The 144,179-nt window shown below is 36.9% G+C and overlaps 6 protein-coding genes across 14 annotated transcripts in view; 2 read left to right on the forward strand and 4 right to left on the reverse strand.

Annotated features, from left to right (window-relative positions):
• LOC306880065 (thyroxine 5-deiodinase-like) overlaps positions 1 to 2,938 on the forward strand; it is a 3,846-nt gene extending 908 nt beyond the window's left edge. Inside the window, exon 1 of the mRNA XM_079433346.1 lies at positions 1 to 2,938. This exon is cut by the window's left edge and continues 908 nt beyond it. The gene's annotated coding sequence lies outside the window, so the exon portion shown is untranslated.
• Positions 2,939 to 39,718: 36,780 nt separating this feature from the next.
• Positions 39,719 to 68,549, reverse strand: LOC306880544 (serine/threonine-protein phosphatase 2A 56 kDa regulatory subunit gamma isoform-like). 5 transcript variants are annotated; one of them, XM_079434140.1, is made up of 16 exons: positions 68,424 to 68,549; positions 67,808 to 67,867; positions 67,041 to 67,203; positions 53,359 to 53,558; positions 52,385 to 52,495; positions 51,444 to 51,536; positions 50,908 to 51,038; positions 49,356 to 49,415; positions 48,951 to 49,059; positions 48,102 to 48,155; positions 47,322 to 47,492; positions 47,099 to 47,226; positions 44,148 to 44,249; positions 43,994 to 44,066; positions 43,488 to 43,604; positions 39,719 to 42,137 (listed from the first exon to the last, which is right to left on the reverse strand). In XM_079434140.1, exons 1-16 carry the CDS (start codon positions 68,448 to 68,450, stop codon positions 42,003 to 42,005), a joined length of 1,734 nt encoding a protein of 577 aa, XP_079290266.1. In that variant the 5' UTR covers positions 68,451 to 68,549; the 3' UTR covers positions 39,719 to 42,002. The 5 variants fall into 5 exon arrangements, 4 of the variants coding, with proteins under 4 accessions (XP_079290266.1, XP_079290265.1, XP_079290268.1 ...); XM_079434139.1 differs by having other exon boundaries at positions 48,951 to 49,095; positions 68,424 to 68,525; XR_013785080.1 differs by lacking the exons at positions 67,041 to 67,203; positions 67,808 to 67,867; positions 68,424 to 68,549 and adding an exon at positions 61,216 to 61,426 and having other exon boundaries at positions 39,781 to 41,147; positions 41,699 to 42,137.
• A 1,537-nt stretch (positions 68,550 to 70,086) lies between these two features.
• LOC306880470 (heat shock protein HSP 90-alpha) lies at positions 70,087 to 96,483 on the reverse strand. Its single transcript, XM_079433993.1, has 11 exons — positions 96,326 to 96,483; positions 95,383 to 95,532; positions 90,653 to 91,019; positions 88,167 to 88,300; positions 85,113 to 85,436; positions 83,051 to 83,216; positions 82,732 to 82,922; positions 81,146 to 81,293; positions 80,796 to 81,064; positions 76,763 to 77,096; positions 70,087 to 70,494 (listed from the first exon to the last, which is right to left on the reverse strand). The coding sequence occupies exons 2-11, from the start codon at positions 95,530 to 95,532 to the stop codon at positions 70,385 to 70,387; spliced, it is 2,193 nt and encodes a 730-aa protein (XP_079290119.1). The 5' UTR covers positions 96,326 to 96,483; the 3' UTR covers positions 70,087 to 70,384.
• A 156-nt stretch (positions 96,484 to 96,639) lies between these two features.
• Positions 96,640 to 102,489, reverse strand: LOC306880471 (heat shock protein HSP 90-alpha 1-like; the record flags this gene model as incomplete). Of its 2 annotated transcripts, XM_079433995.1 has the most annotated exons (11): positions 96,640 to 96,993; positions 97,745 to 98,078; positions 98,159 to 98,427; positions 98,512 to 98,659; positions 98,742 to 98,932; positions 99,030 to 99,195; positions 99,397 to 99,696; positions 99,782 to 99,915; positions 100,002 to 100,368; positions 100,452 to 100,604; positions 102,198 to 102,489. In XM_079433995.1, 10 exons carry the CDS (start codon positions 100,602 to 100,604, stop codon positions 96,884 to 96,886), a joined length of 2,172 nt encoding a protein of 723 aa, XP_079290121.1. In that variant the 3' UTR covers positions 96,640 to 96,883. The 2 variants fall into 2 exon arrangements, with proteins under 2 accessions (XP_079290121.1, XP_079290120.1); XM_079433994.1 differs by lacking the exon at positions 102,198 to 102,489 and having other exon boundaries at positions 100,452 to 100,610.
• A 3,444-nt stretch (positions 102,490 to 105,933) lies between these two features.
• Positions 105,934 to 113,016, reverse strand: LOC306880472 (alpha-1,6-mannosyl-glycoprotein 2-beta-N-acetylglucosaminyltransferase-like). 4 transcript variants are annotated; one of them, XM_079433997.1, is made up of 2 exons: positions 111,359 to 111,619; positions 105,934 to 108,269 (listed from the first exon to the last, which is right to left on the reverse strand). In XM_079433997.1, exon 2 carries the CDS (start codon positions 108,050 to 108,052, stop codon positions 106,688 to 106,690), a length of 1,365 nt encoding a protein of 454 aa, XP_079290123.1. In that variant the 5' UTR covers positions 108,053 to 108,269; positions 111,359 to 111,619; the 3' UTR covers positions 105,934 to 106,687. The 4 variants fall into 4 exon arrangements, with proteins under 4 accessions (XP_079290123.1, XP_079290122.1, XP_079290125.1 ...); XM_079433996.1 differs by having other exon boundaries at positions 111,471 to 111,609; XM_079433999.1 differs by lacking the exon at positions 111,359 to 111,619 and adding an exon at positions 112,831 to 113,016 and having other exon boundaries at positions 106,207 to 108,269.
• On the forward strand, positions 111,560 to 114,058 carry rps29 (ribosomal protein S29). The gene is made up of 3 exons (XM_079434000.1): positions 111,560 to 112,637; positions 113,695 to 113,794; positions 113,947 to 114,058. Exons 1-3 carry the CDS (start codon positions 112,576 to 112,578, stop codon positions 113,953 to 113,955), a joined length of 171 nt encoding a protein of 56 aa, XP_079290126.1. The 5' UTR covers positions 111,560 to 112,575; the 3' UTR covers positions 113,956 to 114,058.
• Positions 114,059 to 144,179: the final 30,121 nt, after the last annotated feature.

The raw sequence follows: 144,179 nt of genomic DNA on the forward strand, positions 1-144,179 counted from the left end.
CTGAAAAAAATATAGACACCATCACAAAGTTTGTAATGGTTGTACTGGTTATATTAGCACACGCACGTCTGCAAGATGAATATGTTAAAGATTGCTTGATCTGGAAAGCATCTGATGTGTATCTGACAGACGTCTGTAAGATGTCAGTTTTACCTGCATTCTAAATTATAAACATCTCTAATAGATGACATCTAAAAGGAAATGTCCTATAGACGTATTGCAGATGAGCAAACATTCTAAAAAACACGTCTTCCAGATGTAAATGCAGACGTCTCCGTGATATCAGGGGCTTGGGAGTTGTATTGGTTTTAATGGAAACAGTAATGGACCCTGTGGGTCTCTACTGGTAATTGGTCACCTTTTATTGGTGGCTTGTTAAAACCATTAAATCCTAATGGAATATGTCCCAAAACACACTACAGAAAACCATTTTTAATGGTTCTAATGGTTAAAAGTAGCTGGTTTGTAAGGGTATTTGTAGTGGAGACCATTTGAATTTCTGTGATGGTTTCTATTGTTTGTTTTTTTCAGCAGGGTTGTGTCCTTCTCATCAAGTCGTTGCTGCGTTTCAAAACGTAGGCTACACTCTTAAAAATAAAAGGTGCTTATACTCTTAAGGTGAGACACTGCAGGTGAATAGGTTAAAAAAAATAACTAATAGTTATCACCTTACCCAGTACATTGATAATTGCAAACATTTTTTTTGTAATACAACTTTTCAGGTTTAAATACGCAAATGAGGCATTATTTAATGAAACATGCACTAATTTGCATAAATTTCTAGCACAAAAATCTAAACACAGGAAGTCCTTTTCATAATTCTTGCTTAAAACGGCCTTTAAAAATATGTATGAAAGAAACACTTAACAGTGTCTTTTGGATCTTTTCTTTCCACTAGTCTGAAAAAACACTTCATGAAAAACCAAAAAGCCCAAAATCTCAAATTTGACAGGTGCATGAAAAAACAGTTTTTGCCTGCAGTGTCTCCTCTTAAAAATAAAGGTACTTTATTGTCATCAGTGCAAAAAAAAAAAAAAAAAAAAAAATTGTTCAAAAACTAGTTTCAACTTAAAATAATTTGTTTCCCCCGCTGACTTAAAATTTTTAGTTTAGTCAACTTGAAATTTGAAGTTACTCGATGTTAATTTAAGGGACAACTGGAATATTTTAGTTGACTAAACAACATTTTTTTTAAGTCAGCGGGGGTAACAAATTATTTTAAGTTGAAACAATTGTTCCACAAAGAACCTTTACCATCCATAGAACCATTTCATTCCACAAAAGCTTATTTACTGTGGAAAATGGTTCTTTAGATTATTTAAATGTTCTTCACACTAAGAAAAGAAAAAAATGGTTCTTTTAAGAATGGTTCACTGAAGGGTTCTTTGGGGAACCAAAACTGGTTCTTCTATGGCATCACTGTGAAAATCCCCCTTTAGAACCTTTATTTTTAAGAGTGTAAAAGGTTCTTCACAGCGAGGCCATAGAAGAACCAATTTTGGTTCCACAAAGAACCATTCAGTCAAACAACCATCTCTTTCTTACCTTTTTAAAATCTTCTTTTGCCACAAAGTTTTTTTAAGATGTTCTTCAGATGTTAAAGGTTCTTTATGGAACCATTTAGACAAAAAAGGTTCTATGGTTGAAGCACCTTTATTTTTAAGAGTGTAGCGACTCGATGTTTGCTAAAAGATCCATTATAGCTTCTACAGATCGCTTCGGTCTACACTTTCTCAGCTATATTGAGATGTTCTCAAGAAGGTCTTTATGGAGCGTGCTTTGAGCCAGGCTCTTCGACCAGGGGTCCATGCACTGTAAAAGCGTTTTCTCAGGTAACCTAGAAATGAAAATGACATTAGGTTACACCAATGAAAGCATTTTTACATGTTGCACATTTCACTTTTTTACAGTGTGGACCCCTGGGGGCCCATGAAGGTACTCCAGGAGAAAACAGTTTATACATGAGCGATGGTGGATGGATGTTTTTCCAGCTCGATCTTGTGTCTTTATATTGAAGTCATTAGCTGTGTTCAAAACTCAGTGACTGTCTGTGCACTTTTTACACTGTACGCTTCTTTACATTAGAAATTAGATGCTAAATGGCTCTTTTGGAAATTACACAAAAAAAAGTTCTTGATGTTTCATTACAGGTTCTGATCGATCTCAAGGTGTTTTTTTTAAAAGCTAGATCCAGGGTTTTCAACCGGGAGAGAAGAAATGCTGCTTAAACCATTTGAAAACATGACCTAATGATGTGCTTAGAATTACATTATGCTTATATTTTTAATAAAAGATGTTTTAAAGTGCTGTCATTAAAAAACGACTTTCTATACCGGGTCTGTAAAGGCTGAAAACCCTTGAGCTAGAGGATAAAACACTCAGCGGTCTATTTTAAACATGTATTTTGTGCATCTAGATGTGCAGCTCGCCAGGTTTTGAACATAGCCGTCAAATCAGTGTCTTCAGCTGCTGCTACGGTCAACCACAATACTGCAAACGTTGGGTTTTAGTTTCATGCATACAGTTATCTAGACAGATATTTATGTTGTCAGTGGCCATGCGGCCGCATGATAGCTGTTGTGCTTCGTCTCTGTTCTTTAGGCCTACTTGTTTTATGTCAATCCAACCTGGCATTTTATTTGAGATATTGCAGAAACGGTATATCTATCTATCTGAAACATATCCTATTTTATTTTTGTATGGTATCTTTCCCTTGTGAGTGTATGTGTGAGTGTGTGCGGCCAGGACGCCCTTTCATTGTACTCTGGAGTTATTGTGAAGATCGGTTTTTAAAAGGATTTTAACCAGAAAACCGATACTGATGTAATCTGACACTAGAGTACAGGACAGAGAAATGGCCTCTAGACGTATTGCCAAATGTTGTTTTGTAAATGGTGTATATTTTATTGAACACTTTTTTTAAATAAATGGTAGAGCACCCTCTAAATCGGGTTTATCTGTAATTTCTAGGTGAGTTAGATGCCTCAGATGGACCTGAAATCATGTGAGATACGGCATAATTAATACATTCCTGCTGGAATAATTTATTTATTGACATTCAAGATAAACTATGATTTTTTTTTTTTTGTGGCTGTAAGAAATTTTTGCTTTTCCAAACTATTTCAAGTTTATTTGTATAGCGCTTTTAAAGTTATTTTAAAGTTAAAATTATCCCTTTTTTTTCCAAATATTTTGGTTTTATTTAACATGCATTATCTCTCATATTCCCTCTCATTATTTTTATAGGGCTGTAAAAGCAAAAACGTTTTAGCTTCTGCATTAGGCTGTTTTTATTTTAAGCTCAATTAAATGCAATTAAAAATGCACATTTTCAAGAAGCAAGCACATTATCCATAATTAGTGGTGTTTGTTAAGCTAAGCATCACTATAATAATCATTGCTCGTACAGATTTTACAGTTAAAAATCTACTTAACTCTTCGAATCTCAGGGTAGCGTAAACTCTAGAGAAGCGTCTCTGGAGCTTTAACTTGAGAGAGATGAGAGGTCTTAGAGATGACAGCTGAGAAAACTGAAGGCTGGTAACAGAGTCTGATTGAGCCCAAGGGCATGATGACCAACAGGGACATTTCTCCGCTCACAAACATCTGAACGTTTGCATGCAACACCACAGCATTGCATCGCTCAAGCCCGTGCATTACAGCGATTCATCACACGTGAAGAGAAACAAACCTGGTAAAAATCACTCTAATGCACAACCTTGAGTGAATTATTGCAATTAAAGACAAAGTCACATTTATTAAAAATTAGAATGCTTACAGTTCATTAGTCTGTTGTCAAGCAATGCATTAAAATATACAGTGTGATTGGAATATCTAAACTTTAAAAATATATATATTTTAAAGGGTCATTGTGATCGCAAACACAAAAATATTATAATCAAAGGCAAAACAGAACAAGAACACGTTTACAAATTAGTCTGTTTTGAAAGCTGAAAAAAATATTGTGTCGAATATTATGTTTGGTAAGCTAAACTATTAAAATGCCAAAGTTGCATCAAGGTTAAATTGCTAAATTAAGGTTAAATTATAAATCACTGAAACTTACCTAAATATACTACATTTCTGTTTTGTTTAGTGAGCAGCCTTGCTGTCTGCTGCCTACATAGACAACTAAAATGTTCTACATTGCATGCAAATGATACAAATAATTAAATGGAACACTGAAGTTTGGCATCTAAGCTTTATGAAAGAATCTAATAAGAATGAAAATACAAACATAACTTAAATATAGAATTATAAATGTGATGAAAATGTATACTCAACATTTCTCTCACTTTTGTTTTGTATATTTTTACTGCGCTTGTCATAGTGCATTCTGGGACTGCATTTAACACAGAAGATAAATGCAATGTTGCTTTATAAAACAGCCAAAAGGAGTTGTCTTAATTATGCATGCAGCATAATATTGCTACCTATTTACCTGCAGGAGCCTTTAAAACACAACACAGTACCTCAGAAGTTTCCAATTAAGATTATTTAAAAAAAAAAAGAAAGAGTCTCTTCTGCTCACCAAGACTGCATTTATTTGATCACAAATACAGTAAAAATTGTGAAATATTATTAGAATGTAAAATGTCTATTTTCTATGTGAATATGTGTTAAACTGTAATTTATTTCTGTGATCTGCAGCTGTATTTCCAGCATCATTACTCCAGTCTTCAGTGTCACATGATCTTCAGAAATCATTCTAATATACTGATTTAATGCTCAACAAACATTTATCATTATTATCAATGTTGAAAACAGTTGTGCTGCACAATATTTTTGTGGAAACTGATACATTTTATTTTTCAGGATTCACATGAAAGTTCAACAGAACAGCATGTGTGTGAAAAACATAAATGTCTTTACTGACACTTTTGATCAATTTAATGCATTCGTTCTGAATAAATTTATTAATTTTGCTCTGTACAAGATCTTTTCAGCACATTGATAATTTTCAACATTGATAATAATCAGAAATGATTTCTGAAGGATCATGTGACACTGAAGGCTGGAGTAATGATGCTGAAAATACAGTTTTGATCACAGAAATAAATTACAGTTTAACACATATTCACATAGAAAACTGTTATTTTAAATCGTAATAATATTTCACAATTTTTACTGTATTTTTGATCGAATAAATGCAGCCCTTGTGAGCAGAAGAGACTCAACAAATGCCTCTTTCTCTCTGTCCTTAAACTGTTGGCAGCTCGATGGCTTTGGCAAAGGAAACAGAGGAAAGATGTCTAGTCAGATTTTCCATGATGTTCTTGTGCTTATCAAACAGGACAACACTCATCTGCTCTCTGACAGCGACTCTGATCCCATCTCTGCGCCTCTCGCTCGGAGAATGTTTAGTCTGAGCGTTTGGGCCGCTGGATGGATGGAAATAAGCGAGGCTTGAGTGCTTCATGATGGCTTTTGAATGAGCGCAGAGCAGCAGGCAATGTGATTATGGCCCACGTGGCGGCTGTCCTCGCGGCGTGATTTAATGTATTCAGTCCTCCTCGTTATCTGCCATGCGTGCTACTCTTCACCTGTCTGCTCACTAAGACATGACCATCAGATGCTGCCCCTTTCCCTTCAGAAAAACAAGCCCAAATTAGACTTGGCATTAGTTTTTTTCACCTCCCATCATAAACAGACCGTAAATGAGTTGTTTATAAGCAGATCAATCTTGTTCTGTCTCCTTAAGGCTTCCTTAAACATTTATTTCTTCAGCTGAACTCAAAATGATCAAAAAAAGTCATGTTAAACTTTCAAAATATAATGCAGTTTACTTGTTTGCATGTTTATATGTTGAATATTTCCATTTATTATTATTTTAGCATTTTATATTGCATTTAAATTAAATCTTTTAAAATTATTATGATTTGTATGTAATTTAACTTAGCATTTGCATTTCACAACCTCCTCCATTTCCACTAGGTTTTCCCAAATTTGGCTTGAAAAACCTGTTCTTGCATGAAGATTACATTTTATAAATGTTCTGAATATCTTTAATATTTGTGGAAAAATAGTGTCTACACGGTACATGAAATAATAAGTAAATAAAATAAAAAAATCATATCCTTCTAAATTAAGAAAACTATACCTATACCTAATATTTCAAGTAACATTAAATGCATTTTACTTGTTTTCATGTTCATTTGTTGAACATTTCCATTTATTATTATTTTGACATTTTATTACTATTGCATTTCACCAAAATCTGATTTGTATGAAATTTAATTTAATTGCCATTTCACAAACCTTTCTGCAGTTCTACTAGGTTTTCCCACATTTGGTTCTTGCATGATATTTTATGAATTTTATTAATATTTGTGGGGGAAAATATTGTATACAGTGAATAAATAAATGTAAATAAATACATATATTCTCAGCTAAGTGTCTCCTATTAAATTATTTAACAAAAGTAACCTCTAATATTTAATGTTAAACTTTTCCAAATATGATGCAGTTTACTTGTTTGCATGTTCATTTGTGGTCTGTTTCAATTTGGATTATTTTGACATTTTATGACTTTTGTATTTCAACAAAATCTTTTAAAATGATAGTGATTTGTATGTAATGTAATTTAGCACTTGTATTTCTCTCACAATCTTACAACCCTCCTGCCGTTTTCCTAAACCTGTTAGAAGGTTTATGATTAATATTATTATTATTTTTTTTTTTCAATTTGCAATTTTCTCTCCAGTAAATGACCCATCTCTCATGACTCCTCTAGATTTTCAAGAGATCTCGACAATGTCTCAAACTGAGCTCACATCTGTACAAGATACCAAAGTAATCAAAAATCGGATTTTGACATAAGCTCTAATATTTCTGATTAAATTCTTCAATATCAAATAATTTCAGAAACTATACACATTTATTCATTTCATACCTCTGTATTCTTAAAAAAAAAAAAAAAGAAAACCCTTGACTATTATCACCCGTTTCTTTTATTTCTCCCACAATTAAGCTTCAATTAAGTCTCCTAAGCTATAAATAAGCCTCCTCTGAGCACTGAAATCTCCTCTTCTATTTATTATGGCTGAAAGAGTCAACAAAACAACTAGATTAGGAGAACTGGAAGAAGGGCATGATGACAAATTGAAGATTTTTCCTATAGTTACCTACAGAAAAAAAGATCTGAGACTCATCAGCAAAATAAATATTTAGCATAAGTCTGACTCAAGTCCTGCTGGAACGTCTGCTGAGAAGATTGTCCTCCTGTGTCGGCTTTAAGTGTGTTTATTAGCATATTTGTTTCAGAGCGTTAAAGACAAGCGCTCAGGTTTGTTTTCTCTTGAAGCTGTTTGAGAGTCTGTACTTTGAGTCCTTCTCTTCAGGTATTCCTGCTACAAAGAAGTGAATGAGAGCGGTTTATTCTGGAAATCAACAACAAAATAAGTATAAAAGAAGGAAAATATGAGGTACTTTTGCTTCTGGAAGGATTTTTCCCAATCATTGTTTCTACAGGCATTTACAAATTCTAAAAAGTTAAGGAACTAAATCTCACAGATGATTACAATAATTAAACATTATTTAATTTTTTTTATAAAAAAATGGCACAATATACAGTACACTACAGATAAATAGAACAAAATAATTCAGATTTTTAATCAATTCTCTTCTGCTCGCCAAGGTTGCATTTATTTGATCAAAAACACAGTAAAAATTGTGAAATATTATTACAATTTATAATATCTGTTTTCTATGTGAATATGTGTTAAACTGTAATTTATTCCTGTGATCTGCAGCTGTATTTTCAGCATCATTACTCCAGTCTTCAGTGTCACATGATCTTCAGAAATCATAATAATATACTGATTTACTGCTCAACAAACATTTCTGATTATTATCAATGTTGAACACAGTTCATATTTTTGTGGAAACTGATACATTTTATTTTTCAGGATTCTTTGATGAATAGAAAGTTCTAAAGAACAGCATTTATTTGAAACAGAAATCTTTTGTAACATTATAAATGCTTTACTGTCACTTTTGATAAATTCAATGCATCCTTGAAAAATAAAAGTATTAATTTCTTTCAAAAACAGTTTTGAACAGTAATGTATGTGCGCATATATGTGTGTGTGTGTGTGTATATATATATATATTTGACTGACTATAAAATAATTGATTATAAGTAAATCGTAAAATCAATATAAGTTTCAGAGTGTAAGGAGACTCAATGTATCATGGTTTATACATTATTATTAAAAACCTGTATCTCTATGGAGAAAATGAATGGGATTTTTAGTTATTAAACTGAACTGAACCACTGAGTTGAATAATAAGACCATTGTCTGCAAACTGAATTTGACTCATATTTGAAGACGTTTGCATCACTGATCCTATTTCCCCGTTTATCTCTGTTTTGATTCAGTCTGCTTTGTATAAAGCACTATAGAAATAAATGTGACTTTACTTCCAGTCACGCTCTATTATGAATCTGGGTCAGAGGTGAACGCTGAAAACTCCTAAAGCAATCGTTACCTGCATCAACAACCTTTCAGTATCTGACCCTGTGAATGATAAATGCGGATCAGGAAGTTCATAAAGACTCAGAGCTGATAGAAACAGCAGAACCTACAGGAGCATCATAAAGCATCTCTCTCTCGAGCTCCTGTACAAGAGACACAATATGAATTATTATAATGAAAGGTCACCAGATTAAAACTAAATGTCAGCGCTCCGGAGGCCTGCGACACTTTGTGTTTGTGCAGAAAAGAGAAGCACATATACTTTCACAATTAATCCATCATTTAAATGTAAAAAAAAATATTTGATTTATTTATTTACATTGAGGTATCGTTTATGATATACATTACACTACCAATTAAAAGTTTGGAATAATTAACAATACAGTCAAAAATACAGTAAAAATTGTGAAATATTATTAGAATTTAAAATACCTTTTTTCTATGTGAATATCTGTTAAAATGTAATTTATTTCTGTGATAAAAGCTGTATTTTCAGCATCATTACTGCAGTCTTCAGTGTCACATGATCTTCAGAAATCATAATAATACATTTCTGATTATGTTGAAAACTATATTTTTGTGTAAACTGTGATTTATTTTTCAGGATTCTTTGATGAATAGATTTGTAACATTTTAAATGTCTTTACTGTCACTTTTGATCAATTTAATGAGTAAAAGTATGAAATTTGTTACAAAAAAATATTTGTAAGTCATATGTTTTATGTTTTCACCACGGAATAAAATTTTTGGTAACACTTAACCCCTTAACTGTCGCTGTCCAGCCTAAATTTACTTCAATATTACAATTAAATCCTAATCTAATCATGACAAACTATATATCATTGAAAGGTCTAAGAATCCTAAATGGATATTTTACTACTGTTTGTTGTTACAAATTATGTAACAAGAGTGCACCTCAAAACACAACATCATAAAGGAGTTCTGACCTTTGTCACAAAAATTCGTTTACTTTTCCCCATCACGTTTTAGTAATCATCATAATTTACATATCATTTGAAAACTTAAAAGCCATTTTCAATCAGACATTGTGTTGCCATGGAAATGGTATGGCTCCTCCCCCTTAGTGGGGGTGTCGTATTACACAATTTTTAGAATTAAAACCTTTTATAATCTTGACAAAATGCATATTGTTGGAAAGGTCTGAGTCTCAAGATTCCATATTTTGTGATAGAAGGAATATTGAGAGAGAAATTTGCATTAAAATGCATTAAAAAAAATCAACGGAGTTTGACCAGCACCCGCTGGCTATTTGTGGTATAATATTTAATATCAACGTTTTGGCATTTGGAACTTATTTTGACACATGGCTTTAATTTTATATCAATTTTAGATTAAAACCTATTTTGTAAAATATTTATTTTATATAAAATATAACAAAAATAGTACATTACATTTTCTTTACAGTAAACTTTTAACATTTTTATACTTTCATTTTTTACACTAATTTATAAGCATTATAAGGTTCATAAAGCATAAAAAATACTTGTTTAAAAAAAAATAAGTTAAACGTAAAAAAAATGGGAATCGAATGTTGAAAAAGTCTAGATTGGTAGCGATGGATGAAATAATAGCGTGCCGCGGCAGATTTCAGTGATGTGAGTCGACTATGCTAAATTGATTTTATCATGATGTTTCTATGTTTAGATGAAAGTCTGCGAGGAACGAGTGCAAACAGGGAATTTCCCTCGAGTGCCGTTAGAGGAATCTGTTAAAGCAATCGTCCACAAACATCAGAAAAACACGCTCAGGGCCACAGAATCAATCAAAGGAGAGGCCAGATCCACCTCGCGTTCAGGTCAACAGACCAACAAAACATGGCAGGATTACGTCCTGAAGAAAACAAGGTCTCTCTGTGAGTCCGGTGTTCCTGTTTGAGATGCAAAATCTAGGGCAAATTCTCCACGAAATAACTGAGATTGGCTGAAACGAGCTAAGTGAATTAAGTGTCGAACGGGGCCAGATGAGGCTGTTGTTTTTGGCTGGATCTGAGCTCAGGGATTGTGTTGAGATACTCTCATGCTCTACATTCACTGAAAGCTTTCTGATCTTCAACCGGTCATATGATTACCTTGAGTCACCCCTGGATTCTGCGTCTCTGCCCAAAATAGAGCGTTTAATTGGGTAATGCTTGTGTGCCGTTACACGAAAGAGCCTCCACTCGAGGTCTGCTAGCTCTCATTCGTTTACATGTGACGCTTCTTAGATATCAAACTAATGCTGTGGATCATAATAGAATTTCTTCCATTAGAGAATCTCAATTTGTGCACTAAAAATTGTGCACTATTTTGTAAACAAAAAGACTATTGGAGTAATTCTTCAAATATTTCACGCTTAATTCAGTGTTACTGTACTTTACTAGCAATGTTTGAGTGAAAATGGTTTCCATGCCGATTTTTGTATTGTATAAGTCGTAAATAAAAAAAAATGTTAGGTAGAGTTTAATTCAATGTGTTACTTGCTGTTATTTTGTAATTCTTTGTGAAATTTACTCCCAATGTCTGAGTGAAAATAGTTTCTACACCAATTCTTGATGCACTGTAAAAAATTATTTTTCAAACTTCTAACAAAAAAAAAATTCTTTGTAATTATTTGTGAAATTTAATTGCAATTTTTGAGTGAAAATTTTTTCTATAACATTTTTTTTCAACTTTCACAATTACAGTAATAACAAAGAAATGGCAAGTAACGCAATTAGCAATTAAATTAAACATAACATTTTTGAATAAAAACTGAAGTAGCATTTTCTTGTGAAATAGTCCAATAATCTTTGTTTCATTTACAATAATTAGAATATATTTTTTACAGAGCAGGAAAGTTTAAAAATACAGTGTAACAATTTTTACAAATCTATTTACGCACTGGAAAAAAAAGTTTTTCAAACATGTAAATAAAGATGAGTGAAGTATGTTTCATAAGAAAATAGTATATCAGTTTTTAATATAAAAAGTAATATAATTTTTTTTTTATGTAAAAATTGTTTCTATACCAAAATGTAATGTATTTATGCACTAATTAAAGACTATTAGATTGTGTTTCGGTTTTTCTCCTCAAAAATGTTATTATTTTTATTTTCCAAGTGTTACTTGGTGTTTTTTGTTGTTTTTTTGTAATTAATTGAAACTTACTATAGCAATTACGGAGTATAAAAAAATGTCAAACTTGTAAATAAAACAAAGGTTATTGGAGCACATTTTACAGTCGTCTTAATTTCATGTTTAATTCAGTGTAATACCTTTTGTTTCTTTAAGTATTTGTGAACTTTACTAGAAATTGTGTTTCAAAATAAAAAAAATTCAATGCACTCAATTAAAATCCTTTGTAGGATGTTGATGTAATATTTGATGCGATATGCACGATCTGATAATGCACACAACATGAAAAAACGTGAAGCCGTGATAATTCACATCTGTGAAAACAGGCATTTGACAGCTTTGCTTGTTTCATTCACCGCGGCGTCGAGCGACGAGCTTCTAGGCATAAATAAACACTTTCTGGAGCTACGACTGTACGATTATGGGGAGAAATACGCTTAGTTATGCTCAAATTCACTTGCAAATGCATGTATGATTTCGTCTACACTACTGCTGTAATATATGCAAACTGGCTTCAAGAGCAGTAATCTCTGATTAAACAGTATGATTTTGTGTGACATCCTCGCTTACATGCGTTTGTGTGGTTCCTGGTCAGGACGGATCGTCACCAGATGGTATTATGTAATGCATCCATCAGGAGGCCTGATGAATGACTGAAAGGAAATCAAAGAACCAAGAATTTTATTGCAGCTTTTACCGAGTGATTTGATCTGTGATCAGCTGCAGACACCACGGTCAGTGACGAGCATGAGGAGAAATGCTTTTTACACAATTATGCATTTACAGTAATATTTCAAATTTAGTGTAAATGTCAAATATATATATATATATAAAAGATTCCTGGTGCATGCTTTACAAGAAAGTACTTTTCTATTAAGTTTTTCTATTTAAAAAAACAACTAACAAATTAGTTTTAATTTATTTATGCATGTCAAAAATATATATATTTTTTTAAATGTGAATGAAACAAAGATTTTTGGAGTATGATTTACAAGAAAATACTTTGTTTTTGCTTCATATAATATATTGTATAGTATGTTTATTTAATGTATATTATAATATATATATTACTTTGTAATTATTTGTGAAATTAACTCAAATAAATGGTCATTGTTTCAAAACTAACAAAAATATGATACAAAAATGTTTAATAATGTATAACAATGATAATCAGGTTTTCTGGAGAGTTGTATAATGAAATATTTAATGCATCTCAATTAATGCATTACATTTCATAGCTCTAAAATTAAAATACAAATAAAAACTAACTAAAAATTAACTACAAATAAAATACTAATTAAATATACTGTCAAATGAAAAGATGTGATCACATAATACATTATAATAATATTATTATTATTAATATTCTTTTAATTTTGTGAAATTTACACTTAAATTAAATACAAATAAAATATAAATTAAATTTACTGTAAATTGATTTTTTTTAATTATTTATTAAATTTACTAGCAATTTCAGTGCATTAGTTTAAAGTCCTTTCTAAGCAAAAAATGAAAGAAACGTGTTGTGAAGCTTGATGGCACGGCATAAAAATAAAAATAAATATTTTTTTATATTAATCCATTTTTTCAAAGAAACAAGATGCTTTATAATATCATATATTATAATTATAAATTATATTATATTATTATTTTAAATATTTGTGTAATTTACACTAAAATTAAATACAGATTAAATATAAATTAAATTTACTGTAAATGGAAAAATATTTTTAATTATTTAAGAAATTTACTAGTAATTTTCAGAGTGAAAACCTTTTTTCAGTGCACTAGATTAAAGTCCTTTGCATGTTTATGTAATATTTAATATGATAATTATGTAAACAACATAGTTTTTTTACATTTATGCTTATATTAATGCATTTTGCAGATGCTTTTATCCAAAGTGACTTACAACAGAGGAGTTCATCAGAAAGAAATCTCATTTTTAGACATCCCAGCCTAATATTACAAAGAAACAAGATGCTTTACATCAGAAGATTTCCTCCCTACAGTTTCTAAAAGAGCAGCGAGAGCGTGTCCTGCTGCCCGAGGCGCTGCGAGTCGAAGGCCAAAGGAAAGAGAAGCCAACAAGCTTCCTGTTTTGGGGAGAGAAACAGACACGTAATCCCACTCGGACCACTCTGGTCTGACATCTGCATCCCGCGTTACCATGGGAACCATGTTGCTATGAGATCAATCTATTTGTGCCTCCATAGAGACAGGGAGCATCTTTGTTAAAAACGAGCGACGCACCTCACGCTCATCCAGCACACAACACCGATCATCCGGCCCACAGACCGCATTATCAACCGCGCTTTCATTCTGAATTTGCATTTCTATTGCAGATTTTGATTTGAAGGTTGTATAGCATACTACTTGACAATATTAGGATTGTCAGATATTGAAAAGCTGCTCCCTGCATACTGAGAAAAGCCGAAACAAGAATATGCAAACACAAACACTCACAACAAGTATATAATTTACTTATGGCTATTTAAATAAATATGTTAATTGTTTTATATACACACACAGTACTGCTCAAAAGTTTGGAACAATTAAGATTTTTAAACGTTTTTGAAAGAGTCTCTTTTGTTCACCAAGGCTGCATTTATTTGATCATAAATACAGTAAAAATTGTGAAATATTATTAGTTTAAAATAGCTGTTTTCTATGTGAATATGTGTTAAACTGTAATGTATTTCTGTGATCTGCAGCTGTATTTTCAGCATCATTACTCCAGTCTTCAGTGTCACATGATCTTCAGAAATCATTATAATATACTGATTTACTGCTCAACAAACATTTCTGATTATTATCAATGTTGAAAACACTTGTGCTGCTCAATATTTTTGAGGAAACTGTGATATATTTTATTTTTCAGAATTCACAGATGAACAGAAAGAACAAACTTCTGACCAGTACTGTATGTATGTATATATAAAATAACTAACATATTTATTTAAATAGCCATAAATAAATTATACACATTTTATATTCAATTATAAAAAAATTATAAAAAAAGACAATAATTATTCTAAACTTTTCACCTGTAGTTACATCAAGTTAAAGAAACTTTATGTCTAATATTATTCATATTATTTTTTTAAAATGTATCACATATCATTAACTCCTTTGATTGACAATCATTTCAATTACGATTACGATCAGAAATGCACACAATTTTTCTGCATCTCTCAAAGAATTTCACGTCTAATTTCAAAGCTGCTTTTCTGGCACAAGCAACATCCGGCAGATATGAACTCGTTTAGATGAGATATTCTCAGTTATGTAAAGTCCTACATTTGCAGCGTCAGATGTTACTGGGCTTCCCTCTGGGAGCTCTTTAGCATCTATTCAAAGAAAACGCATTCATCTGTTCCACGAGGAATGAAGTAGCTCTTCTAATGGAAGCGGCGTGATGCCCATAATCGAGACGCGGCGCTGGCAGCTCTTCCCGAATCCTCCCACATGCCCAGAGGTTACTTTGCATAACCGTGACGCATCTCCTGCAGAGGTGGAGTATCCCTGGAGAGACATGTGTGTTCGTTTGGATATCTATCGGCTTTAATGCACAGAGAAAATCTGCTTATTTCCTCTGCCGACCCCGGCGTGACCCCTGATTTCCGCCCATCTGCAGTGGCGATTACCTGACCTGGAGTCAGCCGAGTCAAGGTTGCATGCCCAGAGCTTTTACTCGGCACAGCTGATGAGATCCGTGTCCTGATGTGACTCCGGCCGGCTGAGATAAATGACTCACGCCGCAGAGATCCTGCTTCTCACTGCTGCCTCACACACTGCTGCTCTGCTCTGCATCCACCTGAACAACATGCACAACACCATTTAATACCCTTTCTGACAAAGTCTTTTATGTTTTGACCCAAATGTATTTGAAGCATACTGACAGACAGACAGAAAATACTTTTTTTTTTTTTTTGACAAATTCTGTATGTACATCATTTTATGATTTTATGCAATTTTTTTTTTTTTTTTTTTTTTATACCAAAAAGCATTTAAGGCATACTGCAAATAAAATTAAAGATACATTTAGTTCCAAAAAAATAATAATAATATAAATAGAATAAACTAAATATATATAAGACATATATACTTATACACATATCATATATCTATACATATACATATATCTATATACATATATATGCACACACACACACACACACACACACACATATATATATATTATTTTTACAAAGCTTCTATATGAACACATTATGATTTATAGTGACTATTTGTTTTACTAAATATATTTAAAGCATACTGTAAATACATAAAACGGTTCTAAATTGAAAATATATTTAGTTTAAAACTTTGTCAAATATATTATAAAATGTATATATTTTTGACAAAGTTTGCATATCATCACACACCATTTATTATTTATTTATATATTTATTATTTTTTAATGAAATGTATTTAAATAATACTGTAAATAATGTTGAAAATATATTTAGTTTAAACCTGTTAAAATATAGTATAATATATTTTAAATAAATATAAATATACATTAAATAAACACACTATACAATATATTATATTTTTTGACAAAGATTATATATGAACACCCATTATAATTTCTTTTTTTTACCGAAATGTACTTAAAGAGAGCTGTAAATATATATTCTGTAAACTGTTCTAAATTGAAAATATTTTTAGTTTAATCCTTTGTCAAAATACATTATAAAAGGTATATTTTATTGGCAATGTTTGTTTATGAACACGCACAGTTTTATTCATTGTTTTTATTGAAGTTATTTTATGTTTTTTTTTTTTTTTTAAGAAAATGTATTTGGAGCATACTGTAAATAAAAATTCTGTAAAATGTTTTAAATTGAAAATATATTTAGTTTAAAGTTTTATATAGAAATATATTATAAAAAGTATATATTTTGACAAAACGTGTATAAACACACCTATTGGTTTATCATTTATGATCATTTTTAGTTTTTTTACCAAAATGTATTTAAAGCATACTGTAAATACAGTATGTAAAATATAGTAAACTGTTATAAATTGGAAATATATTTATTTAAATTTTTATTTTAAAATATATTATAAAATGTTTGTACACGAACACATTATTTTATTATTTATGATCATAATGGCTTTTTTTTATTTTTTTTACCAAAATGTATTTTAAGCATACTGTAGATAATGTCAAAATAAAATGATTTTTTTTTTAAATATCATTTGTACATGAACACACATCCTTTTTAGAAGTCATTTACAATAAATAGTTTTTAAATTAAATATGCAAGTAATCAAAACACGTAATAAAATACAATAATATGTACATGCAGCCTCCATCATGCTTGCTGAAAAATAGATATTATATTAAAAAAAAGTTAAAATATCCATGGAAAATGGTCAAATAATTTATAAAAATATATTTTGCATTATATATGGGCAACATAATTTACAAATATTTTCCTGGCCATTTTTTGTGTTTTAAAATGCATTCAAAGAAACACCAGAAACGTGTATCTTTGCCATGTGAGATTCCTGGGAATACATTTAATAAGAAACTGCGGAAATCCGGTTGTGCTGTAAGCGATAGTATATTGTGAGGGCAATGAAGGATTTCTGAGGTTAACTTCCGTTCTGCTGATAATATCCAGTAATCCAACAGATACGGGGAACAGCGCAGATCGAGATTAGTTCTTCATCAAACTTCTTAGTGTGCTTGAGGATCAGTGGCGTAATCCAGCTGTGAGCGCGGGAATCCCGCTTGATCCTGCAGCTCACCCTATAATACACTGACGACCTCAAACGACTCCTGTGTCAGATGGACTCGCCCTGAACCCATTAACACTGCCCTGCTTTGTCCTGCGGTTAGCTGAGGCTATTTATCATATTTACAGATGCAATATTAACTTCAAAATAAGTGGCAGTGACTTTAAATTAATATAGTGCACATTCCAACTAAGGTTTCAAAATCTGAAATTTCATCATCATCATCGTTCAAAATGAAGACAATAATAGAAAATTATTATTTTTTTTTTTAAAGTTTGTATTTGAACACATTTCATGATTTATAATCTTTTAATAACGTTTAATAACGTGAAAATATACTATGAAATGTTGTTTTTTGACAAAGCTTTGTATATGGACACATTTTATGATTTATGGGCATTTCATGAATTTTTTTAAGAAAAATTATTTTAAGTATACTGCAAATAATGTCAAAATATATAATAAAATATTTTTTACAATATATATTTTATAACAAAATGCATTTGAAGTATGCTGTAAATATTTATTTTGTAAAAAGTTATATATATATGCCAAAGGTTTGTATATGAACACATCATTTTATGATTAATGATAATTCAAACAGCAATATTTTTAGAACAGTTTTTTTATGTAAATTTTAAATTTGTATAAATAATATATATACATATATATAATAATAATATATACAAATATATGAAAATAGCATAAAACATTTGTTAAAATCTTTACATTTATTGACATTATTTACATTACATTACTTTTATTTGACTTTATTATTTATTTATTTTTTTAGCATCAGGAATACTTATTTTTGACACGTTAGATTGGTAGACAGTTGGTTTGATCTTGGTCTAGTATCTAATGCAGTGCAATCCAGACATTTTAAGTGTGACTCACGTGTCCAAATACTGTACATCCTCTCAGCAGAAAGAAAAGCAGTCATGACAATGAAACAATAACAGCACGAGTGAGTTCAGGGTACACAACACTGAGGGATGTGAGGGAGTCTGACTCTAAATAAAGGAATAGTTCATCCAGGACTGAACATGCTGTCATCATTTACTCACCTTCGTGTTGTTTCAGACTCTCTTTATTGCAGCGTGTGGAAATATATCCATGCAGTTCTTTTCCTTATGAGGCCAGTTCAAGCTACAGACAAAAGCATCATCATACAAGCAAAATAAAAGTATCGTAAAGAAAAACATACAATTTGTGCACTACATTCCAAGTCCTATGAAGCAACATTAAATGCTTTCATACTCCACTGACATATATTCAATCTTGTTTTGAACAAACTCACTTCATTTTGATCAATTTCTCAGAAAGCAAGTCAGTTTGCATCTCTAGTAAATGCATCTTGATTTAAGGCTGTTTAGATATTTGTACTGGAAATCGAGAGAAATATACTGAGGATTTTGGTGCATGCAACATGGGTGAATGTAAAAGCCTGTGCTCTGATTTAAGATCTTTTTATGTCTTAGTTTGTGAAAGAGCAGGACTTTTTAAGACGCACAGGAACGGCCTGATGTGTAAAAAAAAAAAAAAACTATTTTGGCTTTATAATTCTTTTAAAAAAAGGCATATACTCTTAAAAAATGTGTCTCATTTTTTTTCATTATTTTTGGTTATTCAAAGTACCTTACAGTCAACAATTCTTATAATAACCATCTAATGAACCATTTTGCACTAAAATAACATTTTGTGCAATATAAAGGTTTAAAGATTCTTCATGCAACCTTCAATGCCAACAATGAACCTCTATTTTTAAGCATGTACACAAGTAACATTTCAACAGTGTTTTCAAAGGTTAGCCAGCGTATGCATCATCTAATAGTTTTAAATATTAGTTTTGCAAAAACTTTCTGTTGGGATCGGTATCACACACAGTACACTGACAAAACATAAGAGCTGCAGTCATTATTTATTTACTTCATCATAGAGTTATGAAGTACGTCATAAAACACTTGTGAGAAAGATTGCAGGCCTGTGTCATCAAGCGTTGATCTGAATGAACTCTCTCTCGCTCCTTCGCTGCAGATGCCTTCAAGACAGCTGTTCTGGCCTCTGCTGATGATTGGATTACTGATGAAGAGACAGCAGAGGCTTTAGTGCTTTTCTCATTCCTCAGCTCACCTACTCCTGACCCAACTTCACCCCGTAAAGCAGAATGCCTCATTATTCTCTAACCTCCAGCCGAACGTATTCATCAACCTCCATAAAGAAGGGTCTTAAGTGGTTCACAGCAGCACCAAAGATCAACACCGCAGAAATGAGTTTCTGATTCAGTGTTTTTGTCTTAGTTTTATGGAATCTTGTTTCCGCCATACAATAAAAAATAAGAGTTTTTATCTCAAGTTTGAGAAAAAGTCAGAAGTGTGAGATAAAAAGTCACAATTATATTTTTTTTATTTGATGTATACTCAGATTTCCCAGAAAAAAAAGAAAAAGAACAAAAAGAGTCAGAATTGCGAGATAAACTAAGAATTGTGAGATATAAACTCGGAAAAGCAAGATATAAACTCAAAATTGCAAGGTATAAACTTAGAATTGTGAGATATACAGTAAATCTAAACTTACAATAATGAGAAAAAGTCAGAATTGTGAGATAAAGTCACAAATACCTTTCTAATTTTGTATTCTGTAGCAGAAACAACAACTAAAAAGATGTAAACTTAGAATTTCCAGGAAAAAAAAAGTCAAAATTGCAGGACATGAACTCACAGTTATGAATTCGCAATTTGCACAAAAAAAGCAAAAAAAGAATTGTGAGAAAAAGTTGCAAATACCTTTTTTATATTCTTTTTTTTTTTCGGTGGCGGGAAAAAAAAAGAAACGCGAGATTTAAACTCAGATGAAGTTTATAGCATGCGACTGCGACATATAAACCTGAAATTCTGAGACGAAAATTCTTTAATTGTTTAATTAACAAAAGTCAGAATCATCTTTTTTTATAGAAACAAGCTTGCATATATATTTTGTATTTGTCTTTTCCAGTGCAAATAGCTAAATATTTTAAAATCAAGATATGTTAACTAAAGAAGCAAAATGTCTCAAGATATTAAGTCTTGGTTTCTGAAAACTTTATCAAAATTGAGTTTAAAACTAGAGAAAAAAAAATATTATGGGGTAAAAAAAAAAAAATGTAATTGGGAAAATAAGTTATTTCTTTACTCCATGGACAGATATTACTTTTTTTTGGGTTTTTTTTATGTAAACAATTATTATTATTTTATTTTTTTTTGGAGAACACAAGAATTAGGATTAAGTAATTCTGTAATCTTGATTAAATAATGTTCTATACAGAAAGAAACAAAAACAAAATACAAAATAATATTTTTGGCTATGTGCTTCTTTAGAGGTTTAAGGCTTATTTCCTTTAAAATGATAAAAGTATTCATATCCATCCACCAGAACCCCAAAAAAGCTAACTACAGAGTAAATAATAATTACTGGATCTACCAAACATCGCAAGTTTAGAGAAATCAAATCTTTGAAAGACTTTTCTGAGGCACTTGGTAGCATAAACTGTATATCCACAAGAGTACTTGTGTATTCAACTCTTGATTAGTAGTTTGATTGCATCTTGTAGTTTGAACTCCAATTCCAAGTTGCTTGTGTTGTTCTGTAATCTTGTAAAATTACTTAAATGGGTTTTTCCCCCACTTTGGTTTATTATTGTGGAATTCACCTGCCTTTAATGTTGGGTAGTACATTTTAGGGTTCTCTAGATCAGTGTATTTTGGGTTTAGGTATCATCCAACTGTTAACAACCTCAGCCCTCTTGGGTTTTTGACAGTCTAGCATGTGCTTCATAAATAGTTACCCAAACAACCGTAGACCTTGAGCTTCTCCTTTGGCTCCAGCAGTCTGTTTAGGAGCTTTTTTTCCATTTAGGAGCTTTATATTTAAGAGCGCATCTTCACTTCTTAAAAAAGCCATGAACCTCCCACACGCAGCCAAACCACACTGGATTACCTGATACTCACTGGTTTAGTCATCTATCAAAAGCTAATCATGGTATATAATGTCTCCTGACCTCCACCGACGGGGGCACCAGTGGTGCAATACATCACGCAGCAATCAGCCAACGAGACATAAATAAAGCAATTTACAGCTGACTCACTGCCTGCCTGCCTATTACATCACCTACCTCCCATGATGCTTGTGCAAAACTTCTGGGAAGTTGCATATTCTGGGAATGCACATCAAACATACACTGCAACTGGGAAGTTGGAGCATTCAGGGAACGGACGTTGCATCACCAAGTCCCAAGATTCCCGCCACCTTTAGTGTGCATGCGGTGCAAGAGACAGTTCTGGAAATTGGTGCAGCTCAAGAGCCTGCAAAACTGCAGGAGATTTCACAAGAAAGTTGAACAGCAGGTTGACACACAAAGAGAAAGTGGAGCTCAAAGGTGCTAACGGAGCGCCTCCTGGTGGAAACTGCAGAATTAGGATGCTTTCCGTTTGAAACTTGTGTTTCTGATCCATCTTTGATTATTTTAGTTGTTTTGAAAGTCCCTTAAGGCTATCCGCTTGATAGCAAGCGTGCAAATCTTTCTGATTGATGATAACTGGGCGTCCGAGGGTTTCAAGGTCTACAAAATATTTGGTTTCAAACTAACGTGCGGCCTTGAACTATCAATTTATTTACTGAAATAAGCAACGGTGCATGAAATGAGATGGTTAAACGGAAATAATTCAAGGACACGAGCCTGAAAGAAAGCTAAATGAGCAAATTCATAAAGCTTGGAGAGTCTAATCGGACATTATGTAAAGCCAAATTGCTTCAGTTCTACATATGTGACCCTGAATCACAAAAGCAGTCTTAAGTCGCTGGGGTATATTTGTAGCAATAGCCAACAATACACTGTATGGGTCAAAATTATACATTTTACATCGAAAAGCAGTTTAGGGAATGCGTTCAAAGACACATCTAGCCAACCAGTGAAGCGGATGTTGTCACGTGACTGCATTTTGGTTGGTTTCAGCTGGTTTGGACCAGAGCAAACAGTGTGGTGTGAAAAGGAACCAAAACGGCTAAAAATAGCTACAATGTATAATTTTTTGCCTTTGGTCCGGACCAAATGAACCGAACTACAGATGGGAAAGCACCCCAAGTAAAGATCATGTTCCATGAAGACATTTTGTAAATTTCTTACTGTAAATATATCAAAACTTCATTTTTGATTATTAATATGCATTGCTAAGAACTTAATTTGAACAACTTTAAAGGAGATTTTCTCAATATTTAGATTTTTTTGCTCCCTCAGATTCCAGATTTTCAAATAGTTGTATCTCAGCCAAATATTGTCCTATCATAACAAACCATACATCAATGGAAAGATTATTTATTCAGCTTTCAGATGATGAGTAAATCTCAATTTCGAAAAAAATGACTGGTTTTGTGGTCCAGGGTCACATATTTTCCGCTGATGCAACTGTAGATTGCTACTGTGGAGATGAATGGAGTAAGGACAAATTATAGTAATTGGGAAATAGTAATAGTAATTATTTAATTATAGTACTTCAAATGTGGATAAACGAAAATTATTTGCTTTGGCAACTAGCTGAAATAAATGTTTAGTTTAACTTTATGTTTAACTAAAACTATAAAATAAAACTTTATAAAAACTATACAGACAAAAAAAAAAAACAATAAAAATGACAAAAACATAAAATCACTCAAATTTATTTTAAATAAAATGAAAATGAAAACAAAGAACATAAAATATAATAAAAAATAACAAAAAATATATAATTATAATACTAAAATAACACTGGTGCAAATGATTATGAAATGTTCATTTTTTGGGTGAACTATCCGTTAATATTTTTTGTTTTAGTTCAGTTTGTTAATTTTGTTTTAAATAAAAAAATATAAAAAAAGTGTGTGTGTGTATATATTATATATATATATATATATATATATATATATATATATATATATATATATATATATATATATATATATAGTTATTTTATGATTTGCATGAACAGTCTTTTTTGCAATGGAAATTTTTTTTTAAGCTTGTTTTCACACAACAACCATATCTTCAGATCTTTATTTTGCATCTCAATTAAATGCATTTGAGGATGTTTATGAATTTGTATTGGCACCTTCACTGCCATAACTAAGGCATATAACGAAGATGGCAGCTATTGTGCGTTGCTCTCCAGTGTTTGTACTTCATTCTGATTCTGATTCTGATAACTTTATGAATTTAGGAGTTTCTGCTCTGATTTAACGCCCTCATTTGTGGAAAGGCGAATTAAGGCTTTTAAACACATCTTGTACTGGAAGACACTACTGAGACCTTGCATTTTTTCCTTCTTGTTGGCATATATTTACAGAAAGGCTATTACACACTGGTGTCTTCTGAACTTCATAAGAAAGAGAAGCACTAATGTGTTTTGAATGATGATGCGTCACTTAATTGCACACCGCTTTATATCACTTTATGAGTCACGGAGAGCTCACTAACCGTCTTCTTCACGATTCTCTCCCCACCGCCGCTCTGAGTTCACCTGAAAAGACCCGCTGTTACTGTCAAGGTCCAAATAAGCACGTCTAAAAGCCATGGCATAAGCAGCAAGCAGAAAGTAGGTCAAGATAACCTCATCTGACTGAGATACGGGCCTCTCTGAGGGCTGCTGCTCGTGATTGTGCAGGTCTGGGTCACAGAGACTCGAGGCCGAGGCATGTTTGTGTAACCTAAACTGAACCTTCGGCTCCCCAAGGCCGGAGCCATACAGACACTCCTCGGCTCCGTCTCGGTGTCTCTCCCCGTGGGACACCGGCTCTCTCCTGCCATTCATCCGGATGTGGAGTGTGTCAGGCTGAGTCACGCTCTCAGACACGAGAATCGAGAGGAGAGAGGGAAAGCCAGACTCTGAAACCGAGCTGTTACTTACAGCCTTTTTCCAAATATTCGATATCGGAAATATGTTGGTAGATCTTACTCGAATCTGATTGGTCAGACAGGACTCTGATGACTGTTGCCATCCATTGTGATGATTTTTGATTGCAGATGATCTACAAGGGGTTCAATTAAACAGAAATGAAAATAAATGAAGGTTTCATCATTATTTGCACCAGGGTTGTTTTAGTATGATTATGATTTTAGTTTTTCTTAACATTTTGAATTCTTAGTAGTGATGTCAAATGATTAATTGCATGTTTACATAATGCATTTATGTGTATTGTGTATATTTTGAAAATATTTACATGTTTATACATTTATATATTCATATTATATTTTATATTATATCTAAATATATTTAATATACAAACATAACATCTTTCTTAAATATATGCATGCATGTGTTTGTATTTATATATACATAATAAATATACACAGTATACACATATATCATGTAAACAAAAACTTTTATTTTGGATGCCATTAATCGCGATTAATTATTTGACATCACTAATTCTTAGTAAAAGTTTTAGAAATTTTGTTGTTTTTCTCATTTTTAAATGTATATAGTTTATAGTCTATACAGTTTTTCTTTTTAATTAAGTTGTTACAGTTTGTTTCACGCCAGTGCTTCAAATTAAACTAAACTTAGTCGCCTCAGCAATTAGCTGAAATAAATAAAGTTATAGCTTTTAAACTTAACTTTAGTTTAATTAAAAAAAAAAAAAAAAAAAATACTTAAGTACTTAAAATATAAAATTCCATTAAATTTATTTTTTTAAAATTATAGAATTATATACTATATTACAGTTTTTGTGTTTTTATATTTTGAATGCAGTTTTTAAATAATATAAAAAGTAATATTATATTAATAAAACATGAATGCATGCTAAAATAATACTGGTGCAAACGACGACTAAATTTTAATTTCAAATAAACTAAAACATAAAAACTAATAAAGAAATAAAATCTAAAATTAAAACGGAAAAAATATTTATATACTAATAAAAATTACATTCAAAACATAAAACTACAGTATAATACTATTGTCAATAATGACACAAAAATAATGATTAAAAAAGAATATATCAATATAACACTGGTGCAAATTATGACAAAATATTCATTTCAGGAGTTTATTTTATTTTGGTTCAGTTAATGTTTATTTTATTTCTAGTTTTTTTTTCTTTTCTATTTTAGTTATTGAATAATAACCCTGATTGTCACACCCTCATATTAATCTTTTTCTTTCTTTGGCAACGGAACATGAACTAAGAATTTTTAGTACTAAGCTTATTTCCATACAAAAACAGTTTATAGTGACCCTCAACTATTTTTCAAAGCTCTAAAAAGCACCAAAACACCAAAAAAAGGACGAAAAACACAAATTTAATTGTTTGTTTACTTATAATCCACCCATCTGCTTACAATCAATGGCATATAATGTGAAGATTCTTCTAGAAGCACATGACAGAAAGAAGAGTCATTTTGAGATGAAAAAAGGTATAAGGTTTGAAAAGGTTATAATAGACTACAAAAGGCAATACTTTTGTAGTCTATTATAAACAAACAACCAAGATGGCGCTGCTGATGGCAGCTATTGTGCGTTGCTCTCCAGTGTTTGTACTTATAGTATTTGTTTTTCAAATACGATCAGTTTTACAGGGATGACCTGCTGAACATTCGGCAGAACACACCACAAAATCTTTTACCGGTTTTTGATTTTTCGGATGTTTTGCTGGACGTTGTAGTTGGTGGAGCCGTAGCTCTGGTCAAACACTACAGGAGGCGCAGGAGGGGGAAGAGAGCCGGAGCACTCGTGAAACTTCGTCAGCGCGGATTTCGAACGGCGTTACCTAGCATCCATTTGTCGAATCTCCGCTCTCTCCCCAACAAAACGGACGAACTCCTTCTGCTCTCCTGGACAAACAAGGACTTTTCTAACTCTGCTGCTCTGTGTTTCACAGAAACCTGGCTAAATGGCGACATACCGGACAGCGCGATTCATCTGCCTAATTACCAGCTGATAAGAGCAGATCGGGACGCAGAATCAACGGGGAAATCGCGCGGCGGCGGGACGTGCTTTTACATCAATGAGAGGTGGTGTACAGATGTAACTGTGTTAAAGAAGATGTGCTGTTCAGATCTAGAAACGCTCTTCATTAACTGCAAGCCGTTCTATTCGCCGCGGGAGTTCTGCTCGTTCATTCTCGTGAGTGTTTACATTCCACCGCAAGCGCACGTGAGCACAGCTTTACAGAAACTCGCTGATCTGATCACAGAGAGTGAGCAACAACACCCGGACTCTGTTTTAATCATTCTCGGGGATTTTAATAAAGCAAATCTCTCCCACGAACTGCCAAAATACAGACAGCACATCACATGCCCCACCAGAGACAGTAATATATTGGATCACTGTTACACAACAATAAAGGAAGCATATCACTCTGTTCCACGAGCAGCTTTAGGACTCTCTGATCACTGTTTGGTTCATCTTATTCCGACCTACAGGCAGAAACTTAAATCTGCAAAGCCTGTATTAAGATCTGTTAAAAGATGGACTAATGAAACAGAGCGGGATCTACAAGCTTGTTTCTCTCTCACTGATTGGTCTGTTTTTGAAGCCGCTGCCATCGATCTGGATGAGCTCACAGAGACTGTAACATCTTATATCAGTTTCTGTGAGGACATGTGCATTCCTACCAGGACTCATCTATTCTACAACAATGACAAACCATGGTTCACTGCCAAACTCAGACAGCTCCGTCAGGCCAAAGAAGATGCTTACAGAAAGGGGGATAAAGTCTTGTACAAACAGGCCAAATACACACTGGAAAAGGAGATCAGAGCGGCAAAGAGGAATTATTCTGACAAGCTCAGGAACAAATTATCTTCCAGTGATCCTTCTTCAGTGTGGATAGGATTGAAGAACATCACCAGTTACAAGACACCATCCCCCAGCACTCTGGAGAATCAACACCTGGCAGACGACTTAAACGAGTTTTATTGTCGTTTTGAAAAATCACCCCACACCCGCCCAGAACACCTCTCCACACAACCATTAACACCTCCAGCAACCCCTCTCTCCCCCACACCTACAATTCAAATCAGTGAAGATGATGTGTGCCAGGTCTTCAGGAAGAACAAAAGAAGGAAAGCACCTGGTCCAGACGGTGTGTCACCAGCCTGTCTGAAAATCTGTGCTGATCAGCTGGCCCCCATCTTCACACATCTCCCGAGCCCGTGTAGCATGTAATACTTTAATAATTGACTAAAGAAATACAGTTCTTTATTTAAATCAAAATCAAATCAAATCAAATCACTTTTATTGTCACATCACCACAGCACGTGTGCCTTCGTGAGTGAAATTCTTGAGAGCGTGCTCCAGACACTGCAAAAACAATTTACATATAGACATTACCATACATACGTACAGACTTATACAGATGACAATGTGTAATATACACATACATATACTCAGTACACACAGTGTACTATTAGACAGACATACAGTTACCGATACACATTATACACAGTATGTAGTACACATTCTACGTTATATACACACAGTAATATGCGAAGATGCAGCAGATTATATATAAACCGGATGTGCAAATGTCATGGATGTGCATTGGATGGTATCCGGTGCTGGCAAAAAGATTGTTGTATTTGTGCAGTAGTGTACTGGTAGTCCAGTTTGAACTGTATGGGATTAAAGTGCAGTGCGTATACTGTAAGGTGGGATTATGCTGTAGGTATATTAGTTTTGACTGTTCATTAGCCTGATAGCCTGAGGAAAAAAGCTATCCCTCAGTCGGCTAGTGCGGGATCGGATGCTGCGGAGACGTCTTCCTGAGGGCAGCAGAGAGAGCAGTCTGTGGGACGGGTGGCTGGAGTCACTGATGATCCTCCGGGCTTTCTTTATACACCGCCTGGTGTAGATGTCCTGGAGGGAGGGAAGCTCACCTCCAACAATGTGACGGGCAGTTCGCACGACCCTTTGCAGAGCTTTGCGGTTGCCAGCAGTGCTGTTTCCAAACCAGGCGGTGATGCAGCCTGTCAGGATGCTCTCCACAGTGCAGGTGTAGAATGATCTGAGGATGCTGGGGTTCATTCCAAACTTCCTCAGCCGTCTCAGGAAGAAGAGGCGTTGGTGTGTCTTCTTCAGCACTGCATCTGTGTGAGCGGACCATGTGAGATCCTCAGTGATGTGAACACCGAGGAATTTGAAGCTGTTTACTCGCTCCACAGGTGTCATGTCGATGGTGATGGGTGTGTGTTCTCTGCTCTGTCTCCTGAAGTCCACCACCAGCTCCTTGGTCTTGTCGATGTTGAGTGAGAGGTGGTTCTCTTGACACCATTTAGTCAGGGTTCTCACCTCCTCTCTGTAGGCCGTCTCATCGTTGTCAGTGATCAGGCCTATCACCGTTGTGTCGTCAGCAAATTTGACGATGACGTTGGAGCTGTGTGTTGCTGTACAGTCGTGTGTGTACAGGGAGTACAGGAGTGGGCTGAGGACGCAGCCCTGAGGAGCACCAGTGTTGAGGGTCAGCGGGGATGAAGTGTTGTTGCCCATTCTGACCACCTGACATCTGCCTGTCAGGAAGTCCAGGATCCAGCTGCACAGAGATCCGTTTAGTCCCAGAGTCTGGAGCTTCTCAACCAGTGTGGCAGGCACTATGGTATTGAATGCTGAGCTGTAGTCCACAAACAGCATTCTCACATAGGTGTTCTTATTTTCCAGGTGGGAGAGAGCAGTGTGCAGGGTGAAGGCAATAGCATCGTCTGTGGAACGGTTTCTGCGATATGCAAATTGTAGGGGATCCAGTGAGTCAGGCAGCAAAGAGCAGATGTAGTCTCTGATGAGTTTCTCAAAGCACTTGCTGAAGATGGGTGTCAGAGCAATGGGCCTCCAGTCATTCAAGCATGTGATTTTATTTTTCTTTGGTATGGGCACAATGGTGGATTTTTTGAAGCATGCGGGAACCACAGACAGAGAGAGGGAAAGGTTAAAAATGTCTGTGAAAACCCCGGCCAGTTGGAATGCGCATGCTCGGAGCACACGGCCTGGGATGCCATCGGGACCCACAGCCTTGCGGATGTTCACCCGTCGGAAGGATCGGGTTACATCTGCGACAGAAAAGGAAAGTGCGCTCGCCTCTTCTGCTACAGCCGCGGGAGCGCGCTCTGTGTGGGCGGTGTTGTGAGCCTCGAAACGAGCATAAAAGTTATTAAGTTCGTCCGGTACAGAGGCGGCAATGTTCACAGTAGCTGGTTTATTCCCTCTGAAATCTGTGATGTTGTTGATACCCTGCCACATGCTTCTTGCGTTGTTGGTTTTGAATTGTTCTTCAACTTTGTTTTTATATTGTCGTTTGGCAGCTTTGATTGATTTCCTGAGATCGTAACTGGCTTGTTTGCGATCGTCAGAGTTTCCGGATTTAAAGGCAGATGTCCGCGCTGACAAGGCTGCTCGAACATCGCTGTTAATCCACGGTTTTTGGTTGGGGTAGATGCGGATTGTTTTTGTCGGTACTACATCCTCTACACACTTCCTGATGAAACACGTTACAGTATCTGAGTACGCCTCTATGTCGTCATCAGACGCTGCCCGGAACATGTCCCAGTCCACGTGATCAAAACAGTCCTGTAGTATAGCGTCTGATTGGTCCGACCAGCATTGAATTGTCCTGAGGGCGGGTGCTTCTCGTTTCAGTTTCTGCCTATAAGCAGGCAGGAGCAGAACGGAAGTGTGGACCGATTTGCCGAAAGGTGGGCGGGGGAGCGATTTGTAGGCGTCCCGGAATGGAGAGTAGCAGTGGTCCAGTACACGATCACCACGCGTGTTGATGGTGATGTGTTGAAAGTATTTTGGAGCTATTGTTCTGAAGTTGGCTTTGTTGAAGTCCCCCGTAACAATAAACGTTGCATCTGGGTACGCGGTTTCCTGCTCGCTTATATTCCCATACAGTTCCTTAAGTGCCTGGTCTGTGTTGGCTTGAGGGGGAATGTAAACAGCTGTGATTATGATCGCTGTAAATTCCCTCGGTAGCCAGAATGGTCGACACAGAAGCATATGAAATTCCAGATCAGGGGAGCAGGAGGATTTAATAGAGTGTAGGTTCCTTTCATCACACCACGAGTTGTTGATAAAGAAACAGACGCCCCCGCCTCTGCTTTTCCCTGTGAGCTCTTTCGTTCTGTCCGAGCGGTGCACGGAGAACCCCGTGAGCTCGATGGCTGAGTCTGGAACCACTGCCGACATCCAGGTTTCTGTGAGGCAAATAATGCAGCAGTCCCTTGTTTCCCGTTGGTATGAGATGCGTGCCCGCAGTTCACAGAGTTTGTTGTCCAGTGACTGAACGTTAGCCAACAAAATAGTTGGGAGAGGAGGTCGGAGGGGACGGCGTCTGAGTCTGACAAGGACGCCGGCTCTCTTCCCCCTTTTCCGGCGGCGTTTCTTCGGTCGCGATCGTGCAGCCCAGACAAAGGGCTCTGATGCGGTGTCTGTAAACAAGGCGCCGGCGTTCAGGAACTCAAAGTCCGGTTTGCGTTGCGCGACGAAGGAACCAATGTTTAAAAGCGTGTGTCTATCGTAGACAGTTATACTGACAACATCTAACACGTGAAACAACAAAATAACAAATAAAACATAAAAAACATAAGAAAAACTGCAGAGTTTTCTTGGAGCTCGCAACACGGCTGCCATGCTCGGCGCCATCTTGGTTCAACCAACCAATTTATAAAAAATAAACAATCTTTCCTGTGAAATTCAGTAATTCTGTGAAGTACAGGTGCATCTCAATAAATTAGAAGTTCATTTATTTCAGTAATTCAACTCAAATTGTGAAGCTCGTGTATTAAATAAATTCAATGCACACAGACTGAAGGAGTTTAAGTCTTTGGTTCTTTTAATTGTGATGATTTAGGCTCACATTTAACAAAAACCCACCAATTCACTCTCAACAAATCAGAATACTTCATAAGACCAATAAAGAAAAACATTTTTAGTGAATTGTTGGCCTTCTGGAAAGTATGTTCATGTACTGTATATGTACTCAATACTTGGTAGAGGCTCCTTTTGCTTTAATTACTGCCTCAATGCAGCGCGGCATGGAGGCGATCAGCCTGTGGCACTGCTCAGGTGTAGTGGAAGCCCAGGTTGCTTTGATAGCGGTCTTCAGCTCATCTGCATTGTTGGGTCTGGTGTCTCTCATCTTCCTCTTGACTATAATCCATAGATTCTCTATAGGGTTCAGGTCAGGCAATGAATCTAAAATATATGACTTACAAGAAAAAAATTACCTTTTTCACCACTTTCTAATTTATTGAGATGCACCTGTACATAATAAAAAAATATTTTGGCATTCAAATACATCACGAATACGGAAACATGTGATTTTGTGTCGAATGAGAGACCCAGCGTTGGTTTCAGTTTCGTTTTAGCCTAAATTAATTCGTTCTGGCTTGTCGTTTATAGCTAGCTTCTTATATTTTTAATTCTTGTTCTTTTCTAAATACTGTTCATTGAAAGCATTTGTTGTGGAGTGAGGGGAACTGAAATAGCCTAGATATATGTTTACAGTGTTTATTATAATGTTTGTAAGCATTTCACGTCGGCATTAGGCCTATTTCTGAATTAAATAATAAAATGCGACTTATACGTGACTTTTCTCTCTCTCTCAAAAACACAATTTTTTATACGACAGCATATTTTAACCATGTAGCAAACCTTTTTAAATATTTTGATAAATTACTGAAAAAAAAATTAACATCCCTGAGATGAAGGGGAAAAAAAAAATCGGCATCATATATCGGCCATCGGCTGCCCTGATTTCTAAATATCGGCATCAGCATCGGCCAGAGAAAAACCCATATGACGTAATTCTAATAGACTCCATTGTCAGGAAGGCCCAGCAGAGGTTGTACTTTCTTCGCCAGCTGAGGAAGTTCAACCTGCCACAGGAGCTGCTGAAACAGTTCTACTCTGCCATCATTGAACCATCCTCTGCACTTCAATAACTGTCTGGTTCAGCTCAGCTACCAAATCTGACCTCAGAAGAGTACGGAGGTTAGTCCAGACTGCTGAGCGAATCATTGGTACAACCATCCCCACTCTCCAAGAGCTGTACTTATCCAGAGTGAGCAAAAGGCTGGTAAAATCACAAAGCACAATAATATTTCACAAAATAACATTGTGGAATATTATTGCAATTTAAAATAAATGTTTTCTATTTTAATATACTTTAAAATGTAATTAATTCCTGTGAAGCAAAGCCATATTTTCAGAGTCACATGATCCTTTAGAAATTATTCTAATATACTGATTTATAATCAATGCTGGAAACAGTTTACTGCTTTTTTATTTTTTATATACTGTATTTTTTTAGACCTGTGATATTAAAAAAAAATAAAAAAGTTAAAAAGAACAGCGTTTAGTCAAAATAGAGATTTTGTTACAATATAAACTATTCAAAAGTTTGGGGTCAGAAATAGTTTTCTTTCTTTTTTAAAGATACTTTAAAAAAGTTTAAAGAAAGTTAAATAAACTTTATTCAGCAAGGATGTGTTAAATGGATCAAATTGATAGTAAAGACTTCTATTGTTAGAAAATATTTCTATTTTGAATAAATGCTGTTCTTTTAAACTTTTTATTAATCAAAGAATCAAAGAAAAAAGAAACACAGTTTCCATATAAATATGAAGCAGCACAACAGTTTCAACGCTGATAATAAATCAGTATATTATTATGATTTCTGAAGATCATGTGACACTGAAGACTGCAGTAATGATGCTGAAAATACAGCTGCACATCACAGAAATAAATGCTGTTTTATAGTATAGGTATTAAAATAGGAAGCCAATATTAGAAATTGCAATAATATTTCACTATATCACTGTTTTTTCTGTATTTTTGAAATGAATACAAGGTCAATTATTTATCAGGTTTATAATATAGCCCTAACATAATATATTATCAAAACAATCTGTTTAAACTGATCGAATAGAATAGAATAGAATAGAATAGAATAGAATAGAATAGAATAGAATAGAATAGAAACTGAAGCCAAACTTAAGCTGAGATATGTAAGTTAAATATAAAAGCGTGAACATATGAATTCTTCTATATCTGTCTAAACATGGTTCTGAAGTACAGTTTGTACAATACTCTTGTGTGAGACTGAACATGTTTCAGAGTTTAGTTATTTCCAGCACTTAATCAAACCACTCTTCTTTAATACATGAGGATGTTTTATTTCAGATGTCATTGTGTTTGTGTTGTCTCTCGTGTTGAGCAACTATTGAAGTATTGAGTTTCTACAGCGGCTCATTTGGTGCAGATCCTTCTCTTTCTATGAAACCGGCTCTAACTCTGTCGTGACATCAGCTCTAGAGCGGTTTGCCCGAGCATTGCTATTCTTTCCCTTTTACTGCGGCATTCAATCAGATGGCTTCCCAACTCATGTTTGTGTGCGTGAGGCACATTATTTCTCCTGCGCTCGGTTTAGAGGAACACTGCGTGGGAGCCTGTATTTAAGGCCCGTCGGGCAGGACAGTGATGCATTCTGGTAGCCCGACTGGAAAACACTATAGCCCCGGGACGTCAGGCGATTTTGCGAGCCCTGATAGTTGTCTATATTATATATTGTGTTTGTACATTGCCTATTTGTATATCTGTGTATTATTCTTTTATTATCTGTGTCCTGTTGCTGTCTTTCTGTTGCACTGTGGAGCTTCTGTCACTACAACAAATTCCTCGTATGTGCAAACATACCTGACCAATAAAGCTCATTCTGATTCTGATTCTGAAACAAGGTCTAGGTGATTCAACAGAATTATATTTAATAGCTTTATGTAAGATTTCCCTGAAACACTAATAATGAACATGGCTATAGTTAAGATTTCACTCAGTTAAATAATATGCACTATTAAAACATGAACTAATCTTGAGCTAGATATAATAAAGGAATTATGTTCACAGGTTACATGAGCATATAATGACTGGAGACATCCTTTCAGGTATCTGGAGCGCTGAGGGAATCTGAACCGCAGTGTTTTCTCTCTCTAAAGTGCTTCTACACAAAATACCTGCTTTGTGTCTTCAATGGACAAGCGCTTATCTGGAGAGGTTCCTGTTGCCCTTCGGCCTCTTTTTAGATCGTCTCACACATTACCTGCTTTTCTTCAATACAAACACATCCTTGAAATACTTGACTAAAGAAATAAACACAAATTAATCTATAAAAGCTGTCTATTGCAGTAGTAAACAACAAGAAATCTGTTTTAACTTCCACTACTTTGTTATATTTCCTTCACTGGTGTCAATTTTAAACTTGCTTTAGTCCTTATATTATTCACATTATATGAGCAAAACAAACTAACTGGCTGATTTAGGAGTTGATTGTTGTACTATAGTAGTATACAGCTGTTTACCATACAATAAAAAGTAAACATAATATCTTTAAAATCAAATATAATACCTAAAATATTCATATTCTGAAGTGTTTGAATTAATTGGTTCATCCTCGCTGTATTTATTGTCATCTGCTAATATTTTATCTTCTTGTTTTTATCATAATTATACACCACCAGTCGAAAGTTTGGAATAATTACTATTTTTTTTAATGACAGAGTCTCTTCTGCTCACCAGGGCTGCATTTATTTGATCAGTACAAATGTGAAATATTATTATCATGTAAAATAGCTGTTTTCTATGTGAATATCTGTTAAACTGTAATGTATTTCTGTGATCTGCAGCTGTATTTCCAGCATCATTACTCCAGTCTTCAGTGTCACATGATCTTCAGAAATCATAATAATATACTGATCTTGGTTATTTTATTTAAAATTGTAATAATATTTCACAATCATCTGTTTTACTGTATTTTTGATCAAATACATTAGCTTTAGGGAGCATGAATTACTTCTTTCAAAAACATAAAAAAAAATAAAATAATGAACTATTCAAATTTTGTAGATGTATTTTCTGGCTCTGTTCTCTATCAGAACTGAGACTCACCGGAGGAGAAGCACGGTGTTTTCTTGTAGACTGGAGGATTTTGGCTCCATCTTGTGTCACTAAAGACCATCGCTGTGTCTAAAAATTAATATAAGATCCATTAGTGCACTTTACTGTAATATTTGTAACATGTGCCACCAAAATACTAAATTCGGTCCATTGAATTATTAGAAAAATTATTCAAATAAAAATACTCCACTCTGCGTCGTGGCCACATCACCACCTCAGGTGTGCATTATATTTCTAATAATTCAACTGCACACCGTCAATTATTCCTTACAGAAATAGTAAAGTATCAAAATATTTAATTTATTAAATAAATAATATTAAAATAAACTGAATAAAAATATTAACTAGTGCTGTCAAACGATTAACCGCATACAAAATGAAAGTTTTTGTTTGAATATACGTTATTAAATATAATTTTGAAAATATTTACATGTCTACATTTAAATTCATATTATAAATAAATGTTTAATATATAAACATAACATTTTTCTGAAATATATAAATGCATGAGGTGTATGTATTTATATATACATAATAAATATACAGCACACATACATATATAATGTAAAAAAAAACTATGGATGCGATTAATCGCGATTAATCGTTTGACGGCACTAATATTAACCCTTGTGCTGTACTGAAATATTTAGTTATTCGGTATTAAAATAATTATCAGCAAATCTTTGATTGGATCTGTTCATCGTCTTGATTTCTTTGAATTAGCACAAGTTTAGTGTTTATTTCGTTTCGGATCGGATTCATCGTGGCTTTACTGATATGAACTCATGCACCTCAGCTTTTGAGTGAAAAAGCATTACTTGTAGATCATTGTGGCAATAATCTGTCAAAAAATAGATTAAACAACCACCTAATCATCATGTTTTGTAATAAATAGCTGTATTGTTCGGCGTTCTAGTATTGTCTTTGGGCTAAAGTATGTGTGAGTGGTTTGGTCAGCCGTCAGAACAGCGCAGCAGGCGTATGTTTGATCTCTGAACTGTATTCATCTGTTATCTGAGCTGAGACTATAGATCTCAGTAATCTACACTGATGCATTACTTGTTTCTCTGAAGACGGATGTCTCAGTCTTGGACTCGTGATCTTCCTCTGGGGTTTGTCGGTGAGATGAGGACGGATTTGCTTCCTTGAAGATGGATCTTTTCAGTTTTTTAGTCTTTTTTCTGAGTTTCTTGAGGTTGTGTATTCCCCAGTGAAGCGCTCCTCTGGCTTTTTCCCGTTTTAGTCTGACGTTATGCATTTTGTATGAGTAGAGACCACCTTTTCTCTTTTTTATCTGACAACGTTGTTGAACCTTCTTTCAGAGCAGATTGAAAGCCTAAAAACCTACATAAGTACAGTTGACGTTAAACTGCACTAAAACTCCTGAACAACCAGCACACGATGCATTGTAATTCAATCCCAAAAAAATACATGAAAATAAAAAAACTAATGATAAAAAGTTATTTTGAAGCATGTTGATGAAAGGTTAAGACTAATAGGCAATCTGTATAATGATGGAGTGCTTTAGAAACACTGCTGGGTTTTACCAGATCTCAGATCAGTTTCATCAACTTGTAGACATTTTTAATGAGACATTTGTGTAATTAAAAGGTTGAGTAGTTAATAGTCTCTTACTGGCCTCTATATACAAGCTCTCCATAAAACAAAACAAGCCCTGCAATTTAAAATTATTTTATAGTATTCTATTTTACACACACTTCATATTTAATGGCATTTTATTATTTTTATTGAATTTAATGTATTATACTTTCAATAAAATATTTGTAATGGGATTGTAAAAGCTGTTTTCATGCATGTTTAGCCCGAGTTTGTGTTGCATTTACACACTTTTGATGGTTCGTGGTGTTGAGCGCTTCGAAACAGGGAATCATTTTGCAAAGCTTCGAAAAAGGTTCATTTCTCCCATCACTACTAAACACCTTTTATAATAACGGAGCAGTAAATCAGTATATTATTATGATTTCTGAAGATCATGTGACACTGAAGACTGGAGTAATGATGCTGAAAATACAGCTGCAGATCACAGAAATACATTATAGTTTAATATATATTTACATATAAAACAAATATTTTAAATTCTAATAATATTTCATTTTTTTCTGTATTTTTGATCAAATAAATGCAGTCTTGGTGAGCAGAAAAATAGTAATTATTCCAAACTTTCGACTGTGTATAGTTTTGATAAAAACAAGATGATAAAATATTAGCAGATGACAATAAACAGAATCACTTGCAGCAATGATGAACCAATCAATTCAAACTCTTTAGAATATTTGACTATTTTTGATCAAATAAATGCAGTCTTGGTGAGCAGAAGAAACTTTTTTCAAATGCATAAAAAAATCATAATCATCATATACCATCACATACCATATTTTTAAGCAAGTACCTTAATAGTAATTAAATTAAACAAGACGCTTGAGTGATCCAGAGTTTGTGAACTGAACATCTCAAACAGCTTGATGAAATATTGAACTTGTTTACTTGAAGAAAAAAAAAAAAAAGTATTTTAAACAGTCAACGTTTTGCATTTAATTGAGAGATCTCTTAAAGGAACAGTTCTCTCAAGTATTTAATCAAACATACGACCTACTTTCTTCTGTGGAGCACAAAGGAGATGGTTTGCCATCCTCTTTAACAGCATCTTTTCAAAACAATGAAGGTGAATGGGACTGAGATCATACGTCCCTTACAGTGTTCCTAACATCTGTTAGTTCTCCACATTAGAAAGTACATTTTTTCGGTGAACTATGCCTTTAACCCTAAAACAGGCAAGTGTGAAAAATGATCAGCAAAAAATCATTTCATGTCACTTTTTATATCATCTGGACTTAAGTAAAACATATTCAAAAGAATTTGAGTAATATTTGATATTTGATATTTTATGAGTTGTATCTCCCAGGACACATTGCCTGTTTAGGGTATAAAAACAGCCCAAGTCATCAATAATTCTATGAATCGATGATTTATTTAATGCAAACAAATATTCAAACAAATATACCTTTTGTTGACGTTTGATTAGGACGCTTTACTGGACATTTTAGTCGAGGAGCTGTTCCTGTACAAGCGAGGGAAGTTTACTCTGCTGTTATTGAGTCGGTCCTGTGCTCCTCTATAACGGTATGGTTTGGGTCAGCCAACACATCAGATATAAGAAGACTGCAGCGGACTGTTAGGACAGCAGAAAGGATCATTGGTGTCCACCTCGTGTTTTCCCCATGCCATCTCCAGCCTAAACAACTAACACAGGAATTATTACCGGTGTCCTGTAATTCATTCCCCATCTCTAATTATCGACTCTCTCCCTAGTACTTTGTAAATACATATGCATAAGCTAAACAGCTGTATATATAGAGTAAATGAGGCACAAATCTGTACATAAATCTTCTGTTCCAGATTCTTACACATTATTATTATTATTATTATTGTTATTATTTAGATGGGTTGGGCCCCCTGCTCCACCATATATTGATCTGTGTGAAACCCTGCAAGAGAAAAATCTAGTTAAACATGCAAAGATGTAGTCAACTAAATGTAATAATGTTTTACATGCAAATATTAACATTTGCACAATTTTTAAACTCAAAATAAATCGAAAGGGGACTGTGTACAGGGGGTCTATAAGGCTCTTCCCTAAGGGCCCCGGGCCCTGGAATGCGATTTCTACTGAGGGGGACCTGCTCTCCTTCAGATTTATAACCTGTTTATCCCGCTTGTATTTGATGTGACTTCTGTGTATTTTCTACACCCCTCCCACCCACCCCATAGCCACCAATGGGGAACGCCAAGAGACTAAAGAGGATGCATCTCACTGTTTTAGGGTGAAGTATGATTGCTGGAAACCACAAGGTGGCGTGAAAAACCAATTTAATATGAATATAGAGGAAACTTAACGGGTCAGTATTTCAAGGTAATATGGTGAACATTTAAACCAGTCATCTGGATTTGACAGCAGTGTTATTTTAATATCTTTGTGATAATATTAAAGCTTTTATTAATATTTTGAATGTTGATTTCATTCAAGTAATTTTGTTTTTGTCATTATTTTGTAATATTACACTTCTTTGAGTAGAAAATAGTGGAAAATAATTAACTTGAATTTGTAATTAAATTAAATTAATTTTTATTCTTATTAACAAAAGCCTATGTTAGGAGACTATTATTATATTTTGTATTGTTGAATTTTTTCATGAATATGAAGCACATGTCCCCTAAAGTTCCCATTCTTGAGTATTTCCACTGAAATTACAGATAAATAAAAAGTAAATATTCACCACACATTCAGTCCCAGCTATGAGGAGCTTCTATAAAATGAAATTATAAATGATGCATTTTGGATTTAGCGCTCAAACGCTTGAGTAAATGAAAATCTAAAGCATCCAATCAAACTAAAAATAAGATTTCAGTGAATGAGAAAAGCCTCTTTAGTGCTTCAACACACACAGAATACAATTAACACGTTCTTGTAAGATGAAAATATAAAACACGTTTTCTTTATTTCCTGTATATAGACATAGACCACTTGAGATTTGGAGAAAAGCACATATGAAGGCTATTTTATGATGATCTCATCAGACAGCTGAATGCAGAGACAGAAAAGTTCTCAATTACAAATAGTAAAAAAACAAAAACATTAGAAATTAAATCCTAAACGATTCTAACGCAGTTACAGAAGTCTGTCAAACACCAACTGTCTGCAAGTGGCTAATAACGGTTTATCTGTACACCAGAAAATTTGTACAAAATAAGAGATCTACCATTCAATAATAGATGGATCATAACAGTACATAATATGTACAATATCAGATGGAGCCATTTAGTAGGGGACGCATACTAAAGGACACTTTGCAGATGTATTTTCTTTCCTGAAATGAAACGGAAAGTGAAATTCACCACAATGAAAGCTTCCAGCTGGAAAAACAATGCAAGTTACGCTATTGACACGGCAGAAAAATCATCTTTCGCAGACTACAGTTTAGATTTCCGCACTACAGCCGAAAGACAAGGAAGGAGTTTAAATTAAAACCCAAGAGAAAGGTCAGGAGAGAAAAATAACGCATTTATCTATTCAAATTTGCACATTCAAATCGGACAGACGAGCTTATACGGGCCGAGAATAAAAACCTGCATCTGAAATCACGGCACGGACGAACGCAGAGAGAGAGCTGCACCGTAGCTCCGACCAGGCCAAACCCAATGGGAGTTCAAACAATGGTTCAGAGGGATTCGTCCTAAACCACACAAGTCAGAGAAAGTCGTTCAAGTTTATCAGGAGAATTTCTCTTTGTGTCAGGCTTCTCCGGGTCCCGTTCTGACCGCATTTCTTGCGAGCGAAATGTCAGACGAAAATACTTTTTTCCTCGCTCTAAAAGGCACTCTATGCATATAAAGGCTTGGTCGATAAACTGGGTAAACAAACCATTCGGTATTGCCTGTTAAAAAGCTTTGACGCTCATCTAAAAACTAATTAACCACCGTAAGGCCGCTCACCATTGTTTGAACAACCAAAATCTCCCTGGACGAACTTATTGCCAAGTATCTGGACAAAAACAGAAGAGTATTAGCGTGACGTGAAATACACACCGAGCCGGTTTCATTTCAGACACAAGAACCACAGAAGAGAGCGAAATCTGAACACGGCTCGCTGCTCTCGGCCTCCGAACAACCTGAGAATCGTTCGCTCGCCCGAATACAAGTGCGGTTCAGCTTAAAGGGATAGGTTACCCAAAAATGATTAATTACTCACCCTCATGTTGTTCCAAACCCGTAAGACCTTCGATCATCTGTTGAACACAAATTAAGATATTTCTGACCCAGCATTGAAAGCAACGCAACTGAAATGTTCCCAGTCACAGAAACATAGTAAGGACATTGATAAAACAGTCCATCTGTGACATCAGTGGCTCCATTTCAATTCTGCGAAGCTTGTGCGCAAAGAAAACTAAAATAACAATATTATTCAACAACTCTTCTCCCCAAGTTACAGTCTTCCGCTATTTGGAGAGGACCACGAAGCATGTGCGTGCTTTCCCCAGAACATAATCAACGTAATCAGAGTTGCTTACGTTCAGGAGGAAATGCGCACATGCTGAACGTAAACAAAGCTGATTACATTCTGGGGAAAGCGCGCATGTGGTAATGCGTCGTGGTAATCTCCGCAATGGCGGAATACGTGATTTGGAGGAGAAGACTTATTTTTGTTTCCTGCGCACAAAGAGTAATCTCTTATCTTAATAAAATTACGGTTGAACCACTGATGTCACATACTATTTTAATGATGTCCGTACTACCTTTCTAGGTCTTGAACTTGGCAGTTGCATTGCTGTCTATGGAGGGTCAGAGAGCTCTCGGATTTCAAAAAATCGGATTTTTAAAAAGTTTTTACGGGTTTGGAACGACATGAGGGTGAGTAATTAATGACAATTTTCATTTTTGGGTGAACTATCCCTTTAACAGAGAGAAACGGACAAACGAAAGTGGAGAAGAGGATGAGTCGGGACTGGACTAGCGTGGATCGAGGGGGTCTGGATGTGGGGATGGGCTCCGGCGCGGTCGGTTCTGGACAGAACGGGTTCATGTGTTTGTGAGTCACACCGGAGCCGTCCTCCGCCGCTGGTCGTCTGTGCTGAACACGGCGGCTGAGACTGGACTGGTCTGGTCTGGGCTGGGTTTCGGGCATCTGTGGTCCTCTAGTGGCCATCCTGGGCACCGATCATGTCCTCGGCGCGCCGGTGCGTCTCCAGGGCCTTCATGGTGCAGGTATCCTGAGGCAGCTCGGACTTGCGTCGCGTCAGGGGACGTTCTTTACGCTGGTCTCTGTGGGGCTGCGCGGAGAGATCAAATAAAACAGTGTGAAATGACATTTGCACAGAATATCCAGTGGGAAAATTAAAAGGTTAGTTCACCCCAAAAATTTGTCAATTACTCACCCTCATGTCGTTCCAAACCTGGAAGACCTTCGTTCATCTTCGGAACACAAATTAAGATATTGTTGATGAACTCCGAGAGCTCTCTGACCCTCCATAGACAACAACACAACTGTAATGCTCCCAGATGTAACGATGTCCTTGCTTCGTTTCTGGACCTGGGAACATTACAGATGTGTTGTTGTCTATGGAGGGTCAGAGAGCTCTCGGAGTTCATCAAAAATACCTTAATTTGATTTCTGAAGTTGAACGAAGGTCTTACGGGTTTGGAACGACATGAGGGTGAGTAATTAATGACAGCATTTTAATTTTTGGGTGAACTATCCCTTTAAACTTTGATATTATTAGGGCTGTCCTCAACTAAAGATTTTTTTGGTTGACTATAGGGCTGCGGCGATAAATCGATGCAGAATCGATTCGTGGAACGATTCTGAGATTTTCCAAACACAATCGTGATTCTCTCTTGAATGGATTCTGAGCTTAGATTTTAACAGCAGATGGCGCTCTACTCTAGTTTTTATCCGCACACTCAAATGCTCATGAAGATTTATAAAAATTCTTAATGATTTTTAAGTATTTTTGAGCAAATAAATGCAGCTTTGGTGAGCAGAAGAGACTTATTTCAAAAACACTTAAAATTACATTTTAACAGTCACATAGAAAACAGCTATAATAATTTCACAATTTTTACTGTATTTTTGATTAAATAAATGCAGCCTTGGTGAGCAGAAGAGACCAATATAAAAAAAAACAACAAAAAAAAAACCAGCTCACTGACCCCAAACCTTCTTTAAAGGGATAGTTCACCCAAAGATGATAATTAGCTGTTTATCTGTTTACCCCCAGTGCATCCAAGATGTAGGTGACTTTGTTTCTTCAGTAGAACACAAATGAAGATTTTTAACTCAAACCGTGCAGCAGATCAAGAGGTAAAAAACTATATAAATGCTGTTCAGTTTCTTGCACAGACCAATCGTTTCGTGTCTTTAGACCTCAATGCATCGTCACGAGCCGCAGGGTTTAATTTGGTTTTGTCTGAGTATGTTTTTTTTTCTCTCAAAGCCGTGAGTCCCATTGACTGCCATTATATGACTGATAGACTGCAACGGTTTGAGTTAAAGACCTTTGTTTGTGTTCTACTGAAGAAACAAAGTCACCTACATCTTGGATGCCCTTGGAGTAAGCAGATAAACAGCAAATTTTCATTTTTGGGTGAACTATCCCTTTAAATGGTAAAACATCTTTTACCTGAGTGGCTTCTTCTTCTACGGTCTTCTTTAGCATCATGACATCCTCAATGATCGGCCCGTCTGTCTCCATGTCCATCAGACTGCTGAGGCTGGTGGAGTCGATGTACATGAGAAACTAAAGCAGAAAAAGTCATTATCAAAACCTCTGAAATACTATTGAATATATGCAACCATTTTAAATAAAGACAAATGCACATTAATAACGTAGCTTCCAATAACAATAGCAGTTAAGCATGTCAGATGCCAAAAAAGAAATTCACACTTGTTTGTAAAAAAAAATTGAAATGCACAACTATTGTAAGTGTATTAATCAACAAACATGGTTTATAAACCGACGGATGAGTCAAAATGATTGACAGCGTTAGAGCTTCTACTGAACCTGGAATATATTCATCTAAATAAATGAGAGAAATGCTATTAAACTGAATGTGCTGGAGCTGATTGACATCTGTGCTGTCTGCAGCTCTGAGTTCTGCCCACACGAGTAATATCAGAGCCGTTTACCTGTGGGTTTGATTTGGCCAGATTCTCGATCTTTATCCACGCCTCCTCGCGCTCTTTCCACTTGGCCTTTTCTCTAATGTTCAGAGAGAAAGGAAGAGTTTAGCCAGACGAGCGCGACTCAAAGTCTGAGTGAGTGTGGGAAAGCGCTTCCTACTTGTTTTTCTCGGCCCTGAACTGCTGTGTGCAGTCGTCAAAAAGCTTCTGATTCATCTCCATAAAGAGCTTCAGAGCGTTATAGATCAGCCCGTGGATCGTCCTGACGACAGGAAGAGGAAGTGACATGTAGATGGACTGAAACGCTTTTAAAGTCAGTAGAAATGTAAAATCATGTACTTATTATGCGAGACCCCGGACCACAAATAATCTTTCCATTGATGCATGGTTTGTTATGATAGAACAATATTTGTCTGAGATACAACTATTTGAAAATCTGGAATCTGAGGGAGCAAAAAAATCTAAATATTGAGAAAATCTCCTTTAAAGTTGTTCAAATGAAGTTCTTAGCAATGCATATTACTAATCAAAAATTAACTTTTGATATATTTACGGTAGGAAATTTACTAAATATCTTCATGGAACATGATCTTAATATCCTAATGATTTTTGTCATAAAAGAGAAATGTATAATTTTGACCCATACAATGTGTTGTTGTCTATTGCTACAAATATATCTGTGCTACTCATGACTGCTGTTGTGCTCCAGGGACACATATAAAAATTTTATTCTTTATAATAACATGCACAATATCAACTATTATAAAATTATGTGCATCTTAATTTTTCATCAAAACGACATTGTAACATTGGCTATATATTTGTTTGGTTGGTTAATGACAAATGGCCAGTAGCACTATTTACTACAACCAGAGTTGACCAATGTGCTTTACAATAACATAACTAAAAACAGCAATAACACAATGAAAAATAAAAAGCTGTAAAACCAAGAGGAAGGGGGAAAAAAACATAAGACAAGGATATAGAGTGCTTCAACCAGAATTAAAAGAATTATCGAACATAGGTTTTTAATTTAGACTTAAAAATATCCAGAGACGAAGCCATTCTAATGAAAGTGGGCAGATCATTCCAGAGTCTTGGAGGCAATTATAGAAAAAGCGCGAGCACTTCCGCCTCGTCTTGGGGATAAACAAGAGTCTCTGGTTAGAAGAGATCTGCTTATATTTTGCTCAATCAATAAATCAGAGATATATGATGGAGACATACCATTTAGTGACTTATAGACAAGAAGTCAAATTTGTAAATCTACTCTGTAACGCACAGGCAGCCAGTGTAAGGATAATATGATTTCCATTTCATTCAGCTTTTATATAATGTGTGTTCTGCTTGTTAAAATATATATATATATATATATATATATATATATATATATACACACACACACACACACATATATAGATAACTGAAAACTGATGTACTGTCTTGATATTGTGCATGTTACTATAAACAACACACAACTATATATATATAGTTTTATATACACACATTGGGCCTCATTCATGAAACATTCGTAAATATAGGAGTAAATTCGGAGTAATTTGCGTGTAAACCAGACCTTCCTGAAAACTCTCCTCCGGATAGATATGTTAATGCATTCCAATCATTAGTAAATAGGCCGCTCGAGCACATTCATTCACAATTAGCATAATCCCCCATTTATAACCGCTACATGCGTGTCTACTTTCTCAGGTTTGGCTACATATTGCTTAAATGCCAAAAAGACTAATTGGCCATATACCTAACAATACATATTTAATTAATGTGTGTCCACCAAAGAGTTTTTAGCCAGCTGAAGAATGTCAGGCTCTCTTCTTCAAACGACCAGCTGCTGGCGCTTGACAACGCTTTCATGGCACAGTGTTTTTCCAGATGAGACGCTTTGGTTGCTATGATTAGGAATATCCACAGCTGTAACAAATTACTAGTATCTCATTTTTAAGAATATTACTGAATATACAAATGCATTTTAACTTCTCTATTGTAGTTCAGTTGTTGTAGAAGTAGGATGATTGGTCGGTGTGGTATTAGTCCCGCCCCTCCTTCACTGATTGGACGGCTGGGTGTAAAGTGACAGAACGTTTCACCCCAAGCTAAACAGTGATCAACTCTCAGCTAAAAGAAAACAAGCAAACAAACTTGTAAAATATTATAATGGCAGTGCATCAAAATTCAGTGTCATCAGTTTGCCAAAAAACACCGAACGTTTTACGCACCATTTACACGTGGAGCAGGTGTACACTTCTTTCGTACAACGAATATTCTGAAAATACGAACACTTCTATGAATCCAAAAATTTACGTCAGAACAGCTCTACGAACGATTTGCACAAAAATGAGTTCTGCTTGTGTTTCATGAATGAGGCCCAATGTAATAAAGCAATAAGCCCCGTGAAGCCGTGGTTTACAGTGAATTTAAAACAGCTAGGCGGCGAAGCACAGTGCCTACAACACACTTAGCGGTTATAAATTCACTGTAAACCACGGCTTCACGGGGCTTATTGCTTTTATAAAACGGTTATTCCATATATGTAGCAAGGTTTCACAAATTAAAACAGAGCAAATAAAATGTAATGATATTAATAAGAACATTATACTCCCGCCAAACAATGTAGTTCCTCAGAAACGGTTCTGGTTGCAACAAAGTGGTTGCCGAGCAACACACAAACGTAAACAAAGGTGTATGTTACTTTGTAATTTACAACAGCTTCGAACTTGGCTCAACCAATCAGAATCAAGGACCGGAACTATCAACACAAATAGATACTTATGTTTGGTTAATGACAATTTTATTTGTTATATTCGGTTCCATTATATAATAATTTGAATAATATATAATATCAATTTAATTTCAAGTCAAGCATCATCATTTAATTTTTCCATTTTCTAAACTGTCTAATCATTACAATTAAACAGGCTGTTTCTGATACAATATTTGTAGGATTTCTATATGTTAATGAGCTTTCTTATGATTGGCTGACCTCTATACACTCCCTGTATGCGTAAAACCCCTCTGACTCACTCCGTTTTGACCAAATTAGTCAATATTCTGGATAAGCGGTGTCTAGCTGAACTTGTGAACAGCGTGACTCACTTGTTCCAGTGGGTTTTGGAGTTTCGGTACAGCGAGGGGAACATGATGGGCAGGATCCTCGCCGCGTTATCGCTGATTAAACTCATGATGTACTCGTTATTCCAGTAGTAGAGAGCTCGCTCCGCAACCTGAGGACGACATGAACATGAACAGAGATTCTCTCAGAGACTACAGCTTGATGAACTCATGTTGCTCTCTGCAGGTGTTTCAGGGTTCAGCAGACCTGGAAATGTGGACTGGAGACGCACTTGGCCAGCTGTCTGAATAGCGGCTCCATCACTTTAAAGAACTCTGAAGGCTCGATGACATCCAGAATCTCTTCCAGCTCGTTCAGAAACATCACCTCCTTTGGACTGTGAGTCTTTGGCCAGTATTTCAGAAGTGCTATCACCACCTAAAACCAAGAAAACACTCCGCATCAACTACACCAGCGGGCCAAAGCTTGGAATAATTACAATTTTAAAGCATTTCTGAAAGAAGTCTCTTCTGCATTTATTTGCTCAAAAATACTTACAAAATTGCTAAATATTATTACAATTTAAAATAGCTCATCTTTTGAGTCAAATTCTTACATTTAATCAGTCAATTAGAATAAGACGACATTTGGGCTGTTACCAAACAAATGATATCAGTATCAATAAAATTCATCTTTGCAATGCAGAGGAATCTGAAGAAGAAGTGTTTATATTTACACACTGTTTAATGCAGAACATGAATGTTATAAATGCATGAATAATATTTTGTTATTTTAAACAAAACATTGAATATTGATATTTACAATTTTTTAAAAAATGAAAAGACACTTTAAATGGGAAATTAAAAGCGTGTAAGTGTAAGAATACTGCTGGGAAGCGTCGCCCAAAAGAACATACATATGCCTTTTCATCAGGAGTACCAGAGAGTAAAGATACTTTGATAAAGCAGTTAGAGAGCAGAAGAGAAAACAGCTTTATGAGAGCAGACAGAGTAGAGGAAGTGACCAGCAGATGGTGCTCAAACCCACCGGCTCAGTAAGTGTGCTGTCCTTCTCCAGAAACTGCACCACACAGTAAGCCAGCTGAAGAACACAAACAACAGTCAATCATCTTCATAATGCACCTCAAGCACAAACCAATGAGCAACTAATTATAATCATTTAAAGCTTAGTTCATGGTTTCATCAAAATTCTCATTAATATAATAAATATAGATGTTTAATTTTTGATTTAGTTTGATTTTCCTGAATGAGAATATAATGTAATTTATGCAGGATTAAAATATGGAATATACATTTACAAATTTTCCACAATTTTCTATAAATTATTTATATAAGTGTCTTTATTTTAGTGCTGTCAAATGATTAATTGCATCCAAAATAAAAGTTTTTGTTTACATAATATATGTGTGTACTGTGTATATTTATTATGTATATATAAATACAAACACATGCATGTATATATTTCAGAGAAATATATTGTTTGTTAAATATATTTGTATAATATAAAATATAAGAATATAAATATAGACATGTATATACATGTAAATATTAAAAATATATATAATCTGTGTGTATTTATACATAAATATACACAGTACACGTACATATATCATGTAAACAAAAACTTTTATTTTGTATGCGATTAATCGTGATTAACTGTTTGACAACACTAATTTATATTTATTTTCTATAATAAAAATGTATTTTAATTGCAAAATTATAAAAATAATGTCCTAATTTAAAAAATAAATTCTTAATGATCTTAAAAGTATAAATATATATACTTATATATATGCTTAATTAGAATGAAACAAATACGGTGTAATACGTTAAAAAGAAAATGAGCTCATGAATCAATATAAACTCCAGATCTTACCTGTGGGTGATAAACACTGAGGGACTTGACTTTATGCAAAGGTAACAAAACTTTTAAAAGGAAGATTTTGTGCTCTTCTTTCAGTGGTAAGGCAAAGCCGTTAATGATGCTGGTGTTAAAGAGAGAAAACAAGACGTGAATCCCGCTGAAACAGTGAATAATTACAAATACTTCATGAACGAGGCTTCGGACACACACTAGAACAAAGACATCAGATCAAGAAGACCATATAACACTGTAAACTAGTGCGTTATAAAACAATGAATCACACCAATAATATCATTATCATACATCATATCATTATTATAGTATAGTATTACAGTGATTCGTCACAAATTAATCTGTTCGCATATTGCTTGGGTTTGAGAGCAGAAATATATTTTATTAAGAAAACATGTTTCATACCTTCCTAATATTTCCAGTAGTTCAGCTATTCCGTTATGATGCTCTGTTTCATAGATGAACCTGTATGGAGATAAAACACATATTGCATATCAGTTTATAAACGATATATAGCAGATATTATATAATCAATCAATAAAATCATACTATAACATCAATTGATCTGGAGTTCCCAAAATCCTTCATATCTAACCAAAAACCTAAATTGATGGAGGGCTGTGGGACAAAAATAAATGTTATTAAAATTAATTAAAAAAATAATAAAATAAAACAAACGTTTTGAAATAAAAAAAAATATTTTTAACATTATATTGTTATAATTTTAAATCCTTTTATTGTTTTTACATTTCAATGTAAAATAAAAAGGTTAAATGAAAAATATAAATTAGCAATGAAGATATGCTTCAAGGGCATGTTTGTTTTCCTATTTCAACTTTGACCGATATTAAATGTGACCCTGGAGCACAAAACCAGTCAGAAGGGTCAATTTTGTGAAATTGGGATTTATACATCATCTGAAATCTGAATAAATAATCTTTCCATTGATGTATGGTTTGTTATGATAGGACAATATTTGAAAATCTGGAATCTGAGGGAGCAAAACAATCTAAATATTGAGAAAATCTCCTTTAAAGTTGTTCAAATGAAGTTCAAATATATTGTTCAAATATACCTGTGTTACTGATGACTGCGTTTGTGCTGCAGGGTCATATGTGCAGTTTCACTTAGAAATGTCATGTTATGAAAGTAGTGTAGGGCTGGGCGATTTTTCCGATTAATTTGAAAGTAATGTTTTGCCACGATTGTATTTTTTTGAGGAATCGTGATTTTGAATAGAAACATAACCAAACGCTAGAATTAGACACTTTGACAATATACCAGTGATAACAGTAAAGAGAAAAGAGATTAAGAATACAATTTTGTGTTGATAAAGATGCGTCATTCAAGAAGATGGGAGTGAACTTCTTTTAACTTGAGCGCTGTGTTTTTATAACGCGAGCGCAACAGTCAAAAACATCCATGTTAACATAGAAAAACAATGGAAAAGCAGCTCAATCAAATAAAAAGCTGTGCAGAACTACTACTGTGTCTGATATTTGATGTTTGCATCATGGAGACAGACTGAAAGATGCGGTTCATTGTTTTTACAGAACATTTATAGTTAATAATAGTCTACTGCTGTTATACCTTCAGTCATTTTGAATTACCTTGACTTTTCAGATTTCTTCTAAAGTTAAAATTTTCCTAGTATAATGTATGAATATATTAATATGTATAAGACGAGTTTGTACAAGATGTAGTTGTAGTTCATGCATCTTTTCTGCAAAGATATTTAAGTGATCTGCTTAACATTTACATCATGTGTGCTGCACTTGGAATATCATTTTCTTTAACTAGAGGGTTAATAAAGAAAAAGTTACTTGAATCATGTTGTAGTTACATTTTCAAGTTCAAGAATCGGTCAAACGTTTCGAAAAGAATAGAAATTAGAATTTTTTGCCATATTGCCCAGTTGCATGCATTGCAAGTCCTGGGTCATATTTTGCAGTCTCACCTATAGAAAATGTTATTAATCTGTTTCCTGATGTACGCTCTGAGACCCAGGAACTTCCCATAGATGCGGTGCAGAGTCGTCTTCAGAAAGTCCCGCTCTCGAGGATCTTCACTGTCGAACAGATCCAGGAGCTGCAATCAGATCAGATCAGACATCCCTTAATAAGGCTTATCGGATGTGAACGGATCCATTTTTTAGCACAGAAGTCTTTGGTAATCATGCAAACAACGCAAAAATAACATCTGTGTTTTCTGTGGACATGACTATTATTGAGGTTAATGAATTAAGGGTATAATAAAGAACTTGTTTATATCACACAAACACATTAAAATAAATCAAACTGAAAACATATTAATGCAGGGAACTAACAAACATTTATTAGGTACAGTATATTAAATAAAACTGCAACGTGCACATGGTATCTGGAGTCCTACGTGTGCAATTTGCCATTTTAATGCTAATGATTAACAGATTTAAATGATTTATTCAATGCCAAGTGATTCTGAAGCAAACAAATTAACCTTATTTCAACACACCTGCATCACAAACTTTTGGTCGATGTATTTCTTGGCTATATTTGGTTGAAAGTCTGGTGACTCTAAAAACCGCAGGAAGAATTCATAGACGAGCTGTGGGAAGAAAAATATGTATCTGAAAGATGCATTTCAAACTATAAAACATGCATTTATAAGTAAATTAGCAGTCGTTTAGTGGACACTTATTCAAAGAGCTTTACAGCACACTTCTTAAAGGGAAATTATATTGTATCAATAATAATAATGAATATTACTCCTCCTACTACTACTACTAATAATAATAATTTCATTATAATTAAGCACATAAAAAAAATACATCCACATAAGTGCACACATTTTTCTCATTTATAGGATTTTTACTGTACTGCAGTGAAAACAATATTGTAATAGAATTATTTTGTTAATAAGTAATAGACTGTACAACATATAATAGTATTATATACATATATACAGCATTCAAATTTGGGCTTGGTGAGATTTTTTCAATGTTTCTGAAATAAGTCTCTCCTGTTCACCAAGGCTGCATTTATTTGATCAAAAATACAGTAAAAATTGTGAAATATTATTAGAATGTAAAACAGCTGTTTTCTGTGTGAATATGTGTTGAACTGTAATTTATTTCTGTGAGCAAAGCTGTATTTTCAGCATCATTACTCCAGTATCTTTCAGAAATCATTCTAATATACTGATTTACTGCTCAACAAACATTTCTGATTATTATCAATGTTGAAAACAGTTGTGCTGCACAATATTTTTGTGGAAACCTTGATGCATTTTATTTTTCAGGATTCACAGATTAATAGAAAGTTCAAAAGAACAGCATTTATTTGAAATAGAAATCTTTTGTAACATTATAAAGGACTTTACTGCCACTTTTGATCAACTGAATGCATCCTTGATGGATAAAAGTATTAATGTCATATAAATGTGCAGGTGTTCACCTGCAGGTGAGGCCAGGCCGCTTCTAGCGTGGGTTCATCCTCCTCTGGGTCGAACTCTGCACCGGTTGGGTTGGATGATGGCGGTAACGTCCTAAACATGTTGACTGCAAACTGAAACAAATAAACCACATAAACCTTCAACTGTACTGAAGAAAAGTGTGTATATTAGATACATATCTGATTACTGGGAACAGACTAAAGTCTTAATCAATGAACCGTCCATTCAGCTCGCTGGTTAATAAAACGTGGCAGAACATGCACAAATTAATCAGAAGGCTTTAATCCTCCCGATCGCAGCACTTTGAAGTTCCTGGCTTTAATCATCAAAGTGTGTGTGTGTGTGTTTAAGGGAAATGTGCTTGAGAACATATTATCATGCTTATTTCACAAGTCCATTTGCACTTCGATAGGCCGCGGCTTAACATCAGCTGTGGGCTCTAATAAATATCAAAGAGCGCTGAATAACTGCAGCTGGCAGAAGCACCGAGGCCAAGCGCAGGTCAATCAACGCTCTGCTGCTAAACGCAAAGCTGTCGGACAAAAACCGCCTCTTAAAAGGACGGCGAAACCACAGATATGATTCAGAGGAGCCCAAACGCTCAACACAACCTTGTATGGCCGAGCGATGCGCTATCAGCGGGTTATATAGTTCATATCCACTTTATAGAAGAAAAGAAAAAGCATTGACTTCTCCAGTCCAAAATGTGCATTTTTTTTTTGCTTCTTCACAGGAACAGATTTGGAAAAATTTAGGATCAGTGTCTCAGCAATGGATGCTCTGCAGTGAATGGGTGCCGTCAGAATGAGAGTCCAAACAGCTGATAAAAACATCACAATAATCCACACCACTCCAGTCCATCAGTTAACATCTGGAGAAGTTATTACTATGAAGTATGTTATTACAAACATACCTGTGTTACTCATGACTGCGTTTGTGCTGCAGGGTCACATATATGGTGTTTGTGTGTACTCACCATGTGCACCACCTCAGGATAGATGGGCTCGGTGATGACGTTCCTGTTGTGAGTGATGTACTCCACCATCTCGCTGAGCGCCGCCCGCTTCACCTCCTTCCATTTCAGATCGCTCAAGGGGTCAGAGATGAAGTCGAAGAGAACGCAGCACTGACGCAGCTTCTGCACGAATAACTTCTCCTGCTCGGCGGGAGGAACATCTACAGCAGCAGAGAGGAGAGTTCATGCATTAAATGCAACACTGACATCTACTCACCGGAAGGAAAAACATATTTGATGCATGCATTTTTAAGTTCTGTAAATGATCAAAACTTTGCCATTTTGATCAAGTAAGCGTCAGAATAACTGTAGTCATATTTCCAGATGAACTCTTTCTGGACTGAAGCAGCTCAGCTTTGCTTGATTCTCCATCAATCATTTTCTAGAAAAATCAGTGCGTCTCAAATCTGATCTTCAGGATCTTTTGAGGAGCGTTCGTTTCCAGAAGCTTTACTTTCTCTGTTCCTCAGCGGAGGAATGATCTTCATCTCACATCTTCTGAGGAGCGTCTATTTCTTCATCTCTCAATCAGCATCGCATTATATACAATCTCATCTTACGGAGACATATTACTGGAGATATAGAGTGAACAATGATATTTAGATCATTTTATGTCTGTATCTGTTATAAAGATCTCACTGATTTACATCATTATAAATTTCATTAAAGAATTTCATCATATAAATATCAGCATCTGTACCAAACTGCATATTTTTGCTCAGTTTGAGCCTCTGAATAAAACAGCTGTTTTTCCTCCACATTCTCACTATATCAGCCATAAATGTGTCAAATATTATACTCAAACACATACACATTGTTTTTCGATTTTTGTAATATTTTGTGTAAAAGCTCAATAAACTTCAATTTTTTTTAAAGAATCAGACTATTATTTCATATGTCAGGCTTTACAGGGTTAAAGTGATGTTGCAGCTGCAGGGTTTTTCCTGTATTATTGACGTCAGACAAACTTGCAGTATATTTTGGGCTTCCATGAACGTTTAGATCACATGGTTTCCTTTAAAGCTGCACATGACCGGCGAGGTTTAAAAGCGTTGTTTTATTTTAGCACAGAGATGGACGGAGGAGTAGGCGGCTCTTCGGTGTTGTCTGGGATGCATCAATGTTTTCACCATAAATGTGATGCTATTATGTTTTTAGCCACTTCTGATGCTTTTACAGCCCTAAACGTAATGCGGATCATTAGAGTCGTTAGGTGCATAACAAGACTTCGATGATCTGAGCCAGTATAAAAGTGTTTGTTTTCTTCACTGCTCTGGTCCTGATACTGAAGCATGATCTGTAAAGGTCACGGCTGTGAGAAACTCGCCTCACGCTTCCCTTTATGCACATGGGAGTGGTGATTGTGGTTTAACATGTGAAAACAGCCGTGCAATAACACTTTCATTTGAAGCACAGACGTCAGCGTCAACAACTAATGCATTTGACCAGAACGGATTTGGTGAAGCTCAATTTATAAACGGCTCAATTTAAATCAAAACTAGACTATTCAATCTTCAGTTCACTGACGAAAGCATGCACACAACCCTCCTCAGTACTTCATGTTCTGCATGCACTTTGTGCATGGTATGCAAATATTCTGCGTGCATTAAATAATGCATCCCATAATGCAATGCAATCGGCTTGATCTTATTTTTCCAGGGTGATAAATTAAACAAAAGTCACATCAACTGTGATTCTGACAACTTTATTCGTTTTAATAACCATACTTATCTGAGGTAATTATTGAATTAAATGTGAATGCATCATGTCTTTTAAAGCAACCCAAAGTTCATAAAAATATTATCCAACTATTCAGGTAATACTACTATGTTTAAAAACATTAGGCTGTGTGGAGAATATAATTAACTTATTTGAAATACTTCTGCTTAATGTTACACTGTTAGATATGCAAAAGAAATCTCTCCTATCTCTTGCTCTGGCTACTGTGTATAGACCGCCAGGGCCATATACAGATTTCCTAAAAGAATTTGCAGATTTCCTCTCAGATCTATTAGTTAATGTTGATAAAGCGCTAATCGTCGGAGATTTTAACATTCACGTTGATAATACAAATGATGCGTTAGGACTTGCGTTTACTGACCTAATAAACTCTTTTGGAGTCAAGCAAAACGTCACCGGGCCCACTCATCGTTTTAATCATACGCTAGATTTAATTATATCGCATGGACTTGATCTTACCGATATAGATATCGTACCTCAAAGTGATGATGTTACTGATCATTTCCTTGTATCGTGCATGCTGCGTATTACTGATATTAATTATATGGCTCCGCGTTATCGTCCGGGCAGAACTATTGTTCCAGCCACCAAAGACAGATTCACAAATAACCTGCCTGATTTATCTCAACTGCTCTGTGTACCCATAAATACGCATGAACTAGAAGAAATAACTAGCAACATGGGCACTATCTTCTCTAATACATTAGAAGCTGTTGCCCCCCTCAAATTGAAAAAGGTTAGAGAAAAACATACTGCGCCATGGTACAACAGTTATACCCATTCTCTCAAGAAGGAAACTCGTATTCTTGAGCGCAAATGGAGAAAAACTAACTTGGAAGTGTTTAGAATTGCGTGGAAAAACAGTATGCCCAGCAATAGACAGGCTCTAAAAGCTGCCAGGGTAGAGCATATCCACAAAATCATAGATAATAACCAAAACAATCCAAGGTTCTTATTTAGCACAGTGGCTAGATTAACAAATAAACAGACGCCACCCGATCTAAACATTCCCTCACAGTTTAATAGTAATGACTTTATGAATTTCTTTACTGATAAAATAGATAACATCAGAAATACAATATCAAATGTAGATTCTACTGCGTCTAGTATTTCAGCTTCATTCATCACCCAAAGAAAAACTGCAGTGCTTTATAACTATAGGACAGGAAGAGCTAAATAAACTTATCAGTGCATCTAAACCAACAACGTGTTTATTAGATCCTGTACCCACTAAACTACTGAAAGAGTTGTTACCTGTAGCAGAAGAACCGCTTCTCAATATTATTAACTCATCGTTATCTTTATGGCTGAATGGCGACATACCAGACAGCGTACTACATCTGCCTAATTACCAGCTGATCAGAGCAGATCGGGACGTGGAATCAACGGGGAAATCGCGCAGCGGCTGGGCGTGCTTTTACATCAATGAGAGGTGGTGTACAGATGTAACTGTGTTAAAGAAGATGTGCTGCTCAGATCTAGAAACGCTCTTCATTGACTGCAAGCCGTTCTATTCGCCGCGGGAGTTCTGCTCGTTCATTCTCATGAGTGTTTACATTCCACCGCAAGCGCACGTGAGCACAGCTCTACAGAAACTCGCTGATCTGATCACAGAGAGTGAGCAACAACACCCAGACTCTGTTTTAATCATTCTCGGGGACTTTAATAAAGCAAATCTCTCCCGTGAACTGCCAAAATACAGACAGCACATCACATGTCCCACCAGAGACAGTAATATATTGGATCACTGTTACACAACAATAAAGGACGCATATCACTCGGTTCCACGAGCAGCTTTAGGACTCTCTGATCACTGTTTGGTTCATCTTATTCCATCCTACAGGCAGAAACTTAAATCTGCAAAACCTGTATTAAGATCTGTTAAAAGATGGACTAACGAAACAGAGCGGGATTTACAAGCCTGTTTCTCTCTCACTGATTGGTCTGTTTTTGAAGCTGCGGCAAATGATCTGGACGAGCTCACAGAGACTGTAACATCTTATATCAGTTTCTGTGAGGACATGTGCATTCCTAACAGGACTCATCTAATCTACAACAATGACAAACCATGGTTCACTGCAAAACTCAGACAGCTCCGTCAGGCCAAAGAAGATGCTCACAGAAAGGGGGATAAAGTCTTGTACAAACAGGCCAAATACACACTGGAAAAGGAGATCAGAGCGGCAAAGAGGAATTATTCTGACAAGCTCAGGAACAAATTCTCTTCCAGTGATCCTGCTTCAGTGTGGAGAGGAATGAAGGATATCACCAGCTACAAGACACCATCCCCCAGCACTCTGGAGAATCAACACCTGGCAGACGACTTAAACAAGTTTTATTGTCATTTTGAAAAATCACCCCACACCCGCCCTGATCACCTCTTCACACAACCATTCACACCTCCAGCAACCCTCCTCTCCCCCACACCTACGATTCAGATCAGTGAAGAAGATGTGTGCCAGGTCTTCAGGAAGAACAAAAGAAGGAAAGCACCTGGTCCAGACGGTGTGTCACCAGCTTGCCTGAAAACCTGTGCTGACCAGCTAGCCCCCATCTTCACACAGATCTTCAACAGATCACTGGAGCTGTGTGAAGTCCCCTCATGCTTAAAGCGCTCCACCATCATCCCCGTCCCAAAGAAACCAAAAATTACTGGACTTAATGACTATAGACCCGTGGCTCTAACGTCTGTAGCCATGAAATCATTTGAAAGACTGGTTTTGGCTTATCTGAAGGACATCACTGGACCCCCTGCAGTTTGCCTACAGAGCAAACAGGTCTGTGGATGATGCAGTCAACATGGGACTGCACTTCATCCTGCAGCATCTGGACAGATCAGGGACTTATGTGAGGATCCTGTTTGTGGACTTCAGCTCCGCTTTTAACACCATCATCATGGAAACCTTTCAAAATAAACTAATCCGGCTCTTCGTCCCCACCTCTGTCTGTCAGTGGATCAACAGCTTCCTGACAGACAGACAGCAGTTAGTAAAGCTTGGCAAATTCACATCCAGCACTCGTACCATCAGCACTGGAGCTCCTCAGGGCTGCGTACTCTCCCCACTGCTCTTCTCCCTCTACACCAACGACTGCACATCTAAAGACCCCTCTGTCAAGCTCCTGAAGTTTGCAGACGTGGCCTAATGGATAGAGAGTTGGACTTGTAACCCAAAGGTTGTGGGTTCGAGACTCAGGTCCAGCAGGGATTGTAGGTGGGGGAGTGAATAACCAACACTCTCTTCACCCTCAATACCACGACTGAGGTGAGACCCTTGAGCAAAGGCACCGAACCCCCCCACTGCTCGCCGGGCGCCGCAGCATTGGCGGACCACTGGTTTAGATCCTACCTGTCCGATCGCTACCACTTTGTTCATTTAAATGGGGAGTCATCTCAATTATCACCAGTAAAGTATGGAGTACCACAAGGATCTGTCCTAGGTCCTCTGCTATTTTCAATATACATGTTGCCTCGTGGTAATATTATTAAACTAATACGGGATTAGTTTTCATTGTTATGCTGATGATACTCAACTATATATCTCAACAAGACCAGATGAAACTTCTAAACTATCTAAGCTAATAGATTGTGTAAAAAATTTAAAAGATTGGATGACCAATAATTTCCTCCTATTAAATTCAGATAAGACAGAGATATTACTTATTGGACCAAAAAACAGTACACAGAATCTCTTGGATTACAATCTACAACTAGACGGATACACGGTCACATCCTCTAAAGTCAAAAATCTGGGTGTTATATTAGACAGTAACTTGTCCTTTGAAAATCATATTTCCAAAGTTACAAAAACAGCATTCTTCCATCTTAGAAACATTGCCAAGCTTCGAAACATGCTACCTGTTTCTGATGCAGAAAAGCTAGTTCATGCATTTATGAGCTCTAGACTGGACTATTGTAATGCACTGCTAGCTGCTTGTCCTGCATCTTCAATAAACAAGCTACAGATAGTCCAAAATGCAGCGGCTAGAGTTCTTACCAGGTCAAGAAAATATGATCATATTGCCCCAATTTTACAGTCTCTGCACTGGGTACCTATTCAGTTCCGTATCATTTACAAAATATTATTACTTGCCTAAAAGGCCCTAAATGGTTTAGCTCCTGCGTACCTAACTTGTCTTCTACCACGCTACAATCCAACCCCATCCCTAAGGTCGCAAAACTCTGGACTTTTGGTAGTACCTAGGATAGCAAAGTCCACTAAAGGAGGTAGAGCTTTTTCACATTTGGCTCCCAAACTCTGGAATAGCCTTCCTGATAACATTCGGGGTTCAGACACAGTCTCTATGTTTAAATCTAGATTAAAGACACATCTCTTTAGCCAAGCATTCACATAATGCATCTTATAATCTTGTACTGCAGTTATATCTGATCAAATGTACATTATTATTATTCTTTAGCTTGGGTTGAACAAATAATTTTTGCTTAGATGGAACAGCAGCTACTCTAATTATGTCTCTATTTGTTTCTCTGTTGATTAACATCCCGTGGTAATTAGGAATGACAGAAGCTTCAGTCTGGATCCAACCCTTAAATGATCTGAGATGACCGAACACCTGAGAAAAGATGATGCCAACCCCTCAGAGGACCTCAGAGGATGCCAACGCTCAGACAACATACAGAATTACCAAATATTGCCATAAGTTAAATATATTAAGGTTCTGCAATATATAAATATACTGTGGAAACTTAATTTCCTGTAGAGCTGCTTTGCAACGATTTGTATCGTAAAAAGAGCTATACAAATAAACTTGAACTTAATATCTAGTGTAGTGAAATAATATGCATTGATCAATGTTTCTAGATGTCCATTATCACACTACATGCAAGTTGCATCCAGTTATCTAGGAAATTAAGTGGTTATTTTTCCTTGGTGTTATTTTAAACAAACGTTTTGCAGTCTGATTGAATAAGTAAAAATAAGGGCTGTAAATAAATACACTATTGTAAATTTGGAATAATTAACATTTTTAAATGTAAGGCTCCTCTGCTCACCAGTGCTGCATTGGCTACATCAAAAAAAAAAAAAAAAAAAAGTGGAAAATGTTAATTATTATTGCAATTTAAAATATTTATGTGAATAATTTATGTCTGTGATCAAATCTGAATTTTCAGCAGCATCATTACTCCTTTACTGTCACTTTTGATCAGTTTAACACATCCTTGATGAGCAACAGTGTTAATTTGTTTGTTTTTAATCACCTCAAACTTTTGAATGGTAGTGTATCACAGTTTCCTTCAGAAATGTTTCTCAAAGGATCATGTGACACTGAAGACTGGAGTAATGATGCTGAAAATTCTTTTTAATATATAAAATGCATCCTTGTTGAGCAGAAGAGACTTCTTTCAAAATCAACACTAACACTAAATGCATTGCACTGTAAAGATACAGTATCTCACACAGCGTGCACTGTGGTATAGTGCACAAATCATATAGATATCGTATGCATACTTGCATAGTGTTCTCAGTATGCATGCAGGAATAGTAAAAGCAGTATGTTAGTTTGCCATTATGAACAGAAAATGATCATAATGACAAATGCAAATGCATGATTTATGCATGAACAATTATCTGTCTGAACATGAAGCAAAGGAAACCGGCCGTCAGGATGCAGTTTCTCTGCGGCTTGAGCACACATGCATGCATGCATGCATATACATGCATTCTTCCTGGAGCCGTGACCTCACTTCCCCTGACATCAGCACTCTGGTTAGGGGGGATGGGAGGCTAGTTAAACAGACCCCCTCCTCCTTAACCAGTGCATTGTAAACAGAGTTTTTTCCCCATTCAGCCGAGCAAGACGCATACTGCGCTTCGAGCTGCAGTTCCGTGCATCAGATGCATGTAGTATGCATGGGTTATTACGGCCAAAAATGTTGCATAATTGTCTAAAAATGCATTCTAGGTAGGCAACTTGCTGTGAATGTAAACCAAAGACGTTTGAAGCTGTTTCCAGCGTCTCCCAAGTTCTTCTGCCTTCGTAACGGCGGCCACAAATCATGGCATAGCAACCTTCCTCGTCGCTCTCTGCTACACAGACACAATAAAACAAACGTCTCACCTCTAAAGTGCATCAGGGCCACCGGCTGAAAGGGCCCGTTGGCGCTCGGAGCATCCAGAACCATCCTGGCCTCCTCTTTAGAGCATGTCAACATCTACGGGTCGGATCGGGCGCGAGGCGGCTAGGTCGAGCTGTTAGCCTCCATTTTAGCACAAACACTCTCAGCAGAAAATGAAGCTCCGCTGCTGGAGGGAAGCAGCTAGTTAGTGATGTCACCCGTCAAAGGGAGGCCGCCGATTGGCTGGATGAGATCACGTGATCTCAAGCAGAAGGGAGGCTGCTGATTGGCTGGCCGGGGAAGGGATGTGATTCGTCACAGTGCAAGCAGAGAGCTGGTGAAGACCGTTATAACAGATCTACACTTTGTGCTGCTCTTGTATTTATATATAAAAGTGTGTGCTAAGGATAGAAGCAGATGTAAGATGGTTCTATGAAATCTGTTTGATTTGGGGGGTTTTTAACAAATTCCATGTTTTCTGTTTTAATTTTTAGTGATTTAATTATATTTTAATCCATTGAATTTCACAAAACTTTATCAATGTAATCATTTATTATTAAATTTGAACAATATTAGTGACCAGTGAAATGTATTTGAGTTTATTTTCTTTAAATTCTGTCATTTTTTAATGATTTTCTCATAATTATTATAATTTTTTTTATTTTAATATAAAAATTAAGTTAATCAAAAGAATTTATAAAAATGTAACAATTTATTACAATTTTAAAAACAATAGTGCCCTACAAAATATCTCAAATTGTGTTTTCCATTTGAACTTTTGAGAGTAATTTTTAATTAAATGAATTAAATTAATAATCAAAAATGATAACTTAATTAAATTAATTCATAAAGCTTTAATAATAATACTTTATCAATATTTTAAATAATAGTGCCATATAAAATGCATTTTATTTTTACACTTTTCATTTTCTAGATTACAATTTTTAAAATGGCAGAATAATTATTTTACAAAAAAAAATTATACCTTATCAATTTAATTAATAAAACTTTAACAATTTAATAAATTACAATTTTAACAATATTAATACGGTTTTAATTTTTTGCATTCTGTGTTTTATGATTTAATACATATTTTCTATCAAAAGCGGTAGTAATCAAATAAATGCATGCGATTTTAACAATGTAATTAATCTTTTAAAATGTAACCAAGCAAAATTTGAACAATTCCTCTCTTTTTTTTGGCAAAAGAAGTGCTGCACAACAGATTTCCGTGTTTTGGTCATCACAAAAAATCAAAGGGCCCTACATAGAACACAGAACAAGATCCCCAAAATATTTATTTTTTGTTTATTATAGCATTTATTAGAGACTCTTATCACACCACACAAAACGAAAAACCTAGCAACCACTCATAACACTTTAGCAACCGCTTATTACTACCCTAGAAACAATCCACAATGACCTAGCAACCACATAGCAACACACAAAAGCCCAGCATCACTCTGACACCATCATCAAACTCTTACGCATCATGTTTTTGAAAAATGCACAAATCTGACAGCATCCTGTCGTTTCCCTAAAATGCATACTTTTGCGAGAAGCATCGTCTCCTGGCTTTACTTGTGCCGGAAATGAAAGCCCTGTCCCGCTGATGGTAAATAAAGAGAAAAAGCGATGACATAACAGTTTGAGACAGCAGAAACCGTGCTGACAGGAAACCACAGCTCAACACCTGCAGATGCTCAGAGACACAATCCACAAAACCAGCTCTTACACAATCCCTACTACACTATACTCTCTCAACTGAAGAAACATTCACATGCATTCATGACTCAAACCATGTGTGTATGTGTTATTTAAATACAAAATACATTTACAAATAATATATATATTATTATTGTATTATATATTACTGGTATACTGCCTAAAGATAACCTATATTTTACTTTATACTATATGCTGGCACTTTTAGGCTGTAAAAATTAAAATTTAGGAGTATTTCAGATGCATTTATGACTAAATCTTGCTCTCTTACTGTTAATAAATAATATGTATGATTTAATTAAATATTAAATAATTCATTAATAATGTATTAAATATATATGTATGTAACTTCAGAAATTAATCTACAGTATTATAGTTTACTGAAATATGTATATAATTAAATGTATATAATTTAATTAATGATTGTTAAATAATATTTATTAAATAAATACAAAATGTGTTATTTTTTTAATAGATAGATAGATAGATAGATAGATAGATAGATAGATAGATAGATAGATAGATAGATAGATAGATAGATAGATAGATAGATAGATAGATAGAGCAGATATAACATTAAAATATGTATTAGAAGAATATCTCCAGAGTGGTAGAGACACAAAGCAGAGACAGATCCTGAGCAAGTACAGGCTCAGTGAGCACAGACTAGCCATCGAGACCGGCAGACACAGAAAGAGCTGCTTACCCAGAGAGCAAAGAGTGTGTGTTCACTGTGAGACAGAGACACACTTCCTACTTCACTGTTACCAATTTAAATCAATCAGAGACATATATCAACAAATTCACAAACATCATAAAGAATTTTACAGCCATGACTGAAGAGGAACAAATAAAGATCATACTAGGAGAGGGACAGACAGCAGCACTGGCTGCGAGATACATGTGTGTGCCACAGCCTGAGAGACAGCAGGTGAACGTGTGTGTGTGTGTGTGTGTGTGTGTGTAATGTGTGTATTATGTCTGACCTCAGTGTGTTTCCCTACTGTCCACCAGAGTTACCCTCAGCCTGTGTGTGTTTATATGTTAAACACTGTGGTGTGAAATGTTCACACAAGTTCTTATTTGTTACACTGTGTATTTAAGTTTATATTGTTATAATGTTTTTATTCTGTTATTTTGATATTTTCGTTGTTATTATATTTCTCTATATATATTTCAAGCTTTGGCAATATTGTATTTTTTACAGTCATGCCAATAATCAATATTGAATTGATAGATAGACAGAGAGACAGACTCCAATAGCTGAAGAAAAACACCAGCTCCTCCATCGCTGGACTTACAAGAGCTCTCGGAGAACTTCAAGAAGAAAACCAAACTCTTTGCTTACAGTTATGCAAACTAGAGGAGGACACAGAGAAAAAGGAAGTGAACTTTTCCAGACAACTGCAAGAAATGAAAGAACAGCTACAGAAAAACACAAAAGACAATACAGCTCCAAACAAACCAAACTACACAAACACAGAATGTGTGCCTACGACAAACACACAGACACCTGCAGCAACACAGGCCTCACCTGCCCAGCCTCCAGAACCTGATCCAGATGTTCTCCTCCTCATGGACCCCCCAGAAATAATACTTCTGATGAGTTCCCAGAATCCCGAATCATAATCTCCATGCTTCTCCCAAGACACGACACACCAGCACACATCATCTACAGCATCAATGCTGAAATCTCCCGTGGCTGTTCTGCACTCCCTAATGTACACCTGGCCCACCACCACCACATCGGCCTCCAACATCTGTACGATGGACTTCACCTACACAAAGACGGAGTCCGTATTTTTGCAAAGACACTAAAAGATGCAGCCCTGGGCCGCAGTCCAGCATCACCGAGACATCTGTTACCAACTCCACTATACCACCGGCCCATTCACCCCTACATGCCCAGACACCCCCCTCCGGCCCCGGTGAGGACAGACATCGCCTGGACAAACACCGCACGTCGTGCACCACACCCACCAATGGCTCCCTACACATCTGTAAACCTGCAGTTACCAACTTCACATCCACCTGCTGCCCATCAAACCCCCGTAAGAAAGAAGAAACCAACACACATAATGTATGTGACCTTATGCATGGGAACGTTCTTTCTAAAATCAATTACCATGTCTTTAGTCTTCAATACATTTCAAGTGAAGGTGGGACTCCTCACACCACTCTACAAAGTCACTGATGGCCGGTCTCACCATTCTGAAGCAGACTAACAATTACAGTATCATCTGCATACTTCAGAATAGTACAATTCTATTCGAGTAGAGTATGAACAATAAAGACGAAAGTGCACATCCTTGTGAGGAGCCAGTAGAGGAAGTAACCTGTCCAGAGAATGTATTATTTATTCTTACTCTTTGCGTCCCATTAGTTAGATCCATCCCAATAAATTATAACTCAGTTTAAATTGAGGTTGAATTGCATTGAAGGCAGAAGAGAAATCAACAAATAAAACTCTTGCGTGAGACCCTTTCCCCTCCAAATGCCTAATAAGTAAGTGTAGCAAAGTGACGGTGGCATCTTCTACACCTCTTTTAGATCTATAGGCAAACTGCATTGGATCTAACAAACTCTCAGTTAACCGTAATATTTCATCTTTCACAAATCTTTCAAACATTTTCCACTTGTTCTTAAAATCCCCAAAAATACTTAAAAATGAATAAAGCAGCCCGTGTAACATGTAATACTTTAATAATTGACTAAAGAAATACAGTTCTTTATTTATAAAAAATAAACAAATCTTTCCTGTGAAATTCAGTAATTCTGTGAAGTACAGGTGCATCTCAATAAATTAGAAGTTCATTTATTTCAGTAATTCAACTCAAATTGTGAAACTTGTGTATTAAATAAATTCAATGCACACAGACTGAAGTAGTTTAAGTCTTTGGTTCTTTTAATTGTGATGATTTAGGCTCACATTTAACAAAAACCCACCAATTCACCATCTCAACAAATACAAGAAAAAAATGACCTTTTTCACCACTTTCTAATTTATTGAGATGCACCTGTACATAATAAATAATATTTTGGCATTCAAATACATCACGAATACTGAAACATGTGATTTTATGTCGAATGAGAGACCCAGCGTTGGTTTCAGTTTCGTTTTAGCCTAAATGAATTCGTTCTGGCTTGTCGTTTATAGCTAGCTTCTTATATTTTTAATTCTTGTTCTTTTCTAAATACTGTTCATTGAAAGCATTTGTTGTGGAGTGAGGGGAACTGAAATAGCCTAGATATATGTTTACAGTGTTTATTATAATGTTTGTAAACATTTCACGTCGGCATTAGGCCTATTTCTGAATGAAATAATAAAATGTGACTTATACGTGACTTTTCTCTCTCTCTCTCTCAAAAACACAATTTTTTTACACGCACAGCATATTTTAACCATGCAGCAAACCTTTTTAAATATTTTGATAAATTACTGAAAAAAAAAATTAACATCCCTGAGATGAAGGGGGGGGGGGGGGAAGAAAGAAAGAAAATCGGCATCATATATCGGCCATCGGCCGCCCTGATTTCTAAATATCGGCATCGGCCAGAGAAAAACCCATGTCGGTCGACCTCTAGTTATCATCAATACGGTGTGAACGCTTCAGAAACAGCATTAGTATGTGATTCCAAACATATTTAACATGTTCAGGTCTAGACGCTGCAGGTCAGAGCAGTCCAACGTCAGAAAACTGCTGCATTTATCAGGTTTAAGCTCATTTCCACGAGGAGAGTCAGACCAGGATCAGCTACATTAGCTCTGTGCATCTGAGGGCACTAACAGAGGCTTTCAGAATAAATGTACAGTACACACACATTCATTATGTAAACAAAAACTTATTTTGGATGCGATTAATCATTTGACAGCACTAATATAATCTGCTGCTGTAATAATGATTTAAAACTGAATCAAAATAGAAATAAAATCTGTAATAGCATCAAAATATGATGATTGCTCCACCTCTGAAACACCTTTCCTTTTCTTCTGATGTAATCAAGGCCGGGTGGGCGGGGCTAAGCAAGATTCACCAATAATATCGCAGAACACTTTTCACCATCCAATCAAATCCTGCGAAATAATTGAAGTGCGTCTCACCTTTGAATGCGGGCAGTTTCTGCAGCTCTCGGTTGTTGCTGAGACTGAATCGAGACGAGCTCGGCCTCTTCTCCTTCTTCCCCGGAGTCTGAGATCCGGCCGCTTTGCCCTTCAGCAGCTGTGTGGTCGGCGGCACGCTGTTAGCACCCTTCTTATTCAAGCCCTGATGGAGAAAAACACCTTACATCCTCATCTCTCAAACACAAGAAAACATTTTATCATGCTTATTCATTTTTGCTGAATGAACACGGATGTTTTGCTTCAGAAACAACAAAAGCACAGAGAGAACATGAAATAGGACCGAACCTTTATAACAGCAGATCAGATCTGTAACCATTACGCTACAAATATCCTTTAAGTTGAACATCTTTAGCACAGATGCAATGTAAACAGTGTTAATATAGCATTTTTATATTATATTTTTAGCAACAATTTACAATGAAGGTTGCACAGTTTTTAAACATTTATTTTTTACAGTTGTTCAAACTTACATTTTTAACAACTTGTTTTTGTAACATTGTACAGTAAAGTTGCACAATGTTTTATGATTTTAAACACTTTACAGTAACAATTTACAACAACTTTTTATATTTTTAAACATTTAACAATTTTTTTACATCTTTGTTTTAGTAACAATTTCCATTACGTTTGCCAATTTTTAAACATTGTTGTGTATTATTTTCGCAGCTCATTTTATCATTTGCATTACAGATAACATAATTATATAGAATATAAGCACATTTTAAATATATAGATTAATAAATTACCTCATGCTCCGAGTTCTCCTGCCCTCCTGTTTTACTCACTTTTGCAGATTTTGGTGAATCCTATAAAGAGAATAAACAACATAAAACTCTGTCCTGTCATTATCCCCCTAATTAACCCTAAATTAATGAATATTGGCTAATAATAACAGAGCGGCTAACATTAGCAATCCGGCTTAAGTATTTCATGTCCAAATCTGGACTCCAACACCAAATATAATAAAACACATGAGATTTAATTTCACAGAAGGGCATTTTGGTCATTTCAGCTGCATTTGGGTGAAAGGAATATTTCTATAAACCGCAAACATCTCTATTCCTGCGCTAACAGGCTAAAGCTAGCTTCGCCACGAAAACCGAACACCCTCTAAATAAACAGAAATACGCATGTAAAGTCATCTAAAGTGCTTTGTTTCGCCTCCAGGGCAGTAAATCGTTTAAAGTTTATAACCCAGAGAGTAACTGACTGGGATAAAAGCCGGTTTATGATGGGCAAAGCTGGAGTTAGCATACATGCTAATGTCTGGAGCTGAGAGTCACTCTGACTGAAGCAGAAATCCGCTTTTTGCGACTTTTACAGGGTTTTTCTCCGCATTCAAGCACAGAGCTTGTGTCTCACCTTGTCTTTCTTGGTTTTATTCGGCATGGCACTTATAGACGTGTGTTTCCAGCCTGCAGTCAGTCAATGAGAGCCGCTGTCAGTGTGTGTGTGTGTGTGTGTGTGTATATGCATGATCACACACACATTAGCAAACTAAACTACACATGATGTCTGTAAACTCATTCTGCATGCACTTCAACTTTAGTTGAAATCTGATTAAATTGAGCGCTTATTTAATGCAATGCATGTATTTTATTATTTTAATTACTCAGCGTTGGTATTCAGTAATGAGTTCATTGCAAATATAATATTATTTATGGACTCGTGATCTCTCAAGCGTTTGAAATGTATTTTGTGTTGTTTTGCTGTCATCTGCTGGACTCTCTCTGTATCTCGACATAATTTTAGCTTAAACACATTTTATATATGCATATTTTATTTTTATGCATCTTTAGTAACCATTTACAATAAGGTTGTAAATGTATATTATTTAAACATTTTGCTTTTGTTTCCTTTTTAGTAACAATTTATAATAAATTACGATTGTAAACATTTTTTTTTTTTATTTAGTCTATTTTTGAGATTTTAAAATTTTTTGTTTTTTAGTAACAATTTACAAGGTTGTACATTTTTATACATTTATGTTTTTGTTTGAGGGCTTTTAGTAGCAATTTATAATAAGTTTTAAACACGTGACCCTGCAGCACAAAATATTTGTAGCAATAACCAACAATACATTGTATGGCTCAAAATTATACATTTCTCTTTTATGACAAAAATCATTAGGATATTAAGATCATGTTCCATGAAGATATTTTGTAAATTTCTTACTGTAAATATATCAAAACTTAATTTAGGTAATATAATAAGCATTGCTAAGAACTTCATTTGAACAACTTTAAAGGAGATTTTCTCAATATTTAGATTTTTTTGCTCCCTCAGATTCCAGATTTTCTAATAGTTGTATCTCAGACAAATATTGTCCTATCATAACAAACCATACATCAATGGACAGATTATTTATTCAGATGATGCATACATCTCAATTTAAAAAAATGACCCTTATGACTGGTTTTGTGTTCCAGGGTCACATTTGCATTTTTAGTAAAAAATTACAATAAGGTTTTTAAACACCTTTTTAATACATTTTTGTTTACGTAGTTTTTATGTCTTTCGTAGTTCATGTTTTCAAAATAATGGGTCAATATTTCGAGAACTATTAAAACGTATATTTAAATTAAAAAGTACATTTGTACAGTAAAAGACAATTATAAGTATACTTGTCAGTAATATTTAATTAAACTTATGCTGTTTTTAATACGTCTAGATAGGATGGCTTTGAAGTTTGCACTTTGAATGTAACTTTTCTTTTTTTGTAACTTACAAGGTTTAAACACCATGTTTTTAAGTTGATGGGTGAGTCGGTATTTCTTTGACTATAAAAATATTTAACAATACATCATTGCCACGTTCAATTAAATTTACAGTCAAAAAGGTCCTAAAACAGCTTTCAGTGTCTTAATGCTAAATCTTTTTTTGTGGTGAAATGTAACCTGGACAATATTTAAAACATTGCATCCAAACTCATAAACCAAGGATTCAGATGCACACTTGTCTTTCTAAAACCGCTGGCGCAGGAGGAGTGTTTTGTCTGAGCGTCATGAAGACACAGGCATCACATGATCTGATATGGTAAGCTTTATTTCAGGATCCCGTTGTCAATAATACAGTATCAGTGTCCCTTAAACACTCAAAATCAAAATTGGAACGTTAATCAATAAATACAAAACAAAGTGCATATACAACTCAAAAAATAAATACAAAAAAGGGAATGTGGGACGACGAGGTTTCCGAAAGCTTTACCAACCAAACTGGAATGAAGAGGAACTGCGATGTGGTCAAGAACAACAAGAATAATCAATAATCTGAATAATAATCTTTTTACAGAGCTACAAACATGATTGGGTCAGTGTCCGCTCTCAGTCGACCTCCTCCATGCGAGACGTGTCTTCCTCTCCCTCCAGCGGAGGCATGTCCTCGATGGGAGCCGAGCTGGGCTCTTCTGTGGACAGATCGTCCTCGTCGATGCCTGAAACGGGCAGAAAACACATTCAAATGCTTGTTTTCCCATTGCAATCGCATGCATATTGAGTAGGGATGGAACCATATCAAAATCTCACGTTACCATAATAATGCAATTTGAAGTCCACAATATATTTATTGCAATATTAAAAAAAGAAAATGAAGAATTAGAAAAATTTAAAATGTTGTACATTTTAAAGTTAAAACATTCCATCTAGTGCACTTTGAGAGCTCCATTAAGAGCTTCGACCCATGTTTCTTAACTAAGAAAGCGTCAGTGAATTGAGTTATAGCTGAACTTTAAAGGAGACCCAAGCCTCTTTATTTGTGAAATACTGTCTCAGTCTAAATTACATTGGTTTTAGGAAGCCAAACTAATTAGAATAGGAATATCAATATAAAATTGTTATTATTCTATGACAGCAATAGCCACATTTTGTAAAACTGCACTGTAAAAAATTTATATTTCATAGGTATATTATTTTTGTTTACACTACAGTAGCGAAATTACAATACTTTCCTAATTTCTATGTATATTTATATACCTATATATTTATTATATATAAAAGAGATATTTTGAATTTGGACTGCATTTAAACCGCTAGCTGTCAGTAATTCATGCTGCACTTTCAGCTTTTATTTTGAAGGAAAGCTCCAGCGAAAACATTACAAACACGTCTCACTACAACTCTAGTGAAACACTGATCATCTGCCGCTGAAATGAAGCAGAACCGGTGGCTGTTGTTCCCAGACGTGTGCTAAACTCACAGCAGTGTAATAAAGGAGGTAACTGCATTCATTCAGTGTGAACGGAGCCGCTCTGAGACGCAGAAAACACCGGATCACCAGCTGATCGTCTGAATTCGCTTGAAAACACACTTGATCAGAATCAGAATCAGAATCAGAAAGAGCTTTATTGCCAAGAGTGTTTGCACACACAAGGAATTTGTCTTGGTGTTATGAGCTTCCAGTACAGAACGTACAAACATAGTGCAGACAACATATAATTAAGGTGATAAAGAACACTAATGAAGAGAATATACAATAATTAAGGATAACAATAGTAATAAAAATAAAATATACAGAAAAGAGACATGACCATAGACAGAACTGTGAATGTGCATGTGTCCTATGTAGAGATGAAGGTTTGATGGGTTATTTACAGATGTACAGTACCGGGGTGTGTTATGTGTTGTTCAGGTGGGATACGGCCTGGGGGAAAAAACTGTTCTTGTGTCTGGCTGTTCTGGTGCTCAGTGATCTGTAGCGCCGGCCAGAGGGCAACAGTACAAAGAGAGAGTGAGCTGGGTGTGAGGGGTCCAGAGTGACTTTCTTAGCCCTTTTCCTCACTCTGGAGGTGTAAAGTTCTTGGAGGCTGGGCAGAGGGGCACCGATAATCCTCTCAGCAGTCCTAACTGTCCGTTGTAGTCTTCTGATGTCTGTTTTGGTAGCTGAACCAAACCAAACAGTTATAGAAGAACATAGGACAGACTCGATGATTGCAGAGTAGAACTGTTTCAGCAGCTCCTGAGGCAGGTTGAACTTCCTTAGCTGGCGGAGGAAATACAGCCTCTGCTGGGCCTTTTTCGCAATAGAGTCAATGTGATTGTCCCACTTCAGGTCCTGAGAGATGGTGGTGCCCAGGAATCTGAATGACTCTACTGAAGTCACAGTGCTGTTCATGATGGTGAGTGGGGGGAGAGCAGGGGGTTTTCTCCTGAAGTCCACGATCATCTCCACAGTTTTGAGCGTGTTCAGCTCCAGGTTGTTAAGGCTGCACCAGACAGCCAGCTGCTCAACCTCCTGTCTGTAAGCAGACTCGTCACCGTCCTTGATGAGGCCTATGACTGTAGTGTCGTCCGCAAACTTCAGGAGCTTGACAGAGGGGTCCTTTGATGTGCAGTCATTCGTGTAGAGAGAGAAGAGCAGTGGGGAGAGAACGCAACCCTGAGGGGCGCCAGTGCTGATGGTGAGAGTCCTGGATGTGAGTTTGCCCAGCCTCACTAGCTGCTGCCTGTCTGTCAGGAAGCTGGTGATCCACTGACAGATGGAGGAGGGCACAGAGAGCTGTCTCAGTTTGTCTGAGAGAAGGTCAGGTATGATGGTATTGAAGGCCGAGCTGAAGTCCACAAATAAGATCCTTGCATAATTCCCAGGTTTGTCGAGGTGTTGCAGGATGTAATGCAGTCCCATATTGACAGCGTCATCCACAGACCTGTTTGCTCTGTAGGCAAACTGAAGAGGATCCAGCAAGGGTCTAGTGATGTCCTTCAGGTAGGCCAGGACCAGTCTCTCAAGTGACTTCATGACCACAGACGTGAGTGCGACAGGTCTGTAGTCATTAAGTCCAGTGATTTTGGGCTTTTTGGGAACGGGAATGATGGTGGAGCGTTTGAAGCAGCGGGGAACTTCACACAGCTCCAGAGATCTGTTGAAGATTTGTGTAAAGATGGGGGCCAATTGGTCAGCACAGACTTTTAGACAGGCAGGTGAAATACCGTCTGGTCCTGAAGCTTTCCTAGATTTCTGTTTTCTGAAGACCCGGTTCACATCCTCTGCACAGACTTTAAACGCAGGTAGAATGGTGGGGGAGAGAGTAAGGGGGGTTTCAGGGGGGGAAGGTGAATGTGTGAAGTGCAGATCAGAGCGGGTGTTGGGTGTCAGTCTGGCCTTTTCAAATCTGCAGTAAAACACATTGAGATCGTCAGCCAGTTGTTGATTCTCCACAGACTGTGGGGGTGGTGACTTGTACATGGTGATGTTCCTCAGACCAGTCCATACCGACGCCGGATCGTTGGCTGAAAGTTCTTTTTTCAACTTCTCAGAGTAGTTCTTTTTAGCCACTCTGATCTCCTTTGTTAGTCTGTTCCTGGCCTGGTTATACAAGATTTTATCCCCACTTCTGTAAGCGTCCTCTTTGGCCTGACGAAGTTGTTTGAGTTTCCCAGTAAACCACGGTTTATCATTATTGAATGATAAGAATGTCCTGGTGGGGATGCATATATCCTCACAGAAACTGATATATGATGTTACAGTCTCTGTGAGTTCATCCAGATCGGTGGCAGCGGCTTCAAAAACACTCCAATCAGTGAGGTCAAAACAAGCTTTTAAATCTTGCTCTGCTTCATTAGTCCATCTCTTAACAGTTCTTAATACTGTCACGTTACAGAAACGAGGTCTGGGTCCAAGAATGCAGGGAGGTGTCTTTAATAAAACAAACTAACACAAAGGCCAACACGGCACAATAAACAGAAACCAAAACATAACATAAGCAGATCTAAGAACATGAAGCAGGACATGAATCACGGGTAACAAACATATAATGAAAGCACACAGAGTGGTGAGAAGGCGGAAGCTATATAGTCCGAGGTGATGGGGATCAGCTGTGGGTGTAATGATTAGCCAGGTGTGTGCAATGAAACAGGTGTATGCGTGTAATCCTGTGAGTGGAGTCCGGGAGAAAGGGAGATGGCGACCTCTGGTGGGGAAGGGCAGACCTGCAGTCCGGCCTCGTGACAGTACCCCACCTTAAAGGAACGGCTTCCAGACGTTCCCCAAGATCCAACAGTCCGGAGGGGGGTGAAACAGTGAACAGGGGGAGGGATGGCGGGCCAGGTCCGTGTGGGGGCAGAGGGTCTGGAGATGGAGGCAGCGCAGGAAGCCAGGGCGGGTCTGGAGGAACGGACCAGGGGGGCTCCAGCCCAACAGGAACCCCAGGGCCCAGCCAGGGTGGGGCCGGAGGGACAAACCAGGCAGTGAGTTTAAGAACGGCCTCTGTGGCCGTGACAGGGCAGACAGTGAGTTCAGGAACGGCCTCTGTGGCCGTGACAGGGCAAACAGTGAGCTCAGGAACGGTCTCTGTGGCCGTGACAGGGCAGACAGTGAGTTCAGGAACGGCCTCTGGCAGAGTAAGGAGCTTGAGTGGAGCCGGCAGGGCAAGGAGTCTGGGTGGCGCCGGCAGGGCAAGGAGTCTGGGTGGCGCCAGCAGGGCAAGGAGTCTGGGTGGCGCCGGCAGGGCAAGGCGCTTGGGTGGCGCCGGCAGGGCGAGGAGCACGGGTGGCGCCGGCAGGGCGAGGAGCACGGGTGGCGCCGGCAGGGCGAGGAGCACGGGTGGCGCCGGCAGGGCGAGGAGCACGGGTGGCGCCGGCAGGGCGAGGAGCTTGAGTGGCTCTAACACGGCCTCCTGACCAGCAGTGAGCTCTTGGGAGGCCTCCTGGCCTTGTGAGACGGAAGCCTTCTTCCGTCTCTTCCTCCGTTTCCGGGAGCGGGATGCCGTGGCATACTCAGCCTCCACAGTGGGCGCCGCTGCGGCATTCTCGGCCACCTCTGGGGGATAGAGAGCGGCCACCGCCGCCTCGGGAGCGCTGTGCACAGCCACCGCTGCCTCGGGAGCGCTGCGAGCGTGCCCCGCCGACATCTCCGCCGCTAACTCCACCCTGAAGGCTGAGCCGCTCACCTGAAGAATCCTGTCGATGTAACCATCCAACGACTCCTCAGGGTCCCAGTATGGTGCTCGGGACCTGAACGGCTCAGCTAGACCACTCCAGAAAAAGACCACCAGACACTCCTTCTCAACGGTCGACTGCCGAGCCAACCCGATGAACTCCTTGGAGTAATCCTCCATGCTCCGATCCCCCTGGCGCATGTTCAATAACCTCCCCGCTGGACCCATCTTTGGTGCTTTCATTCTGTCACGTTACAGAAACGAGGTCTGGGTCCAAGAATGCAGGGAGGTGTCTTTAATAAAACAAACTAACACAAAGGCCAACACGGCACAATAAACAGAAACCAAAACATAACATAAGCAGATCTAAGAACATGAAGCAGGACATGAATCACGGGTAACAAACATATAATGAAAGCACACAGAGTGGTGAGAAGGCGGAAGCTATATAGTCCGAGGTGATGGGGATCAGCTGTGGGTGTAATGATTAGCCAGGTGTGTGCAATGAAACAGGTGTATGCGTGTAATCCTGTGAGTGGAGTCCGGGAGAAAGGGAGATGGCGACCTCTGGTGGGGAAGGGCAGACCTGCAGTCCGGCCTCGTGACAAATACAGGCTTCGAAGATTTGAGTTTTTGCCTATAGGTCGGTATGAGATGAACCAAACAGTGATCAGAGAGCCCCAGAGCTGCCCGTGGAACAGAGTGATATGCATCTTTAATTATTGTGTAACAATGATCCAATATATTACTGTCTCTGGTGGGACATGTAACGTGCTGTCTGTATTTTGGCAGTTCGCGGGAGAGATTTGCTTTATTAAAATCTCCAAGAATGATTAAAAAAGAGTCCGGGTACCTTTGCTCTGTTTCAGATATTTGTTCGGCCAGCTGTTGCATCGCGGCGCTCACGCACGCGTCCGGAGGCACGTACACATTCACGAGAATGAAGGAGGAAAACTCTCGGGGCGAATAGAACGGCTTACAGTTTATGAAGAAGGCCTCCAAGTTAGGAGAACACATCTTCTTCAGAGTTGTTACATCTGAACACCAACCTTCATTTATGTAGAAACATAGTCCACCACCTCTCGTTTTCCCCGTTAGCTCCGTGATGCGGTCTGATCTGAACAGCTGATATCCCGGCAAATGAAGCATGTTATCCGGGATGTTTTCACTCAGCCAGGTTTCAGTGAAGCACAATGCAGCAGAGTTTGTAAAGTCCTTATTTGTGTGGGTGAGGAGAAGTAGTTCATCCATTTTGTTAGGAAGGGATCGGAGATTCGCTAGATGAATGCTTGGGAGCGCAGTTCGGAAGCCGCGTTCGCGGAGTTTAACCAGCGCGCTTCCCTCTTTTCCGTCTGAGCGCGCGTTTGACTAGGACCGCTGCCCCTCCGACCAATACATCCAACAAAGCGTCTGAATAATCAAAAACCGGAAAAAAATTGTCCGGTGTGTGTTGCCTTATGTCCAGTAGTTCGTCTCTGGTAAAACTGACAGTAGGAGAATAACTAAACACAGAACAAACAAACAAAAACAACAAAAGTACGGGAGCGTTCCACACCACAGCAGCCATACTCGGCGCCATCTTGAGTACTACAAATGAAGGCATTAAGCATATTGTGCTTTCGGTTTGAGCTCGTTTGACAGATACTGTGCCAAAACATAATGGGCCAAAAACAAATTTAAAGACCTTTTGTGTTAGAATAAGACGTTTAAATACATTTTAAAAACTACACTTTTTGCCTGGAAGACTATCGTTTGATATCGTCATGTGACTACGATGATATCGAGACATTGATAATACCGTTCCATCCCTGATATTGAGTGTTTGACCCACCTAATCCGAGTTTGATCATCCTGTAGATGCGGTTGGAGTGCGTCTGTGGGTCGTCCAGCGTGAAGCCCGAGGAAAGCAGCGCCGTCTCGAACAGCAGGATCACCAGATCCTTCACTGATTTGTCGTTCTTGTCGGCTTCTGCTTTCTGGCGGAGCGTCTCGATGATGGGATGGTCCGGGTTGACCTCCAGGTGCTTCTTGGCCGCCATGTAGCCCATGGTGGAGTTGTCCCTCAAGGCCTGGGCCTTCATGATCCTCTCCATGTTGGCCGTCCAGCCGTATGTGCTTGTGACGATGCAGCAGGGTGAAGAGACCAGACGGTTCGAGACGGTGACCTGACGCAGAAATAAACAGAGCGGTTAGCAATCAAATGCAATGTGTAGATGCACCACTGCAATGCATTCAGGGGAAAATCAGTGTAAAAGATTCAACTAGGTAAACATATTTTACTTTCTGAATAATATTTTACATATCATTTCTCACACTATAAATAGTTTTTTTATACATTAAAATATATACCTGCCGTTTAAATTTTAGAGACGCTGTGTAAATAATTTAAATACAAAAGATTAGATACATTTGATTAAAATTAATACTTTCAAATTAGATTGAATAAATATACAGTACAGTACAGCTAACAGTGTAATACTATAGTGAGTGAGGAAAAATGTAAATGTATTTTAAACTAAATATGTGACCCCGGAGCACAAAACCAGTTATATGGGTACATTTTTTAAAATTGAGATTCAAACATCAATGGAAAGCTCATTTATGGATCAGCTTTCAGATGATGTATGGTTTGTTATGATCGGACAATATTTGTCTGAGATACAACTATTTGAAAATCTGGAATCTGAGGGAGCAAAAAAATCTAAATATTGAGAAAATCTCCTTTAAAGTTGTTCAAATGAAGTTCTTAGCAATGCATATTACTAATCAGAAATGTTTTGATATATTTACGGTAGAAATTTACAAAATATCTTCATGGAACATGATCCAGGGGTTAAAGCAAAAAAAAAAAAAAAAAAAAATCCTGAGCCGGAACTTTTTTCCAAGGGTTGGGGTTATTTGGCAAACAAACAACAACAAAAAACATTTAAAAATTATTTTCCTTGAAACTACCTGATATATAAACTAATAAAACAAAATGGTACAAATAAAGTGCTGCACACGCCACGATTGTGGCAACTTTAACATTTGAAAGGATACTATGGCAAAGCTACTGCTTTCCTTAATCAAACTGATTAATTCATGAATATATAATTGACCTGAAGAAAGAAAGCTGTATCATACACTTGGAAAATTATGAGCTGAATAACAGGCTTTAATATGACTATATTTATATATAAACTAATGTGAGGCAATAATAATTGGCTCAAATAAAGTATCAAAACCAAGTAATTACATAGTTTTATCGTTAATTACTAGGGCCGGGACTCGATTAAAAAAATTAATCTAATTAATTAGAGGCTTTGTAATTAATTAATCGAAATTAATCGCATTTTAATCGCATATAAATATTTGACCTGAGAACAGTGAGAAGTAAGTTTTTTTATATGGATTTTTACATTTCCCATCCCGTCCATGTTCACTGCGGTTTGTTTTTGGCTGTTTCTCAATATGCGTTCTTCAGCTATTTTTTTTTTTTTTTTTTTTGATTCTTGCTGAATTTTTCTCTGGGTTTTTTTTATTTTTTTATTATGAAAATCAAAAAATGTACAAGCAAAATAGGCTTTAACTGAACAAACTTAAGACATAGAAAAAAATCACAATTTCAGATACAAGGCAGACACAACTAAGTTATATACATTGTACATCATTAACATCAATAATTAAATATGATTTAGAAATAAACTAAATAAATAAATAAAACAAATAAATAAAAAGAAAATACAGAAGGGGTTACAATATATTATGAGTCACTAAATTGGTTGAAAAAATTAGCTAATGTAATAGCTTTATTACTTTCAAGTGTATGTAGAGAAGAAGCAATAATTCTAAGCTCATTTATGAAATGAGGTATGCGTTCTTCAGCGATCTTGCGTCCTTGTGTTCTCGTTCTACGTCATCATTAACCGTCGAAGTTCAGTTCCAATTCTCAAGAACGCAAGCATAGATATATATAGAATGACAACGCAAGTACAGAGGATGCATGAAAGTGCCCGGATATGTTCTTGAAACTGAGGATGCATCGAGTGCATATTAAAATGAATCTGAACAGTAAAACATATAACGCTGTAAAATAAAACAATACAATTATATGAAAGTAATATCTATAATAGTATGAAATGTTTTAATAAGTTATGACATTTTGTAATATTTATTGTTCATTGGCCGTTTCTTATGCTGAGACTATGCGGTCAGTTAAGCAGGACATCTCAGTTCTCATAAGTGTGCGTTCTGTGTTCTCGCGTCCTTCCGAGTTCGTTCTTCCAAGGAAGCTTGGCAAGACCGGTCTCCACGAGAACGCAAGTCCGTTCTTTGCGTTCTTGGAATTCTGAACGCTAGTTGGTGCTCCAGTATAATCGTTCCGCCAAAACTCATCCAGTGAGAAACGTTCCGTGGTGCAAAAATAAGTGCGATTAAAATGCGTTAAAAAAAATTAACGCGTTATTTTTGTGTAATTAATTAATCTAAATTAACGCGATAAAGTCCCGGCCCTATTAATTACATGTTTTCACTGTTAAAATACATGTAATATGCCTATATTATAAAAATAAAAATGCCTGCAGAGGGTGATGTTTCATGTGATTCAACGTTTAAATCCATTTCATTTTAATATTTGACCACATGCAAAGTCAGAAACGTTTATTTTGAAATCGCGATGTACAATCAATCGCATAATTAGAAATACTTATTTATTAACGTTTTACGTTACAAACCTAGTGAGATAACGCAGTTTTCCCAGATGAACGTAAACTCACCGCATATGCAGAGTTTAGCCCCTTTCACACATTCAGTCTTTACTGTAAACTAAAATCCTTTTCAAAACTACCGGTATATTTGTTCTGGCAATCATATAGTTCTTATGGAGATGGCGTGATTATTTTGAGCTGTTCTCTGCTTTTCTATGTAAATATGGCGCTAGATAGACATCTTTGGCTTTTTTGCGCGCTCGAGACGCAGCCGCTTCTTTTCCATTCCTCTGCTTTAATGCGTGTCTCGTGTTTATAAGAGCAAAGACTTCTGATTGGCTAGTAATGTTAGTTTGGTTGAGAGTGAAAGCTGTGTTTCTCTCATACTATTGGTAGGCGAACTCATGAACTTGAACGTGATATCAGGAAGTTTTTTTAAATGTAGGACTCTCTTTTTTTTTTTTTACGCAGCCAAACACCACACACCGGAGATCCGGCACGGTGCCGAGAACTTTAAGCCCTGATGATCTCTATATAAAAGAAAAAAGGATCATTTTGACCCATACAGTGTATTGTTGGCTATTGCTACAAATATACCTGTGCTAAGTCTTTATACGTTAAAATATACATAGCAACCTTTTAAATTTTAGGAACGCAGTGCAGAAATACATCATTAACAAAATACGAGATTTAACTAAATAGATAAATTTGATTAAAAAAAATTTGATAAAAAGAAATTGGTTAAATAAATAAAATAGGTACATAATGCAGCTAACAGTCCAGTACTACAGTGAGTGGAAAAAAAGCAAATGTAAATAGAATAGAACTAAACATTTCCCACATATTTATATTATTTTTCACAGTATAAACAGACTTTATACATGAGAATTTACAACCTAAAAAAACTTAAATAGAAAATAAGACAATTATTAAAATAAAATAATATATATATAATAAAATAAATAATGCAGCTAACAGTAAAGTACTATAAGGAGAAGAAAAAAGTAAATGTATTGAGTGTAATATAAACTATATATTATTTTACATATTAATAATATGAATTTTCACAGTGTAGGTTGGGTTTTTATACATGAAACTCCGCATTTTAGGATGGTGGTTCATATTTGGGTGTCTGTGGCATCTAAAAGACTGAAAACCCCTGGTTTAGTTGATCTTTACCTTCTCGACTTTCTTCTCCAGGATGTCTTTCATGATCTTGCACAGGTTCTCAAACTTGGCCTTCTTCTCCTCCTGCTTCTTCTTCTCCTCCTCGTCCTCAGGCAGCTCCAGACCCTCTTTGGTCACTGACACCAGGTTCTTGCCCTCGAACTCCTTCAGCTGCTGCACGCAGTATTCATCGATGGGCTCGATCATGTAGATCACCTCCAGACCGGCTTTACGCAGGCGCTCCACGAAAGCAGAGTTGGCCACCTGATCTTTGGTCTCACCTGCAGAAGAAGCAAGCAAACGTTAGTTAAAGTCATTAATACAGTGATTTCCAGTGCATCGAGAGGTCAACGCATCCGCACCGGTGATGTAGTAGATGTGCTTCTGACTGTCCTTCATGCGAGACACATAGTCCTTGAGGGACACCATCTCGTCTCCAGAAGCCGATGTGTAATAGCGAAGCAGCTCTGAGAGTTTCTTCCTGTTCTGAGAGTCTTCATGGATGCCCAGCTGTATGACGGGAAAATATAAATATATAATATTTGTAGCCATGTTCACTGACTATTCATTTAAAAATGTACATTTAGTCATTTAGCAGACGCTTTTATCCAAAGCGACTTGAAAATGAGGACATAAGCAATCAAAATCAACAAAAGAGCAATGTGCTAATTCAATTAATTGTTATATTCAGTAATATTATTGATTTGACTGCATTGACACTATCGGATGAGAATGAAACTAGAAATGAACTCAGATGAATAATCAGACTATTATCTTGTGTTTTTAAAATACTGTAATATTTTTTGCTTTTTTAACATTTTGCAATAATTATTTTTTTTTATAAAAATAAAAATAGTGTTCAGTACAATAGAGAGATGGGGGCGGATAATTTAATACAAACTAAATATTTTCCAAATAATATTTTACATGTATAATGATTTTGCACAGTATAAACTGGGATTTTAAACATGAAAATAAAAACGAATAATAAAAAAAATCATTAATAAAATAATAAATAGATATCCAATTAAGATATAATAAACAATTAGATAAAAAAAAGTAATAATAAAAAGATAAATATAACTAACTAAATTGGTAATTAATTGAGCTGAATTATTATTATTATTTTTTATAATTATTATTTTTTTAATTTAATACATTTAACATTTAATTTTTTTTAGTTACTATTCGCAACAAGGTTGTACATTTTTAAACATTTATGTTTTTAAGTTTGAGTGAATCAATATTTTAAGACTATTAAATATATGTGTCCCTGCAGCACAGAAGCAGTCATGAGTAACACAGCTATATCTGTAGCAATAAACAACAATACATTGTATGGATCACAATTATACATTTCTCTTTTATGACAAAAATCATTAGGATATTAAGATCATGTTCCATGAAGATATTTTGTAAATTTCCTACCGTAAATATATCAAAACTTCATTTTTGATTAGTAATATGCATTGCTAAGAACTTCATTTGAACAACTTTAAAGGAGATTTTCTCAATATTTAGATTTTTTTTGCTCCCTCAGATTCCAGATTTTCAAATAGTTGTATCTCAGACAAATATTGTCCTATCATAACAAACCATACATCAATGGAAAGATTTGTCAGCTCTCAGATAATGTTTAAATCTGGCTCTTGACTGGTCTTGTGCTCCAGGGTCACATATACATTTAAATTGTAAAGTACATTTGTAAAACACAATGCAGTATTTAATCACCTTTATGCTGTTTTAATAAAAACAAATTAATAATTGAACTGAGAATAATTTTGCAACATTAAGACTTTTTTCCTGTTTATTCCCGTGAAGCTGCCTCGAATGAATCTGTTTTGTATAAAGCGCTATAAAAACACAGCTGACTTGAGTTGAAGCACTATAACACTTTTACAACAAAGCTTCTATGTCTGTGTATTGTATATCTGAGCTTGAGTTTCACCTTGATGTTCTTGGAGAACTGCTCGTAGCACTTCTTGTAGTTGTCTTTGTCCTCGGAGAGTTCGGTGAAGAGCTCCATGCACTTCTTGACCAGGTTCTTGCGGATGACTTTCAGGATCTTGCTCTGCTGAAGCATCTCTCTGGAGATGTTGAGCGGCAGATCCTCAGAGTCCACGACACCCTTAATGAAGTCTGGGAGGAAAAGATGGATCATATTAAAGACAGAGCAAGACAAACAGCTCTGAGGCTTGAGGTTAGTGGGAAATCTGGCAGGCGTTTGCATTATTCTGGATGCGATTGTGTTGGATTCAGAGACTCACTGAGATATTCTGGGATGAGCTCGTCACAGTTGTCCATGATGAACACCCTGCGCACGTACAGCTTGATGTTATTCTTCTTCTTCTTGTTCTCGAAGAGATCGAATGGAGCTCTACGAGGCACAAAGATCAGCGCGCGGAACTCCAGCTGACCCTCCACGGAAAAGTGCTGCGAGGAAATAAACACAGACATTGAGCGCATGTGAGATGCTTAGTATTTCTTAAAATATGATAAACAATGCAACGATAAACATTTTGATCATTAGCATGCTACATTGTCACATGACCTCCTTGTGTTGCATGGTGTCAGTTATTTAGGAAATAAAAATGCTGCATGTTTGAAATAAAATATATAAACATTACATGTATAGATACAAATATAAATGTGTTTAAAAAACGCAAATACATGCACACACACAAATATATATATATATATACAGTATATAAACTCTCACATTCATAAAATATTATAAGAGTGTTATTTTCAGTTTTCTGTTAATATTTAAAATCAGATTTTTGTATTTTATGTTTTAACAAGTAATTTTGTTGTTGTTTTTGTCAGTTTTATTACTTTTGTCTATGTCTATATAGTTTATTGATGTTTATTAATAAACTGATGTCTATAGTTTATTAATTTTCATTCATTAGTTTTAGTTTATTTTTTAATAGTTATAGTTTAATTTCTATTTTTAGTCATTTTAGTACTTCAAATTAAACTAAACAAAAATGGGAAATTTTGCCTTGGCAACTAACTACAAATTAAATTCAAGAGTTTTTATTTTATTAAAAAAATATATTAAGTAAAATATAAATAATATACATATGTATATTATATGTACATCATGTACAAAATACATATGACATTAAATATATATATATAAACACAAACATAAAATAACTATATATGTGTGTGTCTGTGTGTGTGTGTGTGTGTGAGAGTGTCTGTCTGCATGTGTGTCTGTGTGAGTGTGTGTAAGTGAGAGTGTGTGTGTCTGTCTGCCTGTCTGTGTGTATGTGCGTGTCTGTCTGTCTGTGTGTGTGTCTGTGTGAGTGTGTGTAAGTGAGAGTGTGTGTGTCTGTCTGCCTGTCTGTGTGTATGTGCGTGTCTGTCTGTCTGTGTGTGTGTCTGTGTGAGTGTGTGTAAGTGAGAGTGTGTGTGTCTGTCTGCCTGTCTGTGTGTATGTGCGTGTCTGTCTGTCTGTGTGTGTGTCTGTGTTAGTGTGTGTGTAAGTGAGAGTGTGTGTGACTGTCTGCCTGTCTGTGTGTGTGTGTGTGTCTGTGTTAGTGTGTGTGTGTGTAAGTGAGAGTGTGTGTGTGTGTCTGTCTGTCTGTGTGTGTATGTGTGTGTGTGTCTGTGTTAGTGTGTGTGTGTGTAAGTGAGAGTGTGTGTGTGTGTCTGTCTGCCTGTCTGTGTGTATGTGCGTGTCTGTCTGTCTGTGTGTGTGTCTGTGTTAGTGTGTGTGTAAGTGAGAGTGTGTGTGACTGTCTGCCTGTGTATGTGTGTGTGTGTCTGTGTTAGTGTGTGTGTGTAAGTGAGAGTGTGTGTGTTTCTGTCTGCCTGTCTGTGTGTATGTGTGTGTGTGTCTGTCTGTCTGTGTGTGTGTAAGTGAGAGTGTGTGTGTCTGTCTGTGTATATGTGTGTGTCTGTGTGTAAGTGAGTGTGTGTCTATCTGTGTGCGTGTATATGTGTGTGTTTTTGTTTTTATATACCGGTGGGGACTTAAACCTGAATGCAAAGACTCATGGGGACTCGTGTCACGGTGTAACAAGCTTATAAATCACACAGAATGTTGAAAATCTAAAAATGCAAGCAGTCTTCTGTGAGGGCTAAGTTTAGGTGTAGGGTAGGTGTAGGGCAATAGCATATACGGTCTGTACAGCAGAAAAACCATCACGCCTATGAGAGTCCCCACAAGGATAGTGAAACAAGTGTGTGTGTGAGTGTAAAATATTTCACATTAAATAGACACAAGTGTTATTTTAATATCTTTGATATACTATAGTTTTTGTTAGGATGTTTGAATGAGTTCATTCATTAACTGTTTCTGCACAGGTCTCAAGTCACCTTGACGGCCAGGTGATCCTCCCAGTCGTTAGTCAGACTCTTGTAGAACTCGCCGTACTCCTCGTTAGTGATATCATCGGGGTTACGGGTCCACAGGGGCTTGGTCTTGTTGAGCTCCTCCTGGTCGATGTACTTCTCCTTAATCTTCTTCTTCTTCTTCTTCTTGTCGGAGCTCTTGTCATCGTGTTCCTCATCGTCTGAGCCCACGTCTTCGATCTCGGGCTTGTCCTCATCCTTCTCGCCCTCCTCCTCCTCTTTCTCCTTTTCCTTCTCCTCCTCCTCCGCCTCGTCATCGCTCACCTCCTTGTCGCGCTCCTTCTCGACCTGAATTTGATTAAAACAAATAAATCACTATTAATCTTAAAAACTCCATGTACAGTAATTTAAGCATATCTGCAAACGACTTCAAACATTCTAGTAGTGAACAAATGTCTTTAAGCATTGTGCCATCTAGAGCTAAATTACTCCATGTAATTGTACGTTGGGATAAAATTCTAGATTCATTAATGTCTGTCAGGATTCTTGGTAAAAATTTGCTGCTGATGTTTCATGTATTTTTGAGAACAATAATAATAATTAACTTGTTTAAATGTATGTCATGTGACCTTTAACCAGCATCAAAGAACCGTAAACATGCGAATGTGTTGTTGAATCACTGAAATATTACCCTTAAAGTTCATTTAACTTAAATTCATCAAATTTACATTGTTAAATATATACATTTTACATACAAAAGTAGTTAATTAAAATTAGGGATGCACGATATTTATCGGACCGATAAATTATCGCCTGATAAGAGAGAAAATGACGTCATTTTTTTTGCTCCGATAAATAAATTAAATCCAATAACTAGATCCGATAAAGTATGCTTGCTGGTAAATCAATCAATCAGTCTGATTTATCGGAGATTCATCGTCTTTCCGAGTGCAAGTGATTGCAGCTTTAAACTGCAGTGACTCTCAGCATGTGTTGTGCTCATTACGTCATCATTTGCGAACAAGTCTTCGCCGTCTGGAAGTTGTTCTCGGTGGCAGAGGAGGACAATGCCATTGCTATTTCCAGCGCGTGTTCAGCAAGGATTCCGAAAGGAGGAAAAAAGGCATCAACTAGGGTTCCCACTGGTTAATCGACGTGTGTCAACACCTTACCGGTATCACCTCGGTGGATGGGGGGTGGACGTCGTTTGAGTCTTCTCTCTTTTCCTCGCTTTCCTTCGGTTTTAAATAGCTTGTAAGCTCTGTGTGCGTTTTAGTTTCACTTTTAAATCAGTGGCAATTCGGCGTCAAGCAGTTGTTTGTTTTTAGTTCGCTTGAGTTTTCTCACTTTGCTTAAATAGCTTGTAAAAGCACCGTGCGTATTTTATTTTCACTTTTAAATTAACGGCAATTCGGCATCAATTACAACATACAACATAGAACATATAGCTAACTTTTATTAACAAAACGAATAAAAATACACCATGCTATATATGCCTAATATAAAATAACAGATAACTTACAAATTTTAAATATGCATGGTAGGCCTATACAAAACTGAATATCAGTAAAGACTGAGGAACAAATAATTATAAAACAGAACGTTTATTAGTGAGATGGAAAGTTTTGAGGCAAGGACTGCATACACCTTGATGTAAAATAATGGGAAAAATATCACAGTTTAAATCAAATAAAAATCAGCAAATACTGTGGAACCAAATAGGCTAAATGAATAAATAAACAAATAAATAAATAGACCTTGCAATATCACCTTAGATAAATGGCTTTTCAAAATCCAAAAATATTTTTAAAACAGGCGCTTTTACGTTTGGTTTTGAAACTCTTCTGCCATCGTCTTGTGTTTTTCACCTCACTCTTGTCAGTCAGCTCGACTCTCTCCTCAGGTGATAAATGAAATCTGATCTGTGATGCGCGACTGTCGTTCACTAAAATGAACCGAAATACATGCCTTACAGACATGATAAATATATCTAAAGAAAGCTTTAAATTGCTACTTAACGAAATAAATAAAAACGAAAACAAAAACTATTTAATATAATCGTTATCCGTGAAGATTCTCTCTAAAGGCGCGTCTAATGAGGAGATGGCGAATCCTTATTATTTCCCCCGGACACATTCATGTTAATTATTTTTGCTGGGGCTTTTGCTTTATTGTGTGTATTTGAAGCAGGACTCTTCATCTGTGCTGACGGCTCCTGCTGCCGCGGGACACTAAACACCGTCGAGTCGCTCTTGACAGTCGCGGCACAGACTCATGTTATTTCCACCAGCGCGGCAATTTTTTTCATCAATAATTGATGGATGTCTAAACTATAAAGATAAGGAGAAGCCTAAAACAGGCCCGGCCCGCGTCTGAACTATCACGTGAATATTGGCCCGAAGCCCGGCCCTAGGGACATAAAAAAGTAGGAGCCCGACTTTAAATTAAATTTAAAATAATAATAATAATAATTGGAGGCTAAAAGTGTGTTGTAATGCAAGCGTTACTGAACATGTACCGAGTAAAATATTACTGAAAATTGATTAGTACTGCCTTACACTACTGCGTTACAGCAAATAGTAATACGTTACTGTAACGCATTACTCCCAACACTGCTTAAAGACTATATAACTTTCTCATCCTCGTGCACTAAAAACATTGAATAGATGCATTTCTTTATGCATGAAATATTTTAATATAAATTTGTTGTTAATGAGTTGTTAATTGCAGATAAACTATAGTAAAAGTTCATTTAGCTTTCATTTATTAGCTTTTTTAAATTATATACATAGATTTTTTACAAATATATAAAATGTAAAAAAAATAAAAAAATATAAATATTTAATTAATGTTTAAGAAATTAATATATATATATATATATATATATAATTAGTTTAGCTGCGTGTCATTAATCAACATCAGAAAGCACAAACATACGAATGTGCTGCTAAATTATTAAAATATTAAAACTTGATCCCAAGTTAATTTTTCAAGTCAAAGGGGTTTGGCTGACACAAATGCTGGGGAATGCCTTATTTTTACATTTCCGTTCTGTAGAATGGCCCAAAAGTGACTTACAAAGAGTGTGATGGGGTAGCCGATGAACTGCGAGTGCTTCTTGACGATCTCTTTGATTCGTCGCTCTTCGATGTACTCCGTCTGATCGTCCTTCAAATGCAGAATCACTTTTGTGCCACGACCGATCGGCTCGGCTGGACAAAGAGCAACATCTCCATTAAACCTCAGTTACAGCTCGCATTCAGCATTTCAACGACAGTCTGACAATTCAGGGCTCCTGACCAAAATCAAGTAAGGAGCCATTGGCTCCTATAAGAAAAAAAACTATTTTTTAGGTGCCACAGAATGAACGCTCTTTATTTATTTTTTTATTATTATTTACATTTTAATCATACTGTCAGGTGTTTATGTCATCCTTTCTTGTCTTTATCAGCATTTTAATCCGTCTCGTAGGGAACCAAGGTTCACTTAAAGTGGGAACTAAATGTCTTTTCCAACTTGAGAACTATATACAGTCACAAAGAATTGTTTATTACACAGAATCTGTGCCAGTGTCATGGACCATAAGCATCACTTTGGCCACTGAGAGTAGTTTGGGCTCCTCCTCAATGCATCCTATAAATATCTTTCACACATTCAGTGTTTTTATTCATTAGTAAAATGCAATTCTATAGGAGTTGAATCATGCAGACAACAGGTTAAGTCAAAATATGAATATGCATCATCGCATTATATATAATATAATATATAAGCGCTCTTTATAGTTATTTTTCTAGCTGACTGATGAGTTTATGGACACTGAATGGTTATTCTGAGGTAAATGTATTATTAAGTTGCAATGTTTACAAGCTTTACACGTTCTCCGCAGTTTGAAACACCAAATGAGCTTTTACATGAGACATTTCAGTAAGCTGTACTGTAGGAACTTTTATAAAATAGCCTACCTTTAGATGTTAATTCATGTTCGTTATGTACTAACGTTTTAGTAATAAAGAGAAAGATATAATGGGTTCACTTGCCGCTTGAACTGAGGCGATAAAGCGATCGCTCCTGCCGCATTAAAGAGCGCCAAAACCGTATTCATTGTTTGAATTTCGTTATGAAATTCGCATAATTATAAAGCTGATACTTTGTTGTCAAAGTTCATGCATTATCACAGCATATAGACTAAAATCTTGATAAGAAGCAGTCATATTAGTAACGATTATAAACGAGAATTGCCAATATCCACACATCTGACAGCTTTACAGGTTGAAGTTTGTTCAATTTGTGCACGAAACAGACGCTGCTTTTCTGCACTTTTACTCGCACGTCTCCGTCATTCATCTCTCTCGCGCTGCACAACTGAGCTGCGTTTAGCAGGTTTAGAGGACTGTTTGAACTCTTTTATCCACTAAAACTTTGATGCGCAACCTCTCAGTTTAATACGTGAACATAACAAAAGATGTCATGGCAAAACAATCAGGAAAAAAGGCATTACATGCCAATGTTTAAGTCATAACTAGGGGTGTGCGATATATATCACCTGCGATAATATTGTAATTGTTGTTTTAACGATGTGCGATTTGACATTATGGCACGTGCGCATTTAGATTCAGTCTATTAAAATGCATTTCGAAAGATCACAAATTCAAGACATGGTGGCAGAAAATTTATATTTATACCACTTCATATAGTTAATCAATTTCACCGTGCCGTTTTTCTCCAAAACTACAAATGTGACATTACTACAGTTCAATAAGCAAGAAGTTAATTAAGAGACTTACGTTTTAGACACCTGTTTTTACGCTATTTCGCCAACAAAATAACGCCAAGCCACAGCACTGTTTTGCGTCTCTTGAGCAACACGACGGTGCTTCGTTCCTGAATGAATCAACCATTTAAATGATTCGGTTCAAACGCAATGACTCACTTATGAACTGTGATTTACTGCCACCTACTGGCGGTTTTAATTTCACATTTCGACTTCTTTTTATAGATTTTTATCATGGTTTAAATCATTTAAAATATCGGTATTCAAAGTTTTGTGTTTAATATATTAAAACATTATTTATGTATTTATTATTGCAGGTTAAATGCATTCATGTCTAGCATTAAACAGTGAGTAAACATCTAAATGCCACTTCAGATGCAGCCCATATGTCTTATTATTCTAATTCACTGATTAAAGAATTTGACTCAAAAGATAACGGACACTTTTAGAAAAAAAATGGCTAGTTATAAAGATAAAAATGCCCATAAAATGTAAAAATCAGTTTAAACGTATTGGAAAATATTCATTTATATCAGTGTGACCTGACCAGCACACAGAATATGAAGAATATCAAAAACTTTAGGAGTTGGCTGATTATGTCTCGATATCAATAAAATCCCAGAAAGTAACGAGATATTATTTTTTGTCAATATCGCACACCCCTAGTCATAACATATAAATATATAGTCGCCAGTGGCAACCTCAGCAAAAACTTCCCTCGCAAATGAATATTTTTGGTCGTAAATGCAGTTTGGAGCCCTGCGATTCATTCACTAAATCAAACAACACTCACAGTTGTCCACTTTAACGGTGAACGATCCTCCTGCCGACGACTCCCATGCGTACTGCTCGTCATCGATGTGTTTGGTGATGACCGTGACTTTCTCAGCCACTAAGTAGGCAGAATAGAAACCCACTCCAAACTGACCGATCATGGAGATGTCCGCTCCGGCCTGCAGAGCCTCCATGAAGGCCTTCGTGCCGGATTTGGCGATGGTGCCCAGGTTGTTGATGAGGTCTGCTTTGGTCATGCCGATGCCGGTGTCGATGATTGTGAGTGTGCGCTCTTGTATGTTGGGAATGATTTCGATTTTGAGGTCTTTTCCTGAGTCCAGCTTGCTCGGGTCTGTGAGACTCTCATAGCGGATTTTGTCCAAAGCCTGATGGAAAGTAAGAATATATCATTTAGTTTTATGGGTCCATTAGATCATGTGTCCATGCAGCGCAAAAGCAGTCATCAGTAACACATGTATATTTGTAGCAATTAGGGATGCAACAATTATAGATTTAGCTGGTATGATTATTGTCTGAGGTTTTACGATTATGACGATTATTATGCATTTGTTCATTTCCCAACATTAATAATGTATAAAATCACACTCTTTAGATGTTAAAGGGTTATTTATTGCTGGCTTTTGAAACAGAAATAATACAGTAATCAACAATACAGCACAAAATAATAAACAAACAAACAAAAGTCCATCTACATTTCTTTTGGACCTGGGGTAGAGAATTTGGAAACATGGTGAAAAAAATAAATCTTGTTGGTTTTTACTTATGAATAATACTACAACAGGGATATTAAATAAAGTTAATGAAGTATTATTAATATACAACTAATATTAACTTTATTTATCCCACAGGGGAAACTTACTAATGATGGAAATAAACTGAAATATTATTGTAATCAACTGTCATCCATACGTATTCATTTTAATAATCTTTATAATAATTCATATGATTTTACATGTGGCCTGAGAAAATCATGTCTATTGTTTTGGTTTGTGAGATCGGAGATCGTGCTGTACATACATTCAGGACACAAACTTCTGGAGAACGCTACACACTTCTGGAGAACGCTACACACTTCTGGAGAACGCTACACACTTCTGGAGAACGCTACAAACTTCTGGAGAACACTACACACTTCTGGAGAACACTACACACTTCTGGAGAACGCTACACACTTCTGGAGAACGCTACACACTTCTGGAGAACGCTACACACTTCTGGAGAACGCTACACACTTCTTGAGAACGCTACACACTTCTTGATGAGAACGCTACACACTTCTTGAGAACGCGACACACTTCTTGATGAGAACGCTACACAGTTCTTGATGAGAACGCGACACACTTCTTGATGAGAACGCTACACACTTCTTGATGAGAACGCTACACACTTCTTGAGAACGCTACACACTTCTTGAGAACGCTACACACTTCTTGATGAGAACGCTACACAGTTCTTGATGAGAACGCGACACACTTCTTGATGAGAACGCTACACACTTCTTGATGAGAACGCTACACACTTCTTGAGAACGCTACACACTTCTTGAGAACGCTACACACTTCTTGAGAACGCTACACACTTCTTGAGAACGCTACACACTTCTTGATGAGAACGCGACACACTTCTTGATGAGAACGCTACACACTTCTTGATGAGAACGCTACACACTTCTTGAGAACGCTACACACTTCTTGAGAACGCTACACACTTCTTGATGAGAACGCTACACAGTTCTTGATGAGAACGCTACACACTTCTTGATGAGAACGCTACACACTTCTGGAGAACGCTACACACTTCTGGAGAACGCTACACACTTCTTGAGAACGCTACACACTTCTTGAGAACGCGACACACTTCTTGATGAGAACGCTACACACTTCTTGAGAACGCTACACACTTCTTGAGAACGCGACACACTTCTTGATGAGAACGCTACACAGTTCTTGATGAGAACGCTACACACTTCTTGATGAGAACGCTACACACTTCTTGAGAACGCTACACACTTCTTGAGAACGCTACACACTTCTTGATGAGAACGCTACACAGTTCTTGATGAGAACGCTACACACTTCTTGATGAGAACGCTACACACTTCTGGAGAACGCTACACACTTCTGGAGAACGCTACACACTTCTTGAGAACGCGACACACTTCTTGATGAGAACGCTACACACTTCTTGAGAACGCTACACACTTCTTGAGAACGCGACACACTTCTTGATGAGAACGCTACACACTTCTTGATGAGAACGCTACACACTTCTTGATGAGAACGCTACACACTTCTGGAGAACGCTACACACTTCTTGAGAACGCGACACACTTCTTGAGAACGCGACACACTTCTTGATGAGAACGCTACACACTTCTTGAGAACGCTACACACTTCTGGAGAACGCTACACACTTCTTGATGAGAACGCTACACACTTCTTGATGAGAACGCTACACACTTCTGGAGAACGCTACACACTTCTTGAGAACGCGACACACTTCTTGAGAACGCGACACACTTCTTGATGAGAACGCTACACACTTCTTGAGAACGCTACACACTTCTGGAGAACGCGACACACTTCTTGAGAACGCTACACACTTCTTGATGAGAACGCTACACAGTTCTTGATGAGAACGCTACACAGTTCTTGATGAGAACGCTACACACTTCTGGAGAACGCTACACACTTCTGGAGAACGCTACACACTTCTTGATGAGAACGCGACACACTTCTTGATGAGAACGCTACACACTTCTTGATGAGAACGCTACACACTTCTTGATGAGAACGCTACACACTTCTGGAGAACGCTACACACTTCTGGAGAACGCTACACACTTCTTGAGAACGCGACACACTTCTTGATGAGAACGCTACACACTTCTTGAGAACGCTACACACTTCTTGAGAACGCGACACACTTCTTGATGAGAACGCTACACAGTTCTTGATGAGAACGCTACACACTTCTTGATGAGAACGCTACACACTTCTGGAGAACGCTACACACTTCTTGAGAACGCGACACACTTCTTGAGAACGCGACACACTTCTTGATGAGAACGCTACACACTTCTTGAGAACGCTACACACTTCTGGAGAACGCTACACACTTCTTGATGAGAACGCTACACACTTCTTGATGAGAACGCTACACACTTCTGGAGAACGCTACACACTTCTTGAGAACGCGACACACTTCTTGAGAACGCGACACACTTCTTGATGAGAACGCTACACACTTCTTGAGAACGCTACACACTTCTGGAGAACGCGACACACTTCTTGATGAGAACGCTACACACTTCTTGATGAGAACGCTACACACTTCTGGAGAACGCTACACACTTCTTGAGAACGCTACACACTTCTGGAGAACGCGACACACTTCTGGAGAACGCGACACACTTCTGGAGAACGCTACACACTTCTGGAGAACGCGACACACTTCTTGATGAGAACGCTACACACTTCTTGAGAACGCTACACACTTCTGGAGAACGCTACACACTTCTGGAGAACGCGACACACTCCTTGATGAGAACGCTACACACTTCTGGAGAACGCGACACACTTCTTGATGAGAACGCTACACACTTCTTGAGAACGCTACACACTTCTGGAGAACGCTACACACTTCTGGAGAACGCGACACACTTCTTGATGAGAACGCTACACACTTCTTGAGAACGCTACACACTTCTGGAGAACGCGACACACTTCTGGAGAACGCGACACACTTCTTGATGAGAACGCTACACACTTCTTGAGAACGCTACACACTTCTGGAGAACGCGACACACTTCTTGATGAGAACGCTACACACTTCTTGAGAACGCTACACACTTCTGGAGAACGCTACACACTTCTGGAGAACGCGACACACTTCTTGATGAGAACGCTACACACTTCTTGAGAACGCTACACACTTCTTGAGAACGCGACACACTTCTTGATGAGAACGCTACACACTTCTTGATGAGAACGCTACACACTTCTTGAGAACGCTACACACTTCTGGAGAACGCTACACACTTCTGGAGAACGCTACACACTTCTGGAGAACGCTGCCTCGTGACTTTTATTATTAATTTGTATCAGTAGTTTAAAAAGCTGTTATATTGCTTTGTTTTTTTCTGTTTATTTTATGATCTGTTTATTTTATTTTTATGAATTGTAATAATCACTTTATAAAATGACACATAGCCTTGAATTATTTTTATGTGCACAATTTCTCTGAAGTAATATTTCATTGAAAAATACTTGAAACTTTAAAAATGGCATGTATGATTTATAAATATTAATTGATATTAGTATTTTTAAAAACACCTATTAAATTGCTTGTGGAGTAATGTAATCACTAATAAAAATAACAATCAATTTAAAAATGGCATCAAGCCTAAGTATTTTTTCAGTATGTAAAATTGCTTAAATTTACTCAAGCAATGTTTACTTAATAAATGCACTTGTTTAAAAAATTATTTTGCATTAATTTAAAAAAACACTTGTTGTATTGCTTGTAACATGCTTATTTTTTGTTAATTTATTTGTTAACAGTAATAATCACAATGTAGCTTTGAAATATAAATATGCAAACACTTCCCTGAAGCAGCGATTACTTAATAAAGTTGTTTCATGGTGTTGTTGACAATGCTAGTATGCACACAGAAATGTTGCCATTGTTATTACTGTACTATTACTCAATCATGTATTAGTTACGTACATCTGAAGAGTTGGAGATGAGCTCTCTGAGGAAGATCTCTTTGTTGGAGTAGAAGGTGTTGATGATCAGAGACATCAGCTGAGCGATCTCAGCCTGGAAAGCAAAGGTCTCTGCTTCCTCCTCCATCTGCTGGTCATGTGCCTCCGGCATCTGTGCATGACAAACAATATATATATATAACATATACAATATTTGACGAGTATGCTATTACATCAGAGCACATATTGGAGTTATTATACATGATTCAACATGCATTTGGCTGATTAATTACTGTATAACCCTCCTAAACCAATTAAGGACTCAAAGCATGGTTTAATTCAATTACAAACGGTTCTGCATTAATGCTATTAATATATACAAAGCTGAAGGGATTGGAACAACCTGTACGAACTCTAGCGCCTCCTGTCGGTCCAAACCTGTTATTATCAGCTTCCAGAACCTACCAAACTCTCTACAACATGCATTAACATGCAGCTCATCACTTCAGATCTGATATAACACAACTAATTCAGTCATTAAAAACAACAATGCACTCTGTTAAACTTTATGCATGAGTCAAAAAGAAGTATAAAAATCCCATTTTTAAAATGCACTCATTAATATAAGCATGCATGTGTAATAATGAGCTCATAAGCACTTTATTGATCGTCAATCTCGCAAAAGCCTCGTTTGATCTCTCTGAGGTAAAACTGATCAGATGGTAAGTTAGCGCTTAACGCACTGATTTCACAAATACGCCGATTTAAATATACTAGCAGCAACTTAATGATGTAAAACACTTCATATTTGTTAAGAATCAAGTTAAAAATCGCAGTAGCATCACAACCGTTAAAAGAGCGTTGACGCGCGGATAAACTTCGAATATCCTCACAGCATCTGCGTGAAATGGCACATAAGTTGAATGATAATGAATTGTAATGTTATTCCGACTCTATATTCTTACCTTGAATGGTTTATGAGAGTGAATTAGATTAAGCGAGTCTTCTTTAAGCCTGTGAGAGTCTTCGCCTCAGCTGTCGCGCGCGTTACGCCAGAGGCGCGCTTTTATACGTCCTGACGGGAGAGCTCGAGAACGCGGACGCTCCAGAAATCTCTCGAATCTTCTTAATGCTTTCCTATGGGCGCAGGGGGCGGGGCGTGGCTGTCAATCATCCGCAACCTCCGTTTCAACCGTTAAAGGGGGCGGGGCCGAGACTGAGGGAGATGAAATTTCTAGATTGTTCGGGAAATCAAAAGTAATAAAGACTGACTCCAGATCATATTTATCATTAGTCATTTATTAAAAACTTTCAAATCAGGTTTACAAAAAAAAAAAAAAAAAACAGCAGCTTATATTAGAAAAGCTCAGAAAATTCAATTTTCTGGTACAGTAACTACACAAAAAATATTGCTAAAAATTAAATTGGCTTGTTAACGTTCACTTTGGGGTGTGGAGATTGTTTTTTACAAAAACAATATATTAAATACATTAACAATTTAGTGCTATTTACACTAAAACTCTTTAGTCGACTTCCTCCATTCTAGAACTATCATCGTCTCCTTCTAGAACGGGCATATCTTCTTCAGCGGGTTGAGTAATGTCTTCTACAGCAGAGTCATCCTCATCAATGCCTGAGAGAGAAGAGATTAAATATAATTAACACATTGTTTCAATGAAATTTCATTCATGACTACACCCTTAAAAATAAAGGCCATTGAAAAACCATTTTTGGGTTCCCATAGAACCTTTCATTGGACAATTCTTAAAAGAATAGATTTTTTATTAGTGTAAAGTGTTCAGTAATGTTTTTATTAGTTTTATTAATGATCTAAAGAAACTTTTTCCACTATAAATAATCTTTTGTGCATTAGAAAGGTCCCATGGATGTTAAAGGTTCTTCGTGGAACCATCAAAGCCAATAATGACCCTTTATTTGGTGGACTGATATGTTTTAGTGGGTAATTCTTAAAAGATACATTTTTATTAGCGTGAAGAACATTTTAATGATCTTAAGAAACTTTTTTTTTTTCATTAAAAAGAACTTTTAGTGCAATGGAAAGGTTCCATGGATGTTAAAGGTTCTTCGTGGAACCATAGATGTCAATAAAGAACCTTTATTTGGTGGACTGATATGTTTTAGTGGGTAATTCTTAAAAGATCCATTTTAAGAACATTTTAATGATCTTTTTTCACTCCACTATTCATTGGAAAGTTTCCATGGATGTTAAAAGTTCTAGATGCCGATAAGGAACTTCAATTATTAAGAGTGTAGTGGTGAACTGATTGTTTTGATGGGCGTTACCATTAATAATGCATTAATAACGGTGATATACTCTAGGCTAGTGTGTTTAAATGTATAATTGTTGTAGTCATCCAACTTACCAAGACCAAGTTTGATCATCCTGTAGATGCGGTTAGCATGTGTTTGTGGGTCTTCCAGGGTGAATCCAGAGGAGAGCAGGGCGGTTTCGAACAGAAGGATCACCAAGTCTTTCACTGCCTTGTCGTTCTTGTCAGCTTCTGCTTTCTCTCTGAGGGTCTCGACGATGGGATGGACGGGGTTGATTTCTAGGTGCTTTTTAGCGGTCATGTAGCCCATGGTGGAGTTGTCCCTCAAGGCCTGAGACTTCATGATCCTCTCCATGTTGGCCGTCCATCCGTATGTGCTTGTGACGATGCAGCAAGGCGAAGCCACCAGACGGTTTGAGACGGTGACCTGTTTGGATACACTATCATTTAATGACTCTGAAGAGTATTCACTTCAAAATCAAAGTCTAGTATGCTAACGGCTCATACCTTCTCAATCTTTTTGTCCAGAATGTCTTTCATGATCTTGCATAAGTTCTCATATTTGTTCTTCAGCTCTTCCTGCTTCTTCTTCTCCTCCTCGTCCTCAGGCAGCTCCAGACCCTCTTTGGTCACTGACACCAGGATTTTGCCATCGTATTCCTTCAGCTGCTGCACGCAGTATTCATCGATGGGCTCGATCATGTAGATCACCTCCAGACCAGCTTTACGCAGGCGCTCCACGAAAGCAGAGTTGGCCACCTGATCTTTGGTCTCACCTTTGGAGAAGAAGAGCAAGGTTTGTAAGAAAATGATCTGTGTGTTAAAATAACATTTAAAAAATGAATTAACCAGCTACTAACCAGTAATGTAGTAGATGTGCTTCTGACTGTCCTTCATGCGAGACACATAGTCCTTGAGGGACACCATCTCGTCTCCAGAAGACGATGTGTAATAGCGAAGCAGCTCTGAGAGTTTCTTCCTGTTCTGAGAGTCTTCATGGATGCCCAGCTACAAGCAGGAAAAGCCATTTTAGCTTGGAAATATTGCAAAGATATCTATGATTTCAATAACTACTCTAAAGAGCACACACCTTGATGTTCTTGGAGAACTGCTCGTAGCACTTCTTGTAGTTGTCTTTGTCCTCGGAGAGTTCGGTGAAGAGCTCCATGCACTTCTTGACCAGGTTCTTGCGGATGACTTTCAGGATCTTGCTCTGCTGAAGCATCTCTCTGGAGATGTTGAGCGGCAGATCCTCAGAGTCCACGACACCCTTGATGAAGTCTGGGAGGAAAGTTTAACTTGTTAACTCTCGGGTCATATCGATATCAGATGTATCATTTCTAGGAAATGTTTGCAAATTAATTCCTGAGATACTTACTGAGATATTCTGGAATGAGCTCATCGCAGTTGTCCATGATAAAGACCCTGCGCACGTACAACTTAATGTTGTTTCTCTTCTTCTTGTTCTCGAAAAGGTCAAAAGACGCTCTTCTGGGTACAAACAATAGAGCACGGAACTCCAATTGGCCTTCAACTGAGAAGTGCTGCAACAACAAGATTATCAGTGGTTTAAAAACAAGATTATTGGTGGTTTAACAACAAAATGATTGGTAATTTAACAAAAAGAAAATTGGTAGTTTAAAAACAAGATTATCGGTGGTTTAAAACCAAAACAATTGGAGGCTTAATCATCTAGTCTACTCAATAAGAACTCCATCCATTTTTGACTCAATATTCCTACCAACCTTAACGGCCAGGTGATCCTCCCAGTCGTTGCTCAGACTCTTGTAGAACTCGCCGTACTCCTCGTTAGTGATGTCATCAGGGTTACGGGTCCAAAGGGGCTTGGTCTTGTTGAGCTCCTGAGCATCAATGTACTTTTCCTTGACCTTCTTCTTCCTCTTGTTCTGGCCATCTTTGGTGTCTTCATCTTCATCAGCGCCCAAGTCCTCAATCTTGGGTTTGTCTTTCTCATCGGCGGCCGCCACCTCCTCCTCCTTTTCTCCTTCTTCAAGGTCAACTTCTTTCTCTCTCTGTTTCTCAACCTGCAAGATGAGGATTGATGCTTTATTTGTTCAAGCTGAGAGGAACCAAGGTTTGCAGTTCTGGTACCAAAGTACAAGCACTTACGAAGAGCGTAATGGGGTAACCGATGAACTGAGAGTGTTTCTTCACAACTTCTTTGATGCGCTTCTCCTCAACATATTCGGATTGATCCTCTTTAAGGTGGAGAATGACTTTGGTGCCACGTCCAAGGGATGGGCCTGCAATTCCAAAGCAAATGCATATGTCAAGTTCCAGTACTTTTAGACAAAAAAAACCCCAATAAAACACTTATAAGGGCTCATACCGTTGTCTAGCCTCACTGTGAAGGAACCACCAGCTGCAGATTCCCAGATGTACTGCTCGTCATCGATGTGTTTGGTGATGACCGTGACTTTCTCAGCCACTAAGTAGGCAGAATAGAAACCCACTCCAAACTGACCGATCATGGAAATGTCTGCTCCGGCCTGCAGAGCCTCCATGAAGGCCTTCGTGCCGGATTTGGCGATGGTGCCCAGGTTGTTGATGAGATCTGCTTTGGTCATGCCGATGCCGGTGTCGATGATTGTGAGTGTGCGCTCTTTCAGATCGGGGGTGAGTTCAATCTTAAGGTCCTTGCATGAGTCGAGTTTGCTTGGGTCTGTCAAGCTCTCGTATCTGATCTTGTCCAATGCCTGTTTTGAAGATAAGCATTGTGTTATTGTGAATTTTGGAACAAATACTGGTGCATAAATGGAGAATGCACTGATTGACTTACATCTGAAGAGTTGGAGATGAGCTCTCTGAGGAAGATCTCTTTGTTGGAGTAGAAGGTGTTGATGATCAGAGACATCAGCTGAGCGATCTCAGCCTGGAAGGCAAAGGTCTCGACTTCTTCCTCCATTATGGGCTGTGCGGCGTTCTCGGGCATCTGCATAAAAGATACATAATAAGGATTATAAATAAGGATTCTGGACTATAAAGAATTAATATATTCCATTTAATTTATATAATTTAAATAGGTTTCTGAACATTGTCTGTCCTTTAGTAATTCTTACTAAATATATATGTTGGAATGACACCTGTTTTTTAAATAATTATTTTAACTTCTTTTATATTCCTCTGATACTACAAAATATTTTTATATCAATATGTGGTACAATATTCTACTTATGCTCTCATTACATTCATCTCTGCATTATAAATCGCTCAAGGTTTCAACTAAAAAGTTGATTTAAAAAAATTAAAGGAAAATATATATTAACTTTGGTACTTTGTCAAATCAGTGTTATTTTAGTATAAATGAGAAACTATTATAGTTTTTAATATTTTGAATAAAATTGTATTTTTATATGTTTTATGTTTTTCATGTGCATGTTTATTTTAGTTAAAGTTTTAGTAATTTTGTTGTTTTTATTTGTTTTTGTTATTTTAAAATATGTCTATATAGCATTTATTCATTCATGATTTTTATTTAAAGTTAAACTAAATGAAAACGAGAAATGTTCCCTTGGAAAACTAGCTGAAATAAAATAAGTCTAAGTTTTTAATATTTTATTTTGTTATTATTAGGTAACATTTTTTAGTTTTTTATTTTATTTTATAGATTTAATTTTAATTACAATTTAATAATTGAATTAAGAGTTAACTATAATAATCCTGTTCAAAATACAGATATATTTATTCTTACTAAACATAAATGTTGGAATAAACATTTGCATCTGAATAATCTGCAAGGTCACAAATATTTCATAATATAAATGTTCTGTGGTACAATGCTTTTATTACTTTCATCACTACATCCTAAAATTCCTATGAATTAAAACGGCAGATTATTCTAAACTAAAAAGGTGGAAAAAAATAAATAAATATAGGTTATATATTGTCAGTTTTTCAAAATGCATGTAAATAACTTGCATCTTTGGCCAAAAGTCTTTAAACTTTGAGTGAATGATAAAAAAGCAACAGCTGATCCCATTGAATCAACAGCACATGTCCAGCAGCTGTCACCATGAGTTTAAAGGGTGTCACATGTCTCAGAAGCAGAAGGCAAATGGTGCAATAATGCCACCTAAAGTATCTATATACCCCATTTTGGGGGTTTTACTAATGTAATATGACCTATTCTCATTTGTAAATACACTGGTTTAAGAAATCGTCTGAAAAGCCACAGCTGCTGTCATTAGGCTTCTCCTAGAGCTGCATGCTTGCAGACATGTGCTCTTAGCATTTAAATGAAACCCATTGAATTTGCTTACATTTTTTGGCTTTAATTTTGAATGTGAGGATTCAGAAAATGTTTGAATTAATTAGTTATGTTGTAAAATTGAGAAAACACAAAAAATAAATAAACACAATATTTGCCATTCAAATATGTTCTGATACAATCTTAACATATTTTTAAAGCATTTTGAAATTAAATGAATTTTTTTTTTAATTCTTAAAATTTTAAAAACAGTGCAAATCACAAATGTAATATGTGTGCAAATCACAAATTTAATATGTGGAATTTCACTCCTCTTACCTTGATGATTGTCTTCTGTATAAAACGTCTATGCAAAAAGTCTTCTGGCGTATATATGGAGAAATACTCCACTGCTTTGAGTTTGTTGAGCTGTGCTCTCTGGCGTTGACTTCTCGTCGCTGGTTTCGCTTTATCTGCCAAGCATCGGGCCTTCTTCAGCCTTTATATACTTGTGAGCAAAGTTTCTCGAAACTCCCTTTGAGAAAGTTCCAGAAGGAATGTCCACTAGAGTAAGGAGGGGTGTTAGAGAGCTAAAGTAAGACCGGCGGGCCGTGTGTGCGAGACGAGGCCAGGCGAGCCCACTACCATATACCCCTTTTGTCCTTTTTGGGGCAGGGAGTCACAAGAGGTGTCTGTCAATCAAGGCCAGAACGTTCCGGGTGTCACATGGGCCGGTCAGCGAGCGAATCTCGAATGCTCATTGGCTGTGTAAGATTACAAAATATCACAGGCTTTGAATTGAGATGCCAGAAATCACACGAGCCACCTGTGAGATAAAGGTTCCCATGCATTCTAGTGCATTCTTACAGGCCTCCTTGTGTTGAAATTATGGCCCAGTTGTGTTGTGAGTCAATGACGCCCATTGATTTCCATGCAACTTGCCAAAAAAATAACCCTAACCCTACAATAAAAATTCTGTAATCATATATTTGCTCAGTTGTTCCAAACCTGTGTGAGTTTCTTTCTTCTGTTGAGCACAAAAGGAGAATGTTCATTGCTCAAAACCTCATTTTAATGCAACTAGATCATCTAATTATATTTTTTTGCTACCACAAATGATTGGAATGTGCTACAAAAGTTATTGAAAGTAGAGACAAATATCGGAGTATGTGCATTTAAAAAATTACTAAGTGCTCTGACCGACCTCGACCTCTAAATGCTTTCACTGAGATTCTATTCTTTTTCTTTTATGTGTTTAGAGTATTGTAATAAATGTTTGTATGTTTCTCGTGAGATATTAATTCTCCTGGCAGATGCGTTATTGAAAATAAGAACTTGTTCTTAATTAACTTGCCTGGTTAAATAAATAAATAAACCAAACAATTGACGGTAGCCATTGACTTCCATAGTATGGAAGAAATATTTGAATGGAATTCAATGCTACCAGCAGCTGTTTGTTACCAACATTCTTCAAAATGAAAAAGAAAAAAGAATGAAAAAATGCTTTAAAAAAAGGGTCAGTTTGACCTGTTATGTTCAAAATTAACTGCACAGACAAAAAAATACAAATATTTTTGGATGTTTTATTTATTGGGTAATGACACTTTTGTAGCAACTATTCACATACTGCTTTGCAAATGACTACAGCAGTATTTGTACTTAGTGTAAAAAGCATTTATCGCTATTTGTATTCGGTGTAAATAAATAGAAATAGTTCCTTTTGAGGCTAAAATGGGATTCTCACCCTTATTGTCAGTGCTAAAAACATGTCCGGCTCTGAGAATAATTATAAGTGAATTATAAGTGTGGTATCTCGTGCTAATTTTCAGTGCAGACTAACTGAGATCGAAAAACTAACAACCAAACAAATCTGATCTTTTTGCAGATTTTTCTTGATCAACTTGAGATTCAGAGTCAACAAATCTGATTGTCCAAGTGTTCAATTTTATTATTAAGTAACAATACAAGTTCTCTGTTGTTGTTTTTGGACGATTGCATTGAAGCCGATAGGGTTCAATATGACCAAACATCAAAGTAGCAACCAAAATTTGTGCAGCCTTTCTAAAACACATCTGTGTCGAAATGTTGAATGGACATTCATCACCCCCAATGAAAGTAACCAGAAATAAGCAAATTAAAGCAGTTTGAACACAATAGGAGGAAAACAAGAAAAAATGTTAATGTGATTATAACTAGTGTAACTGAAGGTGTTTACCAATCAATGTGGTGCATTAATATAAAATGCATATTAAACCGGTTTTAAATAAATATGTTTAAATAAAGGAAATGGTGTCATTGGTTTTCCATGACAATAATGAGCTCCTCAGCAGCTGGCCACAGTAACAAACATGAGTTTTGCTCTAAACTATTAAATGTGAAAAATTAGGCATTAAAATCAAGAAACTCTGTAAATCTGCTGTCAAACAATGTGTGTTGTGAAAAGCGCTGCATAAATAAACGAACAAACCTCCTGAAAGAACTCTGAATGTTGCTCTTCATTGTATTGTGTTAGGATTAATGGAGGTGTCTGTAAACTACTGGATAATGTCTTGGCAGAAAATTACCAGCGCATTTATTCTTCTTATGTCACTGCATTAGCAAAATATCAAGGCAAGCGTCATTTATTTTTAATACAACTTTCAAGCAAAACATTTGGCTAAAACATCTTGAGGGTGAGTAAACGAAGACAGATCTTCATTTTTTTAGTGAACTGTCTCTTTAAGAAAAAATGAAGAAGCTTAAGATGGTCTTGAGAAAAATGCACAGATAAATAATCGAATGCACGACATTCACATCCAGTGGAGAGACTTGTTTTGGGCTCAGTAGTTTGTGGATGTGCTGATTTGAGTCTGGAACACTCCAGTCCAGTCTTTTTTAGCTGCAGTTGTTTTCTGACCAGTGCCCTGCACTGTTTTCCAGCACTTTCCCTCCCTGACCCTTACATAAGACAAGCACAGGCGTCTCCAGAAGCACACACTCCGAGAAACTCAGCAGAGCTCCATCCTGGTGTATTATAATGAGTAAAATACTTATTTAAATACTTGTCAAATACTTATTTGCCCCACTGTATAGGTAGATTCCACGTTAAAAAAATCAAGTCTTGAAAACTACTAAAAAATATTGTGTGGAATATTGTTACCATTTTGTTTTAAAGTAGATAGCTCACACCAGTTTTTACAGCGTATGAATTGGACATTCAGATAGGAAGCACTTCTGGCAGATATTTCCCTCTAAAAGTATTTGATAAACTCTTGAACTGAAATTCAAACATAGTAAAAGTGTTAAATGGAGCTACAGCACTCTTATTGGCAGCTGAAAGCATCATCAAATTAAGTTAAAATATTTAATAAAAATCATTCAAAGAGAGGAAGCTGACACCATTTTACTTAGTTAAATGGCCAGTACACAAAATGAGATATTTTGAAGAATGTTTCTACTGTTTTTGTCGGTACAGTTACCAGCTCCCCTTGACTTTCATTGTATGAACAAAAAACACGAAGGCATTTTTAAAACCTTCTATCGTCTTCGACTGAAGAAAGTCAAACAGGTGTAGAACGACAAATAAAAATATTTTGTTAATATTTTGAATTAGATTTTATTTTTATAAATTCATTAAAATATTTGCTAAAATGTTAGTAATTTTGTGTTTTTTAAATTAAAATTAGAAATATTAATTATTTTTGCCATTTTCTTTTAAATATGTCCATATAGTTCGTTTTTTTTTCAATTAAACTGAATGAAAATGGGAAATTTCAGCGAAAATTAGAAACCATATATGAAACTATACCTGTGTGTATATATATATATATATGTATATTAGTGCTGTCAAATGATTAATCGCATCCAAAATAAGTTTTTGTTTACATACTATATGTATGTGTACGGTGTTTATTTATCATGTATATATAAATGCACACACATCCAGTATATATTTTGAAAATATTTACATGTATATATTTATAGTTTATATTATATATAAATATATTTAATCATAGCCTTTTTTCTTAAATATATACATGCATGTGTTTGTATTTATATATACATAATAAATATACACAGTATACACACATATATCATGTAAACAAAAACTTTTATTTTGGATGCAATTAATCGTGATTAATCGTTGGACAGCACTAATATATATATATATATATATAATTTCAGTTATATATTCAGTCATAATAGCCCTGATTACTAACTATAGTTCTCCTAAAACATCACAAACTAGCTCCAAAGGCTTTATTTTCCCACACTTTGCTAGATCTGTGAAGATTGAGGCCAGAGATCCGAAAGCTTGTGTAAATGGGACAAAGGGTCTATAAGGGGCTAAAGAGAACTGCGAGATAGTTAATGCAATTTTAATGTCTTGCAAAAGCTTCAAAACCATTCTAATGCTGTAATACGTTCAATATGAAGCAGAACCTTACACCTGGAAAAGGGTCAGTTACATTCAAGCAAATAGAAAATAGTTCATCTGCATATCAAAAATAGCCCAGTCGCTTTAGCATAACCTTAAACAGATCAAAATTACACTGTCTGTAGATATACACACACATATGCACATAAGAAAGTTCATGCTTTTGCAGATCGTAAAATCACACGTACAAACGTCGTCTTCGAAATGGCACAAAAATGCAGTTTAATAATAGATAATATGACAACAATAACACTATAATACTTCAATGATGCTCATAACCACCAAATCCAAACGCCACATACTTTTTTTATTTGGAATATCTCAATAAAACAGGCAATAGGAAGAAATAGTCCGTAAAGAACTCTTAAAGGCTTTCATTAGAGGATGCAAAAACAACAAAAACAATACAAAGTCACTGCAATCGAAGGTAGCTCTTGCAGAGTTCGTGGTCCCTGATGTCTCCCCAACCTCCGTTTTTGACGTGCGGAGCCACTCCTTTGGCTCCAGAAGCTGGGAGTCTCTTTGTAATGAGCAGCTGTTTGGGGAATAACTGGTTCCCGCTGCTCTGGAGAATGTTCTCGAACTTCGTCTTCTGGGTGGACGGCATGCAAGCCGACTTCTTGTGGTGCATCCCGCAGTCGCCGGCGTGGAAGACGCGAGGTGCCTCGCTGACCATGACCTTCAGGAACGTGGGCAAGCAGGTCACGGTAAGGTGCTGCAACGACCAATCCCAGTTATAGTCGTCGTAGGTGCAGAAGGCATCGGTGCATCTGAGGAGTTTTTGGTAGGTATCTCTGTTCAGCGCCATTCCCATGTTATGCTCGGTGGACTTCCATGCCTTCACCTCCACTCTGTTGGCTTTGCTGGAGTAGCTGATGTGTCCGTAGCTTCCTAGGGATAAGATGTCGCAGTCGGGACACTGCTCTTTCTTGAGGGACGCCATGAGTTTGAGAAGATGGTAGAAGTCGGGGGCGAGGTAGTGGTCCTCTTCGATGAGCAATAAAAGTCCTTGGTGCTCCTTCAAGACTCGGACTCGATCCCAAACAAAGTGCAGCTTCCACCACCAATGGTGTTTGGTCTGCGAGAACTTGGCTTCCCGATAGTGTCCGAAGGAGTCTGGGTACTCTGCGTTTAAGCAGCCTAGGGTTAAGGCATCTTTCTTGGGAATGTCTCGAGGACAATCTCTGGGGTCATTCCCGGGGAACTCTTGAGGATAGAGTTGGATGCTGAAGGGGAAGAATATCTGAAGGACCAAGCAGAAGTCGACGGACGCGACTATCTGGTTGATTTCCGGCGACCAGAAGTCGTGGCTGAATATCAGCAAGACGTTCTCGATTCCTTTCGATTTCCTTAAGCTGTCCACCAACAGGCGTAGGTATTCGGGACGGTTGTGAACTTGGACGACGACGACTAGGTCGTCCTTCTGGCGTGAGGAGCGAAACTTCTCCTCGTTTCTTAGGATCTGGTCGAAGTTGAGTTGAAAGACGATTCCTCGGTACACCAGAGTTGCGTTATCCGCTTCAGATTTGGCAGCTGCCTGTGGTTGTAACTGTTGTTTTTCCGGAAGAGTTTCGTTGAGAGTTTTACGGGTTACTGGGATCGTGACCTGTATTTGTACTTGACCGCCAACGCTACTCCGTTTCCCCGTTTCCGCCTCTTTGGGAAACACTGCGGCGCTCGCCTTCTTCGGTTTCCCGCTATTCCAGACGGCGAATCCGCAGATGACCACCACTAGAGTCAGTATTACCACCTTTCGCTTGTAAATTCGGAATCTCATGATAGGCAGTCGCCTCGCGGGACGGTCGTAGAAATGATTCGGGAGACGAGGACGGCAGGTTTGTGATGCAAAAAAAGTCTGCGACAGCAGATTGGGTACAAAACGTTATCATAGAAAATGCAGCTCAGTCTTGTTCCTCTAATTCTGGAATGTAATCGAATGACGCTGTTTCCCATAAGGCATTTTTCTTAGAGGCAAAGGAGTCGCCTTTTAAAACCTGTGGAAAATGAATCAAAAGGGTGATTTTAATTAGCACGGTCTGAGATTTGTTTGCAAGTGACATTACAAATGACTGAATTCACCTTACAAAAAATATTCATTGTAAACAATGGAATTTTAGTAGCTACACTCAAAAAATATTTAGGCCTTACTTAAATATTTATGTGTTTGAATTGCATATGAAATTTCCTTATGTTTGGATTACACTGTTTTACAAACAAATCAAAACTTGATGTGATGCCTCTAGCTTGCTCTATTATATCTGTTTTCTTTTTATTATATAATAAAATAAAAAAAAAACTTGCTACGTGTATTGCGTTAAGCTAACTATGGCCGTTTCTCAATACCAAGTTCGCAGAGTCTGGACTTCCGTCCTTTCGAGTTTGGACTTGCCAAGTTCGACTCAGAAGAACGAACTCTCGAGGACGGGAGGACGAACTGAATTCTGGGTTATGGCCCGTATCAAGTCCGCACAAGTCACCTCTCGGTGCATCCTCGGTAAAAGGGGCGGATCAAGAACACATCCGGGGATTTGAACTGGACTTGGCTAGATGTGAACTTTGAATTGGAACAGTACTTGGGCAGCGACTGATGACGTTTCACAAGTCCACAAGAACACAAGTACAGACAAGTACGCATATTGAGAAACGGCCTAAGACTTGTTATAGCACAGGGATCCTCAAATCTGGACCATTCCTGCAGAGTTGAGCTCTAACCCTAATCAAACACACCTGAGCTGCTAATCAGAGTCTTCAAGATCATTAGAAAATCACAGGTAGGTGAGTTTGATCAGGGTTGGAGCTAAACTCTGCAGCAGATTTGACCTCCAGGGAAAGATTTGAGGAACCCTGTTATAGCACTTGCATGTTGTTGTTCTTTTGTTGATTTTGATTGCCTCCATTGGCCTCATTTGTAAGTCGCTTTGGATAAAAGCATCTGCTAAATCAATCAATCAATCAATCAATCAATAAATCTTTATTTATTTATATATATATATATTTGCCAGGTCAGGTCTATCCAGTTTATTGTTAACTATTTGCATCTATTTAATTGTATTTAAATGATTATATTTTTAAAAGGTAATCTATTTGAATGCATTTAAACAATTCTGTTTTTAAAATTCATGCATTCAAATTGCTTAGAGAATCAGCATAAATTTGTTCACTGTAAAAAAAACTATTACATTTATGCAGTTGCAAAAACAAAAACATTATTGAAATATGGTTAGCTGTGGAACAAGCAATTTCCGGTTTTGAAACAATGCAGATTTATTAATGATAAATATATAAACCTGGTTACTGTGTATTTAAAACATGTAGTTACAGAAATCTCACCTGTTTCATTTATGTATGACTGACAAATATGCATCAAATGAAGTGTAGTTTGTTTACGGTAAAAATCCAAATGCAAATTATATATGCCTTTTAAGTTTAGCATGCTTTTAAGAAAAGCATTTTTGTTCTCAAGAAAGGATTATCTGATGAAAAGGCAAAACCTCTTAATGTGGCCTATTTTTATGGCTGACCAAAGGCAAAATGCATGGCTCAAGTATTAAAGCTGATTGTATTTCAAATGCACGACACACTCTGTGATATATTGCATTGTGCACATCAAATCTTTCTCGACCAAGTGCCCTAAGAAACATGAGATTAATAGTATTAAAACAGTATTAATATAACAAATGTGGCCCTGGATTCAACTAAAGTATAAACCCACAGGGGTCCAGACCTAATTACTAGTCTCTGTGGATTTAACCTGAAGAGCTGCTAATTAGAAGACTAGAACAGTAGCAGTGCAGCACAGATAATAACATACTAAAATAATGTTTCCAATACAAAGAAACGGTTCGCTGTTGCTTCTAAATGTTTCTAAGTGCAATCAGATTAAAAACATCCATTTACATGATTTTCCACATGTAAACAGATTCTTGAAAGTGATCCAATGCATGCATGCATCTCAGCTGGTGTTTACATATTTAAAAATATGCTTTAAATTTCAGGCTGCTAACGAGAATTACAAGCAGCACCCAAAAATAGGCTGTAATCACTAACTAGATATTTGTAGATGAGAATATGCACAACGCATGCAAGCTGCTTCTGGTTGTGAAAGAAGTCAAATTTAATGGCGATTACTCTTCTATTAACCTGATTATTTAATATCTGCAACTCTTTAAATCATATCAGATCAACATATTCAATCAGGATAAGCCTAATTGATTAATATTTGTTAGACTGGGGTGTTTACATCAAGTCTTTTCATTTAGATCAAGTTATCTGGATTCTTCACAGACTATTAGGATGCATGTGAACATACCTGTGACTTCATAACATGTCAGAAATGACTAAATGAGAGTTTTGCATATATTAGATTCCACATTCTAAACTGTAAATTATTTTCCTTACTAGTATGTATAGTATGCGAGATAAATGACAAAAACAACCACAGAAATATATAAAAACACTATTCTGAACCTCTCAAATGGGAAAAACACTCACATGCATTAAAGAAAGTGCAAACGTGTTAATGCATATCATGAGTGCTGCTTCCAAATAACAATCTTCTGCTTAAATAAATGCATTACTGTACAGATTATCCTAACATCTATACTAATACTACAGTAGTACTGCATATGATTCACTAACTTACCACAAGCTGCAGTGAATCACCAAGACAAACACCCTTTCATTTCTACATATACTGTGTGCTTTTAGCAGGTTAATGCATTCGTATTTTTATGACCATGAATGCTATGATTAAACCTGCGGGAAATACATGCACGTGCACGCGCAAAAACACAATATGGGAGAAACGCGACCATATTTACACGACTGTCAACTAATGCAATTCTAGAGCTTCATAATTGTGAGAAAGCGTTTGATTGCACAAATATGCACTGGGTAAAGTTTAAAAACAAGGAAGTATGAAGCCAGCACGAATGCATTATTGCAGCTGCATGCTAAAGCGAGTAGCGGCGCGAGCCAGAAAAAGCATTAAAGCCAAAAACATGCCATTGCATTCATCACAAACTGTATTTTGTTGATATTACTCGTTTTAACTGACTGATAATCGATGCACGCGAATGCATACCGATTGTTGTGATGCACTGTCACTCGTTAGCTTTGCTGCTACTGATTCTTAAAGAGCTGCCGCATGTTGATCCACACGAACCACAGAAACCCAATGAGAATCAAAGCCTCACCGCAGATGCAGGCATGTATGGCAGCTGTCATGTCCTCATAGAAGCGCATTTTAATTGAAGACGCGTGTCATAGTGCTCAGGCTCCGCGCGCGGAACCAAAGGCTCCAGCAAACCTCGGGGGCCTCAGCTGTCAGCACGCGCCTGATGTCACATGACACACAATATTCGCCTTTTCTGCTTAAAAAAAGAATGAAAAAGTTCATGCAATGCATGCAACAAGCTCATATTAGATATATTTAGCGATCATAATGATTGATAGGGTTACTTCTACTTTGTGACTAATTTGTCTAATTCTTGCGTCTTACAACATTTTTACAAAATCATGTCAAATAATATGAAATATATGGGGTTTTATATGTAGAATTGAATTAGATGTGTTTTTTGTCGCCAGATCCATTAAATTGTTAAGAAAATGTGACGCTTTTTTGTGTAATTTGTCATCGCAACCATTAGGTGCAGATGTGTTTGGGTTTGATTGGGTTATGATTATGATATAAAAATGGGGTTTATAGAATGTTATTATAACAGAACGTTAAGGGAACGTTATAGAAATTATCCATTTATTCTGGACAAAATATATTTTAAATATAATGTTATAAACAGTGAAGCTCAATGAAATATTTTTGAGAGTTCATATACCAAAATGTATTTCAAAATCTATTTCGGCGCAAGAAAATACAGTATAGCCAAAATTTAGGCTTTTTTTTCTTTAATATTTTGAATTGTTTTTAGCTGTATTTTTTTATTTAAATGTTAAGTTTTTAAATTTTGTTGTATGCATTTGTCATTGTTATTAATTTTTCTTTATTTTTAAAATGTGTATAGGTAGTATTTATAAAGTTTTAGCTTTTAGTTTAGGATCTGTTTTTAGTTGTTTTAATACTACAATTGAATGCTTCTGTTGTCCTCATTGGTAAGTCGCTTTGGATAAAAGCATCTGCTAAATGACTAAATAATAATAATAATAACAGTCGTTGTTTTTGTTTGTGTGTGTAGACCGCTAAGCGGCGCTGTCGTCACAGGAAGCGCGTAGAAGGAGCGCGTCTTTTCTGCGCCTGCGCACAAGCGCCACTTCCTTTCCTACATCCCGATCGAGAGAGACGAGATGGGCCATCAGCAGCTCTACTGGAGTCACCCCAGAAAATACGGCCAGGGATCCCGATCCTGGTCAGTTCTGCTTCAGTCGCGGTGTAATGTGAAGGGGTTGTGATTGTGTGTGTGTTCAGGCCGTCGTGTGTTTATTCAGAGCTGATTGTGAAGCACATGTTTGAGGAAGAAGCGCTAATATGGCGGCGGCTAGCTCTGATCTCGGCTAATACCGCGTTTAGGAAACATTTCAACCTTAAACTGATAAACTTACTTCACCCTGAAATCAGAATTCAGTCATTACTCGTCCTCATGCTCCAAACCCGTCAGATCTGCGCTCATCGGAGCACTAATGAAGATATTTCTGATGAAATCTGACAAAACAAGGTCTTAATGTCTCGGATCGACACGAGGAGCGATCCTTTAATATTGATATTATTCTGCTACTCATTTCCGTCTCACTAAAGAGATTCACTTTAAAATAATAATAAAAGTCCTCTTATTTCGTGTTAAAATTCTGCACTGCAAACATTTTTCTTAGTTTCTTTGCCTTTTTAATATAAATACCTAAATTATTGAATCAAGAAGCAATTACTTTACAAGTAAAAAGTATAGTTTTCTGAAAAAGTGATCAAGTTAGGTTTTTTTGTGCTTAAAACATGCAGAAATATCTGAATGCATCTTGATGTGAAGAATTGTAGATGTTTATAACAGATGTTAGGAAATCTTTTTTTTTTTTGCAGTGTATTTCTTTTTTCTGTTGAACCTAAAATATATTTTGAAGAATATAGATATAGTCAATAAGGACCAGAAACTAAAGTAAATGACATTTTAATTAGTGTGCACTGTCTCTTTAAATGAAAGTATTCTTAAGTGTTTTCTTGATAAAGTGCAAGTCTTGTGGCGTCTTCACCAAATATCTTAAATTACAGTTTGAAGTTGAGTTTTAATGTGCAAGGTTGATATCAGATTATAATTATAAACTTGATCATTTCATAAAATAGTTTTTGGTTAATTATTTTGATGCATTTCAAGGCTTATAAAGGATGCTAATTAATAGTGAAAGTAGTATTAAATCAAATAATCGATTGTATTTTTATATATTTTAGATTAATCTGTGTTGTCTTGTTTTCTCCAGCCGGGTTTGCTCAAACAGACATGGTCTGATCCGTAAATACGGACTCAACATGTGCCGCCAGTGCTTCAGACAGTACGCTAAAGATATCGGCTTTGTCAAGGCAAGTATTCATGCTTTTAACTGTGTTTGAGTTCTGCTCGTCAGAAGGTGCTCATCGTTAAATCATGCATGCTTTTTTGGAAGCATTTGACTTCTTTAATAATTTACTGTATGACTTACTGCTGCATCTCACTGTTGTCTCTCTTTATCCAGCTGGACTGAACTCCTGACCGCTGAACTTCCATGATGTCCTCCAGCTCACCATCCTAACATCATGAAGTTACTCTGGAGCATTCAATAAACATCGTTTTGTTTCTGTTCAGAAGTTGCACTGTGTTTCTCTTCATTATATAGGAAGATTGAAAACGGGTTGTGAGATGAAAACGTCTGATTTCAGTAAACTGAAGGTTTATAGATTCTTATTCTTTGTTTCCACATATTTCATAAGCGTGTATCTGGAAATGAAAATAATGATGCTTGTCTATGGTTAAAATAAAGACAAGTTATCGTTTGGTTGCAGAAGCTGTTTAGCTGTAATCATTTTGCAGTAAATTGATAAACTTGTGAATGTCTAAACCTCACTGATTATATATGCAATTAAATATTACACCTAAGCAAACTTGAGCTGTAGAAGACAACGATGCAAATCAAGAGAAGAGTAAAAATATGATTTTGACCAAAGTTGTGCAGAAGGGAAAATAAATAATTGACAATGTTAATCAGGTTTTATTAACTCAGCAGTTTGTTTATATATATATATATATATATATGGATGGATACAGTGTATAGAATTAGAATTTGTGCAAAAATAAATACAAACATCAGCAACAGCTCCATTACTGATACAATAACATGTTTAATTTATGTATGTGCCATAAAGGTAATTCATACCATGGTTTTTAATGTGTTAATTTGATATTTTGCACTGTACATTAATCTATTACACTGTACAACGCCTAACAGTGTTACTGTACAAAACAGTTAACTTTCTATAAAAATATTATTGCACTACTCAGATTTTGCATAGACTATACATTTTTTAACAATACTATTGCACACACAACCATCTGCATTTATTACCACGGTTCTTACACTTACACCTATTTATATTCTCTTATATACTTTAAGTATTGTATAGCACTGTACAGTACTGTAAGTTATAGCTTCACTTACTCTGTATATAAAACACTATATTCTTGCACTTCTAACTGCATGCTAGATGCTAACTGCATTTGATTAGTTCAGTATTTATAATCTGCACTCATTTTTTTAATTTTTTTATTCTTTGATCTGGAAGCCCGACAGTAACCATAGCAACAGTAACTATTTACACTCAAAAAGCTGTCGACGAGGATGGGATTCGAACCCACGCGTGCAGAGCACAATGGATTAGCAGTCCATCGCCTTAACCACTCGGCCACCTCGTCGCGACAGCCATCTCTGTTTACAGTTTATTTAGAAAACAATATGAGTAAATAATATGATGTGCCTCATGAATATTAATTACGATCCTTGATTGGACGCGCAGCCACCGCTGCCCACGCCCTCAGCCCACGGTAATTAATATTCATGAGGAACGCCTCCACGTTGGCTACACGTTTTTCACGTTTAACGTTAAATAATTTAAAGCAACCGCTTAAAATAAAATATGACATAAATGTTTCGTAAATGGGAGTTCATCAATAACATTTTGTTTAAAAGTGAGGTAAAATGTACTGAAAATGTCATTACAATATTTTTTGATACAAATTGTCAACAAACGACATATTTTAATGTTAATTAATGTATAATCAGAGGACAGTAGTGACGTTTTCTTACTTTACTCAAATAAATTTAAAAAGTATCTGTTGTTTATCAGTGTTTTTCTTTATAATTATAGAAATGATCAGTTCTATAATTTCTTATTAAAGCAGTTATTTTAAATACTAAAAATATTTCACAATATGACTGTTTTTACTGTATTTTGAATCAAATAAATGCAGAAGAGACTTAAAAAAACATTAAAAGTCTTGGTAGTGTCTGTTTTTCTTATGTGTTTATAATTAGCCTACGTACATAATTATATAAGTGCATTACATTTTCTAAATAATTTAAATAATTCTTCATATTTTTTTGGGACCTGTGATATTTTTTTTTAGGATTCTCTGATTAATAAAAAGTTAAAAAGAACAGCATTTATTTAAAAAAGAAATTGTGTGTTACAATATACAATGCTATTCAAAAGGGGTCAGAACATTTATTTTTTAAAGAAATTAATACTTTTATTAATGAGGGATGTGTTTAATGAATTAAAAGTCATAGTAAAGGCGTATATTGTTAGAAAATATTTATATTTTTGAACAAATGCTGCTCTTTTTAACTTTGTATTCATCAAAGAAAAAAGTATCACGTTCCAAAAAACAATATTAAGCAGCAAAACCGTTTCAACACTCATAATAAATCAGTATATTATTATGATTTCTGAAGATCATGTGACACTGAAGACTGGAGTAATGATGCTGAAAATACAGCTTTAAACACAGAAATAAATTACATTTTAAAGTAAATTAAAATAAGAAACCAATATTAGAAATTGCAATAAGATGTCATAATATTGTTATTTTTTTCTATATTTTTTGATTGAATAAATACAGCCTTAATGAGCAGAAGAGACTCCCTTAAAAACATTAAAAATCTTTTAAACTTTTGAGCGGCAGTGTATGTGTAAATATAAATAAACCACAAAAAAAGTTGACATGCTTAATATATCATCATCTAATGTTTATAATTATGCACATAATTATATAAGTGTATATTTAAATGGAATATGACACTGAGTGTATATGAAGTACTGAATTATAGATACATTTGTGTTAAGAAACGTCTCAAATATTTAGCTGCTGTTGATCTAGAAAACAGATATTTCTGTTTTGTTAGAAGTTGATGTATTTGTTTTAGATTATGACTATTATGTGTCTGAATGGGATTGTGATTTGAAATAGGCAAATGTTACCCAAACTCAAGACGTGTCTGTCAGACACTAGATGGCAGAAGCACAAAATATTTCAAGAGTTGACACACTTTACTATTATATTCTGTAAAAACACAGTCAATCTGATGTAGCAGCCTTTATAAAACTGAATATTCGACTGTGGTTTAATGCACATTATGAATGAGTTAAAAACAGGGTTATATCTGCATCCAGACAGACAATAAAACCAGTTTAAGGTTAAAAGCAGTGGTTTATATAAGCTGCCATCAGCTCATGCAGTTTTATCATCCAAACAACCCAAACTATGACCTACAGGACAATGCCGTACTAAGAGCCGTCGTGGATATACAGTAAGAGATATTTATGGATGTCTGCTGGCTTTTAATGCTCTGCTTTTGGGCGTAAAATGAAAGCGGAGTTAAAGCTGGAAGCCTCATGATTTACTCTGCCAGCCGTGTATCCCTTGGCTTGCCATCTATTTCCAAGATAACAGGATATTTCAGATGTTGCTTCTGAGGCTGGTTGGCATGGAAACATCGCACATGGCTTGCATCCGCTGCCTCTGGATGCACATGAAGAAGATACGCTTGTTCCTCGCAGTCTTGACCTTTGAGCTTATCTTTTTCTCCACACCGGCTTCGCATGATTTCATCGCGATATGATAACAATAAGTCTGGCACAATACTCTCCTGCTGTGTAGCTGCACAAGGATTCAACAAATAGTATATGTGAGCATTTAATTTTGCTGTCGTTCTTGCTGTGTTTGAATGCCATCGTCTTTATTTATCTCATTATTTCACCTAAAATTAGGAGTAAGTGAAAAATAAATAAATAAAATAAGTTATTATTTTGCATATTTGCACATATATATATTATATTTAGCAGCAAAAAATAAAACAGAAAATTTAATGCTGATGTTTATTTTTCTTAAATATTAAATTTTTGCATATCAGGTGCAATTGATAAATGAGTATAAATTAAAGGCAACATAACAAATTACTACCATGAATCAATATTATATAAATATTATCTGTGAATAATATAATAACACAATTACAATGCAACAGTAAACAAACAAACAAAGAAAAACCCATTAACACTACAATAGTATTATATTTAGCAGCAGAAATTAAAACTGAAAATTTGAAATATATAAAATATATTCATATGAGGTCCAATTAATAATTTAGTATAAACTGATGGCAGTATAACAAATTACTGTCATGAATATTTACCAATTCTAAATAATATCAGTAAATAATATATATTTACATAAAAACATTTTATATTATATGTGTATTTGTAAGAAAATGTGCTTAATGCAAAACTAAATTTTTTATAATTTATTAAATAATGTGCTTAATAATTTTAATACAAGTACATACATCACTTTAATTCTTTCTTATTGTTTTGGGTGAAGCTGAGCTCTTTTTTTTGACAAATATGTGAGATTCACTCTTAAATGATGACTGTATGTCCGGTTATTTTGGTGTTTTGTTATAATTACAGTGATCATTAGCAGTTCCTGTGCTGTGTTTGGTTGCTAGGGCATTATGGGTGTTGCTAGGTTGTTTGTAATAGTGGCTTTCTGTCTGTACATGGCTTGGTTTCCTCTACTGTGCATCTGTGGGTTTTTTCAGCTTTGCAATCCCGTTCGTGTCCTGAGGAGGCGCTAGAGCACCACAGCACTTCTGAAGTCTTCTGTTACAAGAGACATGCAAATAGGATGAGTTAAGAGCCAGCCATGATAAGACGATCAACCGAGGAGGAGCTAATTAAATATTCCACGCCATTTGAAGTGCAACAGCAAATCAAGGCAAAAACTCAAGGTCAGTATAAACAGGCTCTGTTTGTGTGTGTGTGAGCTGTATCTTTATATATATGTTCTATGTTAACAGGCCTGTGCAAATGCACATACTGGTCAGATCTGAGATGTTAAAACACAGAAGCTCCTGGTGTTCCAGCAGCTATAACAGATGGTGGATGTGTGAATGCACTGGGTGATGTATTCATCATGCATGTTGTGTGGCCTCAAGCTCAGGTATTATGCACAGCATTCTGGGCCGGCAGTAATGTCAGCTATGTTTAATTCACTCACGGAGCCGTGTTGAGATCCCCAAATCTGAACCATATAGGGCCTTCAAAATGAAATTAACAAAATAAAAGTTTGTTAAGAATCAAAATTACTAGTTTCTAGTTTCAACATTATATCTTCTTCAGATATTCCTCTTTAAATGCAATAAATATCAGCTGTATGCAAAGCGACCCACATTTGTTTTTTGATCACTGAATATGTGTACAATTTGCACATGAGACTGCATTGGGATCCCCATATCTCCGGAAATTAATCACAAAGGGCCTGAAAAGTTAACATACCAAAGCAAAAGTGTGTTAAGAAATCAAAATCAAAAAGGATGTTGCGATATCATTAATAATTCTTGAGTTACATGCATATAAACTTTGGGGGAAAAAATGCAAAAAAGTGCTTTTTCCTATTTTTTTTAAGTGTCGCCATTGTCAAATAATGCAACAAAGATTGTTAAATATTTTCTAGACCTACCAATCTCTGTGTAAAAATAACATAATGATGCTCTAATCTTTCTCAAGTCATTTTTACCCGCCTGCAAATTGGCTCTAAATTCAGGTGGAAATTGTAATTTCACTTCCTTTTACAAAATGGAATACTCAGTAATTATTATTATGTTTTTTGTCACATACACAATTATACAGAGTATAACCAGCAGTGAAATGTAGGTGTAAATATTCATCCATTACATTTAACATTTCGGCTTACTTCTACATTCATGTATTTCTTTCACCAGAAAAAAGGTCAACATTTTTAGCTGGGAACTTCTAGTTAAGTTAGTTCAGCATTGTTAATTCACTTATAGTTGCAGTTTAATTAAACAAGCCATCTCGAATGAAGTCAGGTCAGATGCTTGTGCCGATAAAACCATCAGACACAAGAGCCAAAGCCGTAAACGTGTCTTTTGTGAGCTGTGTAGCCTTTTGCTAAGCATTGATGGGAAGTTGAATTACTCTTGAGTGCAGAAAGATCAAGGAGTGACATTTAACATCATGCAAAGAGTCAATTCACACCGACCCTCTTTAGACGACTCTGGACTGGAGGTTTGGATAATCTCCAAACGGTTTGGAGTTGTAGGTCAGGGATACTTAAAGTCCAGTCTGCTAACACAACTAGGCTTTTCAATTAATTGCTGCCTTTTGCATTTACACTGCAAGTGAGCAATGCAGTGCAACGTGTGTTTATTTTGTTAACGCTGCAAATGTCTTATATTTTTCTTAAATATGAAGTGTGCAAGATATTTGCATATGTGGTGCAATTGATAAATGCATTAAATTGTGTTCATTGTTTGCTCTTGTTAACCATTGCATGGTGATCCAAAGTAATTTGCATTGCATTTAAGGTTTATTTAAGGAGCCTTGGGAATCAAACTCATCTTTTGTGAGACTCACTTTTCAATTCAGTTGCCACCTTTTGCACCTGAACTGCAAATGAGCAATGCGACGCAACAAATTAGAACCCTCTCGTTGTGTTGAACAAATCTAAGCAAGCGTGGTGATTATAATACAGTTTTGTTCTAGTTTTCTCAAGTAGTGCTGTATTTCTCTAGGCTACTTCATAAAAGATTTTGCTATTTATTTTGTACTAAGCTATTTGGGTTTTATTACTGTCAGCTCTGCAAATGATAATTGCTGACTGGCACATAATGAAGGCCATATGAGTTGATGAGTGGCACTAATGGTTTATGATCTGTCTGCAGGCAAAATTCATCCAACCCTTGCAGGTAACGGGCAAACCGCTCGCAGGCCCACACTCCTGCCAAGCACTCCTTTTCAATTTGGGAGTATCTGCACTCTGCTTCAGTCAAAGCTCTGGAACAAAATGCAACTGCACGAGTTACATCACCTTGGACTTGAAGCAAGGCAGCTCCTAACCCAAAACTGCTCGCATCAGCGCTAACCATTGTGGGTTTCTCAGGATCATAATAGGCAAGGGCAGGAGCTGTGGCCAACATGCCTGTTACTTTGTTCAGTGCCTGCTCATGGACCTCTGTCCAAAACCAGACTGCATCCTTTTTCAGCAGAGCTATAACTGGTTGAAGCTCTGTTGAAAGCCCTGGCACAAATTTGCCTAAATTATTGACCATTCCTAGAATTTGCCTGAGCTCGGTCACATTAGGGGGACTAGGCATATCAGTTATCAGTATGCCATTACCTTTGTTGCATCAGGCTTGATGCCGTCCTGATTGATGGTGGGACCGAAATACTGCAGCTCAGATTTGTTGAAGTGACATTTATCACGGTTCAATTCAAGACCTGACTCTCTGATGGTTTTCAGAACAGCTTCAAGATTTTCGTCATGCTCGTTTTGGTCCTTGCCATAGACAAGTATGTCATCCATGACAACTACAGTGCCTTTGTGCCCAATTAGAAGTTTACTCATTTCCCTTTGAAAAATTTCAGGTGCTGAGGTAACCCCAAATGGTAATCTATTAAAACAGAACCGTCCTACAGGGGTTATGAATGTAGTCAACTTCACGCAACTTGGGTCCAAAAGGATTTGCCAAAACCCTGAGGATGCGTCTAGTGTAGAAAAGACACAGGCACCTGAAAGTTTGGGGGCAATGTCCTCTAATGTTGGGAGAATGTAGCGCTCGTGCTTTACAGCCTGATTCAACCGTTGCAGGTCTACACAAATCCTGACCGAACCATTCTTTTTCACTACAGGCACCATTGGGGCACACCATTCAGTCGGATCTGTGACTTCTGAAATTATCCCTAAGGACTGCATGCGTTTGAGCTCCTGTTCAACCTTAGGCAACAAAGGAAAGGGAATTCTTTCAGGGGTGGACAGACTATAAGGAGTAGCATCTGACTTTAGCTCAATTTTCATTGGTTCACAATTAAGCAAGCCAATGTCTCCATAGACATCATCTTGGTCTGTAGTTTGGGGATAAAACCAAGATGGCGCTGCTAATGGCAGCTATTGTGCGTTGCTCTCCAGTGTTTGTACTGTTTTTGTTTGTTTTTACTGTTTTTTGTTTTTCAAATACAATCAGTTTTACCAGGGATGACCTGCTGAACATTCGGCAGAACACACCACAAAATATTTTACCGGATTTCGATTTTTCGGACGTTTTGCTGGACATTGTAGTTGGCGGAGCCATAGCTCTGGTCAAACGCTACAGGAGGCGCAGGAGGGGGAAGAGAGCGGCGCGCTCGTGAAGCTTGCGTTGCCTAGCATCCATCTGGCGAATCTCCGCTCTCTTCCCAACAAAACAGACAAACTCCTTCTGCTCTCCCGGACAAACAAGGATTTTTCTGACTCTGCTGCCCTGTGTTTCACGGAAACCTGGCTAAATGGCGACATACCAGACAGCGTACTACATCTGCCTAATTACCAGCTGATCAGAGCAGATCGGGACGCAGAATCAACGGGGAAATCACGTGGCGGCGGGATGTGCTTTTACATCAATGAGAGGTGGTGTACAGATGTAACTGTGTTAAAGAAGATGTGCTGTTCAGATCTAGAAACGCTCTTCATTAACTGCAAGCCGTTCTATTCGCCGCGGGAGTTCTGCTCGTTCATTCTCGTGAGCGTCTACATTCCACCGCAAGCGCACGTGAGCTCAGCTTTACAGAAACTCGCTGATCTGATCACAGAGAGTGAGCAACAACACCCAGACTCTGTTTTAATCATTCTCGGGGATTTTAATAAAGCAAATCTCTCCCACGAACTGCCAAAATACAGACAGCACATCACATGTTCCACCAGAGACAGTAATATATTGGATCACTGTTACACAACAATAAAGGAGGCATATCACTCTGTTCCACGAGCAGCTTTAGAACTCTCTGATCACTGTTTGGTTCATCTTATACTGTCCTACAGGCAGAAACTTAAATCTGCAAAGCCTGTATTAAGATCTGTTAAAAGATGGACTAATGAAACAGAGCAGGACTTACAAGCCTGTTTTTCTCTCACTGATTGGTCTGTTTTTGAAGCTGCTGCAAATGATCTGAATGAGCTCACAGAGACTGTAACATCTTATATCAGTTTCTGTGAGGATATGTGCATTCCTAACAGGACTCATCTAATCTACAACAATGACAAACCATGGTTCACTGCCAAACTCAGACAGCTCCGTCAGGCCAAAGAAGATGCTTACAGAAAAGGGGATAAAGTCTTGTACAAACAGGCCAAATACACACTGGAAAAGGAGATCAGAGCGGCAAAGAGGAATTATTCTGACAAGCTCAGGAAAAAATTCTCTTCCAGTGATCCTGCTTCAGTGTGGAGAGGAATGAAGGACATCACCAGCTACAAAACACCACCCCCCAGCACTCTGGAGAATCAACACCTGGCAGACGACTTGAACAAGTTTTATTGTCGTTTTGAACGATCACCCCACACCCGCCCTGAACACCTCTCCACACAACCATTAACACCTCCAGCAACCCTTCTCTCCCCCACACCTACAATTCAAATCAGTGAAGATGATGTGTGCCAGGTCTTCAGGAAGAACAAAAGAAGGAAAGCACCTGGTCCAGACGGTGTGTCACCAGCCTGTCTGAAAATCTGTGCTGATCAGCTGGCCCCCCATCTTCACACAGATCTTCAACAGATCACTGGAGCTGTGTGAAGTCCCCTCATGCTTCAAACGCTTCACCATCATCCCCGTCCCAAAGAAACCCAAAATTACTGGACTTAATGACTATAGACCCGTGGCTCTAACGTCTGTAGCCATGAAGTCATTTGAAAGACTGGTTTTGGCTTATCTGAAGGACATCACTGGTCCCTTACTGGACCCCCTGCAGTTTGCCTACAGAGCAAACAGGTCTGTGGATGATGCAGTCAACATGGGACTGCACTACATCCTACAGCATCTGGACAGACCAGGGACTTATGTGAGGATCCTGTTTGTGGACTTCAGCTCCACTTTTAACACCATCATCACGGAAACCCTTCAGAATAAACTAACCCAGCTCTCCATCCCCACCTCCGTCTGTCAGTGGATCAACAGCTTCCTGACAGACAGACAGCAGTTAGTAAAGCTTGGTAAATTCACATCCAGCACTCATACCATCAGCACTGGAGCTCCTCAGGGCTGCGTACTCTCCCCACTGCTCTTCTCCCTCTACACCAACGACTGCACTTCTAAAGACCCCTCTGTCAAGCTCCTGAAGTTTGCAGACGACACCACACTGATCTGTCTCATCCAGGACAGTGACGAGTCTGCTTACAGACAGGAGGTTAAAGAGCTGGCTGTCTGGTGCAGTCTTAACAACCTGGAGCTGAAGACGCTCAAAACTGTGGAGATGATTGTGGACTTCAGGAGAAACCCCCCTGCTCTAACCCCACTCACCATCATGAACAGCACCGTGACTGCAGTGGAGTCATTCAGATTCCTGGGCACCACCATCTCCCAGGACCTGAAGTGGGATATTCACATAGACTCCATTGCCAGAAAGGCCCAGCAGAGGTTGTACTTTCTTCGCTAGCTGAGGAAGTTCAACCTGACACAGGAGCTGCTGAAACAGTTCCACTCTGCCATCATTGAATCCATCCTCTGCACTTCAATAACTGTCTGGTTCAGCTCAGCTACCAAATCTGACCTCAGAAGACTACTGAGAGTAGTCCAGACTGCTGAGCGAGTCATTGGTACAACCCTCCCCACTCTCCAAGAACTGTACTCATCCAGAGTGAGCAAAAGGGCTGTTAAAATCACTCTGGACCCCTCACATCCAGCACACTCCCTCTTTGAACTGTTACCGTCTGGTTGACGCTACAGAGCTCTGAGAACCAGAACGACCAGACACAGAAACAGTTTCTTCCCTCAGGCAATCCATCTCATGAACACTCAACAATAAACGTGGAACACACAACTATAATACATTATCCATTCACCACACTCACTTATTTTATTTTTATTTTCTCATTTCTAATTTGCACATACTTGACCTTGTCTATATTATTTTAAAGTCGTGACGTATTGTCAAGTATGGTGACCCATACTCGAAATTGGTGCTCTGCCAATCCAAGTGCACACACACAGCAGTGAGTAGTGAACAAATGCGCACACACACACACACACACCGTGAACACACACCCGGAGCAGTGGGCAGCCATGCTGCGGCCATGCTGCGGCGCCCGGGGAGCAATTGGGGGTTCGGTGCCTTGCTCAAGGGCACCTCAGTCATGGTATTGAGGGTGGAGAGAGCGCTGTACATTCACTCCCCCCACCTACAATCCCTGCCGGCCGGGGACTCGAACCCACAACCTTTCGATTACGAGTCCGACTCTCTAACCATTAGGCCACAACTTCCCATTATAACACAATTATATATTGTGTTTGTACATTGCCTATTTGTATATTTGTATATTATTCTTTTATTATCTGTGTCCTGTCCTGTTGCTGTCTTTCTGTTGCACTGTGGAGCTTCTGTCACTACAACAAATTCCTTGTATGTGTAAACATACTTGGCCAATAAAGCTCATTCTGATTCTGATTTTATCTACCCTCTGTACTAGGCCCATCTTACAAGCAGTGCTACGGCTGAGCAAACTGTTGGCAAATGGCCCATCAATGACGAAAATCCAAAATTCTAAACTTTCCCCTTTTCTTTCAGTGTTTGCCAGAAATTTTCCCATGCAACTTACTTTCCCCCTAGGACTCCACACATTTATACTTGTTTTGACCAGCGGAGGGGGCTCTTGTAAGCTCTCAAACACTGAGCGTGACATGATGGTGATGTCGGCCCTAGTATCAATTTTGAATTTGACCAACCTGCCCTGAATAGGCAGAGTAACACACCATCTGTCCTCTGCAGCAGACTCATTCATTACAGACCCTAGGAAAAATGCATCACTAGTTTCACTATCACACACTACAAGCTCTTTGACATTCTTCGTTTTACATGCAATTGCAAAATGTCCCAGTTTATTGCATCTACTACACCTTTTGTTTTGTGCGGGGCAATTATTCTCATTGTGTGTGTGATTACGTGTGCAGTCCATGATTTGTTTTCTTCCACCACCCTTTTCCTTTGTTGGTGGACCCGTAAAGTGATTTGAGCTTTTGTGACGTCCGTGCTGTACAGCGCTCACTTCAGCGGCGGCTCCACCGCTTGCATTTTGCGTCTTGATGAGCTCCGACTGCCAGGCGATCTGGACCACTTTGTCAGTAAATGATTTAGGCAGACTAATCGTTCACATTATTCATGTATGGAAACATTGGAATTCATTTACTTTCCAATTAATGACGCATGAATTATTCAGCAGAAATGGAGCTGGAGGTGTTTCACGGAATCATGCGAGATTCCTGCTTGATCTCGAGACCTTCTTATGTTGTCATTATTCCAGCTGAAGCTCAAGTGATTCTTCCCTGATGCTGTAGTTCATTATAACGTGAAAAATGAGTCAACAGTCCCTCCTGTTTTTCTTGCTTCATTCATCAGATCGCAAATCATCTGTGTTTCATGTAAAGCTGTGATCCAGGCATCAATCACATTGCATGCTGGGGGCCGTTATCGCTGACGAAAAATAAAATAAATTAATTCTATTGTGAGCTTGAGTGTTTTGGGGGTCACAGAGGGAGTGAGGTTACACTTTTTATCGTCAAGTAAAAGTAGTGGTTTATGTTGTATGTGAGGATTCTCTAGTGTAATAACCTTCAAATGACTTTCATCTTTAATAACATTCTCAAAACGTTTACATTATTTACACATCATTCGTGGAACGTTTTTCTTAAACATTTTAGTTGGACATTTTTTAAACATTAGTGCTTACTAGTTTCAGAGAACATTCAAAAGTGGCTTCATATATAATTAAAAAAGTATATATATATGTATATGTTCTTATTATATATGTAATAAGAACGTTCCCTTAATGTTTTCTGTAACATTCACACAACCCCCCCCCCCCCCCTGTTTTTCTATCATTTAATAAACTGTAGCTTTTGAGCAGAAATAACTTTTTTAATAATGAGAATATTAAAGAAACATTCTTAGAATATAATTTTGTTATCTGGGTAAATGGTGCTTGATCTGTGCAGATTTCTCTCCTGATTCAGACCAGAACACTTTTTCACTGGAGGAAGCGTTATTATGGATTATGTATTCTTAAAAAACATCTTAAAGATGGATTTGTTTCATCTTTTGTCTTCTCCAGATGTTAACTGATGGACTGGAGTGGTGTGGATTATTGTGATGTTTTTATCAGCTGTTTGGACTCTCATTCTGACGGCACCCATTCACTGCAGAGCATCCATTGCTGAGACACTGATGCAGAGACACATTTCTACAAACCTGATGAAGAAACACACTCATCTTCATCTTCGATGACCTGAGGGTGAACACATGTTCGGCATATTTAAATTTTTGGCTGAACTAAACCTTTAATCTTTCTAAAATGCTTAGTTGGTAAGAGCGATTGCACGTTGTACTGAACAATATTGGTACAGCTTGCCTCTTACTAATGACCTCTGGGTGTTACACGCTTTTGTTCTCCAGAGTTCAGTCCGTAATAGATCAGCATTTGGAAGGTTTGTGTATGTTTTGGGTTGTACGGCTGTAAATTGTACACAAATTACTAGGTTTCTTGGCTCATTAAACACACTTTGTCTCTTAATGCTGCTTGCGCTGATTGATTTTTTGTTTGCGTCTGCAGTAATTTCATCCTGCTCTTGTTGACTGACCTCTATCATTTGCAATTATGTTCAACACCCAAATTTTCCTGATACTATATTTTTTCACACAAAATGTGAGCGCTGCAGTTTATACAGTGATTAATTGATTGATTTTGTCAAGTGAAATCAGCATTAAAATGAGATGAGTGAGCAATCTGCATATTTTTCTGGGGGAAAGTCATTGACTGGGTTAAAATACATATATTTATATAATTATATATAATTAAATTTTTTTGCACACTTCAAGAGAAAGATAATTATAATTCTGTATGAATCATATCTATATTGGAGATCAAAATCAGTAAACTGCCTCGCATCAGCTATCAAAAACTTTCAAAATTAATGAAATGCTACGTCCCATAAGAGCTGCACGTTAAATATGTTGTTATTGATCAATTATACAGTTCAAGCGTCCGTGCTGCACATGCATAAATGCCTTGTTTCTACAATGCTGTAGTTGGAAAACATACCGTGTGATTAACATCTTTGTCGAATATTTACGACAGGGGCGTTTTCAATGAGGAGAAAACAATCTCATGTTCTCCTCATTACTACGACTGCCTGATTTACCTTGTCGATAGGATAATGACAGCATCACATGCTCATAAATCAGCTTGAAAGAGTCAAACAGGAAAAACTGAATAAAATGGTTTGTATTTCCATGCTTTCAATCCTTACTGGATGCTCTGCAGTGAATGGGTGCCGTCAGAATGAGAGTCCAAACAGCTGATAAAAACATCACAATAATCCACACCACTCCAGTCCATCAATTAACATCTTCAGAAGATAAAAGTTCAGAAGTTTGGCTAATGATATCATTCTGTGTCTTTGATAACGTTCTCAAAATGTTAGCTCGTTAGCGCAAACAGCAGTATTTATGGATATTTTTCTGAAATATTTTAGTTGGACATTCATCTACCTTTTTTGAAACCCTAATGCTTATTAGTTATTAGAGAACATTTAAAAGTAACTATCCCATAATGTTTATAAAATAAGAACGTTCCCTTAATGTTTTCTGTAACATTCACATAACCAAGAATTTTTTTTTAGAAACATTTAATAAACTTTGTTTTGAACATTCAGAGAAAATTTAGAAATACTGTCGATATTTCACTCGTACTGCGTCGTAAGATGCTTTTTTCTCTTCTCTTTTTTCTCTTCAACTTTTTTCTCTTCAACTGAAGCTGTGATAGCGGACAAAATAAAACACATACAATTTCAAAAAGAGAGCAAATATCCTCTTCTGCCTACCATAAGCGTCCTGCCCTTATGCAGCCAGTCTTTAGAGCCTATTCAACCTCTCGCCACACAGGCCGAGGCCTGGCAGGCCATCCCTGGTGTGTCAGAGTGGGTAATGGCTACGATAAGACGAGATTATTCGCTCCAGTTCGCTCGAAGACCACCACGCTTCCGTGGTGTGGTCACCACCACAGTGCGCAGCAAGGACGCTCCAGTTCTGGGCGCAGAGGTGATGAATCTGCTGGTAAAAGGAGCCATAGAGGTAGTTCCTCCAGCACAGAGCGAGTCAAGCTTCTACAGCCGCTACTTCCTCTTCCTCAAAAAACACAGCGGCCTGCGGCTTATTCTAGATCTCAGACTATTGAATCACGCCCTCGTAAAAAGGTCGTTCAGGATGATCACATTGAGACAGATCCTGCGCAAATACGCCCAGGGGACTGGTTCATGTCGCTGGATTTGAAAGACGCTTACTTGCACATCCAGGTAGCCCCCCATCACAGATTCTTGATATTCGCATTCGAGGGGGTGGCATATCAATACAAGGTCCTTCCGTTTGGGCTGTCCCTGGCTTCCTGCACTTTTATACGATGCATGGATGCGGCTCTCTCCCCTCTGCGAGAGATGGGAATCCGCATCCTCAACTACCTCGACGATTGGCTCATTCTGGCCTCACAAGACCCTCCTCCTCAGCCACTTAGATCGCCTAGGGCTCAGGGTCAACTTTGCCAAGAGCACACTGTCACCCAGCCAACGAGTGTCGTTCCTGAGGACAGTTATCGACCCTGTGCAGATGACAGCAACTGTCTCAGCGGAACGAGCCATGATAAAGAAACAAACTTATCTACAATTTTCTGGTTAACTATTTCTTTAAACCTTAGATTTATGACAGTAACAGTGAAGAAAAAGGCCGTTCTTCATCGACAGCTCCACACACATCCCTTGCTCCACACGTGTTTATTTATTAAATATGTTTACAATTTTGACCAATTTGCTTCTGCGTGTTCCTTCATTTGATACGCCTCCAAAGAGGAAAGCATTTGTGTGAGTTAATCACGTAAACATGATCATTACGACTTGACTGAAGGCTGGAAAAGTGCAAGTCAGCACCGTTGGGAGAAATCCAAAGCCTTTAATTACTCTACACTTGCTAAGATACAAGCCGGCGCTCAAATACATGCATTATCTCAGAAGTGGATGGATTTGGATGCTGCATCTTTTTTTTTTTTTTTTTTTTTTTTAATGACTGCATTTTCTGGCACCCGCTGAAATACCTGCCCTTAAATTGGCTCTCAGCGGCTTCATCCGCGTCGATGGCTTCACTTGGCAGTGTTTGATTTTCAGCTGTGTGTTTTATATGTTATCGCACCTTTCAGTGTAACACAAGAGACCATCATCATCTGTAGTGGTAGGAAAAATTTGCACTTACTGTCCATTTTCCACACTGGAAACATGCCATCATTTACTGAGAGTTTACCATCATCATTTGCGGTTTGCAGGGAGATTTTTACTGAAAATGTGGCTCGTTTTGAATTAGATGATGTGATTTTTGACTGAAATAAGCATTGTCTGCTCTGCAGAGTTTACATCAGTGTTATTTTAGTATTAAGATTCTGTTACAGTTTTTTCTTCATATTATGAATTTGCTTTTATTTATTTTTTACATTTTCTGTTTTTATTTGAAGTTTTAGTAATTTTTTTTTCAGTTTATCTTGAATTATTTTAGTACATCAAATTAAACTAAATGAAAATGAAAAATGTTGCGTTGCAATTAGCTGAAATATAATTAGTTTTTTTAATTAAATTTTCATTTTTTTATTTAATTGAATTTGAATTTACTAGTTAAAGTTTATTAAAATGTTTTAAAAAATGTTAAGTTAACTATAACCCTGGTTTACATCTGAAAACATGAAAATCAATCCATACAGGAGGAATCATTGCATGTTCGTGACCCACATTTAACTCTTTTATTTTTTTCTTGAATGTACTAATTAATTATTAGCAATCTCCTAGTAACCAAAGGTCAGGATTTTCTTATTTGAAATGTTTTTTTTTGTTGTTGCATAATGTGCACTTTTTTAAAACATTATTATATATTATTTTAAAATATAGTCAACAGCGTACCAGGTTTTTATCAACTAAAACTCAAACTATATACTAAAACTAAAATATTTAATGAAAGAATTTACCTAAATGTAAATTTGAAATGTAGAAATAAATGAAACTACTAGTTGGAAATAAATTACTAAAACTGAAAAAGAAATAAGTTCAACCTTAAAAGACAAAAGTATAGAAATTAAGAAAAATTTAAGTAGCCTGATATTACAATGAAAACTGAAAACATTAAATTAATTTACATTTTTTATTTGATTTATTATTGAATATTAATTTATATGAATAAAAATTGAATCAGAATCAGCTTTATTGCCAGGTATTTTGCACATATGAGGAATTTGTTTTAGTGAGAGTAGCTCCACAGTGCGACAGAATGACAGCAACAGGACAGGACACAGATAATAAAAAAAATGGACAAATATACAAAATGGACAATAAGCAAAAGAGCACAAACACAATATACAAAATAGACAATTCAGTATGTACATGTATGTTAGGTGCAAATTTGAAATGTAATAAATATGTGTGTTAAATAAAAATAAAAAGCACAATAGTGTTGTGTGTTTCATGTTTATTGTTAAGAGTTCAAATATTCATGAGATGGATTGCCTGAGGGAAGAAACTGTTCCTGTGTCTGGTCGTTCTGGTGCTCAGAGCTCTGTAGCGTCGACCAGACGGTAACAGTTCAAAGAGGGAGTGTGTTGGATGTGAGGGGTCCAGAGTGATTTTACCAGCCCTTTTGCTCACTCTGGATGAGTACAGTTCTTGGAGAGTGGGGAGGATTGTACCAATGATTCGCTCAGCAGTCCGGACTACCCTCCGTAGTCTTCTGAGGTCAGATTTGGTAGCTGAGCTGAACCAGACAGTTATTGAAGTGCAGAGGATGGATTCAGTGATGGCGGAGTAGAACTGTTTCAGCAGCTCCTGTGTCAGGTTGAACTTCCTCAGCTAGCGAAGAAAGTACAACCTCTGCTGGGCCTTTTTGACAATGGAGTCAATGTGAATGTCCCACTTCAGGTCCTGAGAGATGGTGGTGCCCAGGAATCTGAATGACTCCACTGCAGTCACAGTGCTGTTCATGATGGTGAGTGGGGGGAGCGCATCAGAGCTCTTCAGGAGCTTGACAGAGGGGTGTTTAGATGTGCAGTCGTTGGTGTACAGACAGAAGAGCAGTGGGGAGAGAACACAGCCCTGAGGAGCTCCAGTGCTGATCGTACGAGTGCTGGATGTGTATTTTCCCAGCCTCACTAGCTGCAGCCTGTCTGTCAGGTAGCTGTTGATCCACTGACAGACAGAGGTGGGGACGGAGAGCTAAGTTAGTTTGGGCAGGAGGAGGTTTGGAATGATAGTGTTAAAGGCCGAGCTGAAGTCCACAAACAGGATCCTCAAGTAAGTCCCTGGTCTGTCTAGATATTGCAGGATGTAGTGCAGTCCAATGTTGACTGCATCATCCACAGACCTGCTTGCTCTGTAGGCAAACTGCAGGGCATCCAGTAAGGGTCCAGTGATGTCCTTCAGATGAGCCAAAACCAGTCTTTCAAATGACTTCATGACCACAGATGTTAGAGTCACAGGTCTGTAGTTGTTAAGTCCTGTTATCTTGGGTTTCTTTGGGAGGGGAATGATGGTGGAGCGTTTGAAGCATGAGGGGACTTCACACAGCTCCAGTGATCTGTTGAAGATCTGTGTGAAGATGGGGGCCAGCTGGTCAGCACAGGATTTCAGACCGGCTGGTGTCACACCGCCTGGGCCTGGTACCTTCCTTCTCTTGTTCTTTTTGAAGACCTGGCGCACATCATCTTCTCTTATCTGCAGTGCAGGTGTGGGGGAGAGGGGGGTTGCAGGAGGTGTGAATGGTGATTTTTCAAACCTGCAATAGAACTCATTCAGATCGTCTCCCAGTTGTTTGTTCTCCAAAGTGCTGGGGGATGGTGACTTGTAATTGGTGATGTCCTTCAGACCTTTCCACACTGAAGCTGTGTCACTGGAAGAGAATTGGATTCTTAGCTTATCGGAATAATTCCTCTTTGCCACTCTGAGCTCCCTTTCCAGTGTGTATTTGGCCTGAATCATTGAATTATTCTTGAATAATTATTAATCAAAATATTGCTATTAATACTATAATTGTCACAGTCACCAGTTGAACTGCAATGCATTTCCCAGCATCCCTCTTGCCACTCACCTGCACTCCATCATAAATCACTCACACCTGACCTCTATCAGGGAATCCTCCTCACCTGTTGCTGCCAATCAAGCTCATTATAAAACAACACTCAATCCATACGCTCATTGTCTGGTCTCAAGGTTACAAGCTCTTTGTCTGTCTTATCATTCACCTGCTAGATCCCTATGACTCCGTAGATGTCTTCCATCCGTTGATCCTCCAAAAAGGGGAAAATAAGGAATGTTTATTTCCTCAGTTTGAGCTTCACTGGCCTGCACTTACCTTTTGACGTTGCCTTCAGTTTGTGAAATATAGAAGCTCTTACCTTACTCATCCTCGTGTGCCTCTCCATCCAGTGTGTGACAATAATAGTATATACTAAAATAATACTGCAGCATACTGTAGTACACTAATACTTTGGAAATAAGTCATGTCTTTCTTGACTCATTATTTGATCAGGATGTTAAAGATGTCATAAACTGGGTAACAAATGCTTTTATTATGAATATTATGCATTTGGCAGATGTTTTTATTCAATGCACCTTGCATTGCTTATCTGGTAATACAGTATGTACAGTACATTTATATAAATGTTTTTTTTTGCTTGTTTGCACTTCAGAAACATGTGTGTGTGTGTGTGTATGAACAGAGGCTGTGATCAGGTCAGTGTAGATGTGCTGGTTTGAGCTGTGTTTACTACTCTAAGGGATCGTTCTGTTCCTAACCAGCTAATTAATTCACAGCATGCACGGAGGTGGACGGGATGCTTTAATCTCCCTGAGATGTCATTGTGTTTGTATAACTAACAATACTAAATCATCATTCGCCACACATAAAGGAATTAACTTGAGGAGGGGAAGTAAATTGTCCCCAGAGCTTCTAAAAACCTTCCAGAAATACCAATCAGATCCCCAGGCGTCACGGGTTTGTGCCACCGCTGTGAGAATAATACAGATAATTAAGATGCACAGAGCGGCAGAAATTCAGGGCAAACATCTCTGCAGATGCGACTGAAGAATGAGACCCTGCACAACAGTCACTGCTCCATTTTAAGGGCGACAGACTGATATATTAGCCAGAATAATAGTCAATATGGAGAACTGAGAGTTTCCAGTAATGCATGTTCTAAATGCATAATGAGTAAAATGTACTGAAAGCAATGGATAAAAGTGTCTGAAAAATAAAAGAAAATTGGTATACACCTGTAAAAATTATTTTTGAAGTTTTAAATAAAGATTGCTGGAATGTCTTTTACAAGAAAACACCATTTCAGTTTTTCTGCTAAATTTCTTTAAAAAAAATTTTAATACATTTTTTTTTAATTATTTGTGAAATTTACTAGCAATTTTTGAGTGAAAGTATATTCAGATTTTTCAGTATATTAATGCACTGTAAAAATATATTTTTCAGAGTTGGAGCACATTTTACACGGGGGGGGGGGGGGATCAATCTTTCTACACAATTTCAAGGTTAATTCATTGTTACTTGCCATTTATTATATTATATTAATATAAAATTAATGTAGTGTAGCCTCAGAGACGCCGGCCTCCAACGGCAGATAGCGAGGTGAAGTAATCTTGTCTAATAAAGTCATTCAGCTATTGAGTTATTGACGAATTTCTCTGTTCACACACATTTGCTTTCATATAAAAAGCCATGAGGCAAAATAGTCAACATTATCCTGTCGATAATAAAGAAAAAACTCAGAAAAGCTTTTGAGAAATGCAGGATTTGAGATGGCTTTGAGGGGTGAGAATATTTATTCACTTTAATGATGAGGCCCTCTATTGACTTTTCTAGAAATCTAATATTCAGCCGGCGAGCCTGTGAGAATCTCGTAATGCAATTTCAGATGGATCTAGGGGACAATAAACATTTATAACTTTCCACACAGTGTCTTTTCATTGAAAACTTTTTTTTCTTCATACGATCCTCTCAGTTGGTTTTTGTTTGGAAAGAAAACTTTCTGTGGGAAACAAAAGTAATTGTTCTGTGAAATGTGTCAGTGTTTTTGTCAGTCAGTGGGGTGCAATGCTGTTTTGAAAATGTTCTTTGAAATATGGAAAGAAAAGAAAGATTTGAATGACATGAGGGTGAGTGAATGATGACAGAATGAACATTTTTGATTGAATAATCCCGATCCGAATTTATAGTTCGTAGCAATGTTATTATAGCTAACTAAAACTAAAACCATAAAAACATTTTTGTTACTAGAAATACGTTAACTGAAATAAAATATAAAAAATATTTTAAGCAAGTCAACATTTCTCAGTTAGTTCAACTTGACATATTAATATTACAATATTATATAGACACAAAAATGACAAAAACTGTCAAAAAAGGCAAACACACAACATTGCTAGAAACTTAAACAAAAATTAACATGAAAGTAGAAAATACAAAATATAAACCAAAACTATAATACACTGAATTAAAAAAAAAAAATTAAGGTAAGTGGTTGCAATCAATTTATTTTAGCTACATTTAAATAAACAAATTTAATTGACTAACTTTCAACATATATATTTTTTTAGTTAAATGTAGCTAAAATAAAGTGTTTGCAACCACTTACCTTAAAAAAAGTAGTATAATTTTTTTTCAGTGTACTATCTCAATGATACCAAAATAACACTGGTTTGTAGTAGCCATGTTAGTGTATTAACACAAGACACTACAGGCAAAAGTTTTCATGCACTGGTCAGTTTTGAGATTTTGGGCTATTTATAATGTTTTTTTTTTCAAACTAGTGGAAAGAAAACGTTCAAAATGCACTTTTAAGTGTTTATGTTATTGCTCTTTGTAAATTTATGTCTGTAGATTTCAATTCTTTTCAATTTAGATTTAAAAAATGTATTGTTTTTCTGTTTGTTGAGTATTTTCTGATTCGTGGAGGAATAAAAAGAGAAATCCAAAATCCGGAAAAACCTTTAACTATAATATGTCAACAAAATTAAGCAAGAATTTTCAACCAATGTTCAAACATCAAGAATACACATTTAAGTCTTTGTTTTATTGCGCTTTATGTATTTGTGTCTGTGTATTTAAATTCCAATCCATATCTTTAAACGTTTTTCTCCACTTCAGCAGTATTTACATACACTAAATCTTAGAGTTTTATTCCTATCTATATTCTGAAGGTTTTTACTGAGGGGTTTGTTCATATATTATTCACACTGATTTATATAACATTATTTTTATGGAGAGCGCCTCTGTAACTCCCTCTTCGGGCCATCAGAGGGCTCCATCACCTGAGTACTAAATTCCCATTTTTACTACATTTCCCATCAGCCCTGTACCCTGTACCCCCCCCCCCCCCCACTCGAGGAGTGGCATCATTGACTGGAGGGAGCGAGACATCTATTCACTGTACTAACCGATCATCACAATCTGGAGTACTTAAAGACGGCTAAGAGACTCAATCCACGACAGGCTAGATGGTCTCTGTTCTTCTCCAGATTCGACTTCACGGTCACCTACCGGCCAGACTCGAAGAACACAAAGGCGGATGCTCTGTCACGACAATTTGAGAGACTTTGAACCCAGTATGCCAGAGAATGTTATTTCCACAACTCTCATTGTATCACCAATCTAGTGGGTAATTATTACCGAGATTGAGCAGGCCAATACCGGACTAGATGTTCCCACCAAATGTCCCCAAGATAAGTTGTTTGTCCCTGAAGCCCTTCGAGAGAAAACTATCACACAAGTCCATACCTCACTCAGCTCAGGTCATCCTGGTATTAACGCGACTATCTTATTCAGAACTGGTTCTGGTGGCCATTTCTAAGAAGAACTGCTCAACTCCAGACGCCGGAGGAGAACTCTCCAATATCTGGTCGACTGGGAGGGCTACGGCCCAGAGGAAAGGTCCTAGGTGAATGAAGACCACTTCCTCGCTTTGGGAGCCGCTCGCAGGGAGGGGGCTCTGTTCTGAGAGCGCTTCTGTAACTGCCTCTTCGGGCCATTAGAGGCTTCCATCACCTGAGTATTAAATTCCCCTTTTTACTACATTTCCCATCAGCCCCGTACCTGGCACTGATTATCATTCCCCACCTGTTCCCCATTATCTGGACTATTTAATGAACAGTGTCACCCAGGCCCTTTGCGAAGTCTTGTTTTGCCCCGGTGAACATTACTGAGCGTTTCTCCTGTTTTCTTTGGACTGCCTTGTGTTTTTACCTTGCCTGCTCATCATCGTTCTCACGTTGGATTGCTGCCTGCCCTTTTGACTTGTACTTTGTTTTTCGGACTATTGTTATTGGATTCTATAAGTTTCTGTCTGACCACTGCCTGCCCCGATCTCAGTTACAAATAAAACTGTAAATGGATCCCAGTCTGAGTGATGAATCATTACAATTTTATTCCTAGAACGGCTGAAATATATTTTTCTGTCCGTTTGCATTTTTTTTTCTGATTTACGGAGGGATAAAAAGAAAAAAATCCAAAATCCCTTCTGCAAAAACCTTTAACTCTAATATGTCAACTAAATCAAACAAGAATTTTGAACCTGGCTTTATCTGATTTTCAGATCTATACTCAGGAATTCAGTGCATATTTCATAAAATTGACAATTCAAAAAATGTTTGCAGTCCTTATTGCGGAAGAATGGTAATACATATGTGACCCTGGACCACAAAACCAGTCTTAAGTCGCTGGGGTATATTTGTAGCAATAGCCAACAATACATTGTATGGGTTAAAATTATAGATTTTTCTGTCAAACATCATTAGGATATTAAGTAAAGATCATGTTCCATGAAGATATTTTGTAAAGTTCCTACAGTAAATATATGAAAACTTCATTTTTGATTAGTAATATGCATTGCTAAGAACTTCATTTGAACAACTTTAAAGGTGATTTTCTCAATATTTAGATTTTTTTGCACCCTCAGATTCCAGATTTTCTAATAGTTGTATCTCAGACAAATATTGTCCTATCCTAACAAACCATACATCAATGGACAGATTATTGATTTATGTATAAATCTCAATAAAGCAAAATCGACCCTAATGACTGATTTTGTGCTCCAGGGTCACATCAGTTAAGTTCTATTCACCTGTAGTGTATTGCCCTAAATCTATTTCTATATTAAAACTAAATGAATCAAGTAACTTCATTAAGATCTGATCTACTGGGTCAGTAAAAATGCAACGTCTAGACAAGAAAGTCTAATGTGATAAAACTTGATACAGTTGATATTCACTCATTTGTGATTTATTTTTTATGCTCCGAACAAAATAAAGAGCACAAAGGAAGAAAGTCTCTGACTCAGAAGACATGCAGTAGAATTACCAGAGAGCTCGTGCCACTTTTGTTCAAGATCCCTCTGAATGCCTGCAAACTATATCAGAAAGTAATAACATTGCTTTGCACAAGCAAAAACGTCTCAATGACGCAGTAATGATGACAGAGACGGGAGAAACCTTTCATGTGTGGCTGTTGTCAGTTTCACGGCAGGAGGCCCAAATTAATACGTCTCTTTCAATTCTTTTGCCTCTTTTTCTTGAGAGGAGGAGTGCGGAAAGCTCGTGAAACGAAATGAAGTTTGCATTCGGTCTTGTTTATTATCGTGAGTACCCACGTTGTGTGCGGATTGGTTTTATTCCCATATGTAGCACACATGGCCGCTCGCCAAAACCACGGGGAGTTTCTCATTGTAAAGACTCGGGCTTAATAGGCGCTGCTTACTAACTGATATTGGAAAAGAGGCTGAAAGCGTAGGAACAAATCAATAATAGTAAATGAGTGCAGAGAAAGACAAACACATCGGTGTAATGAGCCCAGCAGGGACCAAAATAATTATGACACTGATTCATTAACACGTGTTCCTGCGTTTGCACTGGGATTTTAAAGTAAGGCTGTGTACGATTTTAGCTTTAGTGGTTATTGCAGGTCATTCAGCTGCTCAACCGGAAAACTTGATGCTTTTTGCTTTGCATTGAGAATGTGAAGATGAATAAATCCTCACTCATACTGGATTTTAAACAATATTACAACATGATAATTTAACTCAAATTTTATATTATAGCCTATATATACACTGCAGAAAATGATTTTCTTACTTTGTATTTTTGTCTTGTTTTCTAGTATAAATATCTAAACATTCTTGAATCAACATGCATTTACTTGACAAGTAAAATTATTTAAGAAATTAAGTCTTGTTTTCTAAAACAAATCATCTAAATTTAGTTAGTTTTTGCTTAAAACTAATTAAAATATCTGCTGGTGGGGTAAGAAAAGTAATCTTAATTCAAAGGTTAAACAAGAGCCTTTTTCTTGCCCCAATGGCAGATATTTTTGCTTGTTTTAAGGAAAAACTAACAATTTTGTTTTTTTTTACAGAAAACAAGACAATATCTTAAGCCATGCTGTTGCTAGGGTCCTGATGTGTGGTAGTTAGTAAAGCTACATGGTTATAAATAGTTGCTAGTTTTACTGCTGTAAAAGCATTGTAAATTCAGATGGAATCTCCTTCAAACAGTATAAGCAGCTTTTAGATTTTTTAGTCATTTTTCTGAACTCAACAAGACGGCTGATTTAAGGCCAAGCGCTGCAGGATGTGTGGGGTTTGTTGAGTGATCGCGGTAGTAATGCTTGACTTGGCTTTGGTTCCAGCAGGAGTGATGTGCTCTCAGCGTTGTGGTCATCACGCTGACGTGGCCCCATCTGTGATCCTGATCCGTATTGTTTTTCTGCTGTGGTTAAAAAAAAATCATAGGAGGAAAAACGTTCCCGGAGGAAAAACTCCACTTGACCCTTCCTGATATAACCCGGCGTGATTCGATCTGTCGTTCTCTCACATCGCTGGTGAGAAAAACATCATTAAAAGCCTCCGAGCTCCATTCTCTCGGGTCCCAAAGTACATAAATACATGTCCAATTTCTTTGTACTTTCAGCTGAACAGTGTAAATATCCATATCACAACCAAACCATCAGTGTAAACGAGTGTAAATTAAAGGTTTATAGTGTTTATTCCTACACTCTCAGAAAAATACATAAAAGCTGTCATTGGGGCATCATTAAAAAAAAAACAATTTCGTATCTTATTTACCCCTAAAAGGGAAAGGGAAGTGGTGTGTGGCCAAGTATGGTGACCCATACTCTGAATTTGTGCTCTGCATTTAACCCATCCAAGTGTACACACAGTAGTGAACATGCACCCGGAGCAGTGGGCAGCCAGTGGGTTCGGTGGCTTGCTCCAGGGTCTCACCTCAGTCGTGGTATTGAGGGTGGAGAGAGTGTTGGTTATTTACTCCCCCGCCTACAATCCCTGCTGGACCTGAGACTCGAACCCACAACCTTCAAGTTACAAGTCCAACTCTCTATCCATTAGGCCACGACTGCCCCTGTGCATACTAGTTATGGCCTGTGAAGTCAGCTCCCCCCAATTCCATATTTCCATTTAAATTTTTTTAAAGTTTTAAAAGTTAAATAAAAAGATAGTATGAAAAAGTATGTTTAATTAATTGTGATCAAGAAACTTACAAATTAACACCAATTAATTAAATGTTTAACAAAAATTATATTTTTAGGGCCCCATGAAATCTGGTTTATTATTGTAACGGGGCGAACGAGATGCGAGATGTGTGGATCCATTTGCAAGCTTTTATTAATGAACAGTCAAATAACAGACAGGGTCAAAACACCAGCAAACGGGTATGGCACGGGCAAGACACAAGAGTAATCCTAGAGCATGCGTGGGTCCTCGATCGGTGAACAATATCCAGAGGGCTTGAGAAGAGGGGTAGTCCGATAACCTGAGCAATAATCCAAACGAGGTATACACAGAAACGGTGAGACAAGGGTAAATCCACGATACAAGGACGGGAAACAGGAAACGAGACTATAAACAAAATAAACTAAACTTAGAAAACAGAGAATGGCTCAGTAAGGCATCTAACACTTGGGGAGTGCTATACACAGAACAATACACGGCAATCTGTGAAAAGAAGTCCATGGTTTATAAAGGGTGTGTGATTGTGAGATGGTTCTCAGGTGTGAGCGTGTGATTGAGACAGCTGTGTGTACTTGTGTGCAATGAATGCTGGGAAATGCAGTCCAGGGTAATATATGACAGTCTGTGTGGTGAGAGAGCCAATATGATGGAGAGGCGACCTCTTGTGGCAGTTGGACAAAAGACCACGAACTGGATTCGTGACAATTATAATTCGGTTTTATGTTTTCCAGATTTTTGGATTCTGTTTGTTGTCTGTTGGAATTTTTCTAGATTTTTTTTTATGGTTCAAAAAACAAAAAAACATGTTTAAAACATTGCAATCACGAAACTTATATAATTTAATTAGTTTTAAAAATGTATGTTTTTAGGGTCCTATGAAATCTGTTTTATTTTTTTGCCAAATTCCGTTTTATTTTTATTCCGATTTATTTTTTTTTTGTTACATTTTTCGGGATTCAATCTTAATGGTTTAATAAAATTTCAATACCACATTTATTATTATTACATTTACAATTATTATTATTGTTTATTATTATTATTTTTAACAATAATAGGGCCCTTTGTTTTTCAGAAATTCTGTTGTGTATTTACATTTTTCTGGCAATCAAATGATGGCATATAGTTTTTCTCAAATTAAATGATAAAGCATCCTCATATATATTGAGATGCAGTAGTTTTAAAACATTGTGAACGTCAGGTGTGTTTGAGTTTGTGAAGCAGACGAAGCTACACCACACAGGACATGCTGACTTATTAGTTATATTTCTGTTATTAGATTAATCCATAGCGAGTAAAATGTCCATTGCAATCTTGATATGATATTGTTTACCGCCCGGCCTTATAATAGAGTATTCAGTAAATTTTAAACTACTGTACCATTAGTTTAATTTGCATAAGTGTAGTAGTTAGTATGCTGTTTCAAAATAGTCTCCTTCTAAACTCATTATTTGATTGCTCTGCAACAGCTAAGACACTAAAATAAAACCAAATGTGCACAATCACAATAAAGTGCATTCATGTTTTGTACTGCATTCCTTTATATAGAATGCTGTAAATGTTAATGTAGTCTATACAGGCAGCATAAGGTGCAGCATGAAGCAGTGCACTAGTCTGAGCATCCACTCACTAGAATTCACCTTTATTAAGAATCTGCTTATGCTGATTATGACGACTGACAGGAGGCGACAGCTGCTTTCAATCAAAGGTAATCACATTTGCTGTCAATCATGCACAGCAATAACAAAAGCAGTGACAACTGTTTGTCATTTCAAGGCGAATGCCGTCATCCAGATCTCCTCATTAACAAGCCATGGCTCTGATTTTAGATTAACACATTAGCTCTCAGCCAATTACTGCTTTAGTTTCCCTTTGAATAGGAGGTTGTTGCTTATGCTGCCTGTGTCCTGTGGGGACGCAAGTATTATGATTGATTCGGTTGGACAATTTCATGTTTCTTTTTCCCCTCTATATTGATCAGCTGCCATGATTCTTTAAAGAGGTATATTTCAGCCAAAAATGATAATTTGCTGAAAATACTTCCTCACTGGAGGAAGCGTTATTATGCATTATGGACTCATATTTTAGTTAAAAACATCTTAATGCTGGATGTGTTTCATCTTTTGTCTACTCCAGATGTTAACTGATGGACTGGAGTGGTGTGGATTATTGTGATGTTTTTATCAGACTCTCATTCTGACGGCACCCATTCACTGCAGAGCATCCATTGCTGAGACACTGATGCAGAGACACATTTCTACAAACCTGATGAAGAAACACACTCATCCTAATCTTGGATGACCTGAGGGTGAGCACTTTTTCAGCAAATTATCGTAACATTTTTGGGGAACAACTGCTTTAAATAACTAACTCAAATCCTGCAGCTTCCCACAAGTAATTATGATATAGTGGCTTCGTTCATGAGTGCAAACACAATCATTGCAGCATGACTTGAAGGCAGAAGTTTCCACAAACAACAGCAGCTTATTTTCCGCAGGATTTCTCAAACATTGTAACATTTTCATCATATCCTCAAAACAAAATGCATGTGCATATTTTAAACACGAAGCTCTCAGATGAGCGGCTCTGTCTAGTTATCTCAGAATCTGAAGGAAAGGTTAATCAAAACCTGGTTATCCAGTCATGACTGTGTCTTAATTAGAAAATCCCATGGATATCTCACTGTAACACTGCAAATCACTGCAGCGGCTCATACTGCTTCATATGCATTTCATTAACGAGCGCCTGTGCATTTTAATGCATTCTGGTTTAATGGGTGAACATGTAGAATCAGTGTCAGCTTTGGAGGCAATAGAACATCATGTCACTGTGGTGGTCTGACAAACAAATGGAGATTACTTTGTTTAACAGCAGAAGCAGACAAAAGCTAAAACGCTTACTTCAGATGGGATTATGGGAAATATATTTCACCATAGACCATGAAGAACATTTACCATGAAAAGGTGATTTATAACAGGAGTTATATTGTTTATTCAAGAGTGGAGCTATAATAATAACCTACGTGGTTTTTACTTTTATAAAGTGGCACTTATAATAATTACCTGGCAGCAACAGCAATATAGTGAAATGCTTAATATGTTAATAAATAATAATAATATTTATCAAACTATTTTGAATAGGTTCCCTATATACACACACACACACACACACACACAGCATATATATATATATATATATATATATATATAATTTATTTATACATTTTTTTTACTCTGGGGAGTAAACAAAAAAGTTTAGTTGCCAAAGGCGATTGTATTGTCAAGGTAAGGGTTGTTGACTTGAGTGCGTACTTGAGTACTAAAGGTAAAAGAGGGCATGCGCTGCTGTGAATGTGACATCAAGAGCAGCTCTTGTGATGCTCAACTTGGCAAACTGCATTAATCATCAGAAAATCCCACAGAGCTCCATTCCGTTTAGCCGATGCGTGAACACAGAGCAGAGGGCCGAGCGCAGTCAGAAACACTCATCTGAAAAGTCTTTCACGGATGGCAAATGGTGTTTGGAGAGAAAGCGCTCGCAGGCATTTGAAAGCCTACTGTCTGCTCGCAGTGATTCCCTCTGATGGCTTTGAAATATTCAAGATTTGTGTGAAATCCCAGCATCGGCGTGATTGAGGCACAAACAACCGTCCAATCAGACCTCGCCGCTGAGGCATCTTATGAAACTAATGCACGTCACTTACTCCAGATCAATCTTCTTGACGTGCCATTCACAGATTCTCAGCTCAGTTTTTGCTTCTTGACAGTATTTTAATGTCATTTACGTTCATCGAGT

Source organism: Barbus barbus, assembly GCF_936440315.1.
Source record: "Barbus barbus genome assembly, chromosome: 14".
Lineage (NCBI taxonomy): Eukaryota > Metazoa > Chordata > Actinopteri > Cypriniformes > Cyprinidae > Barbus > Barbus barbus.

Bases quoted from the DNA above. Each gene is read 5' to 3' on its own strand.
- LOC306880472 (XM_079433997.1), bottom strand. From the start codon at position 108,052: ATGAGATTCCGAATTTACAAGCGAAAGGTGGTAATACTGACTCTAGTG.
- LOC306880544 (XM_079434139.1), bottom strand. From the start codon at position 68,450: ATGCCGAATAAAACCAAGAAAGACAAG. The intron at 49,096-49,355 runs GTATGAAACATG...TCACTGTTTCAG, and splicing joins CTACTGGAAATATTAGGAAG to CGGGATTCACGTCTTGTTTT. The intron at 47,493-48,101 runs GTGGGTTTGAGC...TCTTGGTTTTAG, and splicing joins ACAGCACACTTACTGAGCCG to GTGGTGATAGCACTTCTGAA.
- LOC306880470 (XM_079433993.1), bottom strand. From the start codon at position 95,532: ATGCCGGAGGCACATGACCAGCAGATGGAGGAGGAAGCAGAGACCTTT. The intron at 81,065-81,145 runs GTGCGGATGCGT...CTTCTTCTGCAG, and splicing joins GCACATCTACTACATCACCG to GTGAGACCAAAGATCAGGTG. The intron at 77,097-80,795 runs GTAAAGATCAAC...TTTCTGCGTCAG, and splicing joins TGGAGAAGAAAGTCGAGAAG to GTCACCGTCTCGAACCGTCT.
- rps29 (XM_079434000.1), top strand. From the start codon at position 112,576: ATGGGCCATCAGCAGCTCTACTGGAGTCACCCCAGAAAATACGGCCAG. The intron at 112,638-113,694 runs GTCAGTTCTGCT...TGTTTTCTCCAG, and splicing joins GGCCAGGGATCCCGATCCTG to CCGGGTTTGCTCAAACAGAC.